The sequence below is a fragment of the Ascidiella aspersa genome, chromosome 9 (genome assembly GCF_963924565.1).
Source record: "Ascidiella aspersa chromosome 9, kaAscAspe10.2, whole genome shotgun sequence".
NCBI lineage: Eukaryota > Metazoa > Chordata > Ascidiacea > Phlebobranchia > Ascidiidae > Ascidiella > Ascidiella aspersa.
In genome coordinates this window covers 4104032-4205315 of record NC_139455.1, presented here as the reverse complement: position 1 = coordinate 4205315, position 101284 = coordinate 4104032, and the positions used below count along the sequence as shown (strand labels likewise).

Here is a 101284-nt window from a genome sequence, read left to right as displayed (position 1 = left end):
TATCTCAACTGTTGCACGCACAACGATTATACTACTACATGTATTTTTTGTTAATTTTTAGTTGAACAAATAATAATCGGACCAGTTCACCAATTTTGATTTAGTTAGGCATTTCAGTGATTTGACATTAAAATGACTTTATCTACCGGTATAATAAATCGAATGAGACTTGAGCTACTGATGACTTAAACTTCACATATTATCTGAAAAGACATAACCTGCACTTAAATATTTCACAAATGACTTAGTTGGGACTTAAGTCATCCTAAAATGACTTGTTTACAATATTGATACATAATAATGCTAATAAAAACAATAAAAAAGTAGGCTACTCCTAAAGTGCATCAAACCTAGTTCTTTGTTTTCACACAATATTGTTTTTCTCACTGTGTTTAGTATTGTACATTTTAGTCAACCAGTTTTTGACATGGAAGCATATAGTTTAAAATTTTCGGTAAGATTTTTGTTTTTTGGTAAACAGTTATAAAGCATTAATTTTAGGGCAATGATAAGCTCAACTACAAAAAAACTTGATCTAGCTCTAGATATCAGTAGTTAAGGGACATTGTTTGTCTGACGAACTTATTCCAGTGAAGTTGTAACAGTGATTATACAGGCTTAATAGATTTAGCAATGGCTTTATCGAAGTCGTTTTTTTTTGCAGGGGTCTCTAGTTAAACTACGTAAAGCTACCCGAGTGCGCATGCACATTACCAATTTTCGAAACTGATAAGGCCGTTAACTGTAAAAGGGTAATAGCATATGGTTCAATATTTGCCAACCTCGTATTATGAGTAGACTTGGACAACTAGATTTATTTTAGCTTTTTAAAATTAGATTAGAATTAAAATTAGAGCATTTTAGTTTTTCTAAATTAGATTAGAATTAGATTGTTTTGAGTTTTTTCAAATTAGATTAAAATTAGAATTATCGAATTCCTAAAAAAACAAATTTCAACTAGAATTTGAACTAGAATCACATACAACCAATTTAATTTAATCGCAAAGTATTCTTATAAGAATATGAATGGTAAATATGTGTGTGCTAATTTTTAGGCCTTTTTATGCTCTTTAGACTGTAAAAATTACTTACAACTCGTTCCAACCAAAGAGTTTTAATTGAAATTCTGTGTTTCAACTGAGTAACTAAAAATGCCGTTGAACAAAGTAGCAGTTTTGGAAAAATCCGAATTAGATTAAAACTAGAATTAGAGCACATAAGCAGTTCATAAATTAGATTAGAATTAGAATTAGCCGCATTTTGCTCTAATTCAATGAATTAGAAAACTAGAATTATCTAGTTGTCCAAGTCTGATTATGAGTGGATGCATTATAAGTCACTCCTATGAGTGGATTGCTCAATATCCATCGTATAGAGATAGTTGGACGCAAGACTCGACAAAATTGCACATTTAAGACTTTGGTTAATATTAACCGACTCCGCAGCCCGGGTTTAACTTATAATATTTATAAAAAACTTTTATGTTGTGCCGGAACACAAACAAATACTTACTAAGCGTATAAAAGTCGATATGATTGTATTAGACAAGCTGTGTTAAAGTCCAGGGACATTCCGGGCACTAAGTTGAATGAAATACTTATCAAACAAAAAACATATCTTTGTAAAGCGAATGATAACTTTCAGACTAGCAAAAGATACCCGAAGGCTGGCACCGACAAAACACTTCAGGCCAAAATCGTGGGCGACAACGGCAAAGAAACGTCGTGGAACACTCTCGACTACTTCTGGGAGAACGACTTCGAAGCCGGCTCAGTGCGACAATATGAGATCAGCCATAAGGGGGAACTAGTTGGAACACCGCTCGTTCTAAAGCTACGTAAGTATTTTTTTTCTCAACATTGTATCTCTCAAATAAATTTTGGTTTGTACTGCACGAACAACTGATGAATTAAGGCTTTTTTAAAACTACCTTTCGTATAATATAACTTTAAAACGGCATTTTAGGTAACAATGGTAACTTGCCGCTAGTTTTATTATTTGGGGAGGGGGACGTTTGTCTTTGATTTCGCAGCAATTATGTCAAACCAAAAAATATGCTTTTTACATTTCCTAACTTGCTATGTAGCGTGTGGAGAATATAGAGGCTGAGTTTAAAACAACAGTTGTATGTCGCATCCAAGAATTAAAAAAAACCTGATTTAAAAGCATTCGGGAATTTTAACATTTTTTTCTGAAATTTGATCTCAGGTCTCACAGGTTTCAGCTTTGACATCGACTGGCTGTGTGAGAAAGTGCTGATCACATATAAAGAGGCCGAGTATCCCTTTCCAGTCTACAGGTGGATTAAGGACGGTGAAGTGAGAATTGCTCGTGGAGAAGGTAACATTTCGCCTACAAACTGAAACGAATAAATTATTGGTTAGTCTAAAATGTAATTGTCCCTGTTACAAAGTAAGTAGCGCTGCGTAAGTGTTTTCATTGTGCTATTTCACTAATAAATGGGTTTATTTATATTAAGTGTTGCACATAAAACAGGTTGCTTGCTATTTGCGTTTTGTGTTATTTTTTAGTTGAGTTTCTGCTCATAATCGGACTAGTTTACCAATTTGAAGTTTAACGTTTAATATTTATGACAAGGACTTGAAATTGATTTGCTCTAATTATGACTTGTCTGGGACTTGACTTGGACTTAAGTTATTTCAAAATCGACTTGATTTGGACTTCTTCTTACAAACGACTTTACTGGGACTCAAGTCATTACAAAATGACTTGTTTACGATCCTGAAGAGTCAGACTAGAGCAGTGCTCCGCAACCGGTGTGCCGCGACGTTCCCGGAGGGGTGTTACTTGCGTTTTTAAGGGTACTTATTAATCAGTAGAATTAACGCAAAAACTGGATATCGCATCATGGCAACTATTTTAAACTTTTCGCTAAAATCCAGGTGTAATATTATGGCCTTTCCATAGTCGTTCAAACAGTTGTTAAAACCTATGTTACCTTCTTTTATCGGAAATTAAGTATTAAAATAGGTTTTTTGACTGACTCAACTTACAGGAACCACACCAGGAGTACAGACTTACGATAAATATTTTCAACTATTACGCGAAAGTGTAAAAGGGAGATTAACCATGCGCTCGAAACCTATGAAGCATCATTGTAAATACATTATTGGCAGTATGTGACTGTAAAATTAATAATTAGTTTTGGCAGCGGTTTCGAAAAATAAATTAAGCAAAAAAAAAACGCAAAATAAGAAATTGAAGGAATGTAATACATAAAATTTTCGGCGCCTTCGCCGCGTTTCATCATAGATCAAGTCGTGCCTATTTAGATCGGCTGCATACGACATTTCGTGATATTGTCATTTGTCGATCGACATACAGTTCGTAGGTGTGCCGCCAAATTGTTTTAACACTGTTTCCGCAAGTGAAAAAAGGTTGCGAAGCACTGGACTAGAGTAAAGACTACCAGGATTATCTGAGTCCCGAATCCTATGTGGATCTGCTCATTGTAAGTCCGGAACCAATAAGGCTGCACACTGTAAAGGTGGGACAGCATAGGGTTGAGAATTTTCGAAGCAAGTATTGTGGATAGACAAGTTATATGAAATCCCTGTAGTGGATTGCTGTATATCCACCCTATTTTAGTTAGGCATATTGTTGTAATACAGGCCCGCGGAGTGGGATTAGGGACTCGCGTTGTTTTAGACAAATACGTTAAAATTAAATTGTAATAAGTTAAAAATCGAATTGGTTAAATTAACCAAGAATACCACAAGCAGCTAAGTATGTTTTTTTTTAATCATATGTCGTAAATGACTAATTTACTGTGTTTTGTTAAAGGCACCCTGCCGCAAAACGTCACCCAAGAAGTGGTAAAGAAGCTAAGATCAGACGAGATATTGGCCAACAAAGAAGCGCTCAAATGGAATCCCAAGCCGACTTCAGAAGATGATCTGGGATGGGGGATCAACCGTTACCTTGACGACAGCATCCCATTTCCTGAAGTTTACATGAAAACAGTGGGACAAGAAAACAGAACGGACTCGACATTCTTGGCAGTCACTTTGAACCATGCAGCTAATATTTTCACGAGTATGTGTAAACAGATATAAAACTATAGGGATGTCCGACAGTTGAACTTTCATTCCGATAATGGTATTTTGGACAAAAAGTAACGCGATTTCATACCATATCACGTCATTGCTATTCTCAAACAAGCATAGAGGTGAAATCGCAAAGTTCAGATTTTTTTTCCCAGGTTATTGGGACACAATTTGCTTTATCATTGAGAAGTTTGTCTGTCTCCAGTTGTTAAATACTATTTTATGATAAACTTAGCTCTCAAAAAAGAATCACTGCGTTAATTGGCAAATCATGGCTTAAATTACTATATTAACTTTGTGTTGGATCGGCACCGATACCGCCTCAGTATCGAACGGGTACCGATACTACCACACAGTATCGGGCATCCTTTTCGATTCGATTTTATCGCAGATTTCTAGTAAAAACTGATACATTTCATTGCTTTAAAACGTATAACGAATTTTAAAATGTATATATCACGGACTCAAAATGTTTCCTTTTTTTAAGTGCAGGGCTTCTTGCGTTTTTTGAAAAGTAAATGACGACTAAAAATTAACATGAAAATTACTCATTTATTACCAAATGTCCATGCATAACTTAAAACAGATATTTTGATTCTAGTGAACGGCTCGTTAGACGAATTGGAAGACTACCAAAAAATGTATACAGTGTCAGGAATGGAAAATCCTCACTTCATCGAAAGGTTTGTAATTCGTCCAGCCAAAACGACTTTTGAGTTTTTGATGACATTGACTTGAATAAACCCTGGTCATTTTATAAATTAACTAGAACTTGGTTCTTTGTAGGCATATGGCTTGTTTCAGCACTATTGACAGAACATAAAGTTTGAGCACTTTTGACAGAACATAAAGTTTGAGCACTTTTGACAGAACATAAAGCTAAGCGATATGATTCAGTATTTTTGAACAAAAAAAACAAACAAAAAAGGTTGCAATAATGTTGTTTGTCCTACTCATACCACAAACAGATGGAAAACGGACAAAGAATTCGGGAGACAGGTTCTCACGGGGATTTCCCCGCTTGCGATGGAGCGTTGCAAGTCGATTCCAAGCTACTTCAACGTCACAAACTCAACTGTTAGGTCACAATTGGGAGCCGGGAAAACATTGGAAGGCGAAATGAAGGTTAGCTAGAAAGACGTGTTTCTCTTATTTTTTACAATTTATTAGAATTGGTATGATGTTTTCTATTTTGATAAGGTACAAAACAGGGATTTACCAACCAAGTGAATAAAGTCACAAGTCTTTCAGAACTCAAAATATCATTTCAATTTTTCTTTCCTGCATTCACAATAAACGATCCCTGGAAGATCAATATTATTACTGAAAAACTGTGATTATGATAAAGCTATTTGTGATGCTGTTGTTACTTTGTTCACATTGTAGAGCCGTGGAAATTTGCACGAATTAAAAAAATGCATTTAGGCTACTATTCTAGCTTGCATTATACTCCAAGTCAAATAATTCACAGCAGTTTATAACCAGAACGCTTTGCTATAGTGCATCCGGATAGTTTGACAGAAGCTATTTATAGAACAGGGCTTTTTTAAACTGGGGTTCATGGACCTAGTAGGGGTTAGTGGACTAGTTTTAGGGGGCCTATGATGGCTGAATCGAAATCAATAAAGTGTTTCAAAAAATGCATGACATTTTTACAGGAAAATAGCAGTGTTGTAATGACTTAAGTCACTGTTTTTTAAATGACTGGACTTAAATCTTTTGACAAATGAGTTGGGTAGAGGCATTTTTTTTTGTAAAACTGTATTATTTATTCCAATTTTATCACATAAAAACTGTTTGCTTACGGTATATTGCGTTTGTGGAATTTTTTAGTTTAACTATTGCTCATAATCGGACTAGTTTTAATGCCTTAACGCGTAATTTTTATGACAAGGATTTGACTTGCTCTAATTAAGACTTGGTTAACGAACCTAAAAAACTTAAGAATCAATACCGGTCGTTTAACAGGCAGGCAAACTGTTTATCGCCGACTATTCGTTCGCGAAAGAGATTCCAAGAAACGTTCATCCGGGCACCGGAAAGCCGTTCTACTCGGCGGATTGCGTCGGACTCTTCCACGCTTCCGAGTCGGGCGAGTTCCTTCCACTCGCCATCCAACTCGTACCGAACGAGTCGGACTCGCTCTTCACGCCCGCCGACTCCGAGTACGACTGGCTGCTGGCCAAGATGTACTTTCGCTGCGCGGCAGCCTCTTGCCACGAGGTTTGTGAATACCTTGAACTGCGGAGTCGGTTAAAAATAAACGAGTCTGACTCCGGCAAAAATTAAGCCCGACTAAATGTGCGATTTCGTCGAGTCCCGAGTCCAGCTCTGACTCTACAGCTGGAATTTCACTCGTTTACCTAACTAAAATAAACGGATATTAAGCAATCCATTCAACGGGATGTCGTATAATTCACCAACCCACAAAGCAGGGTTGGAAATTATTTCACCACTTGCTATTACACTTTACAATTTACAGTCCGCTGCCTTATCAGTTTCGAAAAAAAATGTTTTTTTACGTAGTCCTACTCGAGTACTGGTAACCTACACAACAATTCTTCCGACACTCCAAGTGCCGCACGTATATTTAAAAAAATCCTATTTCGAACCGAAAACTGCCGTTGTTTATACATGGCTATTGGTCACGTCATACTTGTACAAATAAATTAATTTAGGCGTTGACCTAATTAAAATAACGACGGATTACCATGTGACCTTTTTATTTAAAACAGTGGTACTACCATTGGATGATGACGCACGCTATGGCCGAGACTTTCTCCATGGCCACATTCCGTAACTTGCCGCATTGTCATCCGCTCTACAAATTCCTGAGACCTCATCTCAAATCAGTGGGCAACATCAACCGGCAAGCCAGAGAAGTTCTTATTCCTTCTGATGCGCTGGGAGGCAAAACATTTGCACTGAGTAAAATTGCTTAAAAAGTTTTAAGAATTTTAAAGCAACTGGATAACGCACAAGTTAAAAATAATCTTTAGTTTGTTTTGTATTAATAAAATCCAATTTTTAGTTTTAGTAGTAGTTAACGGGAGAAACCACTTAACATATTAAGCTTGTTTATGATTCAACCTGCCTTTTATCTAAAAAAAAAAGTTAAAACAAAATATGAGCGGCAAAAAAGGATCGCTTCATATAGTCGACTCATTAAAACACATTAATGCTCCGAAAGTGTTTTTAACCTGTTTTCCCCATGTGGGGGTATCTTTGACCACCCTGACGTTCTTAATCGTCTATGATGACTAGGTTTAGCCTGTGGCGGTATCTAACAAATTTTCTTCACTTCATATTTGTTTCACATGTAGTCAAGTGCCACTATATTTATTTCAGTTGTGTAAACACTTTTTTAGATGCCGCAGGAACCTTGCGTTATTATTTCAAGAATTTTAATCTATCAGACTTGGATATTCCAAAACGACTCTCTTCCCAAGGTTCGTAAGCATTGCCATCATAAGTAAGTTGTATAAAGAAGTTGTAAGTATAAAGTATTTGTATTTTTAGAAATATCTTAAACATTGTTTTGTTATGTGTATATTTTATACATTTTTCTCATTCAGGTTTAATGTCGGAGGTTGAGCTTCCAAATTACCTCTACAGAGATGACGCCCTGCAAATTTGGGCCGCTCTTGACTCTTACGTCACCGGCGTTGTAGATTATTTTTACAAGACCGACTCGGTAAATACCAATTGGCGTCCAACCATAGCGTTTTAATGTACACATGTTCCAGATTGGAAACTTTGGATTTTGCGCGGGGGAGACGATTTTGCAGATTAAAATTGCGCGGCTGAAATAACATTTCCGCCCAAATTTGTGCGGCTGTAACAACGTTATTTTCAAAATTTGCACAGCTGAAAATGGAGTACTACACTGAAAACTGTTAGCCGACCGAAAGTTTTGCGCGTTTGAGCGATTTTTCGCGGCTGACCGCATTTAACGTTGATTTTATGTGAAATGCGCGGCTATGACCGCGGCTGAGCGGAAAACTTCTTATTTTCCAACCTGGCACATGTTTCTTTAACTTTTTTTCTAATAAGCACTTTAATAAGCGACAAGCATACTTATTGTCATAAATGCAACTTATTCCTAAGCTAGCAACTAGCAAGACTACAGAAAAGTTAATATATAAAAAGGTGAAACTTACCAAGTAATAAAGCAAATGGATCATTCATTCTAATTCAAACTTGTAAAAGATATACTTGACAACTATAGCTGCTTTTTTAAATAACACCTTGAAAAACGGCCTTGAAAAAATCTGTAAACAGCTATCGTAAACGATACGCATGGTGAACACAGTAGTAAACAAAAATACAAATATTTCTTAAAAGGGGCAAAGATTTACTTCATGTAAATATTATGTACAATAAACAAACTAAAAGGGTGTTTGCCCATCCAAGGTTAAGTGGGTCCCAAATAGGTGTATTTGATCGTACTCTGGTGCACAGGTAGTTTGTTACATGCTTATGAAGTCTGTAATATGATTTTTTACTTTCTTTTTAAATCCAAAGGATGTTGCCGGAGACTTCGAGTTACAAGCATGGGCTTCAGATGTGGCGAACGAGGCTTTTGGATGGCAGGACGGAAATAAAAGGGGAATGCCTGAAAGCATTACCACCAGGAATGAACTGGTAAGGAATGTGTTATGTGTGTTATACAACAAATAATATTCCTGTTAAATCACAACCAAATTAAGTTTTTCATCTTAGTTTATTCATCAGATAAAAAAACGAAAATCTAAGAAAAATAAAGCAATAACTTTGCTTATAAGGTCACGTAAAGCACACTAATATGGCTTAGAAATAAGGTCACGTTTTTAAAAACGATTTTGGTTTATTTGGAAAGTTTATTTAATGGGCCTATAATAAATTTTAACTTGCTAGTCATTTTGAAAATAACTTTTTTTAACACTGATTTATATTCAGTTTATCACAAGAGTGCCAGCATACAATGGGTTCAATTAAGAAGTCAGATGGACATCGAGTAGGAAAAAAATGAACGTTCTGTATATTAACTTAACGATTTAGGTCCGTATCTGCACCATTGTAATATTCGCAAGTTCAGCGCAGCACTCGGCGGTCAACTTCGGTCAAATGGAAACTTACCAGTTTATTCCCAACGCCCCGACATCTATGCGAATGCCTCCACACAAAAGAGGGGAGGTTTGTGCCTCTGTGTGTTCGTGTGTTTGTAATGTGTTTTTGTATCAGAGAAGTTTTATCCGAAAACAAAGACGGCAAGCAGGGCTGGATTACCCATTTAGCCATACCTGAGAGAAAAATAGACATCGTTGCGCTCATAGTTTAAAATAGTTGTTCTCGTAGGCTACTTTCATGGGTCATACGAGTGTATTGAGCAGTGTTGTAACCAGTCATTTTGGAATAAGTCAAGTCCTAGCCAAGTAATTTAAAAAAAACTTAATTTCAATTCAAGTCTTTTTGTATAAATTCCAATTCAAGTGCCCTAAATCATAATTGGAGCTAAATCATAAAGTTAATTCCAAGTTAAATTTTTCTCATACAAATTAAAAGTTAAACTACCGGTATTAAAATTGGAAAACTAGTCCTAATTTGAGTCATAGGTTACCTCTAATACAAAACGCAATATACAGCAAGCAATTTGCTTTACTTGAAATAAAAGTAAAATAAATAGGCTAACCCAATTTTATATAAAAAAAACACTTAATGAAAAAAAGTCATTTGTCCAAGCAAAGACTTAATTAATAAGGTCAAGTCATTTTATCCAAAAGCCTTGTCGAGTTGAGTTATTTAAAATCGGTGACTTAAGACAAGTCACTGCCTTAAGTCATCCCACAAAACTGCTTTCATGTTGTAAAGAGAAGCCTTAATGCAAACAAAGCTTTGTATTTTTTACGGTTTTTCTTTTATTCAATTTCGTTAAATGGTGATTACTCAAATGATTAAAAAAAATCACGACGGATATCTTTAAACCTTACTTCAGGATTATAAGTGCATGCATTTCACAAATTAACAGTTTGTTTTTATTTTATCCTGACTTTTTTCAATGCCGTCAAGCATATATGTATATATATGGATTCTAACCTATATATGAAATTGTAGGAGTGTTTTGCGCAAGATAAAACAAATAATATAATCGCTTTTCCCGACAACTTTTTTCATTGCCATTTGTGAGATAAGCAATTTAATGTTAAGTTATGGAAGGTCCACCACTGAGTAAAAGGTTGAAGACCAATGCGCTAAATATCTAAAGAGCTATACAAACACTGTTAGCCTATCAAGATGCATTTATTGTTCAAAAGTAACACAATATTGTTACAATGTGATTTATTTCGCCGGTGTTTTGCGTTTCAGGCGAATTTGAAACGAATCCTGGAGACTTTGCCAGATTTTCGAACTGGAGGCTTTCTGATGAGATTTATATATTCTCTATCTCAATATCCACAGGACGAGGTAAAATAGTAGTAAATAGTGGGTTGATAATATATTACTGCTATATACCATGACTCAACTGATTAACTATAATGAACCTTGTGGTCTTTGGCTGTCTTCTGGTCTCTCTTTCTATAGTAAATATCTGGAGCTGCTTAAGTATTTCAGCTTAAAAACTATATTATGTATTTTATTTTGAGTATTATTATTTTTAGAATAAAAAAGGGCAGCAGAAAGCAATATTATCATCAATAAAGTAATGTTACCTAACCACGTGATTCTCAATTGCTCATGCTATTGTTTTATTGATTTATTAGCTGAAATATCTAAACCAGTGGTAGTAAGCCGTAACGGTCCGCAACAGCATTCCTGGAAAAATTATTTTTTTAAAGGCCCTGTTACTTTTGTACTACGCCATCCCGCCGTGTCCTTTAATGTAACTAAACTTATTACACCTCTACAATTCCCAGTTGGCGGAAATAAAATTTGTTTTATGACACTAGCGTTCCAGGAGAAAATATTTTTCTACAATGTCAGGTTTCTTTTCCATTACGCCATCCCGCCATCTCCTTAAATATAACTAAACCTTATACTTCAGTTGCATATTTGTGCACGACATCGCACGATAACCTATACGATTTACTGGAGTCCCGTGTTCCCGTTATGGCGTAACTTTATGACGTCATCTTTAAACATTTTTCTGTAAAAAAGTTGAATTGTTTTGCTAAGAGAGTTAGTTTAGTTGCAAACCTGTATTCAACTGAAAACCCTATTTCTTGCTTTAATCCAGTGTTTCTCACCCGGGGTGCCGCGAAATATTTGAGAATTTTTAAGAAACTGATTTTTGTTCAACTCTTACAACTTTTTGTGTAAGATTGGAGTGGAATCAATCCAATTATAACTTACTACCATACCATACCATACGTTGTTTAGAGTTGACGTGCGTTGTTCCAGTTCATCTTATTCTGACATTTTAGTGAATTACCTACGGAAAAATCGTGTAGGGGTGTCGCAAACTACTTCGTATTTCTGAGGGGTGCCGCAAGCCATAAAAGACTGAGAACGACTGCTTTAATATGTGGCTAGATTTTAATGCAATACAGGTTCTTCAGTTTTTAAGGGCAATGCCTTGTAGTCTTCAAATCATTCTGAACCGCACTTTCTACGCGCAGATCTTCCTGGGCGAATTTGATGAGGAACAATTCGTGGAAGACGAAGTGAAAGCGATGCAGATTGAGTTTAAGAAACAAATGGAAATTCTTGAAGTCAAATTCGAGGCTCGAAATGCGATGCTCGACTATCCGTACAGTTACTTACTCCCTAGTAAAATTCCTGCTGAAATTAACATTTGAAGTATAGCCCAAATCTAAAATAGATGTTGAAAACTGCAAAAATACTGCGTTTTGTCAGTCTTGATATTTGTAGCACAACGTGCTGATTAGTTTTTGACTCATTTCATTGATGTTACGTTTGTCTTTCTTTCGCTCTTATTATCCAAATTTTTTGCATCCTATACTTCTCATCAATAGGCGTTTACCTACAGTTTTTTATTACTTTGGGGTATAAAATGATTGATTGATTGCTTTCGTTGACGCCCTTTTGATATAGGCCTACCTTTTATGTGCACTTAGAGTGGTCTATAAATAACACGGTTGAATAATACCAACACAAATATATACTTATGGGTGTAATCTGTAATAGCGCCAGTATAGCCTAAAGATCCTAATTTGTAAATCTCTTTTAAAAAAAACACAGTCGGTAGTTCGATCTTGAAAAAGGAGAACACGCTATAGGGTTGTATTTTTTTTTGCTCTTATAGCAAGTAGTTTTTTAGAAATAAAATTACTTTAAATAAACCTTGTCGATTATAAACTTGGAAATGTTAACTTAGTCCTGTGCTTTTTAACCTTTAAAATTTCCATCCGCACTTTTTTATGTCGGAAAATTTCCATCCGCACGAAACAAGCTCAGTAAGTTTGCAACCTTTAGTTTTATTTGTGAAATAACAATGACAGGGTTTGTGTATTAAAACCGTGTGCCTAGGCCTTGACCGATATATAATGGATAGCTTAAGCTGCAATGAATCACTGCGAGACTATATTACTGTACCTGTAGCGCATAAGTGGGCGCACCCATTATTTGATCACTGTTTTGTACATAATAAAAAATAAAATGTGCACCATTTTCACCCGCACGACGTAAAGTGCGTACCATCCCACGGGTTGAAAAGCACCGACTTTGTCGATAGACAAGGGCATCTCAGCCTTAAAACAATTGCGATCCGAACCGATATCAAATGATGTCATTGATATGCTCAAACAGAAGATCGAGTGTTGAACATCCCTATCTTGAACGTTTCAATTTTACCTATTTGAGCAAATATAGTACGGTAGCCTAATGATTCGATTGTGACGGATCGAATCGCTGCTCGAACTAGCGAAATAGATGAAATTCAAGCGTTGGGTCGCAAATCAAGCCTGAAATTCCAATGTTAATTTGGTATCGGATCGGCACCGATACCACCCTAGTATCGGAAGAGTAGCGATACTTTTACTGCACATCGGTTATCGGCTCCGATCCGATATTATCGGACATCGCCTAGTTCAAGAATAATTTGTTTAACGTTATTAGGCCAAAATTAGCGCTAACAGGTTCAATTACATTTTGTTGTTTAACTATTAATTAATCAATTTAACTTCCAAGGTAGAAATCGTTGCGTTTATCGCAAATCACAACAAAATTGACAATATTAATTAAGTATCGGATAGGCACTGCTACCACCCTAGTATAGGACAGTAACCGATAATTCAACTCAGTGTTTCTTAATCAGGTGAATGGTTCACCCCAGGGTGATTAATTTTTTTGCAGGGGTTAACCAACCAAAAGGGTTGAATAAAGGTGAACCGTCAGAAATTGATGATAGCTTGCAAGCAGGGCGGATATTCCGGGTGTTTAACCTGTTCAGTGAACAGGTTTTCCAAGAAAAGTCAATTCTAAGTTTTTTCACAAGGGTGAATGAAATCTGGAGATAGATGCTAGGGGTGAACAAAACTTGAAAAGTTTAAGAAGCACTGCTTTAACTTAACGTGAGATGTCTGCTCCGATCCGACGTTATGGAACATCCCTAACGTCTTGTCTTCCGCCGCTAATCGGTATTAGCGGTAGCTTTATTTATACGCCAGATGTCCGTACAGAGCATTTCAAGTTGTCTAATGTCTGTCGTGTCGAAAAAGATTTGAAAAAAGACTTTGGAAATGCTGCCGGGTATATGGCGTTGGTGTGTTTGTTTGCTTAGCGACTTGTGTAGGTGTTTAACTTAAAAGGAAACCGACGTGATTGGGAGATTCAGCTTTAAAACTGTGTCGTTTTGTGGAAATAACGGCTGGCTGCGTTACCTGTATAAAATATACACAGTGGCTGCTTTAAAACTGCATGCAATTTACGAAAGCACAGGATAAGTTTGCATCGCACTTTTCGTAAACCCAAAGTTAGAAACAACTCGTTTGTTTTTTCATCACGTGAAATGTGAACGTTCGGTTTGAAGGTGTTTATCAAACTTTGAAGTGTAATTCACAGTTGTGGTATATTTACTTCACTCGTTGCTTTATGCATTTTGGTAATGGTCGGTTGACCTGTCACGTTTTAAAATTGGCAACCATGTGGATATGAATGATAATGGTTAGGTTTGCGATTTTATTATCTGTTGAGAATTGCCCATAGCCAATAATTTCACCTGTGAAATGTGTACTTAGTTTTGTAGCGTTTTGGTAAAGTTTTTTATTCATTTGGTAAATACCATTTTTAATATTGTAGTATGTATATGACATGCAAAAAATTGAAATGTGTTTATTTGTTTTTTTATAAGCTTTGTAATCTTTGCAAGAGTTAAAAAAAGTGGGAAGAGATTTGTGGGAATAGCCAACAAACAAAACAATTTCGTGTGGCATTTAGCTGCCCTGAGTACAGTATTTCAGTCTTAAAAAATGGCTTGTTTTTTGTGAGCTTTTATTACCATGCTTGGAAACTTTCCCAAAGTTTTTAAAGGTAATTTGGTGTTCAAAATCCAAGAAGTTACCTGTACAAGAAAACAAAACGGTATTTTTAAATTAATATTTAAAAAGAAATCTTACCAAACATATTGTGATTTTGTGGCAGGTGGTACTCTAAATTGTTTCAGTCAAGGTGTATTTCAAATGGGAAAATAGTTTAGCTGTTTACATATTTTCCCAAATTAAAATGGTTGGGTTTGTTTTCTGCAATAACTTCTTTTCTTTCATTATAGATTTAGTAATTTTTTTCGCTGACCCTATTATCCATTTTTGCTGTACACTGTGCTGGTCCAATGTCTGTACAAATAAGTTAACCGCCAACTTGGATATCTGTAAATATCCCGATTTTTATAAATTGTTGTTGCTGCATCTTGTACTTCCTTCTTGGTTTTGTTCCTTTTTGTCGGCCAAGTTGTTGCCATGGCTTCCCCTGCCGTTTTGACCTCACCAACACATCGCTCAAAGGTTGGAAGAAGATTCAGTGCCTTACAGGAAAGTCTTGCAAAAGAGATTAATCCAAATGATGAGTAAGTGTTTCTGGTATTCTGAATGTTAAATTTAGTTCGCACAGTGATGTAATATAATTCTTGGTCAGCTACAAAACCCTGTTTGGGGTGCCATGTGCTAGTGCCTATTTGTTATTGTTTAAACTATTTTTAAAAACAAAACTTATAACCTAGTATAAACTTGTACTTGATCTTGAAATAAATTATCTTGACAGGGTTTAAAACAATAAAAGGTGTTGCCAGCAGAGTTTAATACTAATAAGTTTTTCAAAAAGAATACAGATATATATATTATATTTATCTTTGTAAATGGCCATATTCGCCTAATTATAAATAGGGTAATTAGGTGGCACTATACCAAAACAAATTGTGTTCAATTCTTGACAAGCTTTCATACAACTGTGCTTCATCAGGTCACTTTGATTTGCCTTTATATAGTGCCACCTGATTACCCTATTTATAATTAGACAAATACGGACATTTGCAAAGGGTATAACATATAATGTATTCTTTTTGGAAAAACTTGTTATTATTAAACTCTGCTGGCAACATCATAGTTTTAAACCCTGTCAAGATCATTTATTTCAAGACCAAGACAAGTATATACTATTTTATAAGTTTTGTTTTAAAATAGTATAAACAACAAACAATCAGTGTACTTTACCGAAAAATCAAAATACTATTTTTATTATAAAGAATGACCAACACAGTACTTCCTTTTAATAAATATGTAATGATAAAACATATTATTTTTCTTGTGTTAGACAAGTAACAACAGTCAAATTTGTTACTTCATATCTATTACCTAGGAAGAATACTGTATTATATACTACCAAAAACCTTAAGAAAAAGAGCAGTATATATGTATACTTAAAACACTTACCACATACCTCAAGAAACATGCCTGTATCGCAACTGTAGTAGCGAACAATATGATGATGTAAAAAAGTCTGTGCAGTGCATCCGACACGATTTCCTGTGCACTGCGCCCTTACAGGACGCTTGTAAATCACTTTAAAGTGGGCGTCCTACTAAATCGTGCTGTCAACTATATGCGCACACGCTGTTGCTGCTGTTACTTCCAGTTCAGACAGACATCCTGAAATGCATTGTTGAGCTTTTTGAGGAAAGTGAACTGCCAGCAGTAGACTGGGTACTCTGCCCACCGACTGACTTTAATAGTTAACTTGTGCTTAACTTTTATTGCGCCGCTGCCATATTGCCGATGTCTAAATATTTGCACAAGAACCTGAAGAGTCAGTGCCCCACACAGAAAAGTGCCGGAAAAGTGGCTTGTAACTTGTATAAGAAGTTGGCTGAGACTTAATTGAGGTTGTGTGTAGCTGAAACTAGTGTACCTATAACCTGTGTAAATAGAATCCGTTTGAGACTATGCCCAATCATAAGTAAGGATTTGGTTCAAACCGAGTTTTGTGATAATATCCACCCACTATTTCCTGTTGTGTACTGATTTATTGTCGTATGTTTACTGAACCATTGATTCCAGACTGCTTCTAGTGTTAGGAAACTGTTTGTTGCTACTTAAGTTTGAAGAAAGGTTAGTTTGTCTTGGATCAGTTAGTATTTAGCTGTTTTTAGAAACTTTGGTTAAATCTTTTAAAAAATCTCTTCAAATTCAAGTAGATGGAAAAACAGCTGTAATATAAACCGAAAAGATTTAAATACTTAGTTTCAACTATTTAGGTCTGTATTAAATGTATTAGAATAGAAAGACATTAAGACATCCTCAATAAGTGTATACCCTGATTTGTTCTATTTCGCATAGTTATGTTTGGTCAATATTTTTTTGGTTTAATGTTCTTTCCAGCCATTTTTAAAATATTAACCATTATTGCAACATTATCTGTTTTCACTATTTAATAAATCTTGCAGTTCTTTTTATTTTAATAAGACTTTAACTTTTTTTTTAATTGTTGTAACTACATTCCATCTTCCCCACAATACCTATTACTTAAAAATAACATGGGTAACTACTTTAGACCTAGATCACCGTTGTTTAATACATGTGTGTGTGTAGTGTATCTTTTAGAGTTTATACCTAATTGTTTTGGTACTTTTTTATGGTTCATCAGGCATAACAAATACAAAGTTTTGTGACATACTTGTTGCAAGTCTGTATTGCTCTTTATGGTCATAAATATATGTTAGGGCTAAAACCTCTTCTTTGGTGTGACAAACGTGTTGGTCTAAAGTTGGTTGTTTTGTTTGACAACATCAAAAATTAAAATGATAGTTTAAACGTGTAACACTCAGAGACAGTGGTGCAGATGTTATATATCAGTGGTTTCCAATTTTTCTAGTAACAGTCTTCCCTTTTAAAATATTTATCAAGATTTCATCCCCTAAATTGTATAACATTTACCAAATCTTTGGAGCATAATGGTTGGAGGTTGTAGTAAGACATAATAAGAATATCAAAGCCCATGCAGAAGTAGGTATTATCTTGAATGTTGAATAACTCTTTATTCATTTTCAACATCTTGTGCCACCTTTTTATGGAATCTTGGTTGTCAGCAATTATGCATATATTTCCCAATCTCCCAAATATTTTGTTGTATATGGTACAACCTAACATTGACCTTCCTCAAATTGTTCTCATGTAAATAGTTGTTGGTAGTTTTTCCTTCTCACTAAGCATATAACCATTGCAATTGCAGTGAGGACTTTGGCTCACATGTGTCTAGGATTAAGAGCAAGTTTTTGACAAGTGCCAGTCCCATGGCAACAAACGAATCTGGCAAGATGGTGAACGGAAAAGGTGAACCTGTCCCGGTTACAAGAAAAGACAAGTTCTCTTCTGCTAAAAAGGTAAGTTTTTATCACATAAATGTGTAATATCCATGTGTAAGTTTTACTGTATAAATATTGTATGTGTTTTGGATAACTTAAGTTTCAAGAATTTGTTTCTTATGATTGAGTGTATCAATCTAATGATTATACTGTTTAAAACTTTATCTTTAACCCATAGTAAATTTAGCTTTTCTCCTGCTGTAAAACAATACTCAGGATATAGTAGTTAATACACACTGTGATATATTCTTTAAATACCACTTCCAATATTTATTGATCCATTTTTAAGTTTGTTGCAATATTCTAACTTTAAATTTCAACCTTTTCTTTATTAGCTAAGTTCAATCTTTTTATTACTATTGTTTTAAATATATTTATAAACACCTTTTATATTATTTAATAAATATGCTGGGCAAAATTTTTCCTATTTTATTTAAAAAGAAAAAAAAAAAAAAAAATTACCCTATCAGCCGGACTATCACAGGGTGTGTAAGAGGCCTATTAAAAATAATTTCCTCATTTAGTTTTTATTTGATGTTATGCTCTAATTATTTAATTAACTAACAAAGTTTACTATGTATAATATATACTCACTGCCTCACTGCTGTACAGAAATTACCAAAAATTTTAATAAACCTAAAAAATAATCAAAAGCTGATAGCCATGCCCTACCAATTACAGTAAAGAAACCTTACCTTGGTTTTACATCGAGCACAACCGGTAAACACTATTCAGGTCAATGACATAATATGCTCCCTTTAAATTGCAGATCTTTGAAAGCTTGGAGTCAACACCAGCCAAGCAACCGGCACCACAAGTGCTTCGCAAATCGTCTGGGGTAACATCGCCCACTCGTAACGGACCCCTAAGCCCCACGTCCAATGCCGCCTCGTTTACGTCCTGGTCGACCCTGGCCAGTGAGGAGACGAACCCAACCCGGGACCGGCAAGTGTCGGAGTCGTCCAGTGTGACGACCAACAGCAGTGTCGACGTGTCACCTCGTCACCGCGGACGTAACGTCGCCTCGAAGCGTCAAGTAGCCAGGGGTAAGTTTAATAATTAAACAAATGGTACAACTTCTACTAAAGAGTTTCCCATGGTTCACAATTCTTACTATAGAAATTTGAATAAAAAATTACAGCTTATCACATACTGCAATTTATTTGTCCTTTATATATTTTTTCATGTAGGGAATAAACTGTTGTTATATTTGAAAAATAATGGCTGTATTGTCTGGTTTTCTACTTTTTTTTTCTCTAAAAAATTGAGAATAATTTTTTTGTTGTGCAAGGGCTATAGTTGTAAAAATATCTCAAAGAGTGCTAACCCTACATAACATGCTGATGGCAAATGTAATGAATTTTCTACTGTCACAAATCAGAATAAGTTTCCATAATTAGGTGTGTTGGTAAATAAGCTAATACTAACTTCTGCAGGTAATGAAAATGTTACGATGTTTGGATAAACAACTTCTTGAAACAATTATGAAAATGTGCTGCGTTGTATAAAGAAATATTCAACTGATAATTTTTCTGATTTCAATTATTAGTTGCTTTAAGTGCTTTCGCTATAAAAATTAAATGTCCTTTTTCGTGTTTCTTTATTATTTAAAAAATATGCCGACAAACAATGTGTAAATTTAATGTTTAATTAGTACTTCTTAAAAACTACCCAGTAATTTAATTTAGCTACTAAAATCTGAGGCATTGCAAGCATAGTATTTGGAGGTTGTTGTTACAAGATAAATCAGAGCCCATAGAACTAAACAACTTTGTAAATATTTCCAATTATTCTTCATTTATTATCAACAATCAACATATATTTGTTTTTTATGAAATGCAGAAAATAAACTAAGATTCAATTTTAAATATTTACTGAATTACATATGTTACTATGGGCTTATTTTTGCAACTGTGAAGTTTGCTCTATATAGTTAAAATAAGGATTGCTGGATTATTGTTTTACTTTTTTATATATGAGTATAAATTTATTTAGGGCCATGTCTGTTTTATAACTCAGTTATCCAGCAAAAAACCTTACACTGAGTTTCACTATTTCTTTGTTGTATCGAACATAAGGGAGTTCGATGGATGCACGAGTTCGTTCACCTTCCTCAGAGCGCGAGTTTGTCGCGCTTGATCGCAACGGACACAGGGAAAGAAGTCGACCGACAAGGAGGAACACGCCGGCCTACGAAGAAAGCAAGGGTAACCCAAACAATATCTTCTCGAAAAACAATAAAAGTTTTTACATTACACTTTATAAACCGCAATGTATATGCAAACTTCAAAATTATTTTCATTCGGCAACTATTTATAGCTGCTCTTTAATGTTGAATTTTGTTAATCCCTACATCTTAACAAAACTCTAACTTATAAATATATTTTATAAATCATTTTAGAGTTTGTTGTATTGCCTAAAAATTAGATTTTAAATAATTATAAAAGTTGTTCAAAAAATTAAGGGGATCGGAACAAACTATAGTTTTTTATTGTTTAGAATCCTCGCGAAAAAATGTCAGCGACCTTATCTTGAACTTCGAAACCAGATCGAAGTCAACGGACCGCGGTGACCCGCGGTATCGGGGTCAAAGGCCACAGAGTCCCAGCAAAGGGGTCAAAAGGCCACCGACCCCTTTGGGGGAAAGACCCAGCAGCATGGTTATCATTGAAAGCGATTCCTTGTACATCAACAAGTACTTAGAAGCAATAAATCCAGCAGAGGTCAAGAAATTCTCGTCTGATAGTTCCTTGAACAAGAAAAAGCCAATGACATCAAACAATACCCCTGCTGTCACGAAGCAAGCAAATCTTAACGAGTCCCAGAAATCATCGTCCGATGCATCTGACTCTGTCTTTATTTCGCCATATCAGTATAATGCCGGAACGCCATTGTCTGCAGTGCCATCCGGTGTCCGCCCTCCCGCCAACTCTGTGGCGTCATTTGGGGGATCGTTGACTACCCAAAATGATGTCAACTCCCCAAAAACTATGATCCATTTGGTTTCGGAAAAGCTGAACCTGATTGACGCCAACAACCAGTCATCAAATCTCCTCTCAAGCACTTTTAGCACTGAGACGAGTGTAAACGATGATAGCAATCCTTACAATGAGCAAATCGACAAAAACCACAATGAAATAAAGGCAGAAATGTCGTCCAGCGATTCTGAGAGCACTTCGTCGCATTCCACTGGCAACCAATCCAAAGAAGTCGTTATGAAAGTCAGCATTCCCAACAACGAAAAATCGTCCGAGCCCCCTGCTATATCCCCACCCCCACCTCCATTTCCAGATTTTGGTGTCAAATCGGAAAGTATAGACAACGGCCATTATCAGAGCCCCAGCTCTCTGCCAAAGGATTCAATTGCCATGAAAAAGAGCCATCAGTCTTCGACAGAACCTCATCCGAGAGTAAACACACTCTCGCAGGAGTCCGACTCGTTTTTGGAGGGATCCATGACCCAGCAGTCGCCCTTGACAAACATTTTTCGAGAACTTGGATTAGAGGATACTGTACAACTCGAAAACGGCTCGGTGGTTGCTACGAGTAATTTGCAGGAGGAAGATAGGAGTCGGTCCTTTTCCAAGGATTCAAGCCACAGTGTGGATAATCGTGATCCAGATTTGGAGAGGGCCGCTTCACGAGATGAAATGTCTGATATGGAATCCGACGATGACGGCCCCACAAGTTATCAGGTTTGTGAATTTTGACTTCACTGTTTTGCCAGTACTAAAGGGCGAGTGAAGAAGAATAAATAATAGGGCTTTCAAAATGCCATACACTACAGTACAACAACAAAGTAAGGCATCAGCCTTTTATATTTCTAAAAGTCCAAGTGTGTAGCATTTTTGATGTAGTAGTTTTTAAATGAATGGCCTGTTTTTAATTTGCTTTTTGCCTTTTTGGTGTAATCTTATAAAACTGAACAAGTCCACTAAAGTGATATCAAAGCTACAACGCAAAAACCAAAAAAAAAACAATTTTTTTTTAGCGTTTATTTTACACACTGTTCATCTTAAGTGAATCTGCTTAAATTTTAATTAAATTGATCTCCCTATTATAACTAACTTGTTAATTCCATGCATAGCTCTGAGTTATGCTAAGCTTCTTTCTTTGTTGTGCCACAAATGTAAGATAATATCGTAATGGTTCCTTTATGCCCTTGAGTAACACCGTTTGACAACAACCATTCTTTCTTTGATGGAATTATTTTTCAGGTAAACCCAGACAGTGAAAATGAAGATGAGCATCAAAAACTTGAACAGGGGGAAAAAGAAGACACTGATTCTGAAGGTACCGAAAGAACCACATTTGGATAATTTCTAACAAAAAGTGTTCCAGGGGCAGTAAATCAAATTTCTTAAATATTATTCTTTGTTCATCTTGTCATTGTTGTACCTGGAAAACTCTGTGTCTAACAATTACATGGCAGCGTACACTTTGAAATACAATTTCTTTAGTTGCAGAAAAACTACTCTGAAAATATTTAAAACGCAAAAATTCCTTAATAAATATATTTTGCAGTCCACTGCCATGTTTTACATCTCTCATACTCGAGTATTGATTCAAAAACCTTGTTGTAGTAAAGTTGCCAATTCTTGATAGGCGATGAAGTCGAGCAATTAGAGATGATGACCAACGACCGATTTTTAACTTACGTTTATTCCTAAAAAGTATTTTTTTCTTTTTCCTGGAGATGTTTGTACCTGGAAAAACTCGCACTGTTCCTAACAAATACAACCATACCAATTCAAATACAATTTCCTTCATGGCTAAAAAATCGCCCTAAAAAGCCTTTAAAAACAAAAAAACATCCTAAAAACTTTGTCACAGGATTTTGCTGCTAAAAAGTTGAGGTAAAAAGTTGTCTATTTTTGTAGATGATGGAGTCCAGCAATCAGAAATGATGACCGATGACCGTGGCCTCTACTATTACGAGATCAAGGGTCTTCCGGATCACCCATCCTCCTCTTCGGAAGATGGAGCCGAGGACATTGACGTCCACCAGCACACCAGAGTCTGCTTCAGCAACGAACCCATCCCTGTGAGTTGAGAACTTGTAACTTGATTAAGATGTTTCGCTGTTTGCGTTGTTTGTTAGGTACGTGTGTTGTTCATCAAGATTCTTGGACTGTGGTTAGAGAATTGTGTTCAGTGTTTGGTATAGCTTGGACTTATTTAAATAGTAGTTGGAGGTTGCAGTTTAGATAAATTTCTATTTAGGTTTTATCTATCTACACTTGTTAATTGTGTTTTTAGCATTTATTTAAATGAAAGGTAATTAATTAAATCTTGAAAGGTAATAACTAAGTGACAAAATAACATATATATTATCTTTGACATACGTTTAGTGGTTGTAGTTTGCAGGTAGACAATAATTTTTTTTTTTCTAAATTTGTCTTGTGTTCTACCATGTTTATGTGTAAACTTCAGCTTTGCTAGTGGGAAGAAGTCCTGAAATAGTTTAAACTGTTATAGTTTTTAAGTGTGAAACAAATTCTGTAAAAGATATTGGTTAAAGTATAACAAAATGTTCGCAAAAGTCAAACAAGCTTTGTGCATTGTAAAGCCGTCTGAAGTATTTAAATTGTATTACGTTTATAACTGTGTGTAAATAAATTTCTACAAAAAATGCATTGGCCTTAGTTTTTGCCTTTGCAATAGCTGCGGTATTCAACTAGTATCATTTCTCTAGCCTAAAATATTTGCTATACCGTTTGGCGTTTTTAATCCCGCACCATTTCCCTGGTCTACAAACATTGGGTCTCCAGTTTGGCGTTTTCAAACCGCACTTGTCATCAGTCTTTCCTTTCATGGGCTCAAACCGAATTAGCTCAAAGTGTTGGGAACGGTAATGATAAGAGACCTCTGAAGCAATCCTTCTGTTTTCCTTTGCCTGTGTGCATTTCCTGCCGTCTTGAAACGCCACAGTAATCGCGGCGCCCACCCGTCTGCTTTGGGAAGGCGAGAATTTGCAAAAAATGCTAAGTTACTGCTGAAGATGCCGCGTTGAGCCATGATGAATTGAACGCTTGCTGTAAATAAAAATACGAACGCGATTAAAATATAAACACGCATGTTAAAAGGCCATACCGCTTTTGTACTGTACTTTACTGATGCAGCCGTATGAGACGTTTATTTTTAATTTTTAGCAAATTAAGGTAAATTTCATTTGATTTTTGAAATGGCAATTCATATACATGAGACTTTATGTGTTTTTTGTTCTTTAGGGGCTATTTAAGTACGAAACCAAGGGTAGGTCAATTTATCAGTACGCAAGCTGCGATACAAAAATAAGTTGTTTGAACTTTAAAGGGCCACGTAAAGTGTATTTAAAGATAGGCGGATTTGTGCAATAACGCCAGAGTACTTAAAGCAATCGTTCGAGTAAGGTTCTTTTGGCTGTCACACTGCAATATTACAGTGACAACCAGGGTAAAACACGGGCTATGTTGAAAGCAATACATCGCAATGAAGCTTGAATGGTTCTTTTAAGCTTTTATACTGCAACATTACAGCGGCAAAACCTGGCTTGAAAATACAGGTTTTAAAAGAAGTACTATTTTATCGCAATATGAAACAAAAAACATAGGTTAAATATGAGATGTAACACATTTTTGTCAGCTTGAAAAGCACCCTCCAGCTAAACAAAGGCCAAAAATCAAATCGGAGAGTTTCAGTTTGCCCGCCCATGATATATGCTATACCTCGAAATTGAGACAAGTTAAAAACATTGCGGTTTGCGTGGGTGAGTGACGGATTCGCTTTAGTTTTCAGCCAGTACAAACTTAGCTTTATAGTGTCACGCCTCTCCGCAGTTCGGCCGTTCTGTGAACGCGCATTTCCGTTTCGCTTTCATCTTTTTTGGCACTCGGGTCTTTTTACGCAAAAGCACCGAACAAGGCTTAAGCCAACGCACTTTTGGCCGGCGTATATGCAATTCGTGTGTGGGTTGCGGATTTGATTCAACACCAAAAAATAATGGGTAACGCGCGCACGATTTCGGTTGATCATTTACTCTGCCTTGACGTGTCACTTGTCCTACCTTTTTTGCTGAACTGCGTCAACGCGTCAAAGTTTAATGATTTGTCCGACGTTTTGTAGTATCAGATTTCATGTAGGCTCTTTACCTTTCTTTATTGCCTGTAAACTCTCAAGTTCGATTTAAATGCAGCCATTTCTAACTACGAGATTACCTGCGTTTAGTATTCTAAGTTGCGCCCTTCCTTTTTATATTTCAAGGCAGTGGTTTCTTAACCATTTTTGACCGCCCATTTTATATTGTATTTTCTTCTTTCTCTGCGTACCACCCGGTTATAAAAGTAACTTTTTTTTGCACAAGTTTACTTATCTTTATTAAAGGCAAAAAAATGAATGAAAATAGTCGCTTTCCCGCTAGCCCTTGATTCAACAATGTAGATTGATTTAATATGACAAAGTAAGAAAGTCTGTTCGACCAGTTCAACTCTTTCGACCCGCATATATTTCCTAAGGCAAGGTTGTTTATTGTTTAACAACAGAAATGTTTGTACTATGTGGTACTATGCGGTACTATGCGATACTAAGCTAAATTTTGATAAAATTTCTAAACGAAAAATGATAAAGTAAAAAGTAAACGACAATTTTATAAAGCTTACTGTATATTTCAGTAAATAAATTTTATGTTTTCTTCGTTTAGTGATATTCAAGTCAAATAAGGCCATTAAACAATGTTATTTCCGGCCCGTGATCATTAATATCTGCAGTTCTCCAGTAAAGAAAAAAGTTTGAGAACTCCACATCCAATAAAAAGGTTGTACTAGAAATACGTGACAAGCAAAGGTGCCGGCTTCATTTAAAACGGCCACCGTAGCCATTAGCCGACCAGTGTGCGGGCCGATTATGCGCGGTTAACTTAAAGTAAACAGTGTCGCCGCTACCGTTTGCCCAGGTTTGCTGATACACGTCTCGTGCAAAGTTCAGGTAAAACCTACGCCTACGACACTGGAATTCCATTACTGTCCTATTACGGCAGGGTTGCTCAGTCTTTGGGTTGCCATTTGTTTTGGTTAGGTCGACGATTTTTTCATGGTTACATATTAATCTTGGTCCCGATTCCTGATCATAATTTCTCCTTACTTGAGAAAGTTGCGGAAGCACATCGAGGATTTGCTTCATATCGAGTTCTTTGGTTTTGTCCTTCGTGGTCGCCAAAGTTTTGGTGGTTTATTTACTTCTAATTTAGTATTTGGCTAATTTAGTATTTGGGTTACCACGATAAAAGGCCCTGAATTTCGGACAAGACGTCAAAGCGTTTGAGAATTTGACCAAGTTACGCCCTCAATAAGTGTGGAAAATTAATTCCTGTAGCAAAGTCTTACGTTACCAAAAATGTAAAAGTTACAACGTATAGGCACGGAGACATGGCACCCCAAACTATATGTTTTTAATTTTTTTGTAAATGCAAGTTTTTTTTATTTGTAGTATAATTTGCCCACTTCAATTGAATCTTTTTAGCCCAAAGGCTCTGCACGTACTTCTTTGCTAAATGGTTTGTTTCAGTCATAATGCGAAACAGCGCAAAAGCTGTTGTTTAAGATATTTTTGAAATTGTTGCGAAAAAGCCCGGGAATTTTGAAAGTTCAGCGCCTATGGTCACACGTTTCATCACAAAACCAATTTGCCCTTCTATTCACTCATTAGCAATCAGTATGAAGTGTTTTATCCTTGAATGTAAATTCCCTGGTCTGGTTTCCAAATGGTGCTCGAGTGACGTTGTAGTCCACTCAAAAAAACTGTGACGTGTGCACATGCGCTCTTGCACTGGTCAACAAGAGGTTCTTGCGGTCGCGAGTTCGAATCCCACCACATTTCGCTGTCTTAATTTATTTGCATTGCCAGCATAGACTTTGAAAACAAGATTTATTACATCCTTATTTTAATTAATTTTTATTGAAATTATAGCTTTTTAGTTTTCACAAACTTGGTTTCAATTAGGACAGCCGAGTTAGCGAAAACCGTTATATCGTGTTTTTTCCTCATGAAAATGTAAAAGGCAAAGAGAAATACCAAAAGAGTATAGCATATTTGGCAAAATGGCGATAAGATTACAAGTAGAATTACAACGCACGATCTTCTCACATATTATATTGGAATTAGGATTAGCAGTGTGTAGTTTAATTCGATGTAATTTTTTCCAAGGTCCTCGAAAATTCCCTGTACCAGAAGGCACAATGTTCTACCGTTACATTTTCTCGCTAACATTAAGGTTGCCAACCACGGTAACATTTAAGGTTGCCAACCACGGTACATATGTAAGCCTGGTCCTCTTAATTAAAGCGTTATGTACAAACGTTACGCCCACCTCGGAAAAAATAGCACTGACTGATGCTTCCTGTTGGCGCTCTAATTCCTACAACAGGCGTCTGATCCTGTGGTTTTGCGAAATTGCGTTTTGTGTGGGTTGGTTTTCTGTTAAAGCACCCACGTATGCCACCGAAAACCTGCCTAAACTGGGCAATTAGAATTCAGAAATAGACCTCTTTATACTGATAGTATTTCCAGGGTTGAATCTTTAAAACTCTTAAATGTTTTTGAATTGATTTACGTATTTAAACGTCTTCGAAAAATCCTATGTTTTTTTCAAAAGTCTTTAAATAGTATTTAAATATCCTATATGGCCAGCTTAAATTATGTGTTATTACTTGTTATTGCGTTTACCATGACATTTCTACTGTATTGTATTTTAAAAATGTCCATCGATCCAATTCTAAGTCTTTAAAAAGCTATAAAGTTTCTTTGGAAAGTCTTTAGGTGTCTTTAACCTTTTTTCGTTAAATTTTGTGGCAACCCTGATTTCACGAAATTGCTTAAATAAAAACAATTTTATTTGTAAAAAAAACTCACGTTTCTTCGCCCATTTCCGATTTTGTTATCATCTTTCCATTTTAGGCTTTAAACCTATTGTACAAAGAGGCTATATAGTTTATTTAGCGGTACATAAACTAAGCCCTTATTTAGTAGCCTTTTAAGTGTTTCGTGATAAGTTATCCATCAATCAGTTTCTGGTTCGCATAGGAAAAAATTCTTTGCGTAAAACCGACACTCTTGTTGTTCGCGGGACTTTTGTGAATAACTTTACCAACGTCAGCATTCAAAGCGACCTTATCACAACTTCTGTAGTTCCATAAATCGCACCCAAATCGAAGGCATTGACGTCAAAGCAATGAAGCAAGCGTGTTTGTTTGAATGTGAAGTGGCGCCTTTACTTCACGCCGAAAGCTGTAAGTTGTTTATTCGAGTCCAGTAACTTCTTGCATTTCACATCAAAAATCACGTTGGTTTAAAATAAATTTTCGGATATTTTTATTAAACATTTGGACCTGTGGCTTTCCAGCTAAGATTCTTTGCTGGTAGTCGTGTTTATCTACTTTTCGCACAACCGTGGTTCATTAGGTCCAAGTACAAATCAAACCCGTAAAGGGCCTTAGTTTATGGTTTTTAGTTGCAGTACAGAACGTCTAAAATCGCAGTAATACACAGTGTAGTAAAGGGGACCTTAAGCTTAAAATTTTTACCACCTGAGAAAATGTGACAAAAAGTGTCACAATTTATGGCGATTATTAGGAACATAAAAAGTGGCTTTGTGTGTTTTTAAATTGTCTTCGAAACTACTAAGTTTGTTTCCATTAATCCAGTCAGCAAGTAATAACAAACGAACGAAACTCCGCCGCGATTTTACAACCGGGCCACAATCGGTCGTTCACAACATGACAATCGTGTGCTCGCGCGCCTGCGTTTGTGACGTAACAAGGGATGTTTGTTTTGGGCATTGTGGACCGGCGTCTCTGCGCGATTCGCGACCGCTTCGGGTGACTCACACGACTCACGAAAAGGCACCTTTTGGTCGAGCTCTGTGTCCGCGCCGCAAAGACCATCTGACGATAACTACTTATCACAGATGTTTCGAATTACGTTGCAATGCACCTGCGCCGGCTTAAACTCACTAAGCCAGTGGTTCTCAACCTTTTTTTATTTCGTGGCCCGTTTTCGTTGCACAAAAATTCTGTGGCCTAATAAATTTTTATGAAAGATAAAACTACAAAAAAGGTTTAGAACAACAAAAAATAGCGGAGCATATTTCAAAACAGAATGTTTATTCAACCGTGCATTAGTGAGCTACTTGCTTCTGTACAATAAGTTTACATTCCTTCTCGATTCCTCCCCAAGCCATTATTCCCGTAAAAGTATAGTGACATAAATGAAAATAAAATCTTTAATAAATATAGCTTTTTTAAATTCGGCTGTGGCCCACCTAAAAAGTTTCCATGGCCCACTGGTTGAGAACCGCTGCACTAAGCTAACCCTTCCCCCATTGCCTTAAACCAGGGGGCAACCTACCTATTGCCTTACACCAGGGGGCAACCTACCTATTGCCTTACACCAGGGGGCAACCTACTTTTTTCATAAAGGGCCGTCGCTGGCCGGATAACTGTTCGGATATACGGTCGCGGTAAGAATATAATTTTTTTTGTGGAACTTTATAAGCTTGAATATCGTTAAACGAAGTAAATAAAAAAAAATATGCAATAAAAACTTTGCGAGCTTGAAATATTGTCAAACAGAGCTATATATATTTGGTATAGAATCGGCACCGATATCACCTTAGTATCGATCAAGAACCGATACTACCACTTGACATCGGGTATCGGCTCCGATCCGATATTATCGGACATCTATAGCAGTAATACAACAATCAAACAAGCGCAAAAAAATATTGGGCCACAGGAATTTTGTGCAACGAAAATAGGCCACGAAAGAAAAAAGGTTGAGAACCGCTGTTGTAAGCATTTTTTTTTGCAAAAATGCGAATCCATTTTCGAAAACTTTTGAATAAAAACACGAATCTCGAAGTTATTTAAAATACCTTAAAACAAAAGTTGATCTGATTTTACGTGCAAACGCCGTGATGTAACAAAGTGAACATTCACACCGGAGTTCCGGAGGTGGTATTTCCCCTTTTATTTTTGCCATTTCTACGTCACGAAGCGTACTGAACGGACGCACAACATGAAGTGCGCATCCGAACGTGAAATCGCAACTTCGTGTCAAATCCTTTAAATGTCCCGAAGCAAATTGCGTTACAAATTGCCGCCAAGCAAAAACACGCGTGTTCAACTATCCGACATTGACCGAAAAACCAACGCGATGCCCTGGGTATTTGAGGTATTAAGTTGTCGAAATGTCAAATAAAAACAGGAAGCCTTAAATGTATGAAGACCTTAAAACTTTAATGTCTTCGTAGCTTTCTATTCCCCGTTGTGTTTGTTTAGTATACCATGTTCCTAATGTTGCAGCGTTTCATTTATTCGCGATGCCTTGCAACAAAATAAGCTTGCAAGGAAAAACTACACGACATAAACCCGATGTAAAATGAAAAAGAAACGCAATAAACTTGCCAATATATGGCGAAGTTCATTTATATGAGTTCACTTGCTTAGCTTTATTTGGGTTATCGCAACCGCATAAAACTGCTTGACGGGACAACAATTTTAAAAGCGCTGGTGGTAAAGCAAAACGCGATTTGCAAATAAAGGCTTTGTCAATTTGCATTCCACTAATTTTCAGGACACCTTGCCATTAACGAGCCTGTTTTGATGCCTTTTTGAGCAAAATAACACATGAAAGAACTGCTACGCTAAAAGGGTTAAGCGGCTCCGTCCTTTTGTCCAGCTGTCAGCTAAAGGGTCAGCAATGTTTTACCTATAGGCGTCACGAAATGACCGAGCCAACCGTCACGGTTGCATCGTAAGGTTCCGAAGCGCCAATTAGTCAGCAAATAATAGAGATTCTAACCTGGCCACGTTAAGTAATACGTATAACAGCACTAGAAATTTACTTTCTCACCAACGATTGTTTTTTTGTTTGTTTTTACCAAACAGTTATATTGTTTTCCACGTTTTGTTGAAAAGTATTATTTTGTGTTTGCGACGATTTTTTTTCGGCCAGTATTAGAAATCTAAGGGATTATTAGAAACCGGACGATTCTTCTGTGTTTCGTCATATATGTCATTTTAAAATAATTTTAAAAAGTGCGCAACCGTTTTTTGGTAGAATTTTAAACCTGGCAACGTTTTCTGGTTATCTGAATATTGTCATGACTTTTGCCTTGGCTGTTGATGGTTTAAAAGTTCGGTTAAACTAGATGCCTAAGTTTGAAATAAATTGAACCAATTCATTCTATGCACAACGCACGTTTTCTTTTATGAGTTGTAGGTTGTCGAATCGATTGGTCAATAGCTCTTCGGTAAGTTCAAAGCAATAAAACACCCACCCTCTTGCAATTGGTCCGCTATTACCTTGACCCAATTACGCCCAGCGCCAATGGCGAGGCAATTCAAGTCGATTTACGTCTAAATATGCAGCGAAAAGCCTTCTCCCAAAGTATTGAGAGCTTTCGAAGCAATTTGGCGAACACGCCCGTTTTGAAAATGAAATACTGAATAATATTCCACGCCTATTTACGAAATTCCTTGATTGAAATTTGTTATCCTGCTAAAAACAGAACAAAAAATGAACCAATGATTGGTTCGGGTTTGTGTTTCACCGTTTTATTTTTGTCGCAATTTGCAGAATTTTTGATTCCATTTTTGGCGAAAAACTTGTATATTCAAAACAGAGAATTGCTTCTGCATGTTTGACTTGCAACATAAAAAGACGTTAAGGTGTGACTAACAAGTAACAATAACCAAAAATCAACGTTACTTTTTTATTGAATAGTAATTATACGTTTGTTATAACTAGGGATGTGCTGTAATATTGGGCTATATCGGAGGCGATACCTGATATAAAATAATAGATAGCTACCATGTCCGATACTCTGTTGGATTTCAGGTCTATTTTGCGATTCTATGTAGCATTTTGTACTTAAATTAAAAAAATATATATTACATTGAAAAAATCGAAAATAGATTATCTTCGAAAGTCAAAAGGTAATTTTGGTTTAGTAACTTGAAAGGGACATTGCTTTTTATTTAAAAGGGTTTTTACTTATTTGACTATAGTATTAACGTCATTTGGATTGGTTTAGACAGATACTGGATCAAGTATCGGTCCAAAAAAAACAACTTTTGGACATCTCTTGTAGCAATACGTTTCTTCTATGCATATTAGCGCGTGAACGAAATCACGTTACATCACGACAAGTCTGTGGTGATTTTTAAGTCGACTTTTCAGCTCGAAAACGGTCGATGCTTTTTGTGGCTTAGCTTACTTGATGGATCTCTTGACAGTCTGGAATTTCCGCTTGGCACCAAGTTACTTCCAAGCAAAACCCGTCATTTGTCATTTTCCGTTTTTTTTTGGTCGCGCGTAAATTTGACTGCTATTTTAGCCAAATTTCCCTAACGCGTTTTAGGGAAAAGAAATTGCTTTTTCAACGCTTCACAAAATTCGGAATGAATTGAATAAACTACTAAAGTCAGACAGGCAACGCCGTTCGTAAGAATGAAACTCAAGGGTATTGAATTTCGAACAACACTTATAAAAATGTCGCCAATTGGCCGTTAGTTAACTGAAAAAAACTTGATTAATTCTTTTCAATTATTCTAACGACAGGTGATACTGTTTCTGTGTCTGCTGACTTGACATTATATTTTATATGTCGAGATCTGAGATAATATATCTTGAAAGTATTCACCAACAGAGCAGCGCTATTCGCCCATCGTAAAGCGTGATTTATGTGTTCATTGGAGCTGTCTCTCAGCAAACACACGCCCCCTTTCTTTAACGAAATGCCGGCTACAGACCAGGAGCTATAGTCAGCCTGCAAACTCCAGTCCTATAATTTTAACGGCAAAATAAATATATTTATGTAGCGCTTTAAAAAAAAAAAATTACCTACAAACTAACACTGGTTACTGTTTTATGAATATTAAAAAAAAATTGAATTTAAAAAAAAATATTAATATTTTATATTATTATTCGCCATAAAATACAAGATAAAAACATTTTCTCACCGTTTAAACAACAAATTGGGGTAAACCTAGATCTCACCTTTCCAACGTTGTCACACTTGATATCACTGATTTGGGGCATGAGGGTTTCGATCGACGATAAGCGATATTAACTTTCATACTAACCAATCGCGATCATTTTTTAAACGCCTTGAAAAAACGCTACGTAAATATGTTTACTTTGCCGGTAGAAATATACGACAAGGTTTAGTAGGTTGACTAGCTCTTGGTCAGCTATTAACAACAAAACTCAAAGTTTAAAACCCCCCAAATTTATATATTCCGTAAAAATGTCTGATCCTGGTTTTACTCGGGTTTTTAAACTTCAGTGATCGACAAGCAGAAACCTACTGCCAATGGTTTTGGATTTCATAAAGATGCGCCCTTTTATATGGTCAGCTATAGGCATGTAAGTTCTTGTGGTGAGTCTCAACCGTTTGCCCATGCACGGCGGTTTTGCTCGTTTCGGAGAATATGTAGTTTATGTAGTTATTGCGTTTATTTGGCTAAACAATTTTCTTCGGACCGCGACAGATAGATGACTGACGTTTTTCAGTTATGCTGTACTTCTGCAGCCTCAATATTGACTCAATCCGTTCATGACAGTTGCTTGGCAAATATAGACACCGATTATAGAGTATTGGTTCATGTTTATTCACAGACCTCCCATCGGAATGTTTGCTAAACCCCCTTACAAGACCACATAACACGAACCCTTTATACACACCCGAATTATTTTTTACCATAACGCTTTCGTGTAATTTGATTACCGCAAAGCCGCAGGCGTGATTTTAATCCGAGATTTCAAACAGAATATTTTGAATTCATGTTTACAAAATGTAAATTTCAAACAGAATTTTTTTCTCTACAAGAACGACACAACTAACATCTACATCGTTTATACAGTGAAGTGTTTTGAGGGAGTGAAATACTTAGATAAAATAGTTGCGATTCTTTAAACTTTCTTAGCGGATCGCTAAAGCCAAGCTTAAAAAAACAGTGTCGCCATGTTTGCGATTTCAATGCACATATACATACCGGAATAAAATGCGTACCTCCGTCGGCCAAACCTTTCTCCTCCATAAACCAAAAATAAAGGCTGTGTTTGCCTGTTACTTTACAAGCAGGTTTCGCGATGTAAACTTGCGATATGCCGCTTAAAGGCGATTCCTGTGTTTTACGTTTTCGTTTGAAGACAACTGTGTCAACTTACAGCGACCTGATCGGAATCCTAGACGTTTTTTGTCCAGCTGTGTGCAGTGCAAGGTTAACTTGGTACATTTGCCTGTGACGTGTTTGTTGAAGTCATATCTTAACCATCTCAGCTGTTTTCCACGTTTTTCTTTAAGCTACATTTATTTGCTTTCTTTTTACGGCCAGTTCATATTGCGCCTGTCTTTACAATGCGTTTGCATTTTTAAGGTCCAAGATGGAATCTTGACTATTAAGTTAATAACAAGGCTAATGCGATTTTCATTTGATGCCATCACCAACTAAGCAATCTTTCTAAGTAAAACATACCGTACATTGTGTAAGACAACTCCGAAAGAAAAGTTACGTTTGGTTGGCCGAATTCATATCTTCATTCCTTATTCCTGCTTGTTATTTTACGTTGCTCTATCAAAATTGGTTGCATGTTAGTTTAAGCTACCATAGCTATAATTATGTAAATACAGACAAACTGTGTTATCAATATTTCGAAATACTACTAGTCAATCTACTAATGGAAACGGTTAATTGAAATAAATTTGTTAAAACAGGAGTTTAAAATGCAATAAACTCGTAGCTGAATGATTGGTCTCGGCAAAACCAATCTTGCGAAATATTTCTACTTGAATGCATCGCAATTGTCCAAAGCTCGGTGTGCATTCACCTGTGTACCAAGTACATAAAGCAACAAATCATCGTCTATTTTAAGCAACTAAAACCAACAAAATATACCCTTTTTAAAAGGTAAGCATAAAGCAAATTTATGCTTTTGGGTGGTTTTGCAGTCCTAAGTCCTATGAAGGGGCATTGGCTTGGTGTAGCACTATAAATAAATCTCGGGGTAGCAGTTCAAAGATTACAGGTTTATCAACCGGGGGTACATTTTTTGAAGAATGGAATGAATTGATTTTTTAGCTTTTTATAATACTTTTTTCTGGGTATGTTTTGACACGAAATAGCCGTCAGTTTTTTACTTCAAACAATTAAGTTTCCAGTTTGATTTTTTTGTTAGGTATTAAAGTGTGATGTATCAAAACTCTTTTTTAGACCTTTCTAAAATTAATTATTATCTAGAATTGTAAATGCAAACATTGTTGTTCAGCTGTATATTTCGAAACCATGTTTTGTTTTAACTCACAATTTTCAAAATTATTATTTTTTAACGAACGTGATAAATTTTTGTCTTCAAAGGCAACCTGTGTGTAAATCAAAGAAAAAAGCTAGAACTCAGTTGTCTTAGGACATGAAACAACAAATGTTCGTTTTTCGCAATACGTTCTGTACAGTAGGCTTGGCGTTTTCAGCGTATACCTTGACGGCCAAGGTTGCACCGCAAAATGTGACCAAGGTCTCTGACATCCTTAGGGTGCAGCCACAAAGGCGATTTTATCTGAGGTGCGCTTATTACTCATCGCATACGCAAGTCGTGTATTGAGATCTTGGGCGACTCCGGAGCGACCGAACTATGCTGAAATTCGTAACAACAACGCGAAAGCTATGTCTTTACACGTTAGGGAATTAAAGGCCGAAAATAAAGGGAATATGGTTACCGCAAGATGCTAAAGATAGCTTGATTCGCTTGTCTTAAAGCTGCTGTTGAATCACCGTGGATTAAACCTAAAAGTGTGAACTGACGCTGTCATTTGTGTATTTCTGTCAACCTCAAGTAACCCCTTAGGAAGTTTTGTTACGCAATAGAATAAAAAAACTGTGGCTCATTTGTGTGTACCTTCAGCGTGTAAAAAATAACAAGATACGTTAAAACAACTCATTGTAATGAAAGGTAAAATTTTATGACGTAAGTGAATGTCAAAGTACACATTTTGTGAACGTTTTGAATAATTCTTTATTCATATTCAACATGGTGAAGACAGCCAAGAATTGTTCCCGATTTCCGTATTACATTCATACCCCTAACCAAGCTTTCCAGATAATATGCTCTAAAGTTCTTGAGTTCAATATAAATTTTAATTTAAAAAAATTCAAATCGGCCAACATTGACAGAAAATATTTCCCGAAGCGAAACTATACTTGCCATGCTTTAAAAGAAGCTCGAAAAGTGTCAAAGGTGGCTTTTCGTCCATCGGCCCATATTTGACAACATTATTATTTGTGTTTGTGATATGCGGCTTAAACCCGCAATGTAAATAACGCCAATCACAGCCTGCGACCAAAGAGTTCAAATTCTCAGTCGACCGAATGCTATCTTGCTCATGTTATTCAAAGGCTTTGCTCCTGCGGAAATGCAGTGCTACGCGAAGCGCTGTTTCGTCGTAATTGCTTTCACAATGGAGACCCCGTTCGGCCCTTAATTCCAGACAGTCAAAATGCTGCATTTGGCTTTTCTGCAGCATTTGACCTACTCTCGACAATGGCAGTTGCACACAACGGTCAAATTTTGCCCATTGTCTGCACAACAGGGTGCTACTATAGTCTTTTGTCTGTTTTTGTGGCTTGCCTATCCTGTGATCCAGTGTGGCGAATCGATTCTAAGGGTAGAGTGTTTGGGCGTACTTAACGGTTTCCTAACGCTTGTGGGGGCAGTTTGACAATCACAGGAAAGCATTACGTCGTCTGTATGTAATAACAATGGTGTACATTGGTCCCAAAGGCAAAAACACATGAAATCTAAAATTCACTTAAAACATCTAATTTGTTTATACAAAGTTTCCTTGGTGTGCCTGCTGTATTTTAACACACGTTTCCGTAAAATCATACCCTAATAACCTAATCCCGAAAAGAACGCTAATTTACAAGTAAGTAGAAACAAAACATCACAATACGAAAAAAGCTTTACATAACTACATTTGATTTAAATGCTAAAAAAAGTATTACGAATTTACCAAAACAGCTCATTTCTAGTGTGAAGTTAGATTTTGTAACTGATGGATTATATTCCAAGCTTTGTCGTGAATCTGCATGGGACGTAAATTTCCAAATTTTCTGAATAAAGTGCAAATGAGTGATATTGAGTTGTATAAGAAGCAGAGATTTGTTTTTAGATAAAAAACGTTTCAATTTTAACCAACAAAGAGCCTCTGCAAGGTTGCACTCGGTTTACATTACTAAGCGTAGTGTCCTTAACTTTACTTAAATTTGTTTAAAAATGCCTTCATATAATGAAAGCAAACAAAGCTTCTGCCACGAGCAGAATGCAATTGATTTCCTCTCACAGTTTGGACGAACAGTTGTATACAGAGTGATATACACCGACACGCTTGTATTTGTGCAAATCGCAATTCTACGCTTCATCTGCGCACACAAGTCTGTGACACACGGCTTTAAATCGGACAGTTTACGAGCCTTTTTTTTAATTTGTGTGGACTCCACCCTTTAACAGCTTGTTTTTAGCCCTTGACGGGTTTACTGTTTATCGAAATCGAAAAAACTCGTTATACATATGGCTTTTAATTTGTGACGATTGGATAGAGGTGCTTTAAAAAACTGAAAACTTTTCCGAAATCTTCGCCATTAAATTGGGACCAGGGTTATTTTCAAATTCGACAAGACTTTTGCACTTGATTTTACGCCTTAAACAATTTGGGTATCATTTTAAAATCAGGATAGTTTCCCTATTAAGAAAATAATATTTAACAAAACAATTCCGGGGAGATTTCAAACTGACAGAGAATGTTTTCTTCTCGGTCTTGATCCTTGTAAGTTCTGCGATAATTTCTTTTTTTTTTCCTTCGCATGATGTACTAATGATACGTAAGTCGTTATCGTTGGTCAAAAAGCAGCTTCATAAGGGCTAGATCACAGTTGTTGTAAACGTATGTGAGTGCATCTTTTATTAAATGATGATGTGGTACTGTTGATACCTTTCAATTGAAGGTGTATGTACGAACAGAATGCAGCAATTAATTGTGTCATGGTTGTTTCTCGACTCGCTTTCCTCTGAGCCTTTGTAGCTCAGTTGGTAGAGCGACGGTAACGGTTTTGCTGGAGGTCGTGAGTTCGAACCTCACTGCAGCCTAGTTGTTTTTCAATCGACAGATTCGTTGAGTTTGCAATTGCTACCGCTGTACTATGATACGTAAGCCGTTATCGTTGTCAAAAAGCAACTTCATATTGGCGGGATCACAGTTGTTGTACACTTATGTGTGTATTACTATTTGTACACTTATGTGTGTATATTTTACTTGTCGATTAAGGTAACGTTTTGGAAAATTGGCCACTTTAAGGGAGCCGGTCTGTTTAAACTAGCCACAAAAACTGACCAAGTTCTCCCAATGCGAACAAAGAGATTCTGCGATTCCGTGTGTTTTCCCGCTTTCCAGAAGCACTTGAATGACGAACCGCCATGAACTCTCTCATTTCGGCTTACTCTCTCTTGTCTGTTCACCCTAAGTCGTTAACAATTTTGTCGAAACGGGACGAATTCGGCTTTTCCTCTGTAAATGTTTATTTGGCTGCAGTTTTGGTGAAATTGTAGATAGAAAGAGACTTTTTACCCCGCTAATCAATACTGGATGTATGACTTGTATATTACTTTCCGGCTAACGAAGTAATTTAAATTGAATACGCGGTAAATCATGGCGGTAATGCAAAAGTGAGTTTTAAAAATAAACGGCCAATACAGAAAATAGAATTGGTAAACTTTTGTAAAAATATTTATATTGGTATTTAAAATTTCATTTTTTTGAAGAAAACATTACGGCCTAGTAGTAATGCAGCTTGGCGTTTTCGCCCAAAAAATTCCTTGCGTAGCTTTGCGGCTACAGCAAACCTAAATAAATACGACCCGACCCTCTGTAATTCCAGCGTCTGGCACAGTCGCAACCCTTATGTTTGTTACGCAACAAACGGCCACGTGACCCTACGCCATTGTTTTATTGGGCGATGTTTATTTTCAAAATGCAAAAGTCGCCTTTTGTGCTGTAAATGCCAAAATACTACCAAGGTGTGCTGTTATTATGATTGTCATGGTGGCCGTGTTTTGTGTTTGGAGCCGCAAATTAATGATCTTGGGACGACCTTCGAATCAGCAGTCGTACTGACAACTTGATTAAAACTACATTATGCTTTAAACTTACTTTTGATTTACAATTTAAGGGCAAAATATTTATCTGAAATTTGTGTTCAACATTTACATTTCAATTGAAAAAAAAAACTAGTATAGTTAACCAGTAAGCCAATTAAGCAGCGCAATGCAATGCAGAACGACGCATTTTTATACAAGAAACCGTAGTATTTGCTAAATCAACAAGCAAAAAGTCCATAATATAAAATTTATATTTTTTTATGAAATTTTACTGCAAGCTGAAATGATGTCCGTTTCGAACTTTCTCATAAAAACGTATTAAAAGGCGCATCTTTATGGAATCGAAAACCATTGGCAGCAGGTTTCTGCTCGTTAATCACTGTTCCGCAAAACTCATAAAGGTTCAGTCGTTTTTTTTTTAATTTTAAGTTTTATTGCTTCATAAAAATGGTTCTTTATTTCACAATACAAAAAAAATACGGCCTCAGGCTGAAATAAGCCTAAAGCCGAACTTGACCGATCCGTTATCACGCCGTCGCAAACATCAAAGGAACCGCCACAGTTTCCTGGTTTCGAATTCACCGAAGCGTAAAGCGGCTGCTGACGTCAGCGCCATTGTGACGTAGAGGGGCGGGGGCTGTGTTGTGGCTCGGGGGCGGGAAAGCTGCCAAGGTCGTGATTTCACGTTATCGATTTTTCGCGTCGCTTTTCCGGCCTGTGTACTGCCGACCTTTTTTTACTCTTGAGCCCGATTGTCGAGTTTTTTTCAGTCGCAGACAATGAAGGAACATTATGATTGAAAAAAGGCCTGGTCGCCTTTTCATGGGATGTACACGTTAAGTTGCGAAATTTAAAAAAAATAGCGGATGATGAAAGTAGCTTTTTTGCATTTTTCAAACTGCCATGACAAAAATCAAAATAGTGCCGTCGGATTTTCATATTTATAGCCTACTTTATGTAGTATTTACACAATCGCTTAGAAAACTATATTTTGAAAAGCAAAACAGGGTGCGAGCAGAACACTGGACAATGTATTTTGGCCCAGTGGTGAAAAAATCATGGTGACAAAAGTGGCCCTGTTTGCCATTTTACAGGCCTTAACTGGCACGGTATTTAGTTTTTGAAATTTTAACTGGGGCAAGACGTTTGACATAATAATTGTTAAAGCCATAAATGCATTTTCCATTACCATTTTACTTGTAAAATAATCATCAATGGTTAATTGGCAAAAACGAGCCTTTTGTACGTGGCCCAGTAAATGGTCTAGCACAGTGGTTCTCAATCCTTTTAAGGCTATGGGAAGTATTGCTAAACCCATACTAGATTTTCAATTCTTTGTGTACTTTAATCGCACCCCAAAAAGTTGTTTAAAGCGGCTTGTCAATTAAAACGACTAAATTCTGATTTTTAAGATTCCCAAATACATTTTGGCACCCTTGACTTTTTAGTATTAAAAATAGTGACCCGGGTTGGGAATAACTGGCCTAGCATTATCAGTAACCTGTCGAAAGGCCTTAAACACACGTTAGTAGACTTAAAACTAGTGCTTCGTTAAACGCAAAAGCGGTCCGCTAAACCGCACGTCTCCGCTTCTTGTCAAAGAAAAAAAAACGCTTAAAACTCGAGATCGGACAAGATGCTAACGTAAATAAACAAGCGGCGAAAGTGCCCGACGCCTCGTAAGTGCTTGTCTCAAGTGCGTAACCGCCGAGCAGATTTTTTATTTACCCTCGCCGTCAATTCGCTGCGTTCGTTCTTATGCCAAAGGCTGCTTGGCTTACTTCTTGAACGCTGACGTTTGTGTATTGTTCAAACTTTTTAGCACACTTAAAAAAGCTTAAATATTCACGACACACTTTTAACACAACAACAATAGAGTAATTTTACAATCGCCTTAATACACGACTAACTATATGCAAATGTATCAATAGTATTAATTTGTAATGGATTGTGCGTATCTAAGTCTAAAGTGCTTGCGTGTATGCCTAATAACTTTTTTCCAACAATTCAAAAGTTTCGTGGCACACTTGACAATCTCTTGAGGCACACAGTTTGGGAATCACTGATTTATACGGTGATTTTTCTGGGGTGTACAATTCTATGGATGCCGATCAGCCACTTAAGTGTCTCCGACAGTCTTTTACAAAGATTAACGATATTGTGTAATTTTGAGCAACTGCTTATTTAAACACATTAAAGTTTTGTATATGTTAATCTTTTTCAAATTAACTTAGTTCAACCTTCAAAAACCCTCGAAATATTCTTTGTCAGCTGTATGTAAACGACATCTTGTTTTCACCCTAAGTACCATTCGCGCATTGGCCTCGCGTAAGGAAATAGTTTAGGCCCTAAACACGCCACGTTAGAAATAAGGCTGATTTGCCGTTTGAGGTTGAATTGTCAAATAAGGTTGAAATGTTCTCATTTACGTAATTAAACAACCAAGCAACTGTTTTAGCATTGCTTATATTTACATATCTCGGGGTTGTGTTTTCTTCCGTAGATTGTTTTTCTTGTTTAAAAATGTCATTCTTTGAGTTGTGTGATTTGCCCTGTCAGTAAAAAAACATCCCATTATTCTCCGCGAATAACCGTTCAACTATTGCAAGGTTTTTACAGAAGGGTGCTTTGTTCTTAAAAAAAGCTATCCTAATAACATTGGTTTGACGTAATAGAAGTGAGAAATTTGATATTCAGAACACATCTCATCGATTAGACACCACGCGAGACATTTGTCACATTTTTCAGGTTTTGTTGTCTCCAATTTTCGACTCATTACCTCCATAACGACCTAGTTATAAAAAAACACAGGCCCCACCAAGGGGGTCACTTACCCAGTCATAGGGGTACACACGGGGCTTTGGGTCCCAGGCCTTTCCGCCGGTGTTGTGTTCGATGACGTGCCTTTGGTGCGCACTCGGGCGTAACCGGGAACTGGGAATGTTCTCACGCCCAATGTTTCCTGTCACGTGATGCGTGGGGGCTGAGCGAGCGACCTGGGGTTTCTCCAAACGCCCCCCTTTTTCTTCTTAGATTGATCCTAAAAGTCTGCTCGAATGCGGTTATGATTTAAATGAGGGCTGTCCGGTAATATTGGGTCGGAGCCAATGAGTGATACCAATTGTCTATATATCGTATTTCTGGTTTCTCGAAACGCCGTCTTTTTGTGTAAACTTGATTCAAAATAAAAAGACGCCAATACGGTTATGATTTAAATGAAGGATGTTCTATAATGTTGGTTTGAAGCCAATGAGTGATACTACAAGAAGTATCATAGCACAGTGATTTTTAACTCTTTTAGCGTCGTTCACGCTGTGAAGTCCTACATGAATTACAATTACCTCTTTAAAAATTAAATAAGTTATATGGCTTGTAATCAAGGAATTAACATGGAATACTTTTTGTATTTTGGCGGCCGAAGATAGCATATTCGATCATCGTAAAACCTACCACCATAAAATCGTCACACCTCCAATTTTGGTTTAATTACAACGCAAGTGACACTAAGTGACAATATATCGTACTTGGACGAAACTATGGTGCTAGCGGTTCCGATCTGATACAAGATTAATTTCGGCTTTACAGTATTATTTTGCGACAAACGTACCTTACGTACTAGAGTCTTCTATACCTTATGATGGAATAGAGTCTTTTATACCTTAATATGAAAATTTGTTGGAGAATACTACATTATAAATCAAAGGTATATAAGCTTTGTAACGCAAATCCGCTTTTGTGTTGTAAACGAAGTTACCACACCGGAAGAGCGATTTATATAGATTGATTATGTTGTTTGGTAGAGCAAATTCTTTTCGTAAGGCAAAGCTCAATTACGGCACATTACATAAAAGCACACTCTCATTGTATAAAAGATACGCACATTGTTTTTCTAGCCTGCCTTGCTTGCATGATTGATTGACAGATTCGTTTAGTCAGCGATGGCTTTCGGAACGCTCCTATTGTACTTTGAATTTGATTAATTGTGCTAGTCAGACTATACTATAGTAATGAGACAATTGTTATCAGATGGGATGGTTAAGATTGTTTTATCCGAAAATCGAGTATGTCAATTCATTACCAAGTATCAGCCGTCCCTATTTCGACGCCTTCTGGCCGAATAGCTTCAGTTTTTTAAGCCTATCTTTCGTGACCTATGTAACGCTGGTCACTTTAAGGTGCCAGGCTGTACATTTTAGGCATAGTTCTGCTTTTTGAATGTCACCCATATTTGATGGCAAAACAAAGCGAAACACTTCTGACGTGTTCGTTTTTACTAGTTTTGGGTTACTGTGTTGGTCACTTTGCGAGAAATACCACTGTGATTACGGAGCGGAAGTTAATCATTGCGTTCGTCAGTTTGTAACTGAACATCCGGATGTATATGTTCTGTTTAAGGTGTAGGTTACACGAACGATTGTCGACTCACGATTCGATCAATAAAAAGAGATCACATATGACTCAAAAAGTAATTTGAAGAGTAAAAAAAAACATCGCACGTTAAAAGCTCTGTTTTTGGGGTGTCTTGATGATAATTCTGGGTAAATTATATTTACTCTTGTTTTCTATACATACGTATTTAAGTTAATTTCCCATTGTTTAATTTTGTTGTACAATTTCCCTTTCTTTAATTTTATTGGGTATTTTGTCAACCGAAAGTTTTAGGAAGAAAAGAAAACGAATGATACCGATTTTTGCTAGTCATGTATTTCCCAAAACACATGACCAACACCCGAAAAAAAGCATTTTAAATCCTTGTCGTACTGATAAAAACAACACAACTCCCGTGTTTTTTTATGCAACGGCGCTAATGGCATGTCATATTCGCCTTCATTAACCCTTGACCCCGCCACACACTAAAGCGCAACTGCCTTTTGCCAACAGTCCCTACACGACAGTGTTGTTCAATGGAAGGTCAGTGTTGTGGCCTGTATGTTGACAGCACTTTGTTGCGTCTTTCGTTCCGGCGGTAATAGCCCCTTTAATGCCGCCTCTTTAAACCACCGTAATCAGCGCTTAATTACCGCTCGCGACGGCAAATTGTGTTGTCTGCGGCTGCTTGTGCTGCTTCACGAAATTCAGTCACGCCTGTCGCATTGCTTTTTTCTTTTTCGATTGTTTCCAGGACACATTTGTCAGATGTGGGTGACAGAAATGTGCTTTTTGCATGCAAACCTTGGTTCGGCTTTTGGACTGGGACTTGGAGAAAATCCGGCTGTTTTATTTCGCAGACTGTGAAACGTGTTTTTACAGTAAAGCAGTCAATCACCTTGTCGTTTACCATGGATTGCAGTATGATTCCGCTTAAATTATATTGGTGTTTGTTTCAAATCCAACATTTTTTTATTCTTTTTAAAGCCATGTAGTAAGCCAGTGGTTCATAACTACAGGTCACAGTACTCTTTTGGGCAATGCAGATAATTTTCAGTTGGCAACATAAGTATAGTTTTATACACACCTCCAAAATTACCCTTTTAAACTTTGAATTGTGAATACTCCAAAATAGTCACTTGTCGTGGTTCCCAATAGAAGATTTACAACCAATCTTGAAAAATATAAAGCGCCATGGCATCCATCTCACTAAAAATGTATAAATCCTAAACGCATGTTCGTTTTACAGGGTTCAAAATTGCTCTCGGCTTGGGGATTTTTGACCCCCGGATATGCGTCGTTTGCCGTTGTATATTTTAAGACCAATTAAGTAACTTGTTCTTGTTTTTATTGCTACAGTTTCAGGTTTTTAAGGGACCGCAAATACTATCTTGAAATGTCTGATTTGTAGTGTGACATTAAGCGTTTCGTTTAATTTTCCTTGTGTTTGGCAGCGTTTTAGCAGAACTGGTTATCCTACTTTAGGCGTACCTGTAGTATTCCGCGTGTTTGAACATACAGTTGTATGAGATCTATCAAGGATGTCAAAGCCCATACATTACAGAAGTAGGTAACATTTTGAAAGTATAACTCGCAATTATTCAAAACCTTCACATTGCTACCTACTTCTGTATGGGCTTTGATATTCTTAACATGTCTTACTACAACCTCATCATTAAGCTCCAAAGTATATTACATCTATTTTCAACGTTCGTGCTTCGTTTAGGATCGAAATGCTCGGCTGTTTCTTGCAGCTCCTAAAATATTTGGCTTTACTGATCGCTTTCCTTAAAATAAATAAAATTTATAGCTCAAAAATAAATAAAATTTATAGCTCAAGCGGCGTCTGCTAGTCGTCACAGAATTAGAGGCCCGGGTGGGGAATGCGTTTTTATTGCCCGCCCCTCTCTCGCGGCTTTATTACCGCGATAATACGACGCCAAAGACCGCGACTGTCAGATCTGTTTGAACACGTCAGACCCGCGCGTCTTTGTCAAGTTTGAGTTCGCTTGTGCGTGATTTTTTCCTTTTTTACGGGCAAATTTGGATTTTGTTAGACTGAATACGTTGACATATAAAAATTGTTTTACGGAACTTGGGGCTTCGCAGTTCGTTAGTTCGCAACAGATTTTAAATTCGACTATAACCTTCAGTCATTTTGAAATAACAGCTTTCTAATAACTTGTTTTTTGTGCCACTCAAATTCACGACGGAACTTATTCATGACTGATTCTTTTTTTCGTTTTTTTTTTCTTCTTCGCCGCTTTAAATGAGAAACTTAAGTTTGATGAAGCACGATTTTCATCATAACTTTAAAACCCGAAATTTTGTTAAAAAGTAAGCTGTTAGTACAATTTTCAGTGTGCTTGTTCACCAAACCTTTTTCATTTGTTTCTATTCACTCAAACCTCTGCTCATTAGGTAGTTTTAACCATTCTTTTCCCACCTCCAGGTTTTCCTGACATACGCGGTGAGCGAGTACGACCGCTGTAACGATGACGTCGACCCGGTATCCGCATCGGCCGAGTACGAACTCGAAAAGCGAGTCGAGCAGATGAACCTCTTCGACGTCGAGTTGTACAAAGGTGCGGTAACTCAGTTGAAGCAGTTTTAGCATTTAAAAATGTCTTGGCTGGTGAATAGCAGCTGGAAAAATATTTCAGTTAAATTTTACTTTAATTTATTGTTTTGTACTTTCGAAACCTTAAATATACTCGTTAATAACAGAGACTTTTTTTAGGAAAAAATTGGAACCTTTGTAGCAGCTATATTGTCATTTTTTTCATACGTTTATGCATTGTAATACAAACCTTATCTATACGAGTTTATATCAGAGCCTTCATTACAAAAAAATGTAGGAACCTTTGTAGCAGCGTTATTGTCGTTTTCGTGTTTATTTGGACAACCAACTAAAAACCTTGAGAAAATCGTAGTTGAATTTTTCATTATGACATTTTTGTTTTTCAAACTCAAAAATCAACTGAATCGAATTTAAATCTTTAAAAATCACCTACTAAATGTAGCTTTGAATTTCGGGTTTTATAATAAAATAACTTCTCAAGCCTAGTACGTATTTTGTTGCCCAGGCGTTATGCAAGCACGCATTGGCTAAACTACTTTTACAAGAACAACGATTTATAGGCAATACAACTGTTTGTATTCGGTTATGCTTTCCCAAATTCCAAATCCATGAACAACACTGCACAAATATGCATTTAGGAGAGTTAGCACCTTGCTTAATGCTTATGTCCGAAATAGAGGTTGCGATTGATTTTCAATTAGGGAAGTTCCCTTACTGTGCGCGCGGTTAAAAGTAAAAAGCCGACTATGGGCTATTAATAATTTATGCAGCGCGTTACGCATGAACAGGCAGACAACTAACCAGTTCCGAAGGTTAGGTGTCGATTTTTTGCTACTGTTTTGTTATGTATCTCGTTGTTTAACAAGTGACCAGCAAATCGAGTGTTTTTTGGGTCGTTTAATCTAGTATTGCGTGGAAATTGACTTGGAAAAACGTAAAAGGCCTTTTTAAAATTGATCTTTGTTGGTTGTCGTATTTGTAACCGTATTTGTTTAAAATTGGTATAAGTTTTTATCATGCAACCACACAGGAATACCTGTGGCGATGTAAATTTTAACTAAATTGCGAAACTGCACATTTTTGCGTTGATCTCCGATGACAAGCAAACATAACGTTGTATTACAACATTAGCTCTATTTTCCATTGAAATCTGTGAAATGACATGTATGCTATGAATAAATGGGTGAATATATTCACCATATACCTTAAACAACAAACAAATGTAGTTTGCTGTTGGATTGAGTCTATTACCCTAGTTTTAGCGGAGGGCAACTCGCAACATTCGCCAGATTTCCTACTCTCGGGCATCATCTAGCGGTCGTGTATTTTCAGATTCTGGTGGACTTGGCATCAGCATCATCGGAATGGGGGTGGGCGCGGACGCCGGGCTCGAAAAACTGGGAATATTTGTAAAGAACATCACTGTCGGGGGAGCAGCTGATCTGGACGGAAGGTAAGGCTTCAGTTGTAAACTTACAAGTACTGTTTAGGACAGTGGTTCTTTTAACCGGGGTTTGACGCAGCTGTTTCAAGGGTTCGGCGAGATCGTCCTCTGAAACATAAATGCTTTTATTTCAAGCTAAATTCGAATCTCTTTTATGTGCCAAGGTGTCACGTAACGTTATAAATTGAAAGTTTGGCCAATTTAACCTATATAAATGCAAGTTTATAATTTGAATATGCCCAGTTTTAGCTGCTCGAAAAAAGAAACGAATACTGAGCGAAAATTTGGGGTTCGACGAAGGCAGAATAACACAGGGGTTCGTCAGGTTACTAAAGGTTTAGAACCACTGGTTTAGGAAAAACGTAGCCGTAGCTATATTATCTTTGACGCAAGTCGGGGTTTAACCCATCAACTGGGGCAGACAATGTTGGAATCATTGGGACTTTTAATACTACCGTACTTTTTCCACGGCCTCTAAAACATTGGTTTACGTGGACTAGGGTCGATTTGAATTTTTTTAGATGGCTTCATATAATGACGTCTTAAACTAAGTTGACTTGAGAAACCAGTTGTTTTCTGTTCAACAAAAAAACTAGGTGTCTAAATGCTTGCATTAAAGGCCCGAAAACGTTTTTTATTGAACTCTATATATTTGCCAAATTCCTTCTATTTAAGTTACCAATCTGGCCTTCATGAACCCTTTAAACTAGTCAACGTACCCAGTTTAAGAACCCCTGTCATAGAGTCTCGCGACCAAAATGTTCCATTAGCTTGATTTTTTCGAATAAAATGTTACGCTCGTTTTTTATTATGTTTTAACGTAAGCCTTCTGTTATTAAGGTATGAATAGTAACGCGACCTCCAGATTTTTATATTTGCTTCCTTTTTTGACATAGTTACAATTTCACTCGAATTTTTTACAGATTTTATTTTATTTTTAATTATTTAACTTCATTTTTTAAACAATACGAGCTTCTGGCTAGTTTTCTGCAAATTTCTTGTTTTAAACTTCAAACATTTTTGCACTTTTTTCTTAAACCAGAATCCAGGAGAATTTGTGCTCCACGGTTTAAATGCTTTTTGTATTTTTATTTTTTGTATTTCGTAGCGGTTGTCCAAACCAAAAATTGTTTAGTTTTAGTGATCTTTTTATAATTAAACGAGTTTTTTATATTTAATCAATCCTTTAAAACTTTACACTTTAAGCAAATGTTTCCTCATTTCTACTTCCACAGAATCAAGGTGAACGACCAGATAATCGAGGTGGACGGCAACTCGTTGGTCGGTGTTACTCAGGCTTACGCGGGAGCCGTCCTACGTAACACAAACGGACTCGTCAAGTTCAAGATTGGACGAGAAAAGGAGGGCGGGGAAGAATCAGAGGTGCGTGACGTGACGTCACTTCTCGGTTTTCCGAGGATCGCGAGTTCGAACCTCGCCCGGGCGACATCTCGTCTGAAGTCAGATTTGAAACGTTTGCTTTACAGTAGCTTCTGCTTACTTTAAATGCGTTCATAAAATCTTAACAGTTTTCTGCGGATATATAACTTAACAGAAAAAACAGTACAGTGAATGTTTTTATGCTAATTGGCATTTTGTCGACTTATATTAATAAAAGAGGTGTTCTGGGCGTACAGTGCTTGCTTTTAAACTAATAAAGACTATTTGTGACATTTTGTTGAATATTTTTGATTTAAGGTATTTTTGAGAAACCCTAATTATACAAATTCAAATAATTAGGGTCGACTTTTTTTGGTTAAATTAAAACACAAGTCATCAATAAGCCTCACTCTTCAGCGGTATTTCAGCGCATAACAGCAACTCATAATCGTGCTGCAATCTTTGCAACGCGTGGTGTTTCGCGAACCCGTTTAACGCTGCAGACTCCACTAAAATTGCCCACGTTTAATTTTTTTTAGTGGTGTAATGTTGTCAAATAACCCTAACTTAAGTTACTGTTTTCAAAATGACCTAGTCTTTTGGGCCAATAACTTAACTTGACCTAGGTCTTTTGAACAAACAACATTTATTAAGCGTGAAGTAACTGATCAACAAAGCATAAAATGATAACCTTGCTTATATTGTTCCGAGCAAAATGAACAAGTGTAGAAATGGATGATAAATCATAAAAAGTTGCTTGATTGATACAAAAATGTTGTCGGATCCCATAAAGCAAAACAACTTGTGTGAATCGCATGTTCGTGTTAATGTATAAAAGAAAACACTTCTTTTAATACTTTTGGCGAAGATTTAGTGAATTTATGCAGCAACATTTCCTGTCAAGGCCGCCTCTATAAATATTTATTAAATTAAATTAAATTAAATTGTTAATAAAGTTGGGTGATTTATCCTAACAATTGTACTTTAAATAATTTGCTTGCTATATGTTGGGTTTTCCTTTTTTTACTTCACTTATAGCTCATAATCGGAAGAGTTTACCAATTTTAATAGTTTAACATTTAATTTTTGTGGCGAGGACCTAACTGGGAATTAACTAGTTATTTGTTCCAAGAAGAACGGCTTAGACTTGTGTTGTTTTTTTAAATTACTTGACCTGGACTTAAGTTGTTTTAAAAATGACTTGACTGAAACTTCATTTACACGTTACTTGTTTACAACACTTCTCTATGTCGCACCACTCAATCACACAGAACATGCTCACTGTCAATACTTCCTGTAACACGACAGACGCTCGCGCTAGTTATTAATATAGCGAATATTGTTTGCGACATACACCATTCGTAAGCTATAGTTGTTTGCTCGCAGGTGGCCCGCCTCATTCAGCAATCGTTGGAACAAGAAAAAGCCGACTGGAATCAGTCTCAAGCTTCAGACGAACCGCCCATGAGCCCGGTAAGTGCGACTTTGACTTGTTTCTATTGTTGTGACGTCATTACTATTTGTTTGACTCCGGGGGTCGCCAAACTGCGGCCCATGGGCAAGTTCTCCGGCCAGCAGAGTTAATTTTACCGACCCACGATATTTCTGTAGTAGGGATAAAGTACAGTTAAAATGTTGCAGGATGCAATTTCAAACTAAATTTTGATGATACTCTCCCTCACTTGCCCTTAGTTTTAAAATTAAGCCTTTGCTCACACTTACTGCTGTTTGCAAAGGCTAAAAATTAAAAAAAAATCGCATACAGCGCTGGCTGTATATTTTATACTATAGTTCGATTTTATGTTACGAAGGGAAGGTATAACTTTGGGAAGCCGCAATATTATTGCACCTGCGTTAAATTTCCTAAAATCCGCATACCAATTGTACCATTAGTGATACGTCTAGCACATAAAAAAAAAACCTGTGTTAAACTCTTGCAAATGTGTAAAATCTTAACATTACTTTAAAAAGACCTTAGGATGGTATATGAAAGTGCTAATTCGTTTCAGAATTACACGGACCACAATTCGTCAGGGGATTGGGATTACAATGAGACTAATATACAGGTGAGTTTTGCCTAAAAGCGTCGTCCTCGGTATTATGTTACTGTTATATTTCCAGTCGAAGAAATTTAATCTATTTGACGTGAGTTAAATTAGCTTACCTATTAAGGATTGTCCTGCAAGCAAGACTGGATGCTATGAATTTCGAAATTGATGGTGCTTTATAGTTAATTATAAAGCCGTATTTCGCGTTTTTGACTTAATTTAAGCCTTAGACAACAAAGCTGAAACCCCTTGTTTCACCCTTACAGCAAAACGGCGCCAGGGGCCGCCGCGAGCCCCCGCGCGGACCCCACGGTCACCCTGGGGCTGGGGTAATACCCCAAAACGCCCGCGGGGTTCCTTTGCCCCGCAAGGATAGCGTGGAAGCAATGAAGATGAAGCGTTCGCTCGGGGGTTGGGGCGCCGAAAGGTCCCCCTTTTTCACCCCCGAGCCCCAGGGTCAGGGGTCTGGGTCGCCGGGGGCGAACGAATTTGACGGTTTGAGAATGATTTCGCACGATACCGATGAAGGTTTGAGGTTTGGCTTAGTCGGGAACGACTGGCATCATCAACAGCAGCAGCAGCGTGATATGATTCACGGAAAGGTTGGTATCGCCTCGTGGCTGAAACTAACACCTCCTTTGGTCTTTGTTGTTGTGGTTGTTAATATCTTCCTGTTTTTCGTGTTCTTGGCATGGTAGTAGCTGGTCTTTTTTCCTTCCTTGCTAATGGTGATAATTTTAATTTGGCTTGCTTGAGGCCCTTTTCTCGGGCATTTTTCGGCCCGCCTCTGCTAGATGTTGGGTTGTTGTGGAATTAAGGCAGTTTTTTTTGTGGTTGTTCTGCTGTGTTTTTGGTTTGTCTGATGTCTTGAGCACATCGTTGATAGTGTATTATCGCCCAAACTTGGTTGCTGTTTTCAATAGTTCGCTGTTAACTCTCCACCGAAATGAACTTCAGACAACTGTGAAATAACCCAACTTGTATGTTTAAATCCCCTTTTTAAACAATATTTCTTGTAGGTAAACTTAACCTAATTCTAGGTCCCTGTTTGCTTTTAAAAGTCCCAATTTTTGAAACCTCAGAAAGAGTTCCAGTTTTTAGGGTTTTATGGCTTTTTTAAACTGTTCTAATATCATTATGGTTGATAGAAAAATGACTATTGGCTTGGTGTTTCACTAATGACTTTGCAGTATCTTGTTCCTAACAACTAGTTCCTGTTTTTAAGGTATTGTTAGACTGTTTAAGCGTAACTCAAATTGATCGTGAATAGGTGTGGGCTTGATGTTTGATAACCAAGGACTTTGCAGTGTCTTGTGCCGTATTTCTAACAACAATTACAGCTTAAGTTTCAAGCCGCCCTTACTCACCCGCACCCTTTCGATCTTTCCAAAGGACAACAAGTACTCGGATTTCACCATCTCCGAGCTTCTGCGCGCCTCCAAGCGGATGCTGGCCGCCCAGAAGCGGCGCAAACCTGGAAAGGGGCTTTCCCGACGCGAAAAAACACCTTCCAAACCCAAAGGAAAGCACGGAAGACGAAAAAATGAGCCCCCGAGCAAAAAAATGTTGCTCACAGCGCCACCGAGCGGCAATATCGCAGCTGATCAAAAAATTCAAGTCGATGAAAAAAAATTCGCGGCCAAGTTTTCGTCTTTCACCTTTCCGGTGTCCGATCCAAAGAAGCATAAATTCACCTCGGACTCCAAAGTGAGCCCTGTAAGAAAAACTGCAAACCAGAAGCGTCCAAAAGCGTTTAAACCCCAAATTTCCAAATCGAAAGTTGGAAAAGACGCAAATCACCCTTATTCGCCTTCGATTTTAAAACTGGCGCCCGCCTTGAAAAGCCCAGATCTACAAAGCGGCGAAAAAGGCTTGTCGGTTGTGGCCAATAAAAGTGGGTACGTGTACGTTGTCGGAAAATCCCCAAAGAAAGATGCTTCTCCCATTTTGAAAACGCTCCAAGATCAAATAAAACCGACAACGGGGAAAATTCTCGCGAATGTATTTTCTCCGACCCGTGGCACAAAAAGGGGAATCACCAGGTTTAATTCCGCCCCTGTAGATGTGACGTCATATAAACGCAACCTTTGGTCGCCAAGAAACGATAATTCGGTTTCGAAAAAAAGCAAAGACTTCGAACTGAGTAGCGACACTTTTCAATTAGGAAAGGCGTCTTTCGGTCTCAGAATCTACTCTACGGCGCTCAAAAGCGATTCTTTTGGATTCGAAAAAGGTTCTTTGAAACTTAAAATTGAGTCTCCATCGCTAAAAAGTCACCGAAACGGATTTCAAAATACATCTGATGGAGATGAAACAATCGAAATCAAATTGGATTCTTCCGTTGTCAGAATAGACTCTTCTGTATTTAAAAGTGACCAATCAGCACTCAAAAGTGACCGTTTAGCACTCAAAAGTGACCATTTAGCACTCAAAAGTGGCCAATCCACACTCAAAAGTGACCAATCCACACTCAAAAGTAACCAATCCACACTCAAAAGTGACCAATCAACACTCAAAAGTAACCAATCCACACTCAAAAGTGACCAATCAACACTCAAAAGTGATCAATCAACACTCAAAAGTAACCAATCCACACTCAAAAGTGACCAATCAACACTCAAAAGTGTCAACCCCTTAGCACTCAAAGGTGGCCAATCAACACTCAACCACAACTCATTTTCACTCAAAAACGACTCTTTCCAGCACTCAAGCAACCATTTGCCAGCCGTACCTTCGCACAAGGCCAAATGGTCGGCCAAGGGCAAGGGGAGACTAAGCTTGATGTCCAGCAGTGTTGAGCCACGTAGAGTGACCAGACGACCGGTCAGCAGTCCACTAAGGCAAAGCTTTACACGTTCCTGTCGCAACGTCAATATCAAGTCCAAGATCGCGAAATTCGAAACGAAAAGCGCTTGATGATAGCGCGCGTTTTTATATCGTTATCTGTAGGCAGGGGTTCTTAAACTGGGGTTCGTGGATCCTTTTAGGGTACGCTGGCTAGTTTTGGCGGGTCCATGAAGGGTTAAAAATGCAATGAATAAATTAAAATACAATGACTTTTATAATGGAAAAAATTATTATTAAAAATTATCTTTGGCGCCTTCTGGAATGAGACTCAATTTCAGTTTGTATTTTTCCTTGTGTTTGACCAGAAACATAAACTCTCTACTTGTTATTACGTTTTTACAAAGAAATCATACCGCCCCTGGACAACGTGAACCAAAAAACAAAAAAATTTAGGGATCTGCGATAAAGAAGTTCCCCTCTCTTCGAAGGGTAAGAATTGGCGGTAGACATGGTTTAAAATGAATGAGGCCCTGTCCAGAACAGTGACGTTTTCATGTAACGTCTGCGTTTCCCTGTATTGTTAGTGTTAACAAAAGGAGTGTTTTTTGTCAACGATTTGTGTATTGTAAACTGAAAAGTGTACGATTCCAATGGTGGTACGATTCCAATGGTGCTTTTTAGTTTTTATACTCTTGGTGTTCAGACATAGTTTATTGAATTTTCCGCAGCTTTCGTAATCATCGTGTGAAAATGTTCTTATTTTCGTCTTATTTCTTCTCAAACCTATTTGTCTACGGCGACCTTAATCAGAATACAATATCACATGCGGTTGGTTTTGTATTTTTCCCGAAAATGAGTCTCACGTTGACATAGTAATAATGTTAGTCAAGAAAAGTGGATCTCTACCAGCTGTCTCAATCAGATAGGTGTTCCATCTTCATTGCCAATATTCTGTACTCAGAGACTGTGCAGTGTTCTTATAATATATGGAATATAAAAGCCGTCAAAAGGTACGTGGCTGTGTTGTGTTATGTTTGCTGCCCCATTTGGTTTGGGTTTTCTACTTGGTAGACGTGTGTTTTCTTAACTCAAGCTGATACCATCATTCGCTGTTGAACTCCTTAAGCGAATTTCTTAATGTTTGTTGAAAATAGATTTTCTGTAGACTACTGATGTTGTGTTGTGCTGCATAGCCTATGTTTTACTCTTGGTAGTGTAATACCACGTGTGTCTGGTAGTGACTATAGCTTTGACCTCAGTTGACCTTGCCTGCTTGACCTTGAATGACCTTTTCTTGTCGTATTTGTTTTTGGATGTTGCCGCTTTGGTGCCTAATACCCAGCAATTAAAACATAGCCCATACTTATGGTGTAATTAAAATTTAAATAGGACAGATGTGATTTAATTATAAACTCATATACAGGCGGTTTTCAGCTTTAATGTAATATCTAAATATGAATGTCGGCCTTTCGCTTACTGACATCACTTTGGAGCATAATGGTTAGACTCGTTAAAGGTTGTAGTTAGGCGTAGTAAGAATATCGAAGTTTCGAAAAGCTCAAAAGCAGTGGTTCTTAACCTTTTTTCAGCCGCGCCCCCCTTTGGTAATTTTCTCATGCCTTGCGCCCCCCTATGAAAATATTTGACATTTTGCAATTAAATATTACTGAGAAAACAGGAAAATAGTGAAGGGAAAAATTTTGAGTTTTATTTGGTCGAATTGGCTAAACTGCAACCGAAGAGGCGTTTCGCATTGGGCACTCAACAAATTGCGCGAGCTCGACACATTGATTTTATCGAGCTGATTTTGACAAACGTGTTGCGAGGGCATTTACTCCACAGTTGTAAGAGTTATGATGTCGAGCAAAAACAATATAGTTTCGCGCCAAAAAAGTTCGACTCCCCCTGTTGCTATAGCCTGTTATCATATATAAAATATGGATGGAAAATAGTCCGAAAGGGGGATAGCTTTTATCGTTTATCTATAAGTTAATTTAATAGGGCGGTGAAACCGTGGATTTTCCAAAAGGGATTAGAAGATTCGCGCGCAGCGCGAAAATTTTTGCAGTTTTAATGTTAAAGTTGGCAAAAAACAGAGTTTGTATGTAGGAATTATGCCTAACCCAAACGAAACCATTAAAATCACTGCAAAAAGTTAAAATATTGAAGTCGAGCTCGCGCCCCCCTAGGGACTTTTTTGACTTTGCAGTTCATTATCTTGCAACATAAAACCACCTTCCTTGTAATTGTAGCGTTACCGCAACCTTTATAAAGCAACCGAGTATATACCAAGGCGACATTCTTATGCTGTTGCATTTAAGAGAAACAAACCTACTTCACGCGAGAGAAAACCCATCGCCAAAAAGGCGAACTTGAAAAAATACTTAACATGTTCATTGTACACGGACCGTTTTTGCCGTCTGCCAACTTTGAGCTTGCCGCTTTTTGCTGGTTAACCTCTGTAATCAATCTCGACTAATCTTCTAACTGCCTTCGCTTAATCCAGTCGGTTCCGACTCGCCCTGAGCTATATAACGGAACTTACAGACATAAATAACTTTCAAACCTCGTTGTACTGCTACCCGTCTGTATTGGTAGACTTAGCTCAGGTTTTCATTTTAGCTGTGTTTACAAGCTTGATTTTGATTGATGGTGTTACAGCCAATGCGCTACATTTTCTATGTAAAGGTATACTCTGTAGTGAGAGGTATACAATACTATAAAGCTGTCCCAACGAGTTGGCGTTATGTTAGGTGGTACTCGGACATTCCCAGAGGAACAACTAATTGAGGTCCTGTTATCAGATGGCTTCCGTTATAGTTACCCTATGCTGTTTAGATTTAATTAGAGTTAGTCGTCGGTTCAGCTGACTATTGAAGACGGTAAAACTTCGGCCAAGACGCGTCAACGGTATTTGAAAATTGTCGGAGATAATGGCTGAAGGTTTAGTTAGACCTAGATACCAAAGCCTATACAGAAGTAGGTAGCATTTTGTGAACGTTTCGTGTAGAAGTGTAAATATTTTAATATCGTCAGAGTCGGTTAATGGCTGAAATTTTTTGTTAGACGTATACCAAGGCTCACATAGGTCGAGTTAGAAATTTTGTGAACGTTTCGTGTAGATATACGAACAGTACGGTGGTGTCGCTTGCTTCATAGCGTTATACACTAAGACGCCCCGTTTGATGGTGCTTTGTTTTAAGAGACAGCAATTGGTCCCCAGGCTAAGCCTGTGCAATGAGAATTAGCTGTTACTTTTTACTATTTTTGCTTTTTTTAACATAATGTTTAGCAAAAAATGTCCGCAATTTTCGGTCACAACTTTTGCTGGTAGTTTAGCAGACTAGCAGCATTAAAACGTTTACTTAGAAAAAAACCTGCGCAAATAAGTAAAATTGCCGTTTGTGAACCAAACAGATCGATAAAGGGTGTTTTAATAATTAAGTCAAACGAACTCTTATTGACTGTAACGGCTATCGCGTGCCCTTATACAGTCACAAAATAGCGTTAAAGGATACCTCACCTATTCGCCAGCCAATGCCATATTTTTGCGTGTTTATCTTATCGATTGGTTCGCGTTTTTTTGTTTTGAGTTCCCAATATTTTTCCGTTTGACGTGTATATTAGCTGAACTAGATACAAAAAGGCAGGATGTGACTGGTGTGCGTTTACGGAAGGTTGCAGAAAATGTCAAACTGAAGCCATACCGGTTCATTGTGGCTTGTGATAATGCTATAGAACCGCAGTAGAGTTATATGCATATGAGTTTGGTTTTCGCCTGGCCGTTGATAATGGCGCGACTGCGGTTTTCATGTTGGCTTGATTTTGTTGCTTATCTTTCGGCCAATTGTATCTATCTGTTAATTTCAGTCTAGATAAACGAAGCTAGCTTTGGTTTAAAACTTGCTGCTTCGCGGTTCATTAAACTAATAATTTGTTATTTTTTAAAGCTTATCTTGTAAGCAGATATATCTATCCGTGGATTGAAGTGTAGAAAACGAGACTTCCTTTGGTGTGAATACTCTATTTCGTGCTGTTAATTAGGATAAATCGACTTAGGTTTTGATGATGCCTGTTTTTATGCCTATATTGTAACCAGTTCTACATATCTGTATATTGCACTGTAGAAAAATGAAGCTCACTTTAGTATGAGAACTAATGGTTCGCGGTACTTTAAAATAGTTGACTGAGGTTTTGGCGATGCGTATTTTTTTTTTTGTCCAGTTCCACCTATCTAAAGGGGTTCCAGTGCAGAAAAGATGCTCGCTTTTGTATGAGAAATTGCTTAGTGTGGTTAATTAAAATTATCCGACTTCAGTTTTGACGATACCTCTTTTTGGTGCTTATCTTTTAACCAGTTTTACCCATGTGTGATTTTCACTGTAGAAAAACGAACCTCACTTTCGTATGAGAACTTCTGCTTTGTAAGGTTAATTAAAATATTCTAACAACGGTTTTAGTGATTTTTTTGGCTGCTTATCTTTCGACCAGCTCTGTCTGTGGATTTCAGTGTAAAAAAACAAAACCTGCTTTTGTATAAGAACTTGCTCCTTCGCGGTTAACTAATATAATTCAACCGAGGCTTTGATGTTTGTATTTCAAACAGTTCCACAAATCTGTGTATTTAGTCTCAAAACGAGCTCGCTTTGGTATAAGAACCTCTGCTTCGCGGTTAATTAAAATAATCTGACTTCGGTTTTGATGATGCATCTTTTTGCCGTTTATCTTTGGACAAGTTACGCATATTTGTAGATTTCAGCCTAGAAAAGCGAGCTCGCCTTGGTATTGAAACTGCTGCTTCTCCCTTAAGAACTTGCTACTTGGAGGTTAATTAAAACTAATTAAACCGAAGTATTTCTTCTTATAGTTTGACCATTAATGGTTATCTACGAATTTCAATGTAGAAAAATGAAGCTCGCTTGGTATGAGAACTTCTACTTTGCGGTTTGAGGTTTATTCCAGTGTAGAAAAACGAAGTCCGCTTTGGTATAAAAACTGCTGTTTCGCTGTTCGAAGTTTTGATAACGCCTCTTTTTGCTGTTTATCATATGATCAGTTATGCATATCTGTAGATTTCTGTCTAAAAAAACGAGCTCACTTTGGTATTGAACTTGCTGCTTAGCGGTTAACTGGCGGAACTAAACTTTTAATCACTCCGAAACCGTGTCTCTACGGTGTCTGGGTTTAACCACAATTAACCTTCTCTTTTGCAGTCAACCCAACCCGTTTCCTTTGCAGTTTTTCAGGTAGCTGATTAACCCTGATCTAACCTTATACGTATTTGCTTTGTGTGCAGTTTTTTGACCGCGTTATTTTGCAGTGCATAACCGTAGCTGTGTGTGTTTGTGTGTGATACAGGCAGAAGATGGAGATTTGATGAAATCTGGAGATTTTAACGAATCACAGCCGCCTCCTTACGTTGAGGTAAGCTTAATGTTGATTACTTTGTTGTCTTAAACTCCTTTAAAAATAAACTTAAGGCTGAGGTATTTCAATCGTGTGCTAAAAGAGCTGTATTCGCAAGATAATCAATCCAAAAAAACCTTGCCTAATTTTTCGTAGCGCCTTTGTATCGCGTTTTAAAAAGTTAATTAACTGAAAAGAAATATATTTGGTCGCCATTACGAATGAATTAGGACAATAACTCGGAATGAAAGCTAATTATCTTGAGACTCTTTTTAGAAAAATAAAGTCAGTCATTGTAAAAGATATGGAGAAAAATGTATTTTCAGGCTCCATTTATCCTAAATATCCCAACAAATTTCAGACTTTAAATACGTTTTAAGATTGTCTAAAGCTAACCCTTTCGTTTTTGTGAACTTGGCAGGTGCTAGAGTTGAACGAGCAAGACGACGGTAAGCTTCTAGAAAGCATGGACGACGATGAATACAAGATGAAGGTTCGAGAGCTGCTTCTTAGGCAGCAAATATCTGAAGCCGAGCTGAAGAAATTAAGAGAAAAGGTACTCGTCGGAAACTAGATAAAATAGACACTTCAAACTCAAATTTACAATTTTGAAAAAAAAAGCTAAAATCATACTGTTTACAACCCGGGGAAAAGGTACTGAAATTTGTGCGCTTTGACGTTTAACGAACGGTACGCTTCATCCTTAAGGGAAGGGTACGGTTAGAAAATTGGGCAAAATAGACGCTTAAGAAAATTAGACAAACAATTTTGTTAGAAAATTGGGCAAAATAGACGCCTCCAAGAGAAATGGCGTGGTTAAGGTTAAGTTACAATTTCGATAAAAATACAAAAGGAAATTATGTACGGTTTCCAACTCATGGAAGAGGTACCGTTTAAAATTTTGTGTATAGTTATTCTTTAACGTTGGATGAACGTTACACTTCATTCTTAAGGGAAGGTACCGTTTAAAACTAGATAAGATAGGTACGATTTAAACCTAAAAGTTTGGTCTAAAAGTAAAGTGTAATTGGCAAAACCAAGGTAAATATTTCATTTTAAAACCAAGACAAACATTTCAATTTAAAACTGATATAAAATTATGGTAAAACATATTGTTCAAAATAAGTAAAACATACAGTTCAAAGCTTAAATGAGAAGAACATTTAAAGCTAAGATTAAGAGGGGTCCGGTTAAAGCTAGTTAAGAAGTAAATAAATAAACGACTGCTCAAAACAAAATGTTGTTGTAAAGTGGTTTTCAAAAATCGAAAAAGGTACAGTTAAAGCTTTAGCCTTGTACAAAACATATATTTATCAAGTAAAACAACCATTTTTGAAACAGCCATTACATATTTCGAAAACAAATTCAAAAAAGGCAACCATTTTAAAAAAAATTAAAAATTTACTAACAGAACAAATAGATATCGAAATTTTCAAGCAATCGATCAAAAATGTAAAAAAAAAAAATTAATTTAAAAAAATTTATATTACTTTCTTCCTCCTTAGGTTGCTCAACAGGAGCGAGATGCGAGTGAGACGCAGAGCAACCTCCAGAGAACCTGCCAGGACTTGGATCGATCCAAGGAGGAGATCCAAGTGCTCGACAAAAAGTACAACAAGGCCAAGAAGCTCATCAAGGAATTCCAACAGAGGTAGGTGGTTGGAGCTCTCAGTGCCTTGATTACTATAGAACAAATATCATATAAGAATAAATAAATATATATATATATATATAAAGAGTATGTCGGTGGTTGTCAAACTTTTATTACTGTCGCGCCATTTTGAAAACGTTTGTTGAACTTGCGACACATACAATGGTCGGAATTTTCAATAATTTTTATTTAGTTGTTTGTTTCAAACAGAAAATCAAAATTAATAGCTGCAGTTTTTTGTAACAATGATTTTCAAATGCACATGTTGGCCTAAAATATTATCTTTGCAAGCACGTTTTGCATACAAAACTAAATTGGGAGACGCCCCTTGAAAATTGAAACGACCCACCAGGGCGTTACCGTACCAGTTTAAGAACCTGAGGTGTTTGTGGTGAATTATATTGGCCTTTGACTAAATAGGTCGTAGAAATTTGTGAAATTTGTGGTCGTAGAAATTTTGTGAGTAGAATGTGTGGAAAAGTCAATAAACATACATTATATCGTTTGCACAATCTACACAATACGATGTGGAAAACCAGAAAAACAGTCGTTATTTAAACTATACATAAAACTATACAATACTTGAAAAAAAGTAAAACCACATGGACCAAGAAAACTGCAGCACACTCAGAAAAAAAAGTGATTTAAAAAAATTAATCCTGTTGCAAATTCTGGGAAAATTACCGCCATTAATACCTTATTAGTAGGGCGAATATTTTCTGACCAAAAAATAGGAAATTGTGACCTAAAAAATTAAAATTTTGACAAATTTTGACCTGAAAATAATTTATTTTGACAAAATTTTGACCTATTAGAAATACATTGATTTAAATAAACTAGGCGTCGTTAATCACGCGTTTTTTATACTGTATATAGTTTAATAAAGATATAATACGTTTAAAATGACTTTGAACTTATATCTAAACTAATTTTTTTTTGATAAAATGAAAGATAAATTTCAAAATAACCGAACGGCCAATTTCAAAAAGCTGACTTTAGTTTTTTTTTTAATTTTGTAAGCGATTTATGTGCATTTTTATTCGATTTTGACTTACAAAAATATTGACAAATTTTGACTTAACGTGTAAACAAAATTTTGACTTTTTTTGACAAGTCAAAAAATATTCGCCCTAGTTATTAGTTATTGTTACCCTTTTTATTTTCGGCAGATAAAATAGTTAAAAAATTTAAATAAAAAAACATTGAAAAAAACACACCCTTCTGCAGAGAGAGTGAATTTCTGAAGCGCGAAAACAACTTCACAATGCAGATTTCGACGATGGAGAAAATACACGAAGTCGAGGTCCTAAAGCTAAAGGGAGAGGTAAAATCAAAATCACTTGTTGACTTGACATTTTATTGTGATCACATAAAAGCCTACAGTTTTGTTTGCAATAAACATTTTCTAGTCATTAAATGTTAATTGGTTTAAAATCGTTTTGGTCGAAATTGCATCTGAATAAAACTATCATTTTAGTCAATTTTTCGACTGAAATAAACGTAGATAATTTTGGTATCCCACTTTTGTTTATTTATTGTTTTGTGAAATTAAAGGTTGTATATTCGCCCACTTGTTTAAAACAATTAATAAATAAAAATAATTTGGCCGAAAAAAAATATATATACGTAAAAAGCATTTTCTAAAAATTTGTTTATTTTAAGAAGCTCTTTCCATTTTTTCCTGGTATTATTAAACAAAAAAAAAACCTACATTGAGACAGAAATCTCTCTTTTGCACTTTTTCAACGAATGTTTTTAATGTTTTACCAAAAAAACAATATTTTTCACAAAATTTGGAATGACTAAAAAATATAAATTTATCTTGCTAGTTGGCAGAGCTCGAGCGCCTCCTGGCGGAAAGCCAGAACACAAAGGCGCTGAACCGGAACAACAGCAACCTGTCCAGCGACCAGCAGCACTCGCCCCGGCCTGTTCCCACTTACCAACAGCACCAGAAGAAGTACTTCCCCAACATACTAAACGGTGAGAAGATTACAATAGTTTCGACAGTTTTTTTTGCGAGGTGTTTTGGCAGGGTTCCGCGCAATAGTTTTAAAATTTAATGACTGATAAGCCGTTGAAGTACTTTCCGAACATGCTAAACGGTGGAAAGATGACATATATTTTGTCTTTTTAAAAAAGGTTTTCTAGCAGACTTTACCGCGACCTGTTTTAAAGGTTTCTCGCAATATAGTTTTTCAATTCAATGACTAATAACTAAGGTACATTGGGCGGTGCACGTCCTTCTAATTGAGTTTTACTAGAATGAAACACGTGGCATGTTTCTAAGCATGAGATGCGTTTAAATTTGAAAGATACCTTTTTATTGTTCAAAGTAAGCGTATATTTTGTGGATGTGTCATAATGTTTACCACTACCGTACCGTGATTTTTAATTTTTTGGGGGGTTATGAATTGATCAGCGCCTATTATGAGCAAACTAAAGAGGGGTTAAACGTTTAAGAACCACTACTTTACCTCCATAATTGAACCCAAATATCTTCCGGCATATTTTCGCACCGGTATTCGCCAAAAGTCGAACAAATCAAAAAAATAATTTAATGTAATTTTTTTTAAAACCGCTTCACTATTATTCTTTTCCGTGCAGACTCATCTGGGGCACAGACGGCGCCGAATGCGCCAGTGGAACCGAACACCCCTACGACCTTCGACAGCCTAATCGCCAGCTTGGACGACATGCTCGACTCGAGATCAGAACCGAGGCTTCAATCTCCTTCCTCGCCCAAGGTAAACAATATGGTTATATATTTAATACAGAGAAAGCCATCGCAGCCTCACCGAAACTGTCGATCTATGCGAGCAAAGCAGGGCAGGCCAGCAAAACAACTCGCCTCCTGTGAGAACTCACGACCTCCGGTCATACCAGGACAACTGGCATTAGCTGCATTTTGACCAACGATTACGGCCTACGTATCATTAGTACACCGAAAGCCCTCGCAGACTCACCGAATCTGTCGATCAGTGATGCAAGAAAGGCAGGCTAGAAAAACAACTAGCTTGCAGTGAGGTTCGAACTCACGACCTCCGGTCAAGCCGGGACCGTCGCTCTACCAACTGAGCTACACAGGCTTAGAGAGGAGCGATTCGAGAAACAACATATTTTGATTCCTACATTTAAATTTTGGTTTTAGCTAGAGATGTCCGATAGTATCGAATCGGAGCAAATATCCGATGCGGTAAGATCGGTACACGACCGATACTAGGGTGGTATCGGTGCCAATTCGATAACTAATAATTAATAAAGGAATTTTAGCCATTAATAAAAGAAACTTAGATTTGTTACTTAGGGTTTTGTTTTTTTAAGTTTTTCAAATGTCCTTTTATACGCTAAAAATAATGCAACAGCGTTTTTTTCGCGTGTGCATGGTTTGGTGTGAAAAATAACAACTCTATGAACGTCGCGCAAATGATCAACTCAAACTCGAATCCCTCCCTATACTACGTGATCATTGTGCGTAAACATTTTTTTTAAATGTTTGTTGTTCTTTTTGTTTTCGAGCACGAAATTGGAGCATGAGACCAAAAATTCGTGCCCTGTTTTGTAACACGACTCTAGTTAAACGAGTGCAGTTTTGTAAAACAATTGGTCATTTAAACTTACATTAGTGCATAACGCGTTATAATTTTCGTTGGCTACCAAATGTTGCCTAAAGTATGAAGTGTTGAAGTCTTATATTTTTCTGCCCACCCACCGTTATGTAATTTTTTTAAAATATGTTTTACTACATCTCTTATTAAAGTTCTGTACCGTTTTTAATCCAACAGTTTTCAAGTCAAGTTATAAATTCAAAAATATTAATCGTAAAAATTCAAGAAAACCCCGAGCAATACAACTTGTTTAAAAACCCACAAATTTTCTTTAAAAGGTCTTTAAATGTATTTTTTTTTCATAAAATTATTAAAAAAATTACTACTAAAAATGCTACTAATGTAATCACTAGTTACCTAGCGTAAAGAGCTTCTGCTTAGTATAACCACATTAAAAATATATAGCTTAGATTTTTCTTTACTAATGCCTACGATTTGCATTAACCCAAACCTTCTTTGCTTTTGCTCTTGTTTGTGTGTGCGTGTGCCTTGATACGCTCGACTGATTTCTCCTGCAGCCTGACGACTGGACGGTCGAAACCGACCAATCAGAGCTCGACACGTCGGCACTGAAATACAGGGCCCGCCTTAAGGGTCCACGTCACCACAAGCGGGCTTCGGAAAATGTAAATTTGTCTTTCGCTTCATCGTTCTTGCTTTAACCGCATGCCTTTTCACTTATTTTTTTGCTTCAATGAAACTGTCGGTCGAAACAGTGGTTCCCAACTACTTAATTTCAAACTCGTTAAAAAATGTTGTTCAAATGTATGTTTAAATTGACATTATTGTGTAAATTAATGTTTGCAAAAAACTTAATAAAACATACTGAGATACGATTATATCGTTAAATTTTTACGTAGGAGGGGTAAGTTTACTGTCGCAAATTTACTCAGTAATAAAAAGAAAGGCCTGAAACAATTATTTGTAAACGTTGGTTTAAATATAAAAAATCCGTTGTAAATCCGCTTTAGTTAATATCGGTGTTGGAAACCACTGATCAGTATCTAGCCTGGCCATTTTTTAATTAATCACTTTAAAAGTCGGAAGTCTTGTTGGTTTTGGTTTGGCAAAAAATCTTCAAACGGTCAAAATCACGTCGTTGTGATTTATCTTACACAATTTTGTTTAGTCACTTTATTCTTTTTTCCTAGTACTTTTTACAAATGCATGCTCAAACTCAAGTCTTACTTGGAAACGAGACTTTCGACTTACATTTCTTTAACCAACTCTCCGCTTGCTTTGCTGCATGTTCGTAAAATATCATTCGTTACCGTTATGTTCTCATTTATTTATTTATTTATTTATTTTTAAGTTTGCCAATGCCCACTTTGGTTGTGGCTGTTATACTCCATTTTTTATATTTTCAAATGGAAAATAATCACACCCATTTATAACCTGGACCGAGATAACTGTTTTCAGTATAGGCCAGACTTCATACTCAATTACCGGACCATTGTTTTTCTGGTCGGCCCGTTATTCTTCTCACGTTTGAAAAAGAGGAGCGGCCATGAAAATTAGCCAACTTTGCTAAGTTCGGGATGTTTGTTTGTCAACTGGGCAAATTGTTTCCCGTTGAGAAATCGCTTCGAACAACCTTTCTTTTGTTACGTCACAGAGCCTGATGACGTCAGGTCGTGACGAGGAGGAACTGAAGAATCTCCATGGCAGCCCGGTCACCAAAAGGGGAACCTCCAATTCTTCGTGAGTATTTTAACAACTGAAATTCTATGGAGTAGTTTAAAATGTACACGAATAAGATTTCGTACCACCTCAATTGCGATGAAGTGCTAGCACAAAAAACACAGTTTATGTGACTCTAGCATTTTTTGTCATTTTGTGCTTAGATTCACATCCACGACCCATACAGGGACTAATAAAACTCTACGTATTTTTTTTATCTGGCCGGCGGTAGTCCGTCCATGCATAAATGTTTCTCAAACTGCGCAAAACAAGTCCGGTAGTGGTGAGTGCGCACGACGACCTCCGTCATACCGGGATATATCGCCAAACCGATTTTGGTGACGAGATTTTGAATGAAGTTTTTAAACGACTGTTGAATAAAGACCACTGTATTTTGTTAAACTTGATTTCATATCAGGCAATCGCCAGTCCTTGTTATCATTTTCCAAAATGCTATATCGTAAAACATTGATTAAAACTGTGCACCACGATGCACTAGTGGGCCCCCAGAGGTCTTAGGTGTGCCGATTGCTGTTTGGTAAAAAGTGTGCCGTTTGGTAGAAAGTGTTCTTTTCATTATAAACCTTGTTTTGATTCGCAGTCGTTCGCCCGCCAAGCAAACTGGGGAATTCACCGACACCGCAACCGACCGTGATGACGCTTCGAGCCCCCTCCCCCTCAAAAACGACTCCCCCTCCCTACGGCTGCGCATGAGACGCGCCCTGAACGTGAGTAAATGTTGCCCCCTGAACATACAGACACACCTTACAATTGCACCCCTCCTCGTTTTATGTATTGAGCATTGTAACGCGGCAATAGATGAAAATCGCTCTTCTGTTGTAAACGAAGTATAAACCGACGTTTCGGTAGCAGATACCAGCTGGTCTCATCAGGTCAGCTGGTATCTGCTGCCAAACGTCGTTTTATACTTCGTTTACACCAGAAAAGCGATTTCCGTCTATTGATATCTTGCCTGGTGGAGCTAACTCTACATTGTAACGCGTTGTTGTTAGCTGTTATGAGCTGTGCCGTGAGTGTGTTTGAAAACCTATTAACCTTCTCCTCTTAACAATAACCTTATATAAAGAGATGAGTTTGCTATTCTGGTGTCGTGCTGGGATTATTAGTTACGAGGGTCGTACTAGTATTTTAAAAGCAATATCCCATATCGGCCAAGGGATTTAGTCCCATTCAGCAGTAAATAGCTTTTCGAACATGTCGAAAATATCTTTATTCATTTTCAACATCCGACTATATTATGATCCAAAGTAAAGGGATTCATTTGAGCTTGGGGATTTAAATGAAATTCTGTGCGATTTTTTTATTACATTTTACTTTTTTTCATACGTTTTCGGTTGACCCATGTTCGTTCACGACGCCAAAATATGTTTAAAAATTTTTATTATTTGTTAGCGGTCAAAGGTTAAACATGTTAAACTATAGTTGGGTGGTCTTTTCGTTTATCTCGCACATTAAATTATATCGCAAGTAAAGGAAGACGGCAAATTTTAACGCGACTTATAAGGTTTTTGTTTTCAGTGTCGTTTTATGTTTATCCATGCTCGAATCACAAAGTAGAAATATAATTACAAAAATTAAAATCGAAGCTAAAAATGCCAAACTACTTGAATGATGTTTTTTGGTCCGTTTGCCTGTCTAAGGTATAAGATGGAAAGTTAACTAAACCAGTAAACGATGCTTTAACTTCTACTCAATTTTGCGAAACAAATACAAAACTTAAATATTTTTTATTAATGGGTAGAACGTTTAAATAAATAGTAAGAAAAAACATGACAAAAATATTATCCCACCTACTTGTACGTTCTCGCATGAAGCGCATGAATAACCCTTCTAACACGTGCATGTTGTTTGTCTCTTCATCGTGACGTCATTGCCCGCCCGTCAATCAAAAGGAGTCGACCGACGACCCCGCCAATAGTGACGTCACAAACGATGGGGGTGCAGGAGCCCCCCATCCCAGGGGAGCCTCGAGACCCCAGTCGGCGGCCTCCACCATTTCTTCGGAGGTGAGCGTCGCGGTAACCCATGGCAACACACACACACGCCCGTTTCTGTTGCCATGGCGACAGTGTTGGATCGGTGTGTCACGTGATCACGACCGCGAACCCTTTATTCCTCAAAAAAAAAGATTTAATTTCAAAATATTTGTTAACCATTTATCATTAGAATATACTTGGCCTGGCTAAAAAGAGGAAGCTCTAACGGTACTTATTTTTTTTCTCCAATGTTTGGAGAACCTGTGCAGTGACGATGGCATCCTGTATAGGTAGCTGAAACACAGAAGAAAATAAATAAGTGCCGGTAGAGCTTTTTTTAGTATACTATGCCTGGCAGCGACGGCATTTTTATGCTTTGACTTTTTAAATCCAGTCAAAATCGTTTTACACCTAAAATATTAGCCATTAACTAAACCAAAAGATAATATTACAGTATTAAGTGGGAACTTTATGAGAACTTATGTTTAATAGAAAATAGAACTTTAATACCTGTGGAAACCGATTTTTTGGGTCACAAACTTATAAATACAAGCGCGAACACAAAAAATTATCTATACAGCTTCTGTTAAAAACCATATCTGAAAATCGCTGATGCTCTTATGAGCATCAAACGTCAAAATAATGCAACCGTAAACTGTAAGCCTTTAATGCTTAAATTCTTCGATGCTAACACGTTGTCAGCCCGAACACATCTGTTGGCTAAATTTTTCCACAAACCAATGAACTACTTCACGTAGTCCGTTCGCGGTCGTGTCACCACACGAAGTCCTTTTCCATAAGTGTTTTGACGCACGATTGTGCACTGATGCATGCAGCATGACATTTTTTTGCGGTTTGCGAAACATAATTTATCTAATGTATTAACGGACGAAAGAGTATAAGCCGGTTTCCATGTTCCGTGCCACGTTTAAAGCAATGGACTTTCGTTTTTTACCTTGAAGAAAATCTATGATCAAGGTGAAAAAACGGGCTCCCAACTTTGCTCAAAGCTTGTTTAAAAATGTAAAAAAATGCTTGGAAAATGGTTCTTTTGTTTCACTAGAAGAAAAGACAGTAAACCGCTTTGCACTTTTCCAAAATAACTATACTTTTATCCAGCGTGTGTTGCCAACAATTGTGTTTAACATCAATCGGTTAACCAGGTCTTGTGTTGTGTTGTGCCGTGTTTTTGCTACTTTAAACAAGCCGTCTAACATTTTTCGTTAATACCCGGTGTATTTTTCCCCGGGTTGTTTTAATCACTTTCTCGCTTTGACATACGTTTGTTTATTTGCTTGCGTTTAGTTGCCAAACATCGGTTTCGTTTGTGTTAATATTGTCAAAATCAAAACTCGCATTTTTAACTTAAATTTACTGTTGTACCTTGTTCTTGATTTGAAGTGTTCTTGATTGACAAACTTGATTTACAAAAACTGATTTACAAAAACTGATTTTGGTATCAATATTGTATTTATTACCCAAAGCTATGTCTTGCCGAAGGATATTTAATTATTCACTATTTTGGGCGATTTTAACGAGAAGTACGTTTCTTAATTTGTTATGCAACAAATTATTTTGTAATAATATTCGACACCCTAGCGCTGAACGGCAGATGATGCACGTTATTTTGTTTTTTTAATTTTCAGGTATCTGCGTTTTGGTTAAAACAATATGTAAAGTATAGTGGTTGCTAGGTTAAGTGTAAACTGAAATTTTTTTATTTAATACATTGTTGACCATAATGTCCCGTGTTTAAAAAAAATATTATAATTTTGACTGTTTAGATAAACAGAGCAGTTGTTGTTGCCTACTTTGTCACACATTTCCTAAAATTAATTCCGTGCAATTGACTTGGATATTGCGTTTTGCATTAAGGATTTGAGCATTTTGTTTTGTTTAACAGAAAAAGGTTTAGTTATTATATTTACGTAGCTAAACCTTTTCTTGATAATAAATCGCAAAGCCAAAAAGGTCGAGTAGATCGACATCATCTTGATTAAGACGTTTCGATACGAACTTGTATCATCTTCAGTTAACATTAACGACCTTTTTGCCTTTGCAATTTATTATCAAGCTACATTACAGATCCGTGCATAGTGTACCCAAGTAAACCTTTTCTGTCGTTCGCATTTTTGAGAACAGCAAACACAAAATTATATACGACAAGAAATATGACGCTGAGACACTCGCGACTTCACCAGTTAAACCCCACAAGTGTTTTTTAGAAAAGCTCAGCCCCCATTAGCTTTGACCAACACTTTACGAAAAAACCTCTTTTCCAAATCCTAGCAAATATTTTCATAACACTCAGGGCTCGGTGGAGGCCAACAGGAGGGTAACCCCCCAACCCGACACCGGTCACGTGCTCCTTCTGCCCACGTGGTCTTGTGATGACGTAGCAGCCTGGTTACGCTCGGCCGATCTCGGCCACTACTCGGCGCTGTGCGTCACACACAAGATCGACGGAGCTCGACTGATGAACATCGATAACGATAAACTGAAGGTAAATATCCGATGTATTTTTTAGCTTGATGAAACCGATGTTTGTCCGTATATCGTGATCTGGCCCTTTTGAAACTTTTCCTGGCAAGGCATGTCAAATATACCGTAACATAACCTTTTCCTGATCCCTAGTGTAGATTCATCAAGCAATGATGTTATTGTTGTTTATCGACTTGCTCCCCTCTAAACCTGTGTAGCTCAGTTGGTAGGTGGAGCGACCGGTTTGGACAGAGGGTCATGAGTTCGAACCTCACTGCAAGCCGGGTGTTTTTCTGGTTTGCCGTTTTTTACCCTAAATCCTTAAATAATTGAACGATTTCGGTTGGTTGCTCTTAAAGACCCCAATGTCTGACATAACTGACGTGTAAAAATAAAGTTTTAAGACATTTTTCAAAAAACTTTATGAAGTTGAAATCAGCCAAAAGATTTTGTCAACACTACAATGTCTCTTTTGAGAAATAGTTTTATTTTTGCTGTTTTAGTTTTGCCGATTGCCAATGCTACAACAACAAGCCTACTTTTTTACCTCCGATTAGTAAAACTACCCTGTTGCAAGTAGGAAAAACGTTGCGAGTCCTTAGCCAATTAACAAGACAGGTTTAAATGTCATAGGCTGCGTATTTAGTCAAACTTTGGCACTTTAAGTCTATTTTTAGACTTTTCAGCTTTTAAATTCCTTGTTAAGTTAAGTATAGGTGTCTTAAAATATAGGCAAGTTGCTATTGAGTTCCGCCGTTATAATTTTTTTGTCCAAACTAACATGAATGGGACTCCTGGTCATACGATGTCACAGTCAGAAGCTGAATTATTAAAGGAAAAAACGTTTTTCGAGCACACAATAAACCTAAAAAGCCTAAAAAATGTTTTTGGTCGTACCAGGAAATGGGAATCAGCGAGAAAAGCGACAAAAACTTGATGAAGCGACGCGTTAAGGATCTTCGGGCAAGGTTCGAGAAGGAACGGAAGGCTGCTGATAAGCAAGCCAAGAAACAGAAGAAAAAGGGAGGCAAAAAAGCCGGTATCTTCTGAACAAGACCCCGCTGTCTATGTAAAGGTAAGAAAAACCTAACTTTTAACTGCAAAAGCGCCATTTTTCCAACTGTTTAGATCAGGGTTTCCTAACCAGGGCTGCTAACTGTTCCACGGGGGTGCGGGGATGCTGAATTAGACACAGAAAATATATTACTGCAACTTCTAACTCCCATGTTGGTATTGTGTTACTGTGTTATCAATTACTTTTACTGTGTTATCAATTGAATAAAATTACATAGGTTTTGTTATTTAAGCAATTCTAGAAGGGGGTGCGAAAATTGGTTGGTGATTTGAAAGGGGTGCAGCAAGGAAACAGGTTAAGAACCTCTGTTTTAGATAATTTTGGGTATTATGGTAATAGACTCTTAAAGATTCTTAATATTGTAGGATTTCTGAAATATCCGGATAAAATGGAGATGGCGTTATGGATATGAAATTTTGTATTAATCTTTTTAGTCCTATTGTAAATTGAAGGCAAAATAAATATATTAAAACATAAATATTCATCTAAAATTAAAGTAGGCTTTATAAGATATTTACAATTTCTGGAAAAGGTATTTCGCCGCCCAACCAGTGGTCGCCGTTAGCGAACAAAAAGTTGCTGCTCTCTTCCCAAAGCGGAACAAACACCGAGAGAAAGAAAAAACTTGCTGCCGCAAAAAAATCAGCACCAAGGCAAATTATCTTTCGTGCCTAGTTCCATCTCTCATCCAGTTGCACTTTAAAAGCGCCTGTCTTTCTATATTATTATTATTATTACTGTTTACCATATTGTTGGCGTTATTATTATTCTTGTTGTTGTTGATGTTGATGTTTGTTTGATTCCTTTATTTTGATATTCGGTTTAATTCGCGCGCTCATCTTTCTTTTCCCCACTCCTCTCTATTTCGTGATTTTTACGTTTACCAGCTCAGCCTGATATTGTAGAATTTAATAAACGCCATTGATTTACACTGCTCGTCGAAAAATTGACAATCTAATGGTCTAAATACCCGAAATCTATTTAAAAAAACTAGCAGCTTGTCCACCGAAAAATTGTAGAAATTAGCAAATTTTCTAAAAACACAGCATGACGTGTTTTACGGCCTGCAGCAGTTAGTTACTGTTTTTAAATAACAATGCGTAACCTGTAGGCTATGTTTAGAGATCAACCAAAAAAAATGGGCCGTTTCAATTCTTATTGGTTTAACAAGTAAATTTGTGACGTAATGTCTAAAGTTTTCCATATCTTTTAAAAAAAATAAAAAAAGGTCAGAATTTCCTCGCACCTTGTAAAAAGGTCTGAATTCCCTTGTCCAATAGCCTAAGTGTAGCGCTTCTACGCTTTAGGTCATTATAGCCCATGAAGTGTACAACCAAAGCCAAAATAGAGCCAACTGTTGGACAGAATTCCCCTGATCCTAAATTAAAACTTGCCCGCGTCTTAGTCGAAACTACGCCAACACCACCAGAATGACTGCTTTGCTTAATGAAGGCTTGTTGTGCACTGACGAGTTACTGTTTTTTGGGGAGCGGCTAAAACTCCACTGCTTAGCAAACTAAACCGACACTTGGCATTGGATTGTTTTGCTTTTTTAACTCTATAGACTAATATGATGAAGCAAAATACGATACTTGTGGCGACTTGCGAGCTACAAATACAACCGTTTTGCCTTCCTATACCTTTCGTAAGGCAGAATACCACGTCATCCTTTAAAAACAAGTCCTTTAATTAATAAAACTCAAAAAATAAAACACAAGTTTCGAAGCTAGTTTTGAGTACAAAAAGTATATTTTACAGTTAGCACAATTACAAGATTGAAACAAAATAGGAAAATGGGCTTCTCGTTTATCTTAAAAACATGGAGTCGCCTGGCCCCACGCTTGAAATACCTTTGCTGTTGGAGGCGATGATAAAAATACCTCCATGGTTTAGGAAGCATTGCTTTATTCATTGACCCCCTAAATCAGGGGTGAAAGTAGAATAAGTTTCTAACCGAAACGATGAAAAAAATCATTTCGGGAACTCTTAGAATCTTCAGGGATGACATCACAAAGTTACCGCTACGTCATAAATATCATTAAGCATACAACATTAAAAAATCTAGACTTTTGCACAAATATGCAACTATAAAGAGGATATCATAGGTTTGGGGCACGACCTCGTCCAGTATATTTTTATCACTGGATGATTAATTGTTACGAGTATTTTAGCTTTATATGTAACTAAAACCATCCTTGTCGAAACAAACTAAAAAAACAGGGAAATAACTCTACATATAGTGACTCAGTTATTTGGTCAGATGCCATGTGCCATTGAAGTTTTGCATTGTGTTCAATGGGTCATCGCATGCCGCCTTGACCCGAAAATGCATCAAAACACGAAAACCCGTGCAGTATTTTGAATCGCTTAAGTTACATTTTGGCCCAATTGACATTTTTAGACATTTATAGTCAGTGAAAGAAAAACATAATTAGTAGGCTTAGGTCTTATGATAAATGAACATATGACAATTAAGAAGTCAGGGGAAATCAGTACAAATACGAGAGAGTAAAGAAACGTTGTTTGGAAAGCAACTCAGCTAAAAACAAATTGTTTGTTTTTTTCTGGCGACTTCATTCTGCGGATTCAAAGCAGCTGCGATGTTTGTGAGATTTACAACCGTCTTAACACTGCTCAAATTGGTTGTGGTCGTTTTTCAACCATGTAAGTTGCGAACTTGTTGTATACGTCTTTGAAAGTACGCTGACGCACTTGAGTATTAAATATTTATCTTATTTTTGTTATTTAAATTCAAGTGTGAACTACTAATATTAAAGCCTAAACAAACCTATCACAATCAGTGGCTATATATGATCAAGTTAAAACTTTGACTACGAATAGCAGCCTCGGCGAGAAACGCGAAGGATTTGCTGGCGGCTTGTAGGGCTGTCGACGGCTTCTTCAGATGTCCAGGTAGCGGCAAGTGCATTGAAAGATGGCGGGTCCGTAATCTTTAAATGGATTGTTCAAACAAGGCTGACGAACAAATAAGTAAGATACTGCTTGAGAGTATTGCTATGCATGAATAGCTTGTCGAAATTGTTCTGCTTTATTATAAGCTGTAATCTTGAACCGGTCAAAATGCCTAACACTAATTGCCTAGATTTGACTTCGTAGCGATTCGCAGACGTTTCACTTAAACATGTGGTTAGTTAAAAAAAGATGGGATGAAACTAGGGATGCCAGATAGCCTAGTTCGCATATTTTGACATTATTTCTATGGTCAAGTTTAAAACTTGGAAAGGAATGTTTTTTATGGTATAAGTCTAAAGCTGCGTTTGCGCTTAACACAGGATTAGCGTTTGCTTATGCTAAATAAATTAGCAGTGCTAAAATACTATTAAAAAATAACTATAAATCACTAATCGAGGACCTTTATTTTAAAGCACAAATTAGGCTACTTTTGTATCATATCAATCCCTATGTTATCGCACCCAAGATTTACCCAATTTAACTGTACATTATGTGAAGTAAGAACTCAATTCAATTTTCCTCCAGGTCCCTTGAATTGCACGGACGACGAGTTTCGTTGTCGAGTTACCGGTCGTTGTATTCCAAGGCACTTGCTAAACGGAAACAAAAGTTGTATCGAATACGAGGGGATAATCCTTCCTTGCCGCGCCAACACAGGTGAACATTGGGTGAATACTCAGCAAACTATGGTTTTTAATAAATTGGTTTACAAAATATAGCCTACCAGTACTTTGCCTTTTACAGAAAAATGATGACAATAACTGATTTTTAGTACAACATGAATGACTTTAATACCATTCATTTCGTTCAAAATCAGGAGTTCTTAAACTGAGGTTCGTCAACCCCTTGGGGACTACTTTTGAAAGTCCTATAAGGCCTAATTAAAACCTTCGTGTATAATTGAAAATTTAATGTGTTTTTCAAGGGAAAATAATTTATTTAAAAATGCGCTTTGACCTCTCCTTGAAAGAATTTAGTCTCAATTTTTTTTATATTTGCTCAAAAGTGAAAATGAAAAACAGCAAGTCTAGTTGTTATGACGTCACCTCTCAAAAATGCATGCCTTCCTTGGTGAACGCGAACCAAAAAAATTATAAGAAAAACAGGAATTAAAAACAATTTAAGAACCACTTAATTGTCATAGCCCGCACTCCATATATTTCTATATTATCCAAAAGAATCACAGCAGCAACTCTACACTTACCGATTAGTGAGCCAAACCTGGACTATAGAGAGTAAACACAAATTTGAAATTAACGCAGAATTTACGTGCACCAAAAGCCTGAAGTGTATTCCGCGTTGGATGGTGATGAACGGGCAGGATGACTGCGCCACCATGCTGGTGCCGGACGACCGCTCCGACGAGCAAGGCTTCCTTGCAGATTGCCTTGACAACGAATTCAGCTGCGCCACCACCGGCCTTAGGAGTGCTAGGCCGTTGTTGGGGCAGTGTATTTCGAGGGAATGGGTGAACGACGGGCATCAAGATTGCGCTGGTGGAGTTGATGAAGCCACCAGCTTACGATGTAGGAATGAGACCGAGTTTCGTTGCGAAGCGGATCAAAGATGCATTGCAAGGTATAGGGATGTCCGATAGGATGACTGCTTGTTTTTCTTTGTTGATAGCCGTATTTTTGTAGTTCTAAAGTTGGAAATCGGGCGGCAGTGTTTAACGACCATTTAAAATTAAAATCGTGACAAGCTTTTGCACAGCCGTGCTTCATCAGTTTCAAGTTTACAATTCGTCGCTTAACAGTGCCACCTTAATTCTTGTTTTTTTTTTCGATCTGAAAAACAAACGCAATATAGAACAGCGATTAATACGATATATATATATAAATGTATATATAATATTCAATTCGAAATAGAGAGAAAACAAAAGCCACAGAATAGGTTAACAATTAAATTTTGAAGCATTGCAAAGTTAGTCAAATAACATTGGGAACGAAACTTTATACGCTTTTAACTTCACATGCCACTAACAGACGGCTCGTGTAGTCGGGTATTTCTGGTCCTGGATTAGTTATAGATGACTGGCTTACAATATATACATAATGTGAGCCCAACTATACATAATCTGAGCGATTTTTGGCACCATATGGTTTAAAAGAAGTGACTACATGGGAAACACTGTTTTATAGTATTGCCGCAAATTATAGAGTTAAAAGCAGTGTTTTGCAGCCTTTTTTGCAGCGACCCAAATGTAATGCATAAGTATAACAGCGAAGATTTGACGCCAATCCTATTTACCTAACTTTTTGTTGGCGAACAACATATAAGAAAATAACGTAAAAAGTTTGGATTTAAGTATTCTAACCCAATGGTTCCCAACACGTTTTTAAGGCGACCCATTTTGAGAAAAAAAAAAAATTTGGTATAATCTTGCGACCCATGCAAGCACAAGATTGAGTTACAAACAAACTGCACTACAATAGCAGTTACTTTTTCCGAAAATAATATGTTTATTTAATCACTAATGAGATAGTTGTGCTCGCTTGCTCTCAGTGAGTTTTTGAAATCGAGGCGTTATTTTGTCAGGTACAGAGTCATGGACGGGTACCCGGACTGCCGGGACGCTTCGGACGAGATCAAAGCGCTGGAACACTGCAACCAAGAAGCCGAATTCCGCTGCAAGAGCGGGCGCTGTGTGCCGCGGTCCTGGCGCGGTAACGGGGTGCTGGACTGCACCGACGGAAGCGACGAAGCTACAAAAGTGCTGGAGTGCTTAAGTGGCGAGCACCTCTGCGGAAACGGGCGCCGCTGCTTACCACAGTCTCTCCTCTGCGACGGCGTGGACCACTGCGGCGACTGCAGTGATGAAATTGAGCGGTGCGCGGCGCCGGCAATGCAGCGCTGTCCGCGTAACCCGCAAATCTGTATACACGGCACCTACGCCTGCGACGCCTACACCGACTGCCCTGGTAACGGCGAGGACATACAGGACCAAGTGGGATTCAAATGTCCGCGGAAGCTCTTTAACCTTGGAGCGGCGCCGCGCCAGTGCGTGATCCCACAGTGGACCTTAACTGACCAATACCCGCTCTGCGATGACCGCTCTGACCTATGTTTCGATTTCAAAGATGGCGGCTTCGCGTGCGCTCGCTGCCTCGATTTCGGCGGGAAAGGAGCGATCATTTCCCCACGACAGCGCTGCGACGGCGTGTTCGACTGAAAAAAATGTTTTTGGTCGTACCAGGAAATGGGAATCAGCGAGAAAAGCGACAAAAATCTGATGAAGCGACGCGTTAAGGATCTTCGGGCAAGGTTCGAGAAGGAACGGAAGGCTGCTGATAAGCAAGCCAAGAAACAGAAGAAAAAGGGAGGCAAAAAAGCCGGTATCTTCTGAACAAGAACCCCGCTGTCTATGTAAAGGTAAGAAAAACCTAACTTTCAACTGCAAAAGCGCCATTTTTCCAACTGTTTAGATCAGGGTTTCCTAACCAGGGCTGCTAACTGTTCCACGGGGGTGCGGGGATGCTGATTTAGACACAGAATGTTGGTATTGTGTTACTGTGTTATCAATTACTTGTACTGTGTTATCAATTGAATAAAATTACGTAGGTTTTGTTATTTAAGCAATTCTAGAAGGGGGTGCGAAAATTGGTTGGTGATTTGAAAGGGGTGCAGCAAGGAAAAAGGTTAAGAACCTCTGTTTTAGATAATTTTGGGTATTATGGTAATATCCGGATAAAAATGGAGATGGCGTTATGGATATAAAATTTTGTATTAATCTTTTTAGTCCTATTTTAAATTAAAGGAAAAATAAATATATTAAAAAAATAAATATTCATCTAAAATTAAAGTAGGCTTTATAAGATATTTACAATTTCTGGAAAAGGTATTTCGCCGCCCAACCAGTGGTCGCCGTTAGCGAACAAAAAGTTGCTGCTCTCTTCCCAAAGCGGAACAAACACCGAGAGAAAGAAAAAGCTTGCTGCCGCAAAAAAATCAGCACCAAGGCAAATTATCTTTCGTGCCTAGTTCCATCTCTCATCCAGTTGCACTTTAAAAGCGCCTGTCTTTCTATATTATTATTATTATTACTGTTTACCATATTGTTGGCGTTATTATTATTCTTGTTGTTGTTGATGTTGATGTTTGTTTGATTCCTTTATTTTGATATTCGGTTTAATTCGCGCGCTCATCTTTCTTTTCTCCACTCCTCTCTATTTCGTGATTTTTACGTTTACCAGCTCAGCCTGATATTGTAGAATTTAATAAACGCCATTGATTTACACTGCTCGTCGAAAAATTGCCAATCTAATGGTCTAAATACCCGAAATCTATTTCAAAAAACTAGCAGCTTGTCCACAGCAAAATTGTAGAAATTAGCAAATTTTCTAAAAACACACCATGACGTGTTTTACGGCCTGCAGCAATTAGTTACTGTTTTTAAATAACATTGCGTAACCTGTAGGCTATGTTTAGAGATCAACCAAAAAACCTAAGCCGTTTCAATTCTTTATTGGTTTAACAAGTAAATTTGTGACGTAATGTCTAAAGTTTTCCATATCTTTTAAAAAAAAATAAAAAAAGGTCAGAATTCCCTCGCCCCTTGTAAAAATGTCTGAATTCCCTTGTCCAATAGCCTAAGTGTAGCGCTTCTAGAAATTTGAACTCGTTTAAATTTAGTCCCGCTTTAGGTCATTATAGCCCATGAAGTGTACAACCAAAGCCAAAATAGAGCCAACTGTTTGACAGAATTCCCCTGATCCTAAATTAAAACTTGCCCGCGTCTTAGTCGAAACTACGCCAACACCACCAGAATGACTGCTTTGCTTAATGAAGGCTTGGCGTGCACTGACGAGTTACTGTTTTTTGGGGAGCGGCTAAAACTCCACTGCTTAGCAAACTAAACCGACACTTGGCATTGGATTGTTTTGCTTTTTTAACTCTATAGACTAATATGATGAAGCAAAATACGATACTTGTGGCGACTTGCGAGCTACGAATGCAAACCGTTTTGCCCTCCTATACCTTTCGTAACGCAGAATACCACGTCATCCTTTAAAAACAAGTCTTTTAATTAATAAAACTCAAAAAATGAAACACAAGTTTCGAAGCTAGTTTTAAGTACAAAAAGTATATTTTACAGTTAAGGAAATGGGCTTCTCGTTTATCTTAAAAACATGGAGCCGCCTGGCCCCACGCTTGAAATACCTTTGCTGTTGGAGGCGATGATAAAAATACCTCCATGGTTTAGGAAGCATTGCTTTATTGATTGACCCCCTAAATCAGGGGTGAAAGTAGAATAAGTTTCTAACCGGAACGATGAAAAAAATCATTTCGGGAACTCATAAAATCTTCAGGGATGACATCACAAAGTTACCGCTACGTCATAAATATCATAAAGCATACAACATTAAAAAAATCTAGACTTTTGCACAAATATGCAACTATAAAGAGGAAATCATAGGTTTGGGGCACGACCTCGTCCAGTATATTTCTATCACTGGATCATTAATTGTTACGTATATTTTAGCTTCATATGTAACTAAAAACATCCTTGTCGAAACAAAATAAAAAAACAGGGAAATAACTCTACATATAGTGACTCAGTTATTTGGTCAGATGCCACGTGCCATCAAAGTTTTGCATTGTGTTCAATGGGTCATCGCATGCCGCCTTGACCCGAAAATGCATCAAAACACGAAAACCCGTGCAGTATTTTGAATCGCTTAAGTTACATTTTGGCCCAATTGACATTTTTTGACATTTATAGTCAGTGAAAGAAAAACATAATTAGTAGGCTTAGATCTTGTAATAAATGAACATATGACAATTAAGAAGTCAGGGGACATCAGTACAAATACGAGAGAGTAAAGAAACGTTGTTTGGAAAGCAACTCAGCTAAAAACAAATTGTTTGTTTTTTTCTGGCGACTTTCATTCTGCGGATTCAAAGCAGCTGCGATGTTTGTGAGATTTACAACCGTCTTAACACTGCTCAAATTGGTTGTGGTCGTTTTTCAACCATGTAAGTTGCGAACTTGTTGTATACGTCTTTGAAAGTACGCTGACGCACTTAAGTATTAAATATTTATCTTATTTTTGTTATTTAAATTCAAGTGTGAACTACTAATATTAAAGCCTAAACAAACCTATCACAATCAGTGGCTATATATGATCAAGTTAAAACTTTGACTACGAATAGCAGCCTCGGCGAGAAACGCGAAGGATTTGCTGGCGGCTTGTAGGGCTGTCGACGGCTTCTTCAGATGTCCAGGTAGCGGCAAGTGCATTGAAAGATGGCGGGTCCGTAATCTTTACATGGATTGTTCAAACAAGGCTGACGAACAAATAAGTAAGATACTGCTTGAGAGTATTGCTATGCATGAATAGCTTGTCGAAATTGTTCTGCTTTATTATAAGCTGTAATCTTGAACCGGTCAAAATGCCTAACACTAATTGCCTAGATTTGACTTCGTAGCGATTCGCAGACGTTTCACTTAAACATGTGGTTAGTTAAAAAAAGATGGGATGAAACTAGGGATGCCAGATAGCCTAGTTCGCATATTTTGACATTATTTCTATGGTCAAGTTTAAAACTTGGAAAGGAATGTTTTTTATGGTATAAGTCTAAAGCTGCGTTTGCGCTTAACACAGGATTAGCGTTTGCTTATGCTAAATAAATTAGCAGTGTTAAAATACTATTAAAAAATAACTATAAATCACTAATCGAGGACCTTTATTTTAAAGCACAAATTAGGCTACTTTTGTATCATATCAATCCCTATATTATCGCACCCAAGATTTACCCAATTTAACTGTACATTATGTGAAGTAAGAACTCAATTCAATTTTCCTCCAGGTCCCTTGAATTGCACGGACGACGAGTTTCGTTGTCGAGTTACCGGTCGTTGTATTCCAAGGCACTTGCTAAACGGAAACAAAAGTTGTATCGAATACGAGGGGATAATCCTTCCTTGCCGCGCCAACACAGGTGAACATTGGGTGAATACTCAGCAAACTATGGTTTTTAATAAATTGGTTTACAAAATATAGCCTACCAGTACTTTGCCTTTTACAGAAAAATGATGACAATAACTGATTTTTAGTACAACATGAATGACTTTAATACCATTCATTTCGTTCAAAATCAGGAGTTCTTAAACTGAGGTTCGTCAACCCCTTGGGGACTACTTTTGAAAGTCCTATAAGGCCTAATTAAAACCTTCGTGTATAATTGAAAATTTAATGTGTTTTTCAAGGGAAAATAATTTATTTAAAAATGCGCTTTGACCTCTCCTTGAAAGAATTTAGTCTCAATTTTTTTTATATTTGCTCAAAAGTGAAAATGAAAAACAGCAAGTCTAGTTGTTATGACGTCACCTCTCAAAAATGCATGCCTTCCTTGGTGAACGCGAACCAAAAAAATTATAAGAAAAACAGGAATTAAAAACAATTTAAGAACCACTTAATTGTCATAGCCCGCACTCCATATATTTCTATATTATCCAAAAGAATCACAGCAGCAACTCTACACTTACCGATTAGTGAGCCAAACCTGGACTATAGAGAGTAAACACAAATTTGAAATTAACGCAGAATTTACGTGCACCAAAAGCCTGAAGTGTATTCCGCGTTGGATGGTGATGAACGGGCAGGATGACTGCGCCACCATGCTGGTGCCGGACGACCGCTCCGACGAGCAAGGCTTCCTTGCAGATTGCCTTGACAACGAATTCAGCTGCGCCACCACCGGCCTTAGGAGTGCTAGGCCGTTGTTGGGGCAGTGTATTTCGAGGGAATGGGTGAACGACGGGCATCAAGATTGCGCTGGTGGAGTTGATGAAGCCACCAGCTTACGATGTAGGAATGAGACCGAGTTTCGTTGCGAAGCGGATCAAAGATGCATTGCAAGGTATAGGGATGTCTGATACTGCTTGTTTTTCTTTGTTGATAGCCGTATTTTTGTAGTTCTAAAGTTGGAAATCGGGCGGCAGTGTTTAACGACCATTTAAAATTAAAATCGTGACAAGCTTTTGCACAGCCGTGCTTCATCAGTTTCAAGTTTACAATTCGTCGCTTAACAGTGCCACCTTAATTCTTGTTTTTTTTTTCGATCTGAAAAACAAACGCAATATAGAACAGCGATTAATACGATATATATATATAAATGTATATATAATATTCAATTCGAAATAGAGAGAAAACAAAAGCCACAGAATAGGTTAACAATTAAATTTTGAAGCATTGCAAAGTTAGTCAAATAACATTGGGAACGAAACTTTATACGCTTTTAACTTCACATGCCACTAACAGACGGCTCGTGTAGTCGGGTATTTCTGGTCCTGGATTAGTTATAGATGACTGGCTTACAATATATACATAATGTGAGCCCAACTATACATAATCTGAGCGATTTTTGGCACCATATGGTTTAAAAGAAGTGACTACATGGGAAACACTGTTTTATAGTATTGCCGCAAATTATAGAGTTAAAAGCAGTGTTTTGCAGCCTTTTTTGCAGCGACCCAAATGTAATGCATAAGTATAACAGCGAAGATTTGACGCCAATCCTATTTACCTAACTTTTTGTTGGCGAACAACATATAAGAAAATAACGTAAAAAGTTTGGATTTAAGTATTCTAACCCAATGGTTCCCAACACGTTTTTAAGGCGACCCATTTTGAGAAAAAAAAAATTTGGTATAATCTTGCGACCCATGCAAGCACAAGATTGAGTTACAAACAAACTGCACTACAATAGCAGTTACTTTTTCCGAAAATAATATGTTTATTTAATCACTAATGAGATAGTTGTGCTCGCTTGCTCTCAGTGAGTTTTTGAAATCGAGGCGTTATTTTGTCAGGTACAGAGTCATGGACGGGTACCCGGACTGCCGGGACGCTTCGGACGAGATCAAAGCGCTGGAACACTGCAACCAAGAAGCCGAATTCCGCTGCAAGAGCGGGCGCTGTGTGCCGCGGTCCTGGCGCGGTAACGGGGTGCTGGACTGCACCGACGGAAGCGACGAAGCTACAAAAGTGCTGGAGTGCTTAAGTGGCGAGCACCTCTGCGGAAACGGGCGCCGCTGCTTACCACAGTCTCTCCTCTGCGACGGCGTGGACCACTGCGGCGACTGCAGTGATGAAATTGAGCGGTGCGCGGCGCCGGCAATGCAGCGCTGTCCGCGTAACCCGCAAATCTGTATACACGGCACCTACGCCTGCGACGCCTACACCGACTGCCCTGGTAACGGCGAGGACATACAGGACCAAGTGGGATTCAAATGTCCGCGGAAGCTCTTTAACCTTGGAGCGGCGCCGCGCCAGTGCGTGATCCCACAGTGGACCTTAACTGACCAATACCCGCTCTGCGATGACCGCTCTGACCTATGTTTCGATTTCAAAGATGGCGGCTTCGCGTGCGCTCGCTGCCTCGATTTCGGCGGGAAAGGAGCGATCATTTCCCCACGACAGCGCTGCGACGGCGTGTTCGACTGCGCTGACTTGTCGGACGAGTGCCTCTGTCAATCAGGGCTTAACAGCGGCGGTGTTTCGCGTCTATGCGCCGCTGTGTGTTACGGCGACGGCGGGGTTGCTTGCGACCGATGCCGGCGCGGCCATTTTCTCTGCGGGAAAACGGGGCCTTGTATTCCCGCTGAAAAGGTTTGCGACGGCCGGAGCGACTGCCCCGCGTCGCGCCTCGACGAGATGTATTGTCAGCACCCGGCGCCTGTTCCGGAACCCAAGGGCGCCAAGAGCTTCCGGTGCCGCCCCTTGCCCACCGAGGTCCTGACCTTGGTCAAGCTGCTCGACTTGGAGAACTTTCGCAATCTGAGCATGCCGGAATTCGCAGTTCCGTAAGTTGAGCAATGATGTTAAAATTGTTAGTCGAATCAACCGCAAAATAATTAAAGTTCAAGTCAAGTTCTTTTTTTCCAACTCAAGTCGTAAATTTTAAAAGAGTTACTCATTTATTGTGCAATTTTCCTTAGCCAGGACGCTAATTTCTTCTTAAATGTACTTAATATTTGGTTATTTTTGTTAACTCGTTGAGCCGATACAATCTCGCTTTTCCCGAGTTAAAAAAACGGTTGCAATAGAATGAATTTAGAACTACATGAAATGACCAATGGTCGACCTTTGCTGTGTTTAGTTCTACGAGTTCGATATTATTTGCTGTCCTTATATAGTCAACTTAAAATCAAGGCAAATAAAAAACACGTTTTACTCCTATCATACCGATACCCCATATGTAAAGCAAAACGTACGATCCCTTTATTAAGATGCCAATTGCGTCATAGATCCCCAACGACTATTTTATTTTATTTTAACTTTTTTGAAATTGCTTAACTTCTGTTTTTTTATTGCAATTACTGTTTTATAGTTAATACGTACCTATCAGACGAGTACAAATTTTAACACAATATATAGGCGCATCGTGTATCGGCTCCGTTCCGATATTATCACACACCATCTGATCAGGATGAGGCCAGGATTGCAATCTGCGGGTTTTGCTAACAAGTAAAAATTTTTCGTTCTCTTTGGCAGATGCGATGGCGTTACGGAGTGTGTTTACTTCGAGGACGAGTGTAGTGACCTCGCAAATTGCACCAACAAGCCCCAAGTATGCGACACCATTCCTTTGATCAAGGTAAAGCGAAAACTGTATAATGACCGCATCCTCTTTTAAGAGACAGCAGAATTTTTTTGCATTTATGGCCTAGCCGTAGACTGTTATAAAGGCAATTTTACAGTTTTGCTATCATGCCCACCAAACTGTATTACTTGCTTAGTTTACCTAACATAAATACAAACATTTTTAGAATCTCAAAAAATGTTTTGACAAAATCTTAGTTATAAAAAAGAAATCATCGAGTTGCTGAAAGGGAGTCGTGCGTTTTACCGTACCATCGAAAATGGAGGTTTTGGAAACCTAAACGATAAAGGTGTTGTTTGCTTTACGAGAATCGATGACATTTGTACTAAGTATAGCTTTTGTATTGTAAGTAACACATCTCCAAACACAAACTTCAACTTAATAAACGAACTCTGTAGTTTTCTTTGGATTACGTCTATAAGACGTCACAGTTGGGTATAACTTTAAGACGTCACGTTTTGACGTAACTTTGTGACGACACATATGACAATTTTTAAGCCCCCCCAAAAAAAAATCCTAGCCCCGCGCCTGCTCGTGGTCCCCGAAGACAGCTTCATGGGCACCCATAAAATTTAGAAGTCTTAAAGTAATAAAATCGTATTCGAAATGAAATCGCAGGAAGTGGTGCCGAAGAGCTACGGCCTCTCGCAAGCTTACACGGGCGAGGTTCGGAGGTGCAGCGGAGCTACTGGATTCGTGTTCGGTGGCTCGATATGCAACGGGATACAGGAATGCGACGAAGGGGAGGATGAGACAAACTGCACTAGACGCCTGGAGTGCGACGCCGGGAAGGTCCAGTGGTACACAGGTGTGCATATACAGAAATAAGGCTTTAACAACTGGAATTTTTTAGGATTTTTTTTCAAATTAGATTAGAAATAAACTATAGCTTGAGAAGCGCACCGCTTCGAACGAAAATCAGCCAGCAAGGTGGTAAAATTTACGGCATAAAATATGCATTTCGCCAAGTAAATGTAAATGGCATTATCATTTTTTTTAAACAAATATATATTAAAAAACACTTAGAATGCTAACAATGTGTACGCCCCTTGGACAACTCTTTAATTTTTTAGGATTTTTTTCAAATTAGAATAAAATTAAACTATATATACAGTAGGTTGAAAATGGTGGCATTCGATATAGTTAACAACTGATTGGCTCACTTATCCATTTTTGGAGATCAATTTGTTCTGGTGTGGTTCGAATTAGGTCTATTCTGAGGGGTAATATATCGAAACTGGCTATCGTGCTGAAATTTGTCTTTAAATTTAGAAAACTCTAGGTTAAAAGGCAAAACATGGCTTTAATGCCTAGTCTGAACCAGGTTCGCGGCTCGGCGAAGTCGACTTGTTTGGCTATAGAGTCGGGACTTGACTTTATTTTTTTAGGTGAAATGCGGATTCTAGTTTTTTTAACCGACTCCACGGCCCTGGGCAGGCTAACTGCTTTTGTTTCTCAGAACGAACAGTTTAATCCTTAAACTGTCTCGTATAGGTCTCAAGAACGCCGTTAGCATTTCACTTGACAAGAAATGCGATAAGAAGTCGGACTGCCTTGACGAACGTGACGAGATGGGCTGTGGCAAAGACACGCACTTCTACTGTCAGAGCGGCAGTCCCCTTTATGTAGCCAAGGAACGGGTGCTGGACGGCAAAACCGACTGCTCCGATTTTTCGGATGAGTGCCCGCCGAATTATAACGGGAAACGGGCCCTCTCGTCCCGGGAAGAAATGATAAAGCGTCCTGGTCTTCGCGGCCTGGTGTGGCTCACGGCGATGCTTGCGCTTTTCGGCAACGCTTGGGTCGCAATCAAAATTGGGGCCGGATTGCTTAGGACGAAAAAACGCGGGAAAAAGCTCTCGGCTGTGGCCGTCATCAACAAGCTGCTAATTTTGAGCCTGGCCCTGTCGGATTTTCTCATGGGCATAGCGCTGCTTGCCATTGCCATCAAATCTGTGCAGTTTTCCGGGCGGTACTGCGTCCAGGATAAGAACTGGCGTGTAAGTGCTGGTTGCAACCTTGTCGGGGTTCTAACAGTCGTTTCAAGCCAGGCCTCCGTTTTTACGCTGGTCTGCTTGACAGCCTACCGACTGTACAGTGTAAACAGCCCGGTAGCTAGCTGCTCTACCCGGGTTCGGTCCTCTATGGCCTGGATAGCGCTCATTTGGGCGACTGCTGTTTTCGTTGCCCTCCTGCCTTTTGCGCGCCCGCTGGCCAACCACATGGTCAGCGGTGGTTTGATCGAAAAGAGCGCCTACTTTGAAGGCGACGTTGTTGACTGGAAAAGCTTCTGGCGGTTTTCGCGTCGAATCGTGGGCCTGGCGCCCAATCGCACCATTACACTGAACGCTAATTGGCACGACGCCTACGACATCCTCTCAACGAACTTTCCAGAAGTCGCGCCCACCCTACGCGGCTATTTCGGCTTCTACAGTTCCAGCAGTGTGTGTATGCCGCGTTTGTACAACATCGCTTTAGACGGACTTGATTCGCGCCTTAGTGCTCTTACTTTGGTTATAATAGCCATCGACTTTGTTTCCCTTTTGTTTGTGGCGCTCGCGTACGCGCTAATTTACAGAAAATCGATTTCAAAACGGCCCCAATCCTCACACAACAATACGACTCAGAGCACCCGCGTTAAAACTAAGATTATGATCCTTGTGGCCACCGATTTCGTATGCTGGATGCCCATCTGTATCATGACTTTTCTCAGCATGGCAAACGTCGATATAAAAGGCGAGGCCTACGCCTTTTCGGCCATTGTGCTTCTTCCCATCAACAGCTCTCTAAATCCGATCATCTATTCCGACCTGCTACCAATAGCTTGGAAAAAAGTCCGAAAGGGTTTATCGAAAAATTCGCAAAGAACGTCTGGTTCTCAGCCAAATGTTACCAACTGATGGGAGAGTTGTTACTCTTTCTGTTTTTTTAGACTAGATTTTTATGTAAAGTTGTAAATAGGCCTATGTACGATTTTTATATAATGTACTGATTTCTTAGTCTACTGTATAGCATTTGTTTTACCTTGGATATTTACGATTTTAACAAACCGCCAGGCGACAACACAATTTTATATTGCTTGAATACAGCTTTCTTTTATTGTTAAAATGGCGTAATTCCATTACGTTACCGGTATATGTATTTTTGCGACCCTAAAATCAGATTCCTCCGACCTGCGATCAAAAACTATAAAGTTTACATTATTTATTTTTAGATTTTTTAAGTGAAAATTATAAATTGTAAAACATGCGATGGGTAATGTGGCTATTGCTAAATAACATGTTATATAAATTAGTGTAAGTTTATGTTTAATAAACGATATGACAAAAACGAATTTGTTCACTAGAAAATTGCGAAAAGGAAATTATCCTGTAAAGTGGCGGCTGTAGCATTTAGCCTACTTTGACGTCACTATACACGTGACCGTTGTTCACTGACGCGTGACCTAACGCCGAATTGTGCGTTTTCAACGTTTCGCATTTATTCTATTTTATACGTCTTACTGATTAGCGGCTTGAATCACCGCTCCGCGTTATATCGCGCTCGTGTTGTGAGATTTGCGATGTAACAATCTCAAAGATGACAGAAGAATTTTTATATCGTGTCCCGATTTTGCGTTGTTTCACATAGTGCATTTTTAAACGTCGCCCTCAGCGCCACAAAGTAGTCATTTCCTGTTCTCACGCTTTTATAACATTGTGTGCTGTGGGACCGGGACCACATTTGAGCTGTATTTATGCAGTTGACTTATTGTTCGCGAACCGAGTTCGAATCTCGGCCGCACCGTACCAACGTTACCCTTCACCTTTTCTCCCTACCCTTTGTGAACCACAACTACCATTGTCATACAAACATGCTGTTTGGTGGCAAGACATATGGAGGTCCTTCTGCAATATCGAAGGTTTCTTTACATCAACATGCTCTCCCACTTCAAAAGATTCCAGGCGTCCTCACAGCTCAACTACGCATCGGAACCAGCTTGTCACGAGAACAGCTTTCCGACCGCTCATTGTGATCGAATATGATCTCAATCTTAAGTGCAACTTTGAACGCACTTCATCAAACACTGCTTTGAACTTCACAGCACAAGAATACGTGATGCCACGTCTTTGCTTCCGTTCAACCAGATTCAGTAAAGTCAATTCTATTAAAGAATCACGCCGATTTACTGAAGACATCTCAAGCTACGTGAGACAGCCCTGCTAACTATGAAGACCCTTTTCGGGAATGGACTATATCCCGGGGAGCATTCGACTACGCAAATTTGCTAGACGACGCATTTCTACACCTCCTTGCCTCTAACGAACCCAAACCCCTACCAAACACCCTTCTAACACACCACGGTCCGCAGCAATGCCGCTGACATACCGACACAGGGGCCCAAATTATATGTTTGCTAAATACCTTTGAAGCCAAATGCTAAGCTTGCCGAATCGTGCAAGAAATTTATCGCTATGTATGTAACTATTATTCGATGTATCGCATTTTCATCAATGTACGTCAGACATTTATTTGTGTCATAAAGGGTTCGTTCAACCAAAACGAATTCACGATTTACAAAACAGACAGCCTTAGCTGTCCATTTGAGTTTCTGTGGTCATAGAATCCACAGCCAACACTCTATTGCTTCCTGTATTGTATTGTTAAATCGTTTGTGTACATTATTCGCAGAGAAAAATCTTTTAAAAATTCGCCACCAAAAAGAATTACAAAAACACCTATAAAACGTTGCTCTGTTGAGTTGTAGGCTATATATATTGTTTTCTTATAACGCCACATATGTGTTTCGCCTGCAATTTTTCGCATTCTATTTCTCTTTGTGTCCCACAGTTTGACACGCACCCAAACTATATGCTGTCAATCTTTCAGATCTCTTTTTTCATTAATGAACAACCCTTCCTACGTCTGACTTGTTCATTGGAAAGAGGATTCTGTAGCATTTAGCCTACTTTGACGTCACTATACACGTGACCGTTGTTCACTGACGCGTGACCTAACGCCGAATTGTGCGTTTTCAACGTTTCGCATTCATGCTATTATAAACGTCATACTGATTAGCGGCATGAATCACCGCTCTGTTTATCGTTGTGTTGATGATTTGTGAAATATACTCAAAGAGCAATTATCTACTGAGTGGATTGTCTTTGCCTAGAGTACAAGAAGTTAAGGACAGGTATTCTAGCGGCCTTCTCCTTTGGAGTCGGATTAAGAACCTGTAAGAGACTTAGGCAGCCGTCGGCTCTCGTCTACAGAGTCAGCAGCCTTCTTACACCTCCCTAAGAACTCCCCACGCTACAGCGGCGTGTAGCCAAAATTTAAACTAATTTCTGTTGCATATTTGTGCACTACATCGAACGACAATCTCAGGTTTCATGTTTTAGACGTTTTATCTTGACGCAACTTTGTGACGTTATCTATAAAAGTTTTTATGCGTGTCGGCAAGAAAACTATTTTTGATTTTATCCAGGCTGCTGGCCAAAACACTGTCAAATGGGCCTATGCGGCGCGAAATTTATTAAAAAAAGATATTACACAATATCCCAGCTTTAGTTATACCTGTCTGCAGCAGGTGGCTTGCCATGATTTGTTTTTTTTAATTGCATTACACTCTTCACATTAGGTGTCAAAGGAGCAGTTTCACCTAAAAGGTTAAACAAGAATTTACATTTTTACTTAGTCAAGGGTTATCTCGTACCTTTGTTACGTCACAAAGCAGCTTGAAGTGCGTTAATTTTCTGCTTGAAACGACTGTTGGAAAATAACATCTAAGCTAAAAACGCCTGCTGTTCGATAATAGTGAGAATTTCAAAGTAAATGGAAGGTGAGGCAGTAGAGTCGGCGCAGCCAAGGCAAGTTTTGCTCAAAGCGCGATTTCCATCACACGAGGCCCGTCTTTTCGTTCAGGATCACAAGCACCTATTTTACACAGGCCTGCTGGTGACTTTTTTGCTGCTTTTGTTTAGCGTGCTTTTCGCTACACTTTTACCGGTCGAACCGAAGTTTGGTGAGTACAAAATGACTGTTATACTTACTGTTTTAGATGTCACTTTAATTTTATTTTTTTTGTTAATTTAAACCAGCTTTCGCACGGTCGTTTTTGTTCTAATTTTGACCTGTTAAGCACGGTTTTACAATTGCTCGTCTAGTTTGGAAAACATTGGTTAAAATAAACCCCGATTTTGTTTAATGAAGACAAATACGGCTATATCAATCAAGATTACTTGTATAAAATTGCAGTGAATTTCCTTGTAATAACGATATCTTTCTATGCTAATCCGAGTATAGCTGTTTTGAAGAGTTTGTTTGCAACATTAAATCATAAAAACCTACATCAGGTTATTTTCTTTATAAATTTGACCGGCTTCACATTTTAATTGCAGCTAAAGTTTTTGAGGTGTCGTACGACAAAGAATTCCACCCAGATTTGCTTGATCCAACAACGGAAAGATTTACAATCGAACAAAAAGCAGTGCTCAAAGACGTAAGTTGCCTTCTTCGTTTTACCGGTATTACAGCATTTTGAACTTACTCGTCCCCAAACGAACTTGTCTAACTAACAAAGATATTAGAAGCATCCCTTAGCACCCATACACAATTGCACTTAACCAAATGGTGGTTTAAACTATTTTTTGTCAATTAAACTATTTGTAGTCAAAAACCTTTGCAATAAATATTTAATTTCAGTAGTTAAAAATCCAGATCGTGCAAAACAAACCGTAATTTACAGCTTAACAAGTAAAAATGACACCTTACAAAGCAATTCAACCCGTAAATCTATTTTTTATGAAAAAAATCGCAATTTTAAAATGAAAGGCACAGCTTTTCTACAACACTAAAACAGGTAAACATGAGTAGACGACAGTGTTGTAAACAAGTCATTTTTGACAGCCAAGTCAAGTCATATGGGAAATAATTAATTTAAGTCCAAAGACAAGTCTTTAAAATAACAAGTCAAGTCATAATTAAAGCAAGTCAATTACAAGACAAGTCCCTGTCATGAAAAATTGCATGTTAAGCTAAAAAAATGCATTTAAGTCAAGTCATTGGCTAATAGTGATTACAAACTAACAAAAGTGATTACAACACTAACAAAGCGTTGTTTTTCAGCTTAACCAGCTCATACCGAAACAACTGGTGAATGCTTCGGCCGGCGACGAAGCCAGCTCCTCTGTCGAGATCAAGGTGGACGGATTTCGCAACGGGAGCACGGTTGTCCTCTTTGAGGTGAACTCCATACAGCTGGACGCACAAACGATTGAGAAAGCTGTGGTGGCCATTGCTACCGACGAGCAAGCAGTAATTGCAAACGCGCCGGTGCTAGAAGTTCACGGTAAAGTATTTTTTTACAGTTGCACTTTTAAGCAGGGGTTCTTAAACTGGGGTCCATGGACCCCTTGGGGGCCCGTGAACTAGTTTTAGGGGATCCGTGAAGGCCTAATTGAAATACTACTTGTTATTTAGGAAGTAATAAATTTATCAAATAAAACATTTTAATTAAAAATAAAACGATTTTGCACTGGATGTATTTAGACTCCATTTCACTTTTCGAGTTTTGGATCGAAATCAGCAAATATATGATGTCTATTTGAACTGTGACGCGAATTTATCACGTCATATTTGAAACTTTTTTGCCTACCGTGGTCAACGCGTGGCAAAAAACAAAACTTAGGGGAGTGCGTTGAAAAAAGTTTAAGAACCCCTGCTTTAAAGGTACTTAACACCATTTGTCGCTTGACGCCTTTGAACAAACGTTTTAATGCCTTCTGGCCAACGCATTTGACTTTCCCCAAACTTCAACTATGATCGTGCATTATAAAGCATTTTAACAAAAACTAAAATAAAATTTCCATATATTCTTTGTTGTACGTAGTAAGAATATCAAAGCCCATACCGGAAGTGGGCAGCATTTTATACGTTTCGAATAACTCTTTATTCATTTTTACGATAGTGAGAAGGCACTGGTTCAGTACAATCATTAATTTTATTCAATGCAGTTAGTGCCTTCTCACTATGTGAAAAATGAACGAAGGGCTATTCGAAACGTTCAAAATAATACCTACTTCTGTATGGGATTTGATATTCTTACTGCGATTATGGTTTTATATTACTTACATGTGTTGTTAGATCGTGGCGGTGTTGGCGCATATGCTGTTGAAGTGTCAAATTAATTTTCAATTTATATACACTTGTGCCCTGAAACTTTTGAATAAAATGTAAATTGGCCTTGCCCTTTTAAAGCATATTAAAAGTCGTTTTTTGATTAGGTAAAACTACGTATAAACGATATGCTGTATATGGTTTTATAGCCGAATTTATTGTTTAGCTAATTATTACTGCCTAATCATTGTGATTTACTAAAAACGAAGGTTTGCAGACTCCTGTAATGAGAAAAAAGAGAGTAAAACTCGTTTGACCAGATATATCCTAATGATTTTGCACCAAATTCATCCCATTCAAACAATGGAAATGTTTGAAATTTGCCAGATTGTTTATATTAACCTACAATATCTAAATGATTTGTCTGCGTTGCTTCCTAATTTGAAAAATAATAAATTAATGTAAAAAAATGTAAAAAAGTTGCTTATAGTGTATAAAATAAAAATATCCGCAGATATACAAGCTTCAACATATAATTTATACGTTTGCTTAAATAAAAAATACACACATTAACCCGTTTTAAAAATCTCTCTGATTTCTTGCAGTGGCCATACTCTTGATTGCCGACCTTCCAGTGAACCGAGTTGTCCAAATACAACTTGCAGACGACGAAGGTTAGTACTCAAGCGTTAAATTACGCCCTTAATGGAAATTTGCAATGTCATTGAAGGCGGGCTCCGTAAGCGGAACTCGACAGAGTCGGTTTATTTGGTTTGAGTCGGAGTCTGAATCGGGCTACGGACTCGAGTATTTTTCGAGTAGTAGCCAGCTCGAAGACCATGAGTAGAGAAATGCGATATATTGCCGTTTATCATTTTGTGGGGCGCGTAGACCCAAAAGTTAAGATTAAAATACGTAAAAGTCTCGTAGTTGACCTGTTAAAATTAGACAAAATAAGTCACATTTTATCGAAATATTAAACCTCATTTTCTAAGATGGAGACCTAGAAATCAGGACAAACCTTGCAAAACAGGACGGTAGGTGACAAAGGTAAAGCTATATACAACACACGTATTTTAAAGCACCAATAAAATACCCGACATGTAACACTAAATAAAACATCCAGGATGACTGTAAATAAAACAAACACTTACATCCCTAGTTCCACCTAAGAAAATGAAGCGTTTACACATATTTAAACACCTAGAAAAAGCTAAATCGTATATATAACACTTAGGCAATATCGCATAGTTTAGTGGAGCGACTCCACCATGATTTTATTAAAAAACTTTGCTTTTTGAGGCTTTAAGTTACTCATGTGTTACTTGCGGTACAACGGACATATTGCAAAGACGATATGAATCAGGAGAAACACGTAACATTAACTAAAATTAGGTTAACCAAATGTGAAATTTCAGTGTTTACAAACTAAAAAAAAATCAAATTTCGAAGAGTCATGACTAGATAAGTCACTAAAGAGTGTTTACGATACAACCAAACATGTAGATACTCGTCCTTGTTTTCGCTTAATTTAGCCTATGTATATGTATTTTAAGAAAAATAAGCCGCGGGTCGGATAAAATTGCTTGGCGGGCCGAATCGGGCCCTCGGGTCGTATCTTGCCCAGGTCTGGGTAAGACGCTCGAAACTGATCCAACTAATCAAAAATATAGGGATGGTAGGTAAATTTTTTAAAATCCTTTTTAAACCAGTAATTATGCATGTTTCATGGCTATAGGCCTAGTCATTTTTTGGAAATAAATGCAACGTCTCGCCTAATAGTCTTGTTAAAAGTATAACCAACTAACTCGAAATGCGAAACAGGAGGACATTTGGGCATTTTTGACAGTCCTCGGAGGATCATTCACTTTTCATGAGAAAAGAGGACAAATCCTTTTAAAAGAGGACATATGGTAGGCCTGTCACGCCAAAATTGATCCGACCAAATCGATCCGGCCGGATTACGGCGATTTTGGCCGTAATCAAGCGCCAAAACTGGTCCGGTCGGATCGATTTTGGCGTTGGAGCAGCCGCTAAAACAGGTCTGGCTAGGGTTTGGGTTAGAGTTAGGCCGGACCAGTTTTGGCCTAGCCGGGCCTGTTTTAGCGGCTGTTCCAACGCCAAAATTGATCCGACCGGATCAGTTTTGGACCCTGACAAAATTTCGCGTTACAGGCCTACATTATGGCGGCTGGAGTCCATTGTCAATTATAGAGGTCGAATAACATTTAGGGTGGAATATTGTCTACCCGTGGGTTCTAGGTGGGTGGGTAAGTTTCCATTTGAGTAATTAGGGTTTGTCCGACCTATTCTAGTTACGTGAATATGAAGAATACAGGGCTATGGAGTCAGAGCCGGACTCTAGACTCGACGGAGTCGGTTAATTTGACTGGAGTTGGAATGCAGTTGTTTTAAATCGACCACAGCCCTGCCTATGAGTGTATCTAGAGTTAACATGTACGGTAGTTGATTAAAACGTGCATACTGAACCGTTGTCTTACCTGCTTACCTAAATACAACGCGGCCAAAATGAGATACTTAACATAAGCATTATATTGAAAAACTATAAAAGGCTTCCTAATTTTAGCCGAAAATACTAAAATTTGTAGGTGAAGCTTGTTTATAAATAGGCATTTTACTTAACTTCTAAACGCCATTACAGAGTTGTTTGTGTTCTTTCCCACCTAATAAGAGTTTAAATCCACAGAAATGCTCGGCAATGTGACGTCACCGCAAACAGAAACGTCAGAGCCGACAACTTTGGGTACGTTTTTTTAAATCGAGACGTCCTGTTCTCTTAACATTATGGCATTTATTTAAGATGTCCTGTAGTGTGAATAACAAATTGCTTAAATGTCTCCTACGCAAAATTGTAAGACTGTAGCATCTATAAACTATACCTGATTAAAGGAATGTGTATAAGTGAGTTAGAAACAATGCGATATATATTTGGTATGGTTATTGGTTATACTGTTGCTTCCAGGCATTGTTTCAATTGTAAAATTGCTCTTCCAAAGAAATTGTCAACGTTTTACCTATTCTGGCAATCCTCTTCAGGGCAACATAATGGCAACTATAGTCGAAAAAATATATCTATGCTAGAAAAACAATAAAAGAAAAACAACAATGGACCACGTTCTAAAGTCTGAACCACAATTAATATATTATATACAGATATTTATTATGGTATATATATATTTATTATGGGTATGGATCTTTTAACCAAGTAAGAAATGCGGCTCTTGGTATCTGACTGGTTCGCCAACCCTGATATATACATTTGTCAATAAAGAAGCACATCTTTAACTTTCAAATGTCTTTATTGTTTTTACAGATGAAGCACCAACTGCAGGCGCTACAGAAGGAACGACATCACGTTAGTCAGTGCTTTATCGAACGTTCCTTTTTTTTCAAGATTTTGTTTTTTGATGAATGTGCGTTGGGTCCTAATAAAATCATGGTGGAGTCGCTCCACTAAACTATGCGATGTTGCCTAAGCGTTATATATACGATTTGGCTTTTTCTAGGTGTACAAATGTGTGTAAACGGTTTAATTTCTTAGGTGGAATTAGGGATGTATAAGTGTTTGTTTTATTTACAGTCATCCTGGATGTTTTATTTAGTGTTACATGTCGGGTATTTTATTGTTGCTCTAAAACACGTGTGTTGTATATAGCTTTACCTTTGTCACCCACCGTCCTGTTTTGCAAGGTTTGTCCTGATTTCTAGGTCTCCATCTTAGAAAATGATGTTCAATATTTCGATAAAATGTGACTTATTTTGTCTAATTTTAACAGGTCAACTATTACAAATGTAATTTGACCTCAATATAGTAAAATTGTTGGCTAAGAAAAACCTTTTTTGTTGTTCCGTATGTTGGGTGGTAAAGGGATGGTATAGGATATTATTTTTAGCCTATAATCATCACGTAATGCCAGCGACAAAAAGCCTAAACCAGAAGATATGGCCGCCCGCCACCCCAACACATATGGGTGCATATAGCCTCAATTTCTTCGCTTTTGGCTGGTCTTGGTCTCATGTTTTCTTAGACCTACTTTTTGAGTTTTGTTTTCCGTTAAAATATTGCTGATTTCAAAACCTTTTGCAAAGTGAAAGTGTTTTTATGAATAAACCATGTCAGAAAATATATACCATACCGAATTAGGAAAACATTTTTTTATTATGTCTGCTAAAGTTTTGACATTCTCTGGGAGACACTCCCTAAAATCGACCCAAAACACCGTAGGCTAATTTCCTAAAAGGCCTCGTCAGATTTATTTATTTCGACATCATTAAAATCTTATTTTTTGTTCACAGAACAGACCACTAAAGAGAAAACTACAACGCCAGAGCCAACCACCACACGTAAGTAATGCTGTAACATGTGTGTTCTTCATACCACATTTAAAACATCACAATTCAAAAACTAATGCCAATACTTGTGATTCCCGGGTGGACAAAAAGATCTGTTTAGTTGTATTTTGCTCACCAAATCATTGTTGTAAACAAGTTTTTAAGTGACTTATGTCTCGTTCAAGTCATTTGTGAAATATCCAAGTCAAGGCTTTTCCAAAAATAATCATCAGATGCCCAAGTTCCCTAAAGTTAAGTCATTGACTTAGTCTTTAGAACACTGTAAAACCTTCACGCGAACTAATTACAACAAAAAAGATTGAATTTCAGATGCAGTCACGACCGTCACCACAACAGAACAAACTACGACCACACAACGATTGTCCATTCGTAAGTGTTGAGTTACTTACTCCCACTACTACCCCTGTATTGCTTAACGAGATAGAAATAAGTTTTAGGAGCCCCTCAAACGACAAACCGATTTTTATTCTTTTTGTGACCAAGCGTTGACCAACTTCGAAAGTGTTAAGCTAGTATTAAAGTCAAGTCATTGAATTAGTCATTACAACACTGCTATAAAGATAAATGTATGCTAAACTTTTTTCTGTCGTCCGCAGAGGAACTTTTGGCTGCACGTGACCCCGACCCTGTCCACTACAACTGGACCAGCCCTGACCTGTCCTGGCAAGGCGCCAAGCAGTTCTGCGCAGATCGTTCGCGCATTCTCTGCACCGCTCAGGAAATTTGCGGAAGCGGAACCCCAATAATAACGGGCAAGTACCTGGAAGAGCGGTGGGCCCCAACCAAGTAAGTCATTGATTTTTTCTCTATTTTTCATGAGCTCAAACTTTTTTTTTGTATTTAAGTTTCAAATTTTATTGAATTAGATGAACCCTATTCCTTACATTATAGCACACAATATGGATGTCCGATACTGGAAATTTTATTTTGAAACTCGATATTTTGCACTACACTATCGCAATCCGAACTTAACGACATTATTACTATTGCTCAAAAAAGACAAAGAAACGAAATTGAAACGTTCAAAGGCATGTTTCCAGGTTTCAAGGTCTCAATTTTCTTTGGCGTAATGACGTTCAGTTACCTACAGTTGTTAAGCTATACTATTTTAAAATAAATTTACCTTAAAGGTAGAAATCGCTGCTATTCATAGCTGAATTCACTATTAGTTTGGTGGCGGATCGAAGCTGATACCACCCTGGTATCATAAGAGAACTGTTACTACCACTTGGCGTCAGGGATCGGCTCCGATGCGATACTATCTGACGTACCAAACAAAAACAAGACGTTGGTTATTTTAGTAAATATTATAGAGCAAATATAATAAGAATATCAAAGCCCATACAGAAGTAGGTATCATTTTGAACGTTTCGAATAACTCTTTATTCATTTTCAACATCATTATGCTCCATAGAGCAAACAGTTTGGTTGAAATTTAAGGTAAAATAATTGCAAAAAACACCAACGATCCAGCATATTTTCCAAATACTAAATGATATAGTTGCAAATTACCACAGACAATAACCCAGCAAATATTGTTAGATGCATTTGTTCAAATCATAGATACACAACTATCTCAAGCAAAAAACAAACACGAGCTGAACCTAATGCGCTAAACCAGGCCTGCGTGAAATTCTGCCAGCTCGCGTACCGTATATTTTCTCGATAAAGATATACTTAATACAGTTAAAGTGTTGTTGGATGTAATTCAAAACTGAATTTTATAAAATTTTTAACAGTGCTTTTATTTATTTTGTATACGATTTTGTGCACATTTTGTAAACGAATTTGCCTTGAAATAATTCTGACCTAACGTCAAAATTTTGACTAAACCTTGTTTTGCTTTAGCCAAAGAATAATCGCCTCAAATTTGTTCATAATTTTTTAGCACACCGCAGTCGAAAAGCGTTTTAAAAGCACTTCCTTTTACCTATGATCTCGAAATGCAATTCTCGCAAGAGTTCCAATCATATTTTGTCAAATTTACAGCGATATCCCCAACGACTGGATTCAGATCGGCCAGCATGCGAAGTATGGCGTATGCTTAGAACAAGTGATCGTTGATTTGACCTTTCCAAGCTGGGGCCTCACCAACGAAAACCCCGAAACCAAAAAAGACGTATTCTGCTGCGCGCCAGGTATACATGTACAGTACAGCATCACGCTTAAAACTTGAAAGGGCGAAATATTGCTTGCTATACGCAGCATTCTGGCCTTATTTTAATATATTTTTTGTGGTATTTATCCCGTACGTGTCAAAATCATTGCTACAGACCAGGTGCAGCCAACTTATGTTTAATTGTGATTGTCTAAAATATTTTTCAGAGACTCTCTATCGCCTGGTTCGGTAAAAAAGAACACTTATTAAACATTTTGACCGTTAATTGCGTTTCAGGCCAGCGATGGAGGTTAATTTGTTACGTTAAAGAACGCTTTATTAGGCTTGTCCAAACAACAATTGGTCATTTTAATTTACTTTTTTTAAGGCCACGTAAGTGAATATTATTTTGTGCGGTAGGCCTACGTTGTAAACAGCTTCAAGAGTGCTTTTCATCTTTTCTCCTTAGTAGCTGATAAGAAACTTTGGAACTTAACTGCTGGAGGTTGTAGTTGACCGAATACCAAAGCCCATACAGAAGTAGGTGGCGTCTTGTAAACAGCTCAAATAAAGCTGTATTCATAGAGACACACAACGTCACATATTGTCGTCAAGTTGACAAGGCTTACGTTTGGGGGGTGGACCAGTCCAGGCGTACCGAGGTCCATGAGGTCGGTGACCGGTGGTCCATGCCCTCTGGGGCTTGGTGTCGCTGCGCAGCCGACGGCTTCACCGAATGCCACACTCCACAACAATGCTTCGGAGGCTACAATATGGTAACTTGAAATAAGCTATTGCTGCCAGGCATAATGTACAGGGTGGACCAAAAGTAGACTTACAGATATTCCACAGCGTTGGATTGGAAGAAGGGGTAGCATTGAATGGCCACCACGCTCACCTGATCTGACACCAATGTATTTCTTTTTGGGGTGTGTCGTTAAGAACAAGGTTGATGAGAAGAACTCCAAAACAATAAATTTACTTTTAGACCCAAACCCTACTTTTTATAACTGTAAGCCTACTTTTGGCCCACTCTGTATAACGGAGTGTTGCTCATCCAGCAGTGAAATGTGTCTTGTAGTGTATACCATTATCCCGATGAAGGCGTCTTGTATAGGCCGTCGAAACGTCAATTGATTATAATAAAACTGCTGGATTAGCAATATGGTAACTTGTTGGGTTTTTGTTAAATGGCTCGGCCCAGTTATTTAGGAACGTAGTGTGTGAATGTAACATTCCACAGCAATGCTCGGGTGCCTACAATATCGTAAGTTTATTTTTTTTGTTAAATGGCTTGGCTGGGTAATATAGAAACAAATGCGTGGATGCCGCACTTCACAGCAATCACTTGGAGGCCACAATATCATAAGTTGTTAGGGTATTGTTAAACGGCTTGGCCGAGTATGGTTTAGAAACAAAGTGTGAAACGTGAAGGACGGAAAGTATATCTGAAAGATAATACAGAGATTGGGCCACAAATTTCATAAAAAAACATTGAGAAAGCAGCGGTTTGCGAAGCAAATACCTTTTATGAAACACTGATTAATGATATTGTAAAGCAGCCTTGTCCTGGTTGCCATCGGACT

At 37.8% G+C, this 101284-nt stretch overlaps 3 protein-coding genes across 5 annotated transcripts; all 3 read left to right on the top strand.

The window, feature by feature from the left end:
- Positions 1-382: 382 nt before the first annotated feature.
- On the top strand, positions 383-12496 carry LOC146131964 (allene oxide synthase-lipoxygenase protein-like). Of its 3 annotated transcripts, none has more exons than XR_014501663.1 (14): positions 383-454; positions 1645-1837; positions 2209-2340; positions 3805-4056; positions 4669-4750; positions 5036-5192; positions 6036-6290; positions 6803-6995; positions 7436-7516; positions 7643-7761; positions 8592-8711; positions 9145-9242; positions 10413-10511; positions 11663-11713. XR_014501663.1 is itself a non-coding variant. In XM_083397074.1 (14 exons), exons 1-14 carry the CDS (start codon positions 428-430, stop codon positions 11840-11842), a joined length of 2025 nt encoding a protein of 674 aa, XP_083253200.1. In that variant the 5' UTR covers positions 383-427; the 3' UTR covers positions 11843-12496. The 3 variants fall into 3 exon arrangements, 2 of the variants coding, with proteins under 2 accessions (XP_083253200.1, XP_083253201.1); XM_083397074.1 differs by having other exon boundaries at positions 9108-9242; positions 11663-12496; XM_083397075.1 differs by lacking the exon at positions 6036-6290 and having other exon boundaries at positions 9108-9242; positions 11663-12496.
- Positions 12497-14778: 2282 nt separating this feature from the next.
- LOC146131963 (uncharacterized) lies at positions 14779-72468 on the top strand. The gene is made up of 27 exons (XM_083397161.1): positions 14779-15066; positions 17724-17874; positions 18626-18902; positions 19935-20063; positions 20356-21551; positions 22074-22149; positions 22737-22900; positions 45863-45995; positions 47324-47444; positions 48671-48818; positions 50202-50288; positions 50825-50881; positions 51130-51465; positions 52256-53773; positions 59009-59074; positions 59478-59612; positions 60562-60707; positions 61935-62031; positions 62537-62690; positions 63315-63454; positions 64834-64941; positions 65931-66016; positions 66597-66723; positions 67909-68022; positions 70304-70495; positions 71374-71548; positions 72081-72468. The coding sequence occupies exons 1-26, from the start codon at positions 14960-14962 to the stop codon at positions 71521-71523; spliced, it is 6015 nt and encodes a 2004-aa protein (XP_083253287.1). The 5' UTR covers positions 14779-14959; the 3' UTR covers positions 71524-71548; positions 72081-72468.
- Positions 72469-74505: 2037 nt separating this feature from the next.
- LOC146131962 (uncharacterized) lies at positions 74506-88029 on the top strand. The gene is made up of 8 exons (XM_083397160.1): positions 74506-74539; positions 75047-75178; positions 75700-76099; positions 77060-77176; positions 83337-84329; positions 85021-85123; positions 85748-85937; positions 86624-88029. The coding sequence occupies exons 1-8, from the start codon at positions 74506-74508 to the stop codon at positions 88027-88029; spliced, it is 3375 nt and encodes a 1124-aa protein (XP_083253286.1).
- The last annotated feature ends 13255 nt before the right edge of the window (positions 88030-101284 follow it).

What these genes read in the sequence shown, in the direction of transcription:
- LOC146131962 (XM_083397160.1), top strand. Translation starts at nt 74,506, where the DNA reads ATGGATTGTTCAAACAAGGCTGACGAACAAATAA. An exon ending in CAAGGCTGACGAACAAATAA is followed by an intron (nt 74,540 to 75,046) that starts GTAAGATACTGC and finishes ATTTTCCTCCAG; the next exon opens with GTCCCTTGAATTGCACGGAC. An exon ending in AGCGGGCGCTGTGTGCCGCG is followed by an intron (nt 77,177 to 83,336) that starts GTCCTGGCGCGG and finishes TTATTTTGTCAG; the next exon opens with GTACAGAGTCATGGACGGGT.
- LOC146131964 (XM_083397074.1), top strand. Translation starts at nt 428, where the DNA reads ATGGAAGCATATAGTTTAAAATTTTCG. An exon ending in AATCCTCACTTCATCGAAAG is followed by an intron (nt 4,751 to 5,035) that starts GTTTGTAATTCG and finishes TACCACAAACAG; the next exon opens with ATGGAAAACGGACAAAGAAT. An exon ending in AAAACGACTCTCTTCCCAAG is followed by an intron (nt 7,517 to 7,642) that starts GTTCGTAAGCAT and finishes TTTCTCATTCAG; the next exon opens with GTTTAATGTCGGAGGTTGAG.
- LOC146131963 (XM_083397161.1), top strand. Translation starts at nt 14,960, where the DNA reads ATGGCTTCCCCTGCCGTTTTGACCTCACCAACACATCGCTCAAAGGTT. An exon ending in AGAAGACACTGATTCTGAAG is followed by an intron (nt 22,150 to 22,736) that starts GTACCGAAAGAA and finishes CTATTTTTGTAG; the next exon opens with ATGATGGAGTCCAGCAATCA. An exon ending in TGAAGAAATTAAGAGAAAAG is followed by an intron (nt 59,613 to 60,561) that starts GTACTCGTCGGA and finishes CTTCCTCCTTAG; the next exon opens with GTTGCTCAACAGGAGCGAGA.